The 137,102-nt window shown below is 37.2% G+C and overlaps 1 protein-coding gene across 1 annotated transcript; it reads left to right on the top strand.

Annotated features, from left to right (window-relative positions):
- The first annotated feature begins 22,301 nt into the window (after nucleotides 1–22,301).
- Nucleotides 22,302–119,427, top strand: TFEC (transcription factor EC). Its single transcript, XM_026867875.1, has 8 exons — nucleotides 22,302–22,502; nucleotides 79,588–79,839; nucleotides 82,023–82,118; nucleotides 102,193–102,307; nucleotides 103,170–103,226; nucleotides 107,618–107,693; nucleotides 117,983–118,130; nucleotides 119,047–119,427. Exons 1-8 carry the CDS (start codon nucleotides 22,302–22,304, stop codon nucleotides 119,425–119,427), a joined length of 1,326 nt encoding a protein of 441 aa, XP_026723676.1.
- Nucleotides 119,428–137,102: the final 17,675 nt, after the last annotated feature.

Genomic DNA, 137,102 nt, shown 5'->3' with positions numbered 1-137,102 from the left:
TTTTTTTTTTTTTTTTTACCTTTTCCTAGAGATGCTCAGCGCACGTCCAACCTCTTCTGGCAGTTGAGCAAGGATCTACATTTTTGATGTACAGCGTGGCATCTTCTTTTTCTTCAGAGCCTGTCCTTCATAAACAACATGTATTCCTTTATCCCGGCAGTTAGAGGAAATAGCACAGAAACGTGGCTAGTACACAACAGTCATAGACAGCTGCTGAGTTCAACTGGGACTGTTTCTGTCCTGTCTCATATTCAATAACTGCCTTAGTTCTAGGGAATCAGAAGACTTCAGAAACTTCTTCATCTTTGTCATACCCTTATTTATGATTTTTCATCTGAATACAAGGTTGTAACAAGTTTGAGGCTTAGTAAAGTTGGAAGACTAGTTTATTGATCAAAATATGTTTAACAATTTACATCATACACAATCATATTGAGAATTCCTACATTAAATCTAGAGCTAACTGGTATTAGCTGGCCAGAAGATTCTATAATAAACAAAGATTGTAATATAAACACCAGATCTTAGGGGAGGGAGACAGTAATTTTCCAGCAGAGCAGGGTTGATTTTTTTTTTTCCCCTTTCAAAATTCCAGCCTATTCCTGCTGCAGTAGGCTGTCTTTAGCTGTGAGTAAATTTATTTGAAAAGCTACAGAAATCTTTGTAAAATTGATGTACCTCTCTAACCTAGCAGTGGTTATTTGGATTGCCTGGGCTCTGAATAAGCCACACCAGTTCACTGACATCACCCTTCCCAACACTGAAAGAGTTTTTTATGTTTTCATGATGGAAAATACTGCATCTCCCTGTCTGGTAAATAGTGTTAATACAAACAGCAAGTGATGCCAACTACAGGGCTCCCTTGGGATTATTCTGTCATTGTGGAAACTAATTCAAAACATTTATCATTGTTCCAGAAGGTGTTCCTGGTGTCTTTGATTGACCTGCACTAAAAGCCAACAGAATCACTGAATAGTTGAACTTGAAGGACTCCTGGGGGTTACCTAGTCCACCTTCCCTGATCAGAACATGGCCAGCTACAGCATATTGTCCATAGCCATGTCAACTGGCTTTTGAATATCTCCAAGCATGGTGACTCCACAACCTCCCCAGTGTTTGAAGAGTAAAAAACGTTTTTCTTGTGTTTAATTGGAATTTCCTGTATTTCAGTTTGGGTCCACTGTCTCTTGGGAATGTCCCTGGAAACCACTGAGTAGAGTCTGGCTCTACCTTCTTTACTTCCCAACATCAAGCATTTAGTCTTCTCCAGGACAACCAGTCCTAGCCCTCTCAGCCTCTTCACATAGCTCATATGCTCCCATCACTTCATCATGTTCGTGGTCTTCTGCTGTACTCCCTCCAGTATGCTTGTGTGTCTCTTGCACTGAGGAGCCCAGGACTGGACCCAGCACTCCAGCTATGGCCTTCCCAGTGCTGAGGAGATCACACCCTCAATTTACAGGCAATGTCATGCTGTTCTTGATGCAACCCAGGAAAGACTGTTAGCCTTCCTTGCTGTAAGTGCTCACTGCTGCCTCATTGTCTACCAGGACCCCCAGGGCCTTCTTTGCAAAGTTCCTTTCCCACCAGTCATCCCCCAGTCTGTACAAGTGGATGTGGCTTTTCTCCCCATGGCTATTTACCCTTGAACTTCCTGAGATTCTTATCAGCCCATTTCTCCAAGTTGCTGTGTCCCTCCGAAAGGCAGCACAACCATCTAGTCTATCACTCCTCCCAGTTTTATATCTTTTTGAGTCTTGCTAAGGGTGCAGCCTGTCCCATTGTCTAGGGCACTAATGAAGATGTTAAACCATATTGGACCCACTATTGACCCCTGGGGGACACTGCAAATGACTGGCCTCCAGCTGATCTTTGTGCCACTTTGAGTCCAGCATTTCAGACTGTTTTTAGTGCCCCTCACTGTGTGCTTGTCTAGTTTGACCTTCATCCTTTTGTCTATGAGTATGCTATGGCAGACATTTTTGAAAGCCTTATTGAAGTTGAGATAGCATCCACTGTTCTCCCCTTGTTCACCAAGGTAGTCATATCACTGTAGAAGGCTATCAGGTTGGTCAGACATGATTCACTCTTTGTAAATCCATGATGACTATTCCCAGTCACCTTCCTGTGCTTAAATTCTCTGTAAATGGCTTCCAGAAGGATTTGTTCCACCAGCTTCACAGCAATTGAGGTGAGGCTGACTGGCCTGTTTTCCCCTAGATCCACCTTCTCACTCTTCTTGAAGGTAGCTGTGACATTTACATTCTTCCAGGAAAGATAATCAAGAGTGACCTCACAATGACATACTATTAAGTCATATGCACTTATTTATGTCTATTTTTTAAAATGTTCTCTAATCTGATCCTTTTCCAGTAAGGGTAAGTCTTGTTGCTCCAGAAAAATACCATGACAAGAGTTGCCAGGGTGTGATGAGGTGACCAGTCTAATGGTATACAGCCCATTTTCAGTTGGAGATGTATTCACAAAACAGCCTTTTTTTTTTTTTTTTTTTTTTTTTTTTTTTTTTCTGGAGTTCACTTTAATGAAGTCTATATTATTTATTTCAGCCTTAATTTTAAAAATCAAACAGAAGTACCCCTCCATAAAATCCAATCCAATGACCTTTTTCTTTCTTATGAAAAATATAAACTCAGTGAAAGTCAAATGCATAAATTATATCCTTTAACAAAGCTTATTTATTCATATAAATATAGGAGGAGTTGTATTATAATATGAACTTGTCTCCTGAGGAATGTGGTAGAAAAATATTAACTTCATTCTTAACAGGACTTAATAAAATATTTTTTTTGTGTGTAAAAATACAGAACAACACATATTAACATGAGAGAACTTGATGACTATTCACTGACCCATAATACATGTACACAGAATATTTTAAAATAAAGAGGGATGATGTGAATATAATTCTGACTGCTTATTTGGAATACTGAAAAATATAATTGGTATTTACATGTCTGTTCTTAGAAGGCAAGATAGAAAGTTTTGCTATAAATTTAAGATTATTTGGATTTGAAAAATTTATACTAACAGTAATGAAAGAGTTGGCTGACTTTTTTTTTTTTTTTTTTTTTTTTTTTTTTTTTTTTTTTTTTTTTCTGTGTGCTTTTGAGAAACTCTTTGCAGCCAAAGAAATCAGAATGAAATTTCAAAAAGAATCTTCAGGATTGGAATGTCATATCACAGATCCAGAAATTTCCTTGCTTTGTAGAATATACAGCAACAACCAGGAATGATTAACTGGCTATGGTTTCATTTTCTCCAGATAATGGAATGGTTCATAATTTTGGAAAATATCCAGTTCAATATTAAAGAAATGAGTGAGATACTTCCTCAGCTCTAGGTCTCCAACCTGCTCTGCAGGTGAATAGCCATTATTGGGAGCTATGGATACAGGGAACGCTGCTTCTGTGTCATTTCTGTCCTTTCCATCATTGTCAGAGCCCATGACTACCTTGAATAGTTTAGACCCTAGAGTTCTGGGAACAGAGATAGACAGGATGGGAGAGCAAGAATGGAGATTAAGAGCAGACTTCCCTCGAGAAGGGTGGCTTTCTTTTTGGATGCCCATACACAGTGCTGTGGTAGCAGCATGCTGGCAGTCCCTATGAGCAGTGGGTCTGCTCAGGTGTGGAGTGGTCCCTGCTGGACGTGTGCCCACAGAAGGCTCAGGAGCACAGGGGTGCATTCTGCTGGGGGAGGAATTTCCCATCTTGCAGCTATCCCTGGGTTCACGATTCAGAACACTGAGCTTTTCTCCCCTTAAAAGGCAAGATTTAGTACTTTCTCTCCAAGACGTCCCTGTCTGCCCTGTCTCCTTACTAGAAAAGCCTAGAGAGGGTAAAATAAGTACTGACTTCATTAGTTGGACCAAAATCAATGGGAGCAGAACCAGGCTCTCCTTGGGTTTAGATAGGTTTGGATTTACAAAATGTCTATGTTGTACAAAGTACACATGACTGATAAAAATGTATTAATTGAAAATGAAATAAAACTAATAACACCATAATTTCTATTCAGTAACTGTCTCAAAAAACCGCATTTGGTAGTAATGCAAAGATGCCAGAACATACAACCTTACTTTCCTGGTATATGCCTTATGTATTAAAAGCTAATACCCTTATAGTACCTTCTAACAATTTGCATATACTGAATCTACTATGTAGAGCAAAAATATGACTCACATAATGAATGGCATACACACAAAAGAGAAGGTATGCAAAATAAACACATCAACTAGTCGAATACTAATTATCTATAAGCAAAATCTAGAGACACTCAATATGCAGAACCAATTAGTTATTGCAGTGAACACCTATAACTAATTTCCTCGAGGAAGAAAATTTTCCATTAGCTTTAGTGAATTTATACCCATTATAGAAAGGCTGTAGTTAAATAAATATTATTTTAGTTTAATTGGATTAAAAATTAGAAATGCAAATTGTGGTGCACCATGTCTCTAAGTCCTTGTCTCCCTTTTTATGGTAATACCCTTCTAATGGTTTAAGCCTATGAAGAAAAAACACTGAAGATTTTAACTAGCAGCTTTGCAGGGGGGCAGAAAGGAGAAAAGAAGATTTAGTGGTGAAAAGAGCAAATAAATAGGTGCTCCAAGATTAAAAAGAGGGTAGAAGTGCATGCTGAGCTGTTGAAAGACCTCTCTGTGTTTAAAGAAAAATATTGTTTGGTTCTTTCACCAGTGCATGATCAAAATAAGAGGTACAAATTAGTTCATGGCTGCTGAAGCTACAAAACATCATGCAGAGAGCTGTCTTTGGGAACGTTTTAATGAGGAGAAGAGGTCATCAGACTGTGACATTGCTTTTCAGAATTCTTCAAGAACAACACAGACTTCCTGTTCCAAATGTGGTAAAGAATAAAACAACCTTAGTAGTAATCGTACAACTTTTGAACCGTGTTCCTTGGAAATACTGTACCGTGCTCATTTTGTAGCTTTAGTTAGCTATCTCAAAGGAACTCTTCCATATTTTCCATGTGCCCTTATTTCAAAAGTACAGTGAAATGGTAGAGCTTCAACAAGGATTATATTTATAAAATAAAGTTTTATTCAGTCTTCTAAAGAGATTTTAATGTTTTCATTGCTCTAGGTGAAATGGTACACTGTGGCTCTGTTCATTAACATTTAGCATCAGTGCAAAAATCAAGGATTACCACATACAGTTTGAAAGGACATCCAAAACGACTTTGAAATTAAATTCACTACAATCTTAGTTTTGCAGCATTTCAAACATGATTTTAAAATGTATAAGTTAAGTTAATGGCATTCCAGGTCAAATATCCCCAGTCCAATAACAAGTCCCACACAGAATGTCATTATTTAAATTTGTAGCATACTGTATATGCTGACTAGGATTGAAGAAGTCCACTGTAAATTTAATAAATAAGATATATACTACAGTGCAGTTACTGGAGAAGAGCTTCCTTGATGATATTTAGAGACTCTTAACAGAGAGAAGATAATGGTAAATCAAATAATTATTCTAAATTATGTGCATCATTAGCAGAAATCTCACAACTGAAATGACTTCAGGATTGCCATAATTATAAAAATGCCAGCAACTAACAATTTACAGTGTTTTTTACTCCTGATAAACAATTACTTCCATGAAAGAAATAGGTACCAAAATCATGATTTCTAAGCCTCTTTTTCAAAGGTTTCTGACAGTAAGAAAGAATACAAATGTATGTCAAATAATGTTCATGAATCAGGTACTATAGGTAATAATTTTGTTGAGATTTGACTTACTTATCTATTCATTAAAATAAAAAGAGCTATATTACAAACCAGCCTTCTTTCTTTTTAGAATAGATGCAATAAAATTTCATTTGGAAAAACATCAGCACAATGATACAAAGCTGGTGTAGATGGACCATTGCTCATGCCATATAAATTCTATTGTAATGCTTTCATTGTGTATTCTTTTAAATTATAATCACTATGTTAAGAGAAGAAAGGATAACATAAACCATACTGTATGCCACCTGTCTCTTCCTTTTCTGCCAAATAAAGGGAGAGAATAATTTTGGTAACTATCTTCTGTAATCAGAAAGGAAATGTCTGTCATAGTGCTTTCACCCAGCTTTTTTTCAGGTATACAGAGCACTGACAACAGTCTGCCGTCTGAAGTACGTAATTCTAACCAGAATATTGAAAATCTACAAATATGCATTTGTTAACAAAGGCATGCTCTCATTGACAAATACATTTTAGTAATAAATATTAATTTTTATGTCATGAATCTTGCAACTTTAAATATTAATGATTACCAGGTCATTGAACCCTGAAGCATTCTCCCATGAATCAGTTTACTTAAGTGTTTAGACTGATTTTATTTTCTGTAGTATAGTTTTCTTCTATTTCACGTGAGGTGCCAAATAGGCATTTGGAAAAATTTGAGTTGTCTGTTTCACCTCTAAAATAATCCTGATGCAAATTTTTCCCACAAAAGCTAACAAGTTTATTGGGTTTCAGTTTAAACCTTTAATCCTGTTTGAATGGATTGATGTCTTTTTCCTTGATTTAGCAGATTCTTCTGTCCGTGATTAGGGCCTGGGAGTTTGGGCTAATCTGAGATTTCTCCTCTTCTTGTATTGTCATTCTAGTGCCCATTATTCTTCTCTTTTTTTTTTTTTTTTTTTTTTTCCATTGCTTGCTGAAAGAAGATGTCTTAGATAGCCAATTAGCTGTTATGCATAGAGTTTTTAGCCAGCATGGTAGCAGTATTTGTTACAGGACTGTAAGCAAAGCATTGAAAAGTAAATGTTAAAAAAGAGAGAGGAAGGAAAAGAAGATTCTGAAATTCTGAATTTTGCTTTCAATTATCCCAAACCACATCTACAGACAGTAATGACAAGTGTAAGTTTTGTGAATCAACATGATAGGAGAAAAGAATCTTTGATTCAGTGGATAAGCTGTGATGTAGAAATCCTGGAGCAGTTTTACTAGTAAGTATGCTTTTATAATTAGAGTATCAGTGATTCTCTGACTAATGCAAAAATGTTGTAGGGTCCTTTGATAGCAAATGTGGGCAGCTCTTGGAAACTTTTATATAGCTGTCATAAAACAAGACACTACATAATGTTCCTGAATTAAATGACATTAAATCCAATTAATAACTTCACTGGCTGCAACAGATTTTTACTGGTGTAAACAAAATGAAAACCTGCTCCTTGATACATAAAGTTTTGAAAAAGGCACACAATTGTAGACAGTCATAAAATAAATGGGTATAATCTAGGAAAAAATGTATATATGTGTTTGCTGTAATCAGTTTGGACTGCAGGCTTCTGTCGAAATCTTTTTGGGTAAAGAAAACAAACAAAACCCACAACAACATCCAAACCATTATTTTAATTTATTCATCAACGTGAAATGGTGTTTTTCATTAAACGGCAAAATCCTCAAAATAGAATGCTACATAAACTAAAATATCTGTAAGACTGTATAAACATCATGGTGTATGCATATAACTAACATGTATTATTATTAGTTGAGTATTTATTTGAATTACTATTAGTGATTTTCTATCTATTATTAAGTTTATGGTTTTCATGTACATATATTTTATCTTTTCAATCAAAATATGAACTTTAGTTTGATATCAGAGTGTCTTCAAATATATTTGATATTCTTTCATTTGATAAGTTACCTAAGATGTGCTTACATAAGCATTTTGTTAAAAAGTTTTAGAAATATTTTGTAAAATTAATATATTTATATAACTCTTCTGGAATTTTATCAAACATCAATTGTACAGAAAAATCATGGATAGTTGTATCAAAATTATTTTTGCATCTTCATTTAATCCAGTTTTGGTTTTCAGTGTGAATTTTTTTTTTTTTTTTCTTTTTTTAACTAAACAGAAGTCTGCAATATTTTTGAAACAGACGTATGTGCCATTTTGGGCAAAGTATTACAACAGGTCTTGAAGGTCAATCCCTATACTACAGAAGGGGTTTATTGCAAACTTTCCATTCTAGAACATGATGTTTTAAACAGCATTTCATAAGAAGATACCATTCTAAATGTCTGTTGTACTAAAGCAAATGTCTGTTGGTACCAAACTAGCTGCACACATGTTTTAATATTGCTGGCTTAAATCCAGTATACCCCACATCTTGTTCTTAAAGTTTTAACTCTGTGGAAACAGATCATTCCAGTGAACTTGCTTAGCAAGCAGATGTATACATCTATGTATGTTATTGTGCACTGCATAAAATAGCGTACTGCATTATCATGCCCTGAATGCTTTATGATTTTGTCAGGATTTATGAAATGTCTTTTATGAATGTGAGACATACAGAAGGACAGTCTAGGTGCTGTATGCTGCTATGGAAGTGTTTTAGCAAATAGTTAGTTCATTATGTTGAAGTACCAGTGTTACCATAGGGAGCTGTGAGGCATTATGCATTGCTGAGTTATTGTTTGGACAAAACATAAGCCTAAAACTGGGTTTCTTTACAATTGCTACAGATTACATGGTAGTTTTAGCAGGAGTAGGAATGCGGAGCCCCAAACAAGCTCCAGATGAATTGGCTAGATTATACGATTGCAAGAAAACACATCCATAGTGTTTCTCACTTTGTAACCTATTGCACAGTGCTACTTTTCTCTGTAAAAAGCTGTTATGTGTCACAGGTTGCAACCCTCTTAGAAGGCAGTGCTGTGTACATAAAGGGGAGAGACCATTTCTAAAACGTTTTTCCATAAAGTCCCTGTTAGTGATGGGTACCTTGCAACAGGTGAACAGGGAGGTTCCTAAATCATAGCATTCTGTAAAAGGTAGCAATTGTAATTAATACAGAATAAATCTTAAGACCTCAGTAACAGGTTTTTCTTCTACTGGTGTTTATTTATATATATATATACACATTTAAAGCTTGATGTTTATTTAGTGTACAACAGTGTATGAGCAATCAATTACTCAATTAGGTCCAAGGTTTCTAGAGTGCCAAGACGGGAGCACTGAGCTCTGCTTCCATCAGCAGAGAGTGGTTGGGTGGCATTTAGTCTTCTCTTGAGAGTAATTCTGCCAGTCCTCAGGACCCTCTGTGCATTCCTTCCATGCAGCTCTGCGAGTTCATGCTCAAAGACTGAAAGGTGAAAAAGAAGAGGAGAAAATCTTTCAGAAATCTAACAGAAGCAACCTAATAGACAGTCAAAGTGCAGTGAGGCAAGGGCAGCACAGTGCTTGAAGGGGTCCTGATACGCAAAGGTAAACGGCCTTCTAGTCTGTTGTAAGATCCAGTAATTTAGGAGGCCAAACTTCCATTTTGTGTCAGTCATGGGAAAATAAACCATATTCCAGCAGAAGAACAAGATGAAAACTCTCTGAGTAAAAAGTATTGGCCTGTTATCCTCGTCAGTCCATCATGGAAGAATGTTACTCAAGAAGAGTAATAAGAGAGAAGAGATGGAATTAGAGGGAAGGCAAATAGCGAGACATATAAAGAATGTACAAAATCCTCATAACTGATGTTATTAGCCTAATGCTGCCAATTTCATACTCAAACTGGTAGTTTAAATCTAGTAACTATGTATCAGTGGTGGCATTTATTAAAGTCTCATCACTAAGATTTAAAATCCTGGACTCATTTAAATGGTTATAACTACGGGTAGGCAGAGCCTTTGATCCCCTTTATAGCACTCTGGGTCTCACTCCATGGCTGATTGCTGGTGAGTTGAGAGGGTTCTACCTGGTGCCATGTGCATACCATACCAACACCACCCAGTATGAGAAGTTAGGTGGCATTTGCTTATATTTCTTTCCAATCTACTGCAGGACACTTGTCTTACCAACATTAAATAAAAGTTTCACACCTTTTTCAGTTTTTCTGAGATTTGCAGACACATATCTAGTTTTAAAACTGGGTTGTGTGCCCTGCCTGTAAATCCTTGTTCACTCTCTAAGCTTTGAATATGAGTAATGAGAAACTGTGTATGGTATTCACAATCCCTAAGTCTTTTCTGGGGCCTGTATTCACAAAATGATATTTATAATCTTGTCCGGGTTAAAGTTGGACAGTTTTTGCAGATGTTATAACTTTCTAAAAAGGAAGCTTCAAAATTGCATCTATCATTTTTACAACATCGTAGATCCGAGTAGAATTATGAGAGATCAAGTGTCCTGAGAAGTGAGCTCTGAATGCAGTAAGTGTATATCAGCATTTACTCCATAGCATAACTCAGCACAGAGTCTATCCATCCACCTCCCTCATCATACCAGCACTTACCATGAGGGAAAAGAGGTCTCAAGCAAGCAAGCAAGACATCACAAAGAAATACATTTGTCAGGATAGGGCACCCTTAGAGAGTGGTATTATGTTCAGTGCCTGAAGTTGTTACAGTAGAATACAAATTATCCTGAAATTTACAGGAGGAAATAGTCAGGCTGCATCAAAAGCTTTTTAAAATATCTGTATATTCTGGTGAACGTGGCAGCAGCATCTATTGTTTAGATTGTCTAAAACTGTTAACCATGTGATTGTTTCTGAACTATTAACTGTGTTGAAATGTTCTCATTCCTGGACATGGCCCCAGGCAAATTTCTGTGTGTATGTTTCTGTAGAAAAGCACAACCCTTTCTTAGAGCAAGGTTATGGAGAAAATACATTAGGCCAATGTTAAAAACTTCTTATAGCTCTCAATTTGAAAAGCAGTTGTGCTACCATGAGGTGGAGATGGTACTTTACATTTGCCCAGCAGGCTATTGAAGATCAGAAATTTCTTATACATGTAAAAAAAGCCCATAATAAAAAAAATTAAATAAATCCCAGATTATTAAATTTAATAGTTGTAGGTTGCCTATAATCTCTTGGGGTTTGTTAAAATATAGCTCCAAAACTCTTGTATCCCTTTGAGAATTGCTCCAGCAGATAGTTGCAGATACTAAGGAACAATTTTTGTTCAGCTGATCTTTTGCCTGCTGGAGGTCACAAAAAGATCAAAGAGGTGCTTCAGCTTCATTTCCAGGGCTCTCCTTGATGCAGAGACAAGAAGATGGAGAAGAACGTAGAAGCAAGAAAGTCAGCTATTGAAAAGTGAGAATTGTCAGGAACTTTAAACTGTCCAGCAGATATTCACACAGTGTAGTTTAGGCTGTCTGCTGGAGGAATTTTTGTGCTCTTCATCTTATTTAATATGTAGCAACTGTGCTTCTAGTAGCAGGTCTGCTGCACACCTCGTTACAGATTTATCAGCAAAAATGTAGGAATGACAGGATGCTGCCTTGCTCTCAATTTCCGTAGTTGGAGCTTCCAGGGTAGCCCATGGTCTAGAGCAGGATGACCTGTTTATTTTTTTCCTATACGAAGGTCACTCAATGTAATTAAGCGCAAAGATTCTGTAGGACATCATGGCATAACTATTCATGTCACTGTAAGCTTTTATCAACTGTATGTGCCCGTTTACTGAATGTGTTACTTCCTCTTCCCCTCCTTCCTCTATATTTGGCTTAAAAAGTTTAATACTTGGTGCAAAAATACAACCAGACGTATTCTTCAGAGATGCAGCCCCTGACAAGTAGTGCAATTGTACATACACTTAATGTTTTTTTGTTAGTATTATGGTCTTTTCTGTTTTTTTTTTAATGTCTCACTCTCTCAGGTTATTGAATACATTTGAAAATAAACTATATCTCACACATTCTCTCTTCCAGAAAAGCTTGTGGCTCTTCCAAGACTGAAAAAAGTCTGAAAACTTGAATTTGTTCTTCATTCATTTGAAAGACCCTTATTCTAACACAAATCAGGGAGATAATTGCATTAGATTGCCTGGAAGATCCTAAGACCCATACTGAAGGGACACCCAAGGGACTGCAGGAGGCTCGGTTTGGGTCAGGAAGCAGCCTGTCCCTGTGGTGCTGAGGCATCTGCACCAACATAAGGGTGACTGCTTCTGCGTGGAAGTAGGAACTCCGGTACCACATGTTGTGTCTTTTGATTTCAGCGAGGTGCTTCTGTGCTAATGCATCACTGTGCTTGCAGTGCGGTGATGTCCATTGTCTGGCCATGGGAAGGCTGGGCATGGTCCACTTGGGCAGTGAAGTACCCCCTGCAGGGATCCAGAATCAGATTTTCTGTCAATACACCTAGGTTTGATCAGGATGCATGCAGACTGCCAACAAAGGTGGACTATCTTGTGTGGTAAGCTCTGGGAATGAAGATGGAGAGAGATGTGTGGAGCTTTCCTCACCATCTCTAGGTCCCAGGCATTTAATATAAACTAATCCTGCTGCTTTGCTGAATCAGGGTCTACGTGACATGATGTCACAAATCAGGAAAAAGAGGTTGCTTCTTCCATCTGTTTGGGTTGGACAAAACACTCTTGTCTTGATAGTATCAAGTGTATAGATCAAAGTACTGTGTATTTATTTCTTTATTGGGCCCTGAGGAGCCCCTTCCCAAGGGCTGCACTTCCCAGCATAGTGGGATCATCTGGTCCTCAGCCGCCCTCACATAGAAGAGTTGGCATTGTACTGATAATTACCACATCTTCTGGTTTTGGCTCTGTGGGCTGGTAACCTAAATCTCAGCATAGAAACAGATTCTTCCCAAGCTGAAAAGAAACTTTTAAAATCAAGCTATACATTCAGCCTCAATAGCCAGCCTGATCATTTACAACAGCTATAATATTTTTAGAGATGCCTATACATAATATTCAGAGTCCCTAACATTTTCATTAACAAAATTAACAGTACTAATCAGCATTTTAATGTACTAATTGGCAATGTACTGTCTTCGTTTCTGCTTTGAGTGCTGTAAGGCAATGTTTCTCAGTTATGAACTGCGGATTGTTGCTAGTCTATAAGATATCAAGGAGTGATTAATGAAATTATTGCAAAACCATCATATATGCAGATGTACAATTGAAGAAAATAGAGAAAATAAGTTTTAGAAAAAGAGAATGTTGACAATATAGCATGTTTTTTCAGGCTAAGAGATTAGATGGTCTTTGATTTAAAAAAACATAAAATACTCTTTTTTTTTTGTAGTCTAGAGAATGGGTTAATGTCAAAGACTCAGGGACAAATACTCTAAGGAACTAAACCTCCTGGGACATTCTGAACACCCTCCACATTGGCAAGTGCTGTAACAGCTGAGGGTATCCAGAGCTGGTGATTCGAGGTTCTCTATTAGACATATAATCTCTGATGTCTGTTATTGTGTTAAAATATTTCTTTGAATAAAATATTAGGATTTTATGTCCTGTAATTCTGAATCTGCTATTGATGCTGAAGGCAGGAAGAGGTGCTGATATGGAATCTTCAAATCCCCTTGCTGATTGAGGAGCCCATGCTCTACTGAAAGGCAGTGGGGCTTCTGTTATGGAAACACTCTCCTTAGAATTACACCACAAGATTATGTTAGCTAATAAATGTAGTTTAGATTGTAAGCCTCTGGTGGCTCTGATGCATTTTAGCTTGGGAAGAAAATATCCATGTATTTACATGAGTGTGCATGTATACATTCAGAAAACACAACAAAAGTCGAAGAGAGCAATGTCATAGAATAGAAGTGGGTATAGGCTATTCCTTATTAAGATAGTGCTAATAAGGCAACGATGTCTAGTTGTTATACATTGGAAGACAGAAAAAAATAGCTCTTACCTTGCAAAAGATTTTGTGACTTTATCCTAAGTTTTCCTTTCCATATTCAGCCCAAGCTGCCAAACCTTTGTTTTTGCAAGATTGAGGTTGGCCAGTAAAATCCCCCAGGGGCTACTCTGCAGGTTTGCAAATAGACAAGAACTTTGTAACGCTTGTAAGGATTAGTGTTTTTTTTGTTTGTTTGTTTGTTTGTTTTGTTTTTTTTTTTTAAAAAGGAAAACGTGCTGTGTATTGTAACTTGTTAGAAGTTGTTATGAGCTACCTTCATTGTTTCATGTTACCTTGCATGCTATTTCCTTTGGGTTATGTTGCTCCTACATGTCACTAATAGTGACATGCAGTAGCTATGAGAGAAGGACAAAGAAAGACTTCATTGAGGTTATAAGTTCTGGTGGGGATGGACCCCATTATTCTCAAAATAAAAGCTGCCCTTACTAAATATCCAAAATAAAATAGTTTTGGAAGCATGTAAAGATGTCCTCTTGAGCTGAAATGCCTATTAGTCTTCTCATGTGTTTGCTGTTTATCACTAACCATTAATGTCACAAGTCAAGAAGCACATTTATTTTTAACCTCTATGTGCTTCAGTGATTCCTGTGCAACAATTTTTCTGGCCTTTGAGAGCTATGTTAAAGCCAGTTCTCTCCTCTTTATGGCACAGAGAATGTGGGAGCTGCATGGCTTGCTAAGGATCTTCAGGTGTGAAAAAAATCATTCTGGAAAAGAAGTCAAATTATTTTCTTGTCCTACTGGTCACATTAAAGCCTAATGAATTTTATGGCAACTTGGTGCCTGAAGGATTTTTGGTAGCTTTTAGGCATCTTTCTGGCTCAGTACCCAGTCTTCATCAGTCAGTAGTAGTAGGAGCCTAGGTAGGAGTCAGGATATCTCCAGAACGCAATCATACTTCTCCAGGAAACAATCAATTACCTCAAGCAATCTGTGGCTCAGGTAGCTCCTGAGCCAGAGCTATGGTATCTTTGTAATTTATAGTCCTTGATTGTTTCTTCCATTAGTGATTTTTCAGACCCATGTAACTTTTTCCTCTCTATGTAAGCCTCTGACAAAAAATACAACAGTTTAGACATAAGTGAAAATGTTTTCCTTTTGTTTTTTTCTGAGCATGTCCTGTGGTCATTTCATCATGAACATTATGGTCCTACTTCTTAACTAACAAAAAGTATGAAATGTTTTCTCTTCATCTTCTTCACTCCATGCTCGTTTATACATACCCATATCTTATCTTGCCTGAGGTGTTTTTTCTCCAGGATGGAGAATTTTGTCCGTTTACTTGATCCTCATGAAGAAATCATGGTATATATTCAACCACTTTTCCTATTTTTTTAAACACCTTTCCGTTTCTGCAGTATTGTTTTTACACAGATAGTCAAAAAGGACACAATATTTGAGGTATGAATACACTGAATTGAATCCATGACATTTCTTTGTAGTGTGTTTCTAATATTGTGTCTGCTAGTTTGACTGCCACTGACCATTGGATTTGGTGTCTTAGAGAACTTTTAAGTTTCAAAGCCCTTTCCTAAGTTCCATAAGAGCTTCTACCTATAGTGTAAAAAGTTAGAAATGTGTTCCCCCAAGTACATAACATAATTTTTGTTGACAGTGAATTTCATCTGCCATTTTAAACTGTTCCATCAATGTCATGAGACCCTTCAGTTATACTGTCTTCAATAACAATCAAATTTTGTTGCTTTCCTCTCTACAGTTTTTAGAGACTATTTCTGAACATTTGGAGCATCCAGTGATACCTCTGGGATTTTGCTAATGGCAAAAAAGGATCTAGATAGATTGCAGCATTGAACGGTGATTAATGAGATGAAATGTAACAAATCCAGATACCTGCACCTAGGATGGAGTAATGCTGGGCACAAGTATAAAATAGGACAAGAGTGGCTGGAGAGCAGCCCTGCAGCAAGGGATCTGGGGGTGCTGGTCATCATCAGGCTCAACAGGAGACTGCAGTGTGCCCTGGCAGCCAAGAGGGCAAACTGTATCCTGGGGTGCATCAAACACATTTGGGCAAAAGAGGTGATCATCCCGCTGTATTCAGTGTTAGTGCAGCCTCACCTTGAGTACTGCATGCAGTTCTGGGCCCCACAATTTAAGAAGGATGTGAAGGTCCTTGAATGCATCCAGAGGAGGGCAACAAAACTCGTGAAAGGACTGGAAGGAACGTCCTATGAAGAGCAGCTGAGGAGTTTGGGCTTGTCTAGTTTGGAGGGAAAGAGGAGGAGGGGAGACCTGATTGCTCACTTGAGCTTTCTGAGGAGGGAGGTGGAGAGGGAGGGGCTGATCTCCCTGCTATCTAGTGGTAGGATGTGTGGGAATGGTTCAAAGCTTTGCCAGAGGAAGTTTAGTCTGGACATTAGGAAGCATTTCTTTACCAAGAGGGTGGTCAAACACTGGAACAAGGTTCCTAGAGAGGTGGTCGATGCCCCAGGCCTGTCAGTGTTTAAGAGGTGTTTGGACAATGCCCTTTAATAACATGCTTTAGCTTTTGGTCAGCCCCAAAGTGGTCAGGCAGTTTGACTAGTTGATTATAGTAGGTCCCTTTCTATTCTATTCTATTCTATTCTATTCTATTCTATTCTATTCTATTCTATTCTATTCTATTCTATTCTATTCTATTCTATTCTATTCTCTATTCTATTCTATTCTGTTCCGTTGAGAAAACTGACCATTTATCCCTGCTTTTTGTTCCCTATTTTTTCAGCTTTATATCAATCCTGGTGAGAAGCAATCTTATTCTGCGCTGTAGTCCTCTTTAGATACCTTTGGTGAGGAAACTTTCTAAAATCCTTTTGGAAATCCCAGTGAACTGTGCAATCTGCCTCCAGTTTTTCCACATGTTCAGTGACTGCCTTAATGAAATTCAACAGATTTGTAAGGCAGGGTTTTTTCCAGCAAAAACCTCATCAGCTCTATCTCCTTACACTGTTACAGGTATTGTATATGTCTAGCATTCTCTCCTTTTTATAACTCTGACAGTTTGTCTGACATGAATGTTCGGATCCATACATGCAGTTGGTTTAAAAGAACTAACAAATCTTTCCCTCAGATGAAGCGGACAGCAAATCATAGGGCTTTCTCTTCAGCTTCAGAAGGAGACAAGGCAGGGTGGCTACATGCAACTCTGCTCCTGTAGGTCATCAGCTGGAGGCTCACTGATGCTGCTCTTTCTCTATGTCTTTTTACATTTGTGCGTTAGGTTGGCCACTTCTACACAAGTTCAGCATGACACACAGCCGTAGTGGTTGTATAGGCAGCAATATTTAGTTGTCCCACCCATGTGATGTTAGGCTGACACCCAATGCATTTGATCACATTTATACAACATGGAGGTAGGAAGCCCTCAGTGAAATCTAGGGCTGGTGGTCAGACCCTATGGTCACAACACACCCAGTCATTACAGACCTTTATAACCAGTAGTTACTATCCTGTCTCACCACCTTCTGCCTTCTTAACAAGAAATCGTAATTGTCATAGGGGTATTGAATTTTCCTGAACACCTTAAAATAAAATAACTTTCTTTGATTCTAGGTTATTTCTCAAGCATTACTTCCTAATGCTGTCAAAAGAAAGACTAGAAACAGCATAGATGTGTAGCAATGAAGCTTTGGGCAAGAGCTTTGCTTCAAAAACTTGTTTCTATGTGAATGGTAATCAAGAAAAAAAAAATTTGTGCATGACATCCTGCTACTGCCTTACCTTTGAGACCTGCATTTTCAAAAAGTTGATGGCAGGGGACTGTACATTTTCTTTTGCTGCTACTCCAGTCTGATCCCTCTGCAGTAGTGACCTCTACACTTATTTTGCCTTTGAATGTCTTAAAATTTAGTTTTCTGTGCAGTTATTCACACTGAACCCTGAAAAGAATATACATATATATTTATAACGATAAATGAGAAAGAATTTCTTGACTGTTATGGGATTCTGATATTTTATTAGCCAAGTCTACATTCACCCTCACCCTTACAGGTCTCCCTGTGGTAGCTCTGAGCTCTGCTGATCTCGTAGACAAATGATGGAAACATCTGACTTAGAGCCTTTTAGAATCAAAGAAGATTGAGAGGGAAAAGACCTGCTAGGTCATTTTGTCCATCCCCTGCCAATACAGGATCATGACCTACTGTACAATAACTTCACTAATGTTTTGCCAAGTCTCAATTTAAACGAATCAAATGATGGGGATTATACCACTTTCTCTGGGACAATATAACACCGTTGCTTCATATTCTTTATGAAGAATTGTTATGATATTCTACTTAATATTCTTAATATCACCATAATTACAAGGATAACATTTTCTTCTTGTAATAAATGTTTCTTTCTTGGTGTTCATATTTTTCATATATATGATGTTAAAAGTTCTGGATTTGTCATCCAGCTTTCCTCATAATTCCGTTCCTAAGTCCCTTATCAATGTTTGCTGTTTACCTTAATTTAATTTCCTTCTACTTTATTCATCTTTCTGGTATAGGCTGCTCAAAGAGACATGTATTGCACTTTAGATTATTCTAGGTGTGATTTTCAGGTGTTAATGTTCTACAGCAAGGCTTTTACCTGAGTCATAATGTGATGCGTCTGCATATGCAATTTCAAATCTCCTGGGTGTCCCCCTTTATAGGTTAATACAGCTCTCTGACCAGTTCTCATTCTTTTATTTTATTGCACCAATATACCTTTTACACACTGCTGAAATTCTATTTTAGTGAATCATCCTTCCAATTCTCAAGTAAGACCACTTGTTCATTACCTTCATCATTTAATATTCTAAATCATCCTACTTATTTCCCTATGCCCTTTTGTAAAATGTAAAACTTATTTTTTTGCACAATTTCTGTATCTTATGTTTTACTCAAACTGGAAATAAAAAAAAATAATTATGCCAGATATTGAGTCACATAAACTGTATTGAATTTTTAAAAATCAATTTAATTTTTTCTAGAGCTGCAAAGACTAAACTACTATCAATATAGATATACATTTATTGCTTGGCATTGCTACAGATCAGAGTTAAGGTTCTTTGGATAAACTCACTGGATATTTCCAAACCTGTATATATTTACTTTTCATTTAGACAGAGCCTTCATGCAAAATTCTTATGAGATTTTTTTTTACTCTTAAATAACTCATACATAGTTTTAATTTTAATAAGCTTTCAATATTTTTTTTTGTTTCCTCTGGAATTATTTGAGATTTTGCTATGACTAGAAAATTATTAAAGCCTCAAACTATCAATAAAAATAAAATTATGAAAAAGACATTACAAGTTTTTTTTTTCTTTTTTGGTGCTACTTCTTGATCAGTTCTAATAAAAGCAGCGTGGTAAGCAGCAAATTGTATTTCAAATGGTTGTAGAAATTAAATAGGATTAACTTTATTTAGCTATTTGTAAGCTATTGTGTAAATTATAAAGCAAAGAGTTAACAAAAAAGTCAATGTAATGTGAAGAACTCTGGTCCTAGATGTGTACATAAATAATGTTTGTGGGTTTAGATGTCTTTTATGTTTCTATTACTCAAAAATAGATTTTTTTTTCTTTTTTTCTGATTGAATATTTTCAGCCTTCCATTGACTGAAATAGATGACTGCCTTAGGGCATTTCTGAAGAGGAAAACTAAAAGAAAAATTACTAAATTCTTTTGTTCAGAACTGCTGCTCTGCATTTCTAGTACATTTTTTAATACAAAGACATAAGAGTCAATGGGGAGTTTTGCTCACAAAAGGACTGCAACATTAGCTTGCATATCAAGGCATGCAAGTGACGACCAAATAGGCACAATAAGACCACAGTGACCAGGAAGGGGTAGTTAAAGCTATATTCTCAGTTTTCATATTTCATAACTTCACAGGTGTGCACAATGGAGTAGTTTGCCTTTCAGAATAGGAGAGAGGGCCAGTGAGGTAAGGAAGAGAAATCCTTCACACTGTAGAACAGATGGGAAGCAACACCACTCCCATGGTTGAGGCAGCCTGATGCTCAGACACAAGAACAAGGTGACAAGGTGACCTTCTGGGAACATGGGAAGACTTTGTTTTTAGCTGGGCTTTAGTATGGAGCTGACTATGCACATACCTGCAAAGCAGGTATTTAATCCAGGCACAATGGATCAAAGGCTGTGTACAAAAGGAGTAACCATTTAGTCTTTGTGGCTAAGGAGCAACATTAGCACTTAGGAGATACGGCACATTTCTGTTATTTTATTTTTGAATCAGCACAGATGAGTTAGCTAAACTGTTCCTCAGCTTTCCCTCTTTCTTGTGTCTATTATAAGAGGCTGCTGTGAGAAGGAGTGCTGTAGTTTTTTGTGATGTATTTACATCAGAGCCTCAGTTGAAGATACTCTGAAAGAACAAAGACAGATAATTATCCTGACTTTTATTCTTGCAGGGGTCAACATTAGTAGAATAAGTTTTAGAAATGATGTTTATTTTGTGCGAAAAAAAGAAGAGGGGATTTTGGAGTGTTAAAACTTACATTTTTATTCAGTTACAGTTATCCCCTCTTTAGTGCATATTAGCCAGTAAGAAATACATTGAAAAGCCTCGATCAAAAGGAAAAGCTACAAGGCTTTCTTCTTCTCCACTGCTGCTGCTGGCAGTACCAAAAAAGTGGAAGCAGCTTTTCAGAGAAAGCCCTGGGGGTCCTGTTGGACCATGAGCCAGCAACGCACCTTTTCAACAAGAAAGCCCAACAGCCTCTCCTTGGGTGCATCAGGAACAGCACTGCATCACCTGCAAGTTAAGGATGTGATCCTTCCCTACTCCTCAGCACTGGGGAGACTACAGCTGGAGTACTGGCTCCAGTCCTGGGCTGCCTGGTATGAGAGGAACATCAATGTACTGGAGTGAGTCCAGCAAAGGGCCACAACGATGCTGAAGGCCCTGGAGCATATGAGTTATGTGAAGAGCGTGAGAGAGCTGGAGTTGATCAGCCTGGAGAAGAAAATACTCAGGAGGATCTTGCGTATAAATCCTTGATGGGAGGGAGTAAAAAAGGTGGTATCACTCATCTGAGTGGTGCCCAATGACAGGCCAAGAAGCAACAGGCATAAACTGAAATGAGGAAATTTCAATTCCCTCATGAGAAAAAAGCCTTTATTACTATGAGGGTGGCCAAAGACCGGAATAGGTTGCCTGGAGAGTCTCTGTCCCTGGAGATATTTAAAACATGCCCTGGCCCTGGGCAACATGCTGTGGCTGACCCTGCTATGGACAGGGCAGTTCAACTAGTTGGCCACCAGTTCTTTCCAGTCTCACCCATAATGGGATTCTGTGGTTCAAACAGTTCATCATAATATACTCTGCTGACATTAGAGATTTTGGAAAACTTCTTAACTTTATTTATTTATTTATTTATTTATTTATTTATTTATTTATTTATTTATTTCCCAAAGATAATCACGTTACCTCTTCCCCCATTTTGCTTTCTGTCTGTGTGATAGTGCTTTCTGCCGGGGCGTGGGCCAAGGAACAGATCTAATGTATCATGCTGTTCATATTACAAAAAATACTTACAGTGCAGTAAATGTGTTCAAGTCTTACTATGTTTTCTGGGGGCAAAGGCAGTATACACCAGTATAAGTGTACTTTTATTTTAAAGGGTTGGAGGCTGATCCTACAAACCCTTTATAGTGTGAGTAATTCTGATATAAAGTTTTCTTCCCCAGAGCTATTCACTTTTGAAAGGGTTACTCTTCACAGGAACCAGTCCTTGTGTTGTGTGTGGCAGTTTAGAAACTGGAATGTGAAAATATTTCTTCTGAACATAGAATGATAATGTGGATGGTTGTTAGCAACGCAATTCCTCCAACAAATGGGAATGGTTACTGCATACAGAATCAGTTTTACCTTCATTACTTTTCAAGAGGTTACTTAAATATATATCGTAACTGCTATAGAGCAAGGAGGAAACAGAATGTGGAAAAATGAAGGCTTCTCATATCAATCGTGGTCCTTTTTTTTTTAACTGGCAGTTGTTCCTATTTTCAAGTGTTTGTTTCTACTTTAATGAGGATACCAACTTTCATCCAGTGAGATGTGTGGGTCACTTTGTTAGTGAACTTGCACACACCAAGGCAATACACCAGCTGGAAATTTTGACTTTTAGCTGAATTATTTTTCCTCAGCAAATGGCTTTCCTTTTGACATATTTTAATGTACTTGCACACTGAGAGGAAGAGTGGGTGAACAGAAAACAGGCTGTTTTATTAACCCAGCAGTCACCTTTGAGATTCATACATGTCCACTTTTTTCTTACCTTTGTACCTAATCCCAAGAGACTGGTACCTGGCTTCCCTTGGAATAACAAAGTCAGTCACAAACCTCCAAACATGATTGTTAACTGAATGCCAACTGTTTCTTCTTATCTTTTTGTTTTGGTTTGGGTTTTTTGGGTTTGGGTGGTTGGTTGTTTTTTTTTTTTTTTTTCCCCAGTAATATGCTAGGGATTGTGTCCTTATGGGTGCCCTATAACCATAGCATTAGTTTGGCTTTGTATTTAAGGATTTATTTTTTTTTCCAGTAGTAGAGGTACACTGAAAGAAATTAAATTGGTGCTTCTTTTTTGTCTGTGTGTTTTATAGTGATTTTTTCAGCTCTGCTAATAGTGGAAAGGGAAGAAATAAAGCAATGCTGCAAACACTGACTGGACTACAGTTTCAGCTCAGAGGAAAGCTAAAGGATCAAGACTGGACAGAAAAGCACCCTCGAGAAGAAGCCCGTGCACATTATTCACAGTGTCATATGCCAGTTTCACAGTATCCTGGGTTCAGTGGATTTTTTCCAGTGGGAACACATTTTTCATCAGACAAAGCCTCAGCAATCTCAGAGGTACCTATATTACCAACAGATATTTACAAAGCAGATTTCTGAATGCTGTGTTATCTGTGGAAAGCTATTCCTAATTGTAATGTAATTAGCTCACTTTGAAGTACACCTAGATGAAATCCAGGAGGAAGGTGAGTTGTGAAGCTCTTGAATTTACAAGTTCTAAAAAATACATAGGGCTCAAGCAATCAAATGCTAGTGTATTATCTAACTAGGTCTTGTCCCCGTGCTGCCTCAATATATGCTCATTGAATCATTAATCTTAGGTCAACTCTCTAATGATCTAGGGCTGACAACTAAATCTCCGTCTTCCCTTTGGACAGTGGAATGTCTGGAGTTTTCTTTCCACATCACACTGTACTTCCAGGCAGCAGACAGGCTGAGGTCCTGCCAGGGGCAAGTGGGAACAGGGCTACGCAGCTCCATGTTTCCTCCATCGCCCTGTGGCAGTACAGGCAGCTTCTCATGAGACATAGGGAGAGAAGATGCTGCTTCATGGTAAATCTGTGTCTGGCAGATGTGTTTTTGGCATCAGCCATTTGGGAATACATTTTTTTCATGCACTGATATTGACAGCATGGAGCGGTCCTGGACTATGGTCTGGTCTCTCATCTCCAAGGACAAGTGATTAAGTGGTTTAGTACAGTGGCCATGGTGTCAGGGGCAATATCACACAGGCTGCCCACTCCTTGGCCTGAGCAGGGCATGTGCAGGGGTGCAGAGCTGCCACACTGCAGCCATGTCATTTCTTGCAAGCTGTGCATTACAGAACTAATGCTTAAAAACCATCACTAATCAGATCACATGATGTCACCATATTTCTCTCTATTTGAATGGGAAGTAACTGATGGTATTTCAGATGCCACATGGTGGCAGCTGTTGACAAAGGCTGATACTAGTTTGTTTTTTCATTTTTAAAACTGAGGCAAGATTAATTGCAGTGAGTGGAGCAGCCAGGTAGCCATTTCAGAGATGCTACATCAGGAATGTTCTCATAGCTTGATATCTGATGCACTGACCCTTCTTATTTATCAGTGGGAAGGAAAATAAAGATAAGTAGAGTTTCAGCTACTATCCAAACTCTGAATCCAACAATGAATATTTTAAACCTTTCTTTGACTGCTAATAGAATTTCCCTCCAGTTCTTGCCACTCCCTTTCTCTTCTTGGCTCCCTCTGCTCTCCTGTTCCTCCAGTATTCCTCACTGTAGCCTGGGGAAAAGAACTTTAAGAAAAATAATAAAGTTTTTATTTATTCCTTACAGCTTTTCTGCCCCTGTGGGCATTTGTCTGCCTGTCTGGCTAATGCGCTGTAATGAATCTGCTCTCTGCCATACATACACATATCGTCCTATCAATCAGTGAGAGGAAATGCTGAGTATGGTGAGCACTAACAAGCACTCAGAGGGGTCAGTACACCAGTGCACTACAGTGGCATGCTACTTTCCCTATAGGCTGCTTTAATTGGGGGAACATAAATGAGTCGGTTTGTGTCTGGCACCGTGTCTTCTTGCCAATACCACTGCTTTGGCAAACTGACCCTCTCTGCTTCAACTTTCAGGGCAGTGCTAACCCTCTTCTGTCACCTGCTAGAGGCAAGTCCCTCTCAACCCCTTTGGGGACTCTGGGTTAACTGGGACAGGTGGAGCCGCTGGATTATTTTGCTTGCAGAGGCTAGCAGATGATCAAAGAGTGCTGAAGAGCCTGTGGGGATAATGCTTCTTTGCAGGTTGGAAATCAAAGGAAAAGAGAAGTGGAAAAGGTGGAGAAAAAGTAAGGAGGGAGATGAGGAAAAAGAAAGCAAGGGGAAGATAAGACAAGGAAATAGTGAAAGAAATAGGAGATGGGGAAACTGGAAGGACTGAGGAAAAATGGCAAGAAACCAAATAAGAGGAGGGAAAAAAAAAAAAAGTAATGACAAAAAAAGATGTGGAAAGTCATATATAACTGGAGAGAAATACTAGAAGTAGAAAAATAACCCTAGAAAAAACTTAAAATATTCCTGTGCAGAAGTCAGGGCAGACAGAAAGCGACATCTCAAAAAGGTCTCAAAGAGGATCGGGTCACAGAGGAATTTTTCAAAGGTAGGTTTCAGGTTTTAGACAAGAAATCATGTCCAATTCATAATTAAGTAGCAGTGTTTTAAATTATATGCCTATAGACAGGTTGACTTCTAGACAAGATTTCTTTTCACTCATTTGTGTGCAACCAATGCACCATTAAGGACTGACTGTCACTGCTCTGTAACAAGACTTATGATTGAGTAAATTTTCTGCCAGAGACTTTACAGCAAAGCCAATCTGTCCTTTGTTGACTGTATGGAAGGTGAAAAGGTGTTGTTTTTTTTTTTTGTTTTTTTTTTTTTTTTTGGTTTTTTTGGGTTTTTTTTTAAGAATAGAGGAATTATAAATCTCTGAGGGGTTCTAAAGTCTAAGGTGGGAACTTAGGGTTAACATCATGTAAGGACAGACAATTATACCTTTCTGAAAGACCCACACTTTCTTTGCATGCACAGTTCTGGTGTTGATATGTGTGGGCCATTTGCATGGCAGTCAAATGATAAAAAATCTTAGAGCAGTGTTTCATTGACCATAGCAAGAACTTAACGAGGAATCCATCTTGAGTGAAGATTTACCACAAAATACCGTTGAGAACACTGTCTTTGAGATCAAGGATTTGGAAAGCTGGCGAGAAAGGTTTAGTTTGGTATTTTAGAAAAACAATAGCAAAGGCCCAAGCAAGAGATTTCAAAGTCTGAAGCCTCTTGCTGAGGCCTCTTTTTTGATGTAAAACGTGGATCCAGCTTAATTTCTGTGCTGATCAAGGAGAGTCACCTATACTGTCCAGGAAGGCAGGTTAACCTATAGAAATACCAGAGGGAGTAAAAGAGCTACCAGATTTTCTCCTCCAGTATTTGTAAGCCCTATGAACTAAGAAACTTTGACTTCAGCAAACATCTGGATTGGAGATTCTGAAGGAAAATCCAGAGGACAGTAGAATGTCATTTATGACTCAGAAATTGTGACTTCTGCTCTTGAATGAATGCCTGATGGGGTGAAAGGCAACATGTAGTGACAAATGTTATCCTTCAGTCAGTGGGCAAAGGCCACGTTCCTACTCTCTGTGTTTACACTCTGCTGTCCTTTTCTCAGGAGTGTTTCAGTTTCCTAGTCAAAGTTCATCCTAGATAATGACTATGAACACCCTTTGAAGGAAAATTTATTTTCTTTAGGAACAGCTTTTATCAAATATTAGTTTTGGTGGAAATTTTAGTCTTTTTTCCTCAAACAATCAATCAAAGCAAACTATTATTTAGTATTTCAGGATTCCACTTATCTTTTTCACTTTTCTTTTTCTCTCTCTCATCCTTTAAAGATACGTCTGAGTGGAGGTTAAATGAATATATATATTCCTTCTCCAGCTTCTCCCTTCTCCATGTCATGACTCTTTGTTGTCAATGATAGACTGTGTGTTCTCAAATTCAGGATTGTGCATGTCCTTTGTAAAGACCATTGGCAACTTTTAGGTAAAAAGAGGAGGACAATATTATAGTAATTATCATTGCTAAACCAGAAATAATAATTAAAACCCAAACATTCAACAAGATATATTCTCTGATAAGAAGGTGTTATGACTGGAAGAACTCTTGTTGTGGCAGTATTTTAAAAGAATTAACATCATAAATAGTAAAAGAATGGCTGATACGGAACTTACTTAATAATGAATGAAAGAAAGATAAGGTGGCTTATGGAAAACTGATTTTGTCAAACTAACTTTGTATCTGTTTTGATCCAATTTCAGTTTTGGTTGATAGAGGTAAGTTTGTTAATATTAGTCAGACATCTTCAAGGTGTTTGATTGGCACCCACTGCAAAATAACTTTCCATGCAATAATTGGATTAATAAACTAAATATTGATGGATGTGAAAATGGATTTGGAAATGGGGTATGATTGGTGATTTTGATGTAGTCCTTTGGAGTAGCACAAGAATGAGTTCTTGGCCCAGTGCTACATAAATATATTAGCAACTACTGAAAACAGTGATTTATTTGCAGAAGGAGTGGAAAAGAGTGCAGAAAAATGCCATTGGTATAGAATAGCATGGGATTTTCAAACTGTCAGACTGTGTTCACAACTAAATAATGAGTATTTTAATGACAGCTACAAAACCTGCATCTCCTAAAAATGAAAAGTTTTATCAGGTCATAACAAGATGGGGGACTTCATCCTGAGAACCTGTAACTTTGTCAAAGACTGGGGAGCCAGAGACTTTGATCAACTGGAAATGAGCTTCCAGAGCAGCATTGCAGCAAAATAATTAATCAAATGTGTATATATAAAAATGCATATTAATAAGTAAATAAATAAATGATCCTTGAATTGGACCAGGGATACTGGTTTACCTGTGTATTTGGGGCTGGTGTAACCTTTACTGGATGCTGTGTCAATTCAGATCTTCCCAGATCTAGTAGGAAGCTAGTAAGAGGGTAAGGACAAGACAAAGAATCCAGTAATTTATAAAAATATAAAAAGATCTAAATTATCCTGAAAGATTTAGGGAACATCATCTGTTTAAAAAAAGAACAGGTCCAGTCTGGACATTGTTAGGATGGATATAATGGATTTCTTTGAAAGTATTCTGAAAGCCACAAATATCTGTTATACTTCAAAGACCTGTGCTGCCTGCCTTATATTTCCTATGTAGGGAGTCTCATTTACCTGGTGTCTGCTACATTGACATCCTTCCAGTTCCTTTTCTGATGTCTTCTGTTGCTTGTAGTGACTCCCACATTTCATACAACAGTGCAAACACTTCCTAAAGCTGATTTGTTTTTTTGGTGGATGGGCACATAATTTGATAGATTTTTGACAGAGTAGGAGACAGTATGAAAGAGAGAAAAGAAGGCAGTGTCTTATTATTCCTGAAAAAGTATATAATTTGTAAGTATGAACATGCACTATATATCCAAGAAGATCCTTTTCAGATCCTGGTATATATCTCGTCTGCCTCTGTAGGCTCTGTAATACCATTTTAGGACTTTGCTCCAGGCCACAATTCCTGTGTAAATGACTTATTAGCAGCACACAGGAACATAAGAATACTTAAACTGGAATAGATCAGCTGTCCATATAGCTCAATAATCTCTTTCTGAATGCCTTTCTTGGGATCTCCTCTATCTCTGAAACAAGTGTCTGAATCTGAACCAGATGCATTAGTGACTTTCTGTAGGCAGTGGGGCAAGCAGGCCCTTTTAAGATCCAATTTATGTGGCTTATTTTAGGCATTTATGATGGGTTGCACCCTCAGAATGCCTTTTTTCTCCCTGTTGACTGAAAAAGTCTGGATAATTGTCTTGGATGTAGGCATCTTCATTTTCTCATACACACAAGTGAAATCCATCTCTATGTCTTTTCCTTCAGAGAAAGGATAGAAGTCTCAAAACTTCTTGATTCCCCTTTAAAGTTAGTTTATGAGCTGATACTTGAGGGTTAAAATTTAATTTTATATCAAATTGCCAAAAGTAAAGTAATTGAGGTTATTATGCTTTTTAAGTCTTCCTGAACTGTTTTTCGAAGCAGTTTCTAGCAGCACAGCTGTCTGTGTGTTTGCTGAATTCACACAGATTTTTTCATGGCAGTCATTTGAAATAAGTTACTTTTTAGTTTTATGGACTATAATATTATTTTTACTGTAATACTTACATTTATTGATATTAATAAATCCCTTATATTTGGTATTTATATTTATATAGTGAGAAAGAGTATATAGAGAAGAGGAAAGGTGGAAATGAGGTGAAGGGTTTCAGAAATAAGAGGGAAAAGGGAAATGGGAAGGAGAGCAAAATACATTTTGGAAGATCTGGAAAGAGGAGGAGCAGAATAGAGACCAAAAGATACGGGTAAGTGGGAAATAAATAGAGAGATCTGTGTAGGATTCTCAGGCTCACTCATTATTTTGTAGACTTTTATAATATTTCTTCTTTTCTTCTCCTTTTCAAACTTCACAGACATCATTTTTTTAACCTTACAGTGTGTAAAGTCCACAGTCTTCATTCTTCCTCCCATATACCTCATCATTTCTTATCATTTTTTTTAGACCTTTTTATTTTTGCTATGTCTATTCTTGTACACACCTCTTCACATCTGAGCACAGCTGTTGACCTACTTCTGTACGATAATTTCTGTAGCATGGAAATCACTGATGTCGCTGCTACTGAGAGAGTAAGTTCAGCAGGTCCATCACCTTCATCAGTTGAAGAAAACATTAGTGCTGTCTCAAAATTAGAATCACAGGTAACAATTCTCTAAGGACTTGAAGCTGTCCACTGTTAGGATGGTTCAGTCTGAAGTGTATTGTGATTCTTTGTGTGAAGGAGGCCAAGAAGTATGGAAGACAGGTCCAAGAAGAAAAATAGTCATGCTTTAATCACAGGATCTCCTGATTTCTTCCCGTGTATTCTCAGCTCAGCACCCTGAGCAGCATTGTCTGTCTACCCTTGTACATTTAAGTATGCCCAGAACATGTCCAAGTAGTTAGAAGAGTTCCTGGCACAGTTTTGGCCTGTGTCAACTAGTGCTCTCCCTCGGTGAGGTTTGGAAGTTATAAGGTCCTGGTACAGTTCATAACAGGCCTTTTGCAAGTAGTTGTGTTCTTGTAGTTGGTAAAGAATTTACTGAAAAAATATGATCTCTTCCATGACTTCTAGGCTTAGTGCCCACCACCTTTCCAAGCATATCAATTTTATGAATGAAATTGCAGCCTGAGAGGGTCCTGTAAAACTTCTCTTTTGACATCCATGTGCTCTTCAGTGTATATTTCAAAATGGGTGGTGCAAAAAGGGGAAGAACTCATTTAAAAGAAGAGATAAGCAACTTTTAAAATTTTTTAATTTTTTTTTTTTATTTTCCATGGGGAACATTAACAGGTCCCAACTATAATTAATGAAGTTTTTGCAATTGTAAAGTAGAGAACTACAGGGCAAACACTGCTGGCCCTACCTTGAGGGTGTGCAGGCTTTTCCAGTGTTAATGAAAGGTGGCTCAGCTTCTTGTCACCTGCAACAGAGAAAATGAATCAGCTCCACAGACTTGCAAAGCAGATCAGCATTTTTTGAAATGCTGGCCCAGGATTAAAAGCATAACAGGACTCCCAGCTTCCTATTGACTTCAGTGGAAAGGTAGGAACCATGATGGGAGTTAGAAGTCCGATATTCAAGTCTATACTTGACTTGACAGTCATACTATTTCTGAACTGACAAATGGCAGCCAAGCAAGAAGTAGTCAAACTGAAGGGTCACTAGGGAAAAAAAGAGCTTTGAAACAGCAATGCTAGTCTCTATGACAAGGGTTATAGTAATTGAATTTTGAAGGGATCTGACTGTTGAGATATTAAGTATTATACACTGCATTAGTAATTACATAACAGATGATATTAATGATTCTTATGCAAGTGTTTGTTAAACCTGTAATTCAGATTTAATGAATAACAAATGGCCTTTGTTATAAGAAGGAAACCCACATTTCATTTGGAAGATTAATCTTATTTAAAGCAAAAATTCCCTCTCTGAATAGCTGGTGGTATTCAGCCTAAATTAGCATCTGCTGAAGTGAGCAGTTGAGCTTCATCTGACATTTATTAGGACATATGCATAAAGGCTGTACTGTGGCAATACCATTTAATTGTCAGGGCAATTAGTTGTCACTTTGGATATCAGAAATGTCACTGAGTTAAAAAAAAATTAAGGGAAGAAGCTGTTTGTTGTTATGAAGACCCAGTAGAAATGGTTTCCTTTTTAACTGGAATTGTGTCTGAATTTTATATTGCTTATAAAAGTGAGAATCTGATGGCATAGACCAGACCCAGGCATAACAGGGAAAAAGTAATCATTTTAACAGTGGTTGGTCTACTTGTGACTTCAAACCAACTTTGACTTTTATAAAAAATATGTAAATCACTGGAGGCTAGGGGCAAAGACTCTGTTGTGTTTATAGTTCCCTTCCATCCCTAGAAAAGTCAGGATTATTTGTTTTCAACAAATTACTATATTAAGAATAAAACCCTCTTGTGTCCTCGTGCATTATTATGTGAGTCTTACTTCATTTGCTCTGCAGTTTGTGTAGATGTCCTTAAGCAAATCGGATGTGCAAGCTGTCCAGCGGTTTGACTCTTTATCTCTTACTATATATGAGCTTTCTTATTCTGAAAAATATTAATACAGTTGTATTCTTCCAATATACAAGTAAACTGGACGTTGCGTGAGAGACTCCTATTCAACCTCCCTCATTTATTGCTCTTTTTGTTCTCAAATGTTTTCTAAATATTTTTGCAATCAGTGTTGCTTATCTGTCATGAAAATTTAACATAGCAGAGGCAGAAAAAAATCCGACATAGAAATGGGAGTCCTTTTACCTCAAGGCTCTGATCACAGTGCAGTGTCTGGAAGCCTATACTCTGGCAGCTTGTACAATGGCTGGCCTTTGGATTAATATAGGAATGCAGAGCTACAAGTCCCTTAATCTTCATAAAGAATGACAACCATCTCTAAATGGCTGGAGTCTCTGTGTTGTGTATTCATCCCATCTTTCTCCCCTCCTCAACAAATGGGATTTATCAGTTCCAAATCTGTCCAAATAAACTTCTACAGCCTGTCTTTTCCATATGTTGGTCACTTCTGTAGGTGGGCAGATTGGAGAAGGTGATTAGGTGATTCTCTGCTTTGTAAAGGGGGAATATTGAATCAAACTCTAGAAAGAAAAGAGTGAGATTTTTCTTTTGGATATGCTGGAGATCTCTGGACTATGTTGTGAACCAACCGTGTAGAGGGAGAATTTTGCTAATGCCTCAGCTACCATTTACTAATGCTGCAGTGGTGGAAATGCATCTTATACATTCATTCAAAACTGTTTCCAACCATCCCCAAAAGTTCAGTATGTTTTTACCATGAGGGAGATGATTCTGTCTAATTAAGTGATCTATTTATTTTCTGAGAAGTGCTAGACAGGGTTATCTTCATTTAAAGCTATATTATGATTAAATTACCTCTGCACAGTATTTTCTGAGAAAAGATCTAGGACCTGTGGAGGCCAGCACTTCAAAACTTGGGAAAGTAATACTTTTTCAGAGGCAGGACACAGGATATTAAAAATCTCTCTTACAAAAACCAGACTGAATTCTTGCAATTTGTAGATCAGTTGATTTCAGGTTAACTACTTTTGTTGGAGTGAGACGCCAAGAGGTTGAAATGGATGGAAACTCCAGATAGCTTCTACAGATAGTTGAAATCAAACTGAAATATGATTAAAATAGTGTCAAAATATCACGATTTATCTGTGCTGGTCTGCAGTCCAGCAAAACAACAGAGGCTGAAGCCAATGTGGTTCAAGAGATTCCATACTTTTTTCCTTATTTTGAAGGTCTGGAGCTGAACAGACCATTTTCTTGGTACTCGGAAGTGCTGCAACTGGTAGCCCATATGAGTTGAGGTAACCATTTCTATTTCCATCATGGTGTTTCTGCTCCTTTTATTGCCAACTCTTTTTCTTATAAACACTTGTGGATCTTGTTGTTGTGATCTCGACTACACCATCTTTCCTCATACTGATTGCAGTTATACCCACTCCCATGAAAATTTTTTGTTAGTGAATTTATATACAAAGCAGTCTTAAACATCCCTCCTGAGTAGTCAGCTTTACCTGTGAAAGTACTACTCTTTCTTTCAGTTTGTGGAGTTACCTGTCATAATAGCAGATTTTGGTCAGATTAGGAAATATACAAACTGGTGCTAATTTGAAAAATCTCTGCAGCATCTTCTTGTTACTATTTTGAAAAAGGGCATTTAGTCATTCTCTGGTATTTCCTGAAGTGTGCTTTTCCAGAAATGAAGCACACGGTTATTGTCAACAGAGAACTGTGGCCAATTTTGGGCTTAATTTCCCCACTAACTGGAAGGAAATAAAAATAGCCAAGTGTGTCACTTCCATCATTCCTGACTCACAGTTGGTTTTGGATCTTTTTAGCTATATTTCAAATATCTTGCTATATGAGTTTTTGATGAGTAAAACAATGTAAATCTTTCATATTTGCCTCTGAGAAAAGGATACAAACAGCTCTTTATAACTGAGGTCAAGCAACTTTTGATTTGACAGGAAAATTTAGGACATTCCAATTTTATCTCAGCAGTCAAATGTACACCCTAAAATGGAAAGCATCTTCAGTTTGAGGCATTGTATCATACACAGTAGAGATAGATACTCAAAATGCAGTGAAAATGAAGTGAGTCACTGCCCTTCAAATGCAAATACAAAATAAACCACAAACAACTCAGCATGGGTAAAGTAACACAAGAATTATTTTTCACAAATTCAGTTGCCTGCTGTTCAGATCTGTAGTATAAAAACATAGCTTTGGTCCCCATTACACTTTTCACCTATAAATAGGCATATTTATCCTTTCTCAGGAGATAACTGTTTGAACAGAATAATTTGCATCTGTAGCATTGCTTAAATATCACAAAGCTGAGAACCATACAAATTTGGTAATGTAGAAAAGTGTAACAGACAGAAATGGCTTTGGTACTCTTCAAAGGAGAATACCTGTTGTAAATGGCAGCAACTTTTTCTAGTGTCCATAAACCTAAAGGAAGAAAAAGTACTGATATTATACGGCCATGATAGTTTTCAAAACAATGTAACCTGCAGAGGTTGTCAAGAAAGCAAAAACCCCACAATAACCCCCACACCTCTAGCATTCCACATTCCACTTATTTCACCCAGGGCTGCATATTTATTTTGAGATTAATTTGGTACATGTAGTGTACATTTGCCAAGGTTTTTTTTTCCTATTTAAATCTTCAGTTCCAAAGCTATATTTTAATCCTATTACTGCTAATTGAGTGAAGTCTGCAGTCTTTTTGAGTTAGGTGAAGTTCAAGTTGTAATTGGTATCAAAGAAAGGCACAATGCAAGAACTGAATATTAATATTTAACTCTTGCCATTTTATTATTTCCACTTGAAAATCACAGCAGTGGTTAAAAGACCTTTTTATGAGTTCATGAGGGTAGTGAATTGGAGACTATGGGATGAGATTTTTCATTCATGCAGCAAGATTAGCAAAAATTGCTTTGTAAGGAGTGTAAATGAAATATTATACTGGTGCCCAGTAGTACTGGTTATAGCTACAGGTCTCTCATATTCCCATTATGAAATTTTGCCTGTAGGTTAAGTAGCTGCACTGTAAAATTTTGCTCAAGGCTAATACAGCATACAATATTCTAACCCAGGAGCTATTTTGTTTCAAATCTTCCATTTATCCTTTTGCAGATAAGTGGATATTGTGCCAGTTTTGGATGATGTTTTGGATTTGCGTACTTTTTAGATTACTGTGATTTTAAAGCAGAATATCTCATAAGATATGCACACAAAAGTCAATTAATTACTTATGATTGAAAATAAGGACAAAGACCACCCAGGACAAATATTTTGATTTTGGATCACTAAGCAAGTACATTTGTTTGCATAAAATAAGTTGTTCAAAGACACAAATGGTTAATTTGTTCAAAGGCCAAAGAAATTAAAAGAAAAATGACCATTGACTTGATGGCTTTGGAAAGAATTTTTAAGGAATATCTGGAAAACCAGTTAATAAGGAATTTCTGTAAGTTTTATTTTCTCTATTATTCTGAATTTTTTCATTGGGCATTACATGCTTTAATCATACCCATAGTACATATTCACCATTATACCCTTTGATTGCTGTGATCAACAATTGGAGATCAAACTGGACAGAGGCCACAACACATGAATTATTCCAGCAGCATAGTAGCAACTATATTTCTCAGAACCGTATCTTGCTGAAATACCACAAATACCAGAAAAAATCATAGTGCTTGAGAGAAAGAAAAATATAAGAAGTAATGCTGGTAGTCAGAGTAAACAAGCAAAGAGGTCAAAAAGAGATCATATAAAGGAAGAAAGAAGAGATTAAAAATTAGAGATAAAAACATGGGAAAGCAGAGCAAAAAGGACACAGATAGATATATTGTATCTCCATCATGCACTTTATATTAGACCTGATAAATGTGATAATCACTGATTATTTTTTCTATTTAAATTGTTGTCCATCAATGAACATTGCAGATATTCTAAACAAGTAATTTGGCCAAAATGCATAACTAGTTATGGTAGCAAAGCTGGTTCCAGAGTGAGGTATTTGATTCTAATCACTTGCTCTGCTCTGTCATTTCAGACCAATGTACAGATAATCAAAGCTTTGTCTATGTATATGCCTATTTATCCATTAATATTTCATGTTAATTTACTGCAGAGTTTGTTGTATTGAAAGACCTTGCAATGTTGGACAAAAACTGGGGTCCATGGAGGTCTAGTAACTTTGTGAGGTGCATTAATATGACTATAGTCATAGACAATTCCTTACTGAGAACAGATCTCAATTGCTTTCTAAATGATAAATAATTGAACTGTGTCCTGTCTTTTTAATATTGAAAGAGGCAAATTACAGTTACAGGCCAAAGGGTGTGAATAATTAAAACCAGATAACATTAGGTCTTGAGATAAGTTATGGTATCTAACACAGAGAGAATGAAAAAAACCCTGAATGTTGCTACAACAACCTCCAACTGACTTAGTGAGAATTTTGCTTTGAAAATTTTGCCTTTAAATATTCAGTGGGACAGAATAGAAATAAGCAATGTCACCCACTTTGTGCTATCGAAAATGTGGATTTTGTGACTTAAGTCATAATATCAATAGTTAAAAGACATTTCATACAGAGTGCTTGAAACATCATCCAGTTTATTCAAACTCCAAACTTAGTCCTGTCTCTAGATTTTTCCTTTAGTTAGTAAAAATGCCAAAATATTAGAATACAAACATTCAGTTCATACCTTTTGGGGGTTGAGGCTCATTGCCTCCAGCAGCCTTTTCTATCTATTTGTTAAGCAATTTTCTGTCCCTCACTGACATTTTGACAACATCAGATAAATTTTAAATTCCCCCCCCCTCCCAGTGTCACCGTAAAGAAGGTGTTGCATTTTACAAGTGAAAATTTAGGATGCTAAGGCACAAATTAAGCTCCTCATAGTATAAGTCTTAGCTTCCACAAATACCTAAATGGATCCAGCTTTTTAGTTATTTAAATAATAGGTGCCTAATTAAAGTTAGTTGCCCAAGTCTCCCTCTGTGGTGAATGGTGATAGGCACATCCATAATAATAAAATAATAATAAAAATTCCTGCCTTTATATAAAGTCTCTCAGAGGTATCTGAAAGTGATTCACTTTCTGGAGGTCCTTTCTCTTGCTATTGTCCAAAAGACAGACTTAACTTAGGCTAGAAAACTATCTCTTAGAGAGGAATGTCACTTATGATGAATGCTCAGAATTATCCAGGGACCCATGTTCAGGTAGGAAATTGCACCAGACTCTTTGAAGTCTTTGTGTAGCAGGTAACCACTAAGCCATTCTTCTTGCAACCCAGATGATCTTCCTCCAGAGACAGTCCACTTCTCTTACATCCAAGTGAAGCATGAAGTCTTTTCTTCCCTTCAAGTCAGTAATATGTAATTCATTCTTCCACAGCAGGATCAGCACCTATTGCAACATATATTGCTCCACAAATGACTGTGGGATGCTAAGGCTCATATTTTAGGATAGTGATACGACCTGCCTGACAATATGCTCATTTTACAGCCTTCTGACCCTCTGGTGCTGACCACTGGTAGAAGTAGGACAAGATGAACTGGTAAATGCTATGGTTTCCAATATCTAACACAAAGTATTTTGTGTTAGATGCTGTGTGTTAATTATCAGTATTCACAATGTAAAAATGTTTTCTACAGTAGCTCTGCAATAAAAAAAGGTAGTTTCCCTGAAGGCTAAGGATTGTCATCTGTAAACTGAATGACTTGGGACCAATTCCAAAGCCCATTGAAAACAATTTGACTTTACTGAGCTATACTTTCAGTGTACAAAAGTAGTAGTTTTAGGGTGACAAGAAGAATCTTTCTGTGTTCAAAAACAACTCTGAAAACATTATGAAAGCACTCCAGCTAGTAATACTTCCAAGAGACTTGGTCTGATCAGACAATGTGCTGATTTGTATTTAAATCGTTATTAAAAAAACATGCTGTGGAAGGTATTATTTTGGATCATAGGTAATAAAACTTAAGGGGAATCCAGCCTTTAAACCCGTGTGTCTGTGTGAATAAAATTGAACAAATATAAAATGAAAAATCCCAACCAAATCCACAAAACTTTTCTGTACTCTTATTTGAAATCTTTATACTAAGTCAGGCCTCCATGTGTACATGGCTATTTTAAGCTCACTTTCTTCCAAAGGAAGTTCTGATGACATTTCAGAAGTGATTCCCTCTCTGCTGTGCTACAGTTAATAGGCCACTCTTGTGATAACAGCAATATTGCTTCTAAAAATGTGCTGATCCTCTGCAGATAGAAACTGCCACATTATGCCCATTGATTCAAGAAACAACACTAAAACACTTCTCAGTGGAACACAGATTTGGAAGAAATGAGGCTTAACTGGACTTTATTCTCAAAGATGACAAAAGAATAAGAGAAACTAGTAGAAGGGATAGGATCCTGCCAGTCATTTTTTCTCCTTATTTGGTATTACCTAATATATAAAAATACATATCACTCCCTCCATGCATGCATATATATGCTTAAAATGTCTTCTATATGTATGTATGAATGTGTGGAAGTGTATATAATAGTCAAAAGCTGTAAGGAGTGACCCATTGTCACTGCATTGTATAAGACACTGTAAGTATTCATATGAGCAGTTAGTCAGGGCCCCCAAATGTCTTCTACTTGCGTCTAATCTCTGGCTATTCCTAATGGATCGACCACAGTTTTGTAACAGAAATAAGGATTCCATTACACATAGCACCTTGTAGTCAAACAAACAAGTAACATAGGATTGCTGTTAAGGTGTTTGTGATACAGTATTTACTACCTTCACACTTTTATTTTAAAAAAGAAATTTAGTGGCTAGAACTGACCCACTGGTTGTTGTTTCAGAAGACAGACATTCAGAATTAAACTCCTAGATCATATGTGCCTAGATCAGATGCTTAGATGACATTAAACTGAGATTCTCAAAAATGCCTACATGACTTAGAAATGCAGTCTCATGACTTCAATTAAGTAATGAGTTCCAGATTATGCAGGAAATAGGTGAATATATAATATTCATTCAGCAGTAATACCTAAATCTCTCTGATGTGTCAGCAACATACATGTAGTTAACCTGAACTACCCTACCAATTATTTTTTTCTACACCTACTTCTTTCACAGTTGGAAGATGAAAGTGGATTTTCTTTACAGACTTATGCTGTTCCTCTAAATACAAGCACACTATTAGTCTGTTATGCAGTTTTCTTGCTGCCATTGTTGGCCATGGGTTCACTGGCTTGCTTTGCAGCACTTAAGTTGATCATGCATGTTAGTTCTTTCAGAAAGTATTTCTGAAATACTCACTGAAGAAGGAATTTTTCTAGGTGAAGTATTAAAAGGTGTACTTCAAGACTTCAACAAATATCATGTACATCTTTGATGCAATGTGTTTCAGTAATCAAGTTGCTATAAATTCAGTTATTAAATATTAGTCATCAACTAGATCATACAAGATATTGATGGTATGTTTGAACAATTCCTAATACTTCAGAAACTTAATAGAAAGGTTTGAACTTCTGTTCACCAGCTTGAAAATCCAGTTTAGTGTAAATTGATAATTGATTAATATCTGATTTTCAAGGTTTTTTTCTGTTGTTGTTTGTTGTTTTTTTTTTTCCCCTCCAGTATTTTTAATATCAGTGTTTTACTGCATCACATTTTTTCTCCTATACATGCTCTTGCCTAAAATATTTTCTACCTCTTCTGTCTGCTATTTGCTACAAAATAAAAACATTGAGAGGATATTCTCAATGGTATCTATTATTAAATTTCAGTTAATGTTAATATTTGAGAGTCGTTCCAGAAGAATTCTTCACATTATGAGAAAATACAATGTTTTTTCAAAATAATAATATTTGCTTAAAGAGTATTATTACTTCTGTATTGTCTCATCTTCATATCATTGTAGATATGTGGTCTTGTAGCTTGTAGCTTTTCTAGGATTCAAAGGTTGCCATGGTGACTTTGTAACTTCTTTAAAATCAGTTGAGAGTTTTGTATTTTCGGTAAAAGCCCCAAAAATTTCTATAAACCCAGATTCAATAAATATATCTGATTTTCATTTTTGTAAGGAAGTATACTACGAACTCCAGTTTTTCTTCTGTTATCTCCCATGGGGATAAAGTCTGTGGTGCTTCTTCAGGTTGTGTTACATTATATAAATAAGAAACTTTTGAATATGCCTCATAGTAAAGAAGTGTTCCAGGAGGCTCAGTTTCAAAATGGCATTCATCACTTTCCCAAGACAGCACAATTTTATCATTTTAGCATAACTTCCTAAAGATGTATGACATTTTTTGGTGGCAGTTGCCATCTGTTTGCTCACCATCAACCTTTCTTACCTTCTATTTCAATAGTTTTTGAACCTGCAGGCCAATTTCAACAGAAGTGCCTTGAGATGTCATGGAAATCCACAGGTGGGTAGGGAAAAAAAAACATGAATTGTACCACAGGGACAGAAAGCTCTTTATGACTCCTCAGAGTCGTGAGCAAGGGCAGCTGGTGTGTGTGGGCCCTCGGGCTTACATGGGGCTCTGGTTCAGGAGTCCATGTGCTGCGAGCTCCCTTCCCAGGCAGCAGATGTGAGCAGCCCTTGGAAGGTGCAGTGGAGTGGTCATGAGAAACAATCCAAAATAAGGTAACTGGGAGTCCTCAGAAAGAAAGCTTTAAATGAAACGTAACAGAAATCCACAGGAAACAGCACTTTATCAGTTTCACTATTCATGCCCATCTTGTTAATATGCAACATTCAAATTATATTGTGTATATGTTACATGGTAGCAAGAAGAGGGACAAGTGCTACACTTTATTTATCATATTTCTTCAGCTCACACTCATTTTGAGGCTGATCTTCTGTGTCTATTTTTGTACTGCAGGTTGTTAAGGTAGTGTAACAAATCAACGCTTTTGCTGGTATGTTGAATTTTGAACCAGGTTTTGTATTTAGTATCTATGCTTACAATGTTCCACATGTGAAAATAGATATCCTTTTCCTGTGAAAACTTAAGATGCCTCATTTACTTCATCAGAGTCCTGTGAAGAAAGTACATGGAAAATTTATTATTATTATTATTATTATTATTATTATTATTATTATTATTATTATTTTATTATTATTATCATCATCATCATCATCATCATCATCATCATCATCATCATCATCATCATCATTATCATCATCATTTCCTATAATTATTATTCAGGCAAAGTTCCTAATCAATGGCAATTATTTTAAAGCAGAATGGCAGGCTTCTGCCACTGTTTAAATAAGATATACTGCTTATTAGCTAAGAGAGAGAATCTAAAAATAAGATGCAATTGCCAGGGAAAAAGCTCAATTTCTGAGTTGCATTACTGGAAGAAGAGAGATGGCTTAATATGGCTAGTTTTAGAATCATATTATATTCTTGCTCTATTTAGCAGACAGCTAACTTTGGACTGCAGAATTTTAAATGAATTTAAGAAGAAGGTTGATATAATACTTAATGTATCTTATTTATTAAGTTATGAGGAGATATTTAATTTGTTTCCATTTTGGAAAACCAGGCAGTTTTAGCCTAATGATGCTCCATTCATACAAGGTTCAGACACTCGGGTCTAAGACCACCAGGGCAATGTAATTTACATACAGTTAAGAATCTAGTTGAGAATAACTTGGACTTTTTCTCTGAGTAATTTTGTTGCTGTTTGTGCTTTTCTTCAAATCAATTGCTCTTGTATGGAAAAAAAACCCCTACTTCTGTTCTCTGATGTATTCCATATCTAGTGCATGTTCAGCTTACGTCATGGCTCTTGGAGGCCCTTTATTAAAGTGTGCTGATTTAGGAGTTAAATATTAATCTGTACACTGTAATAAACCTATCCACATATGAATTTCTGTTCTTCCTGATTACTCAGGGAGGAAATAATTTATGTTTCATACTGCTTTATTTATAGAGAAAGGAGACCAGAAGACTTCCAAACTTAGCTACTACACAGGAGATGGGACTTCTGAAAGGCTTCTGCACTGGGCTGCTCTGTGGCAGTTGTAAGGAATTGCTACTGACCTCCGCAACAGAGCACTTTCAGAAGCCTCAGCTGTGACTGAAAGAGCTTCTAGTCAGAAGTTATTGGACAATTCTGATTTCTTCAACCAGATCAGTACCCCAGTGTGCAAAGCATTATACAGACATAGCGAACCACTTCCTTAAGGGCCTTACAGCTAGAAAGGACTTTATTGACAGAAAGCACATCTTAGACTTCTAAAGTCTCAATGTCAAATCCAGCAATACAGAAAAAAAGTGGAGAGGACAGCAGTAATCATGAAATGCAGATATTTAAGTTGCATGTTTGTTTAAGTGCTGTTGTCAATGTCTTACTTTTCTACATTAAAAAAATAGTTGAGCTATACCCAAAATAAAGACTGTTCTCTGAAATAAAGAGCTGTTCTCAGCTCTGGGGCTCACTTCAAGGAGTGGGGCTGGGGGTTCTGGAAAGTCCTGAAACATTTCTGTAGGAATGAAATCTTCCTTAGAAACTAGGACTCTGTGCAAAGTATTTTTTATTGGATTCTTTTGTGTAGAAAAGCATTATTTAGAAATTTAGAAAATGGATGTATAGAAATTATCTGGTGCACAGAGTCTGCAAATTCTCCACTTTATATCCCCAAAGTGGGTTATTTCATTCCTGTTTTAAATGTTGTGATGTGGTTCAGGAGAGTGGGGCACCACCTTTGTGGCCACATGCCCCCTTAGCTGAGGGTTGTGTGATATTGCCTTAATTTAGCAGTGATGTAAGTAGTCATGCCAGCTGCATTTTTCAAGTGAGAGAGGAGAAACTAGTAGGAGAAAGCAGCCACATGTTGAGCTGAGGATAATCTTCTGTGAGCAGCTCTCTCAGGACCAGAGCTCCTCATAGCCTCTTCTATCCAGTGAAGGTGTTCCTCAGCACAGCTGCTCCTAACACAATATATGGTGGCTCCCCCTTTTATACGATATATTCGACATTATCAAGAGATTCAGAAATCAGAGGCTAGATTTTTCTAAACCGATTTTGGCAGTTTATGGATTTGGCATAAATCTCTATCTCTTTTAAGGAGTAATTCTTTAGGAATATTTTAGCCTTTTGAATTCTTAACTTTACAGTATCACATGCCCAACTCTGCGCCATTGACTCAAAGTACTCTTCTGCTTTAGAGTTAGAAAACATTCTCCTATTTCTATAATCTATCTTCATTTTCAGATATTAAAAAATTATTGTTCTTTGAAGAGAAATTACTTAACACTCGTTTTACCTGAATTACATATTTATGAGACAGAAACCTTATGTTTGGTCTATTTAATGAGGAAGAAGTCAAGACATGGAGTGTGAAAGATCCATATTTTCTGCATGGACACAGCTATGTAAAACGAAATTACTTCACAGAACTCTGTTTTTTAGTTTTAATGCTAACGTAGCTTATGAAACTGAGTTTGAAATCAAACACTTAATAAATATGAATTAATGGAAGATGAGATTTACATTAGTCCAGTCAACAGGTCAGTCTAAAAAGAGAGATCAGACAGTGTTTTGTTTAGACTAACAGAAATATTTTGCACACCATGCACCTGAAGATGGAGCTTGAGTGGTTCTGAAAATACATGTAAAGCATAACTCATTTCACAGAACTGTGATGAATAACTTTCTCTTTGCACTTTGTATAGGGAAAGAAGCATCAGCTTAAGCTTATTTAGATTCTGTGGCAAAAAAAAAAAAAAAAAGAAATCTATAAACAAACTTTCTTTCTTTAATCTTCCTCAAGTACCCTATGCTCCTGGGTGTTTTACAGATTCTTATATAAGACTCCTGTATTTATTGAACTGTTCTTTTGACCTGGTTGCTTGAAGGATATTGGATTTCTGTTATCTGCAAATGGAGATTAGCAATCAGATCACCTGAAGTGCTAAAACACTTATAATTTTTAAAAACAGATTTATTACAAAATCTGTGTGTGTTTTCCTTGTTTTTCAGGAATCACATTTAACTCATTGTAATATCTGTTCCGTGTAACTCTAGGATGACATTCTCTAGGTAAAATTTTACTAAGCACTCTAATGTCTACAGTACAATCTTATAAACCAACTAGTATCTGAAAAAGAATAAGTACACTGTTGGAAAATTACTTTGGTACCTAATATTATGATTTAAAGTAATTAAAGCATGTTCTCTCTGGCTGCTGTTTTCTATTTCAGTGACCACTTTCTGAAAGAACTTCTTGTCTATGCATACTGAATTGCAGAGTACTCTCAGAGGACCCAGTTTTACCTCTTTTCTTTAGCTTCCAGCTCTTCAGGTAGAGTCATTGATTTCACAGCTCTCAGACTCATGGCAGTGAATGCAAGGACCTAAGATTACTGATATTGCCTGCAGTGAAACTATTTAAAAAGTAAGATATACCTAACTGTGAATATGCTTGGTCCTAATTGTGCCTCTTCTGTTTTGTCCCCCCAAACTATTGACTCAAATTCCTAATTCTAGGGTTGTAGGAGCAGGAATATCAGTGTCTAGCAGTAGAATAACAAACATGGAATTAATGGCCAAACCCAGGAAACAGACATCTTCTTTCCTGTTTTGGATGAAAAAAAAGAGAGTTCTAACTGCACATTTTCTTGAATTGGAAGCCCACAAACAGTTACTGAGCTTGCAAACAGGAGCCTGATCTTTGACCTCACAGAAGAGAAAGTTTTTATTTCCCTTTTCTGTAGTCTCATGGTTACAATTTATTAATTTTTTGTTATGAAATTGTATGAAATATATGGAATACATGGAAGTATTCCTATCTCTAATATCAACAAAGAAATGTGTTATTTTCCTTTTTTTAACTATGAGATTATTCCTAGAAATTGTCTCTTAAGATACAAAGTGATACTTACCTCTCAATTCAATAAAGATCCTTTCTCACAAAAACGAAGAGTGGAAAGGGCCAAGGAGAGTAAAATTGAAATATTGTAAATTAATTCTCATTTTTACATATTCAATAAAAGTACTAGACACCATGCTTGTAAATAGAAAGACGAGCATGTGGGGAGGAAAACAGGGTCACTAAAGCCAGTGACCTCCTCAAAGAATGAAGATAACTGTAAAACATTATCTATCCAGTTCATAAATCTTCTTCAGCCTCTGTTGTACAAGCCTGAGTGAAAACATTTTAGGCAAAACTTTAAATGAACCTGGAGGACTGTACAAAAATGCCAAGAATTGGATTAATTGGCATAATACAAGGTGGCTGGGCACAGTTGGGGAAAGTGTCAGTGTAGGGAGAATCCCCACCAAGTAAGACTGTCTGTGCAATTAGCTATCTGAACTCTAACCCTTCCAGAATAATTAATGAATAACAGAGGGGATCAAGACAAAGACACAAAGTGATTTGGTGGGTGCTAGCAAGTAATACATCAAAGAATGCTGGTAATTGGCCCTGTGGCTTTCATTCTTTGCCCTATTTCTTTCAATTCATTGACTCAAAATAATGGGTTCAGGTTCATTATCAACAGGTTTTAGCTGCAAGAGCACAACACTTCAACAAAGCTATGATTGTAGCAGTGCTGGTGGCTAAGTAAAAAGTTGTAGACTGTAGCATGCTCCCTCGAAAGGGAAAGTAGCAGCATAGTCATAGGGTTTGTCTTACATGAAGCAGTCCGTATTCACAAATTTGCTCTGAGTTGTCTAAGACTTGGTGTTCACTGAGGTTACAATGCTGGAATACAGTTGGTATGGGCAGGTATGTATAACTCCACTTCAAACACTATTATAGCAGCAGCATCTATTTTCTGTTCCTTCAGCTGTAAGAAATGAAATAGAATTCTTGACATCATGTGTCACATGTACATGACATTATTTTCATATTAATGGAGACAGTTTAGAGGCTTTTTTTTTTCCTCCTGCTTTGGCAGTATTGCAGTAAAAGGAAAAATATTTTTTTCTAGTCCATAAAAATATCTCCCTGATCTGCCAAAACTTACTCAGGGGTTTGAGGGTTTTTTGGCCAAAATAAAAAATGGAATCTCCACTATTCTTTTTTGTTTCTAGTGTAAATGCTGTTGTAAGATATTGATTTAGCTGATGAGGAGGTATTTAATTAATTAGGATAGCTTTTCATAAAGAATAGAAGAAGCAGAATATTAGAGCAGTCATCTTCAATGAGTGAATGATGTGTATTTTTGCTCTGCTGTTTCATTTTGCCATGATTGTTTCTCCCTATTTACAGGCTACAGCATATGTTGTTATTTTATTGCCATCCCATTAAATATAACTGCATTTATGGTTAAAAACTGTATAGCACTATATTTAAAAACTGCCCTTTTGGTTTAGTATTTGAGAAGCTTGAGAAGTAGTTTAAATTTTAGAAGCATGCTTATGAGCACAAATGGATGTAAAATTATTTTTCCTTCAAGTTAAGAGGCGTAATTTTGTATTTGGATTCATAACAAATATGCAAATGCCGTAAATGTTTTAAACACCAAATTGTACTCCATATTACTATGGACAACAATGTAAAAGCTTCCTATTACCTCTGACAAATCTGTTAGGAGGCAGCTGCTGGTGCAACTATTAGCTGCCTGTGTTACAGGTCAGATTCTGATCTCTGTTATATTACTGTCTTTTTGAAATAGCTTGAACAAACTCTATGCAGAATTTCATTTCAAGAGGGCTGTGTGTCATAATTGTGAAATCATGAAGTAGAATCTGGAATAATAATAAAGTTAGATAAAAAGTTTCTGGTATTTCATTTTGATCTTAGTCGTGTATCTGAGAATAACAATTATGTATTAAATATTCAGATAAAGGTATGATTTACAAGTGTATAAATGCAGGTACAAATATGCATGACCAGCAGCCTCCCCACCTTTAAATGCACTCGTACTGTTTGAAACAATTTTGTCACTGATCTGTGTGTAGTAGTTCTTGTAACTTCTATCATGCAGATTCCTCCATTAGAATACATGCCTTATACATAACTTTGTCTGTGCCATGAACAAAAGTATTCCAGTTTTGAAAAATCTTTATTAGCACATATTCTAAATTGAATAGTTGTTTTTGATAAATTCTAAGTAACACTTCTTAGAACTTAAAAAAATTGTAAATATTTGTAGTAGGACACTGTTTAGTTGTGCTACAAGACTAGTGTGACAAAGCTGTTAGAATGTTTGCTTTCCCCTCTCCCTGATGTCAGCTGGTTTTGGTAGAGGTTTCTTGTGTAAATCTCATCATGACTTAGAATATATATGAAATACTTTGAGACATTTTAGGATTGTTGTTCTTTTAAGTTCAAATTCTAATTCTTATGGAGGCTTTTCATAGCACTGAGGAAGTCTTTCCCATCTGTTCACATCAGGATATGGATGCCATAAATATACCATCTTCACAATAATTAATATTAAAGATAGCAAACAAACAGTAAACTGTAATTTATTTTACTCTTGCAACTGATACGATGTTAAAATAAATTTTTAACAACTATTTGTATTGTGAAAAGCCATGCTTACAGGGCCTTCTGTCACACATATAATTCAAGATCCCAAGTTGACAAAATACTGGTTTATCTTGTCCCAGAGATTCTCAGACTTTTTCAGAAACTTGCTCCTCTTTTTCTATAATGTTACCTTCAAGTGAGTAGCAAGACTTTGGGTGAGAAGGAAAATCGTTATTAAAAATACACACAGACTTGATCAAAATAACTTTGATGGCTAGAATAATGAGAACAGTCATTCTCTTCCTTTGACAGGTACTTTTTGGTCTGAGATTTGAGGGCACCAATATTGATTTCGAAAGCTCTGTGGCTCAAGTTTAAATGAAATGTAAAACTTTTCCATTTTCTCACCTATCAACCTCCATAAAAAAGCATCTGCAGGGAAAAGAGCTATTTTCACTTTGGGTATCACAATGCATTTATGGTATGGGGCTTATTTAAACAGGTCCCCTTTATGTGACTAGGAAATGAAGCTTATCTTTATTTAGAGCAGGAGTTCTGACTGTAGCAGCTGGATACAAGTCTGGATCCTAGGCTGAGATCCGGGGTCTGGACCCCCTTGAGTGCATCCTTTCCAGCAGGTACTCCCTGCTTTTCATCTCTCTCCTGGAAGTGAAAATAGTAGAAGACTATTCCCTGCTTTCCCTCTCTTGCAATCAGCTGCACCCCTGGCCCTGACATCCACTCCTTCTCTCCAGAGAAATTGCAGCAAGCTAAATGTGCCTGGGTAGTTGCCTGGACCCTTGTTATCTCACAGAAATTTTCCCAGAAACACGCAGGGAGTTCATACTTTCTACCTCTGATCATCAAAACAACTCTTATACCCTGAAAATGGATTAGGTTTCATAGCAGAACTAACCATATATGGGAAAGGCACAGGAAGAGGGGCTGAAGGGCAGTCCTGTCTCTCAAACGTGCTCAGTTCCTGTCTTTTAGTGAGAACAGGAACAACTCCAGGCTTTTAAGGACGTTTAGCAGATGAGAATTAGAATATACCCCGTTGTGTTGCTTTTTAATAGAAAGTGCATGAAGGCTGCAAAGGAGAGGGGAGTCTTGGTTGCTGAAGGTCAGTTCCTGTTTCAAAGGCTGACCTCCTTTGAAAAGAGGTCTCTGCCTAGTGTTCCCATAGGAAGGGATTCAGGGGCTGGGTCCACTCTGGCCTGCGGTCAGGGAAGGGCTGAGCATCTGTTCAAATCGCTGTTCCCTGAAAAAAGGTGTTTCAGCATACCCTTAGGTGTCTGATTAAAAACCGTATGCTTTCAAAAATGGGGTCTTCATTTACTGGTTATGTGCTTGTATATCTCAAAGGCTGTAAACTTAACAAAATCCAGACTCTTCTTAGACATTATTTTTTTATCTTAATTTGGTCTGATTTCATTTAGCCTGTTGTCCACTGCACAGTGCCTTACCAGGACTATTAGTAAAAGAGGAGTTAAATGGGTCTGGGAGAGAAAATAATATTTGTAAAACATGTTTTGGTGCCAGAAAAGGAAAGGGATAGGATAGCAGTAATTAAATTCAGGGAGTGCAATCTGTGTTTCTGAGTTTTATTCCTAAACTGTGTTTTATTCCTAAACCTTTATTACCAAGTCTCTCAAAGATGACAATATTTACCAGGACAAAGCCTTTTGAGATTCTTAGATGAAAGGTTTATGTAGCAGGGAAATATTGTAATAATGACATTTCAACTTAATTATTTCTCTAACAGTGAAAAAAGGAAATGTTCATAACTCGGGGAGGAGAGGAAGCTGGCCTCTGTTATCAATGTTTGTACTTTCTCAAAAAGTACATTTCTTAAATAAAAGAATAAGGAATCACTTCTGGATCTTAGGGAAAAAGGTGGCAGGAAAAGGTGGGAGGGCGCAGAGATGCTGAACAAAGAGTCCTAATCAGACGTTTCTCCTGTAAATCAGTGAGGTGGAAGCCAGAAATGACAGGGAACAAGTGGGGAGAAAGTATTAGATACTGTATCTGCTAATAATGTGTCATTGACCAACCAAGAAGGCAGTGACTAGACCATCTCTCCTCTCTTCCCTAAGGCCAGGCCTTCCATTTCTGTCTCCTTTGCCACCCTGATCTCCTCCATGATGTTTGAAATATCACTTGCCAGAATTATCTCTGGCTGGAGGTCCAAAGAGGTTTTCTCATGAAAAAAGATGCAAACTTCTATGAACGTTGTCTTGTTTGTGGAGTTTTGAATCCATCTCAGATTTTCAAGGGCCCCATGGGGAGTTAGGCTGTCCCTGCCTAGAGCAGAGCTCAGGTGAAGGCAAGTGCAGGTCCCATGATTTTTTTTTTTTTAAGTTTTGCAATGTTGTGAGAATAGAAATGACATCTTCAGCAGCTATAAGAGACAGCAAGTGTGTTTCAGCTTCCAAGGTGGACAGTGTCTAAGGGTTTTATCACTATCTGCTGGTTTTGTCCCTGTACAACTTTTTGCCATATTGGACCTCTTTCTGCTCGGTGAGATCAGAGCACTATTCTTTCAGTATTGTTATCAAAAAATGTGAGCTGCTGTTTGAACCTCAGCCCTCTTGCTTTTGGTTTTGTGCAATGCACCAGGATCTTGACTGTGTGAGACCTTTCAAATTGTTTTAACATCTCTCAAATAAAGAAGAATTAAAACTGGAAAATACCATCTGTCATTGCTCATGTATGCCAAATATTGCCACTCATGAAGGATTAAATGAATTCTTTACTCTAATGTTACACAGAGAATAATAAAATGTGAGAGAATATGGGTGTTTCCTGAACAAGACATGGGGATGTAACTCCCACCTTTGAAAGTATTTGAATGTGAAGATTTAAATATGCCCCTAGCATTTACAGCAGTTATAAAACTGGGCTTAACAGAAACAGAATTGCTTTCCTCAGGGATTTAGCATATAGGTACTACTTTAAGAAAAAAAAAAAAAAAGGCTTAGGGGACTTAGCGTGATTTCAAGTTATTCACAATTTGGAGGAAATCTTTGCATTACAAGGCCCTATCCTGATTACAGAATTTTTTAATCTCAACCCAAGATAAACATGTCTTCAACATCACATACACCTCAGTTGCCCTTTTAAATACCCCAAACCTTGATCTATATTCAGGGATTTTTTTCTCAAGTTTCCCTGCTGTGATGAAAGAGTCATCTCATCTCGTATTAATTTTGTCTTGGTATACAGAATATTATTATGGTACAGCTTTTGGGGCAGCTTTTCTCATATATTTCTGAGAATTTTGAAGCTCTTAAAGTAATAGCTAAAATTTTCACTTCACTTCCAAAAAACATCTTGTGTTTGTGAGAGGAAGGTGGTGTTACACAAACTTTGCCCTGAGCAATTATTTTTAACAGCCATCGAAAGTCAAATGTAGAACCAAATTTCTAGTAGTTCCTTAAGAGGCAAACCTTTTCCCCACCCTTTGAAGGGAAGCAGGATGTGTGAAAGCCCTGGGTGCTTGCCTCCCTCGGCATTACTAACCTCCAGTCAGCCCATCACGTCTGCCACTCATGGTATGGGTAAGGAGCTAGGGTGAGTACAGGAACAGGCAAGTACCTGCCTCCAGGGATCATTCTGCTTTGCGGTAGTGGGGACAACCAGCTGGCAGGGTCTAACCTGGGTTCAGGGACCCCAGAAGAGGGTGCAGGGCCTTGCAGTGGTGGCGGCAGCCCTGGGAGAGCCTGAGTGCTCATCCAAGCCTGGCAGGCAGCACCTCGCTTCCTGTAAGGGTGTGCAAGAGCAGCAATCACACAACGGGGCTTAATTGTGTAGTCATTAATAATCGATTTTAATGCTCATATTTTAACTCCTATTGAACATGCAGTGTATTTTTTGTGGCAGGAACTGATTAGTTAAAGACATATTTTCAATGACATATGGATTTGGACCACATTACAATTAAGCTATTGTACTTCTATAACCATAGCACCGCACCATAGCTAACTGGGTTTAAGTTAGTCCATTTACTTAATAAACTTCTTTCTGAGGATAGAAGATTTCATTTCCCTGTTTCATAAAATTAAATTTCTTGTACTATATAGAACAGTACATGTTTGTTATTGCTTATTTACACAACGTTTCTGTCGAGTTTGGAGGAAGTTTTGCTGACAAATTCAGAGCAAGACTGTGTTTAAATAGGATTTACAACGCAACACATGGTTTTCCATTATATAGTTTACCCCTTCACCTTGTTCATTTTATATTTAATTATGAAATAATTTTAGAACTATGGTGACTTTAACAATCATGTATGTACAAATGTTAAGTACATCTATATGGATGTGTAGACAGTTATATTCATTCAACTCTCCACCATAAAAACTTGATTCTAAATATAGACAATTTGTCCCCAAGGGAAAGGAAAATAAAATCCACTAATCAAAGGAATGAAGCAATAACACCTCTCTGTCCCCTAAACATATTGCTATTGGTATCTAAAGAATTTAATCATACTTTGTCTGTTTGCCTCCACGGTCATGGAAAAATCTCAAATTTGGATGTCAAAATGTAGATGAATTTTCAAAGTCTGAAAGTGATTTAAGAGCATGATCTACAATAAGATCAGTGGGAACTGGCATTCCTGAGTCACTTTTGTGGTTCTCACAAGAATATCCTGAATATATAATTTCACATCAAAGTTGATATGCTCCCTGCAATGCTGAGGGGAGCAACTGACTTTTTGTAGAGCTATACACAAAGGTATTCTGGTAGTACTGTGGCAACTGACAGAACTGAGTACTAATTTAGATGCTTAATTTTAAATCAAAGTAAATATTAAAAATCCATATTTATTTATTCCAAGCCATATTATAAAGCTGCTCTTAGTTAGCTGATCTTATCTGGGTCATTCTAAAAGTTTGACATCTGGGCTAAGCCAGTTATCATTGTGGAGAAGGAAGATCTAACACAGAGCAATCAGCTTGCCTGTTTTAGACATAATCAGGACACAACCCCCTAATTTCATCCAAAACTTGTATTCTGAAATCAACGTACATTTGTATGGAAGAAACATAGCAAAAAAATAAAAGTAACTAGGTTAGATTAGAAGCCATTATTTTCTCTTCATACTGAACTACTGCATGGTCCCCAACATCAAGAATGCCCATCAACTTTGCTGAGTGGGAGAAAAATGTTACCGTCAGTCTTGGAGATTAACACTTGCTTACTAGAGATGCATTTATGTACTCTGCTCCAGGGTAACTGGTCATGTGGGATAAATGCAGGTGTGAAGGTGTACACAATTTTAAATGTAAATGTATTTAAGAAAATGAAGGTGCAAATTACAAGTTTTGAAATCAGGTCAGTAAAAGGCAAGGTTGCCCTTAAACTGCGATTTGCCCTGGTGTATTTTGTTTTAATCCATCACTCTAAGTGGCTACACTTTTATAGAGTTGTACTGCTAGTGCAGTGTAAATGTTCCCTAGCAGTTGTTCTCCCTGCACCAAAAGAGAAGGGAATATCTCTGTGAGGATTCTTTAACACAGAGGCACAAGACAGTTGTGTCACTGGAGTGCTGCAAAGCCACCTTGAAGAAGTGGTGAGCAAGTGGGCAGAGGCTCAAGGTTTGTTTCACAGTCATTCTGGTACTTTTGGAGGCTTCTTGGGAAAGTACCAGTACGCTGCCCATCTAGATGACAGGTAATCTGGGGTGGGCAATGTTGTGGTCACGTCTGCCTGCAACTGGCCTTGTTCCAGTGGGACAGATTCTGCTGAGTTATAAAAGTGGGGGAAGCAGCACAAGGCTGCTGGCTGTTCCCAGCACTGAACAAGCTCTTTCCTGCAACTGATAATTATACCACAGTTCAGTGAAGGAGTGCTTGCAAAACCAGGCACAGCCAAGTGCAAAATAACCTTGCTGATCAAGCAGCCATACCCATTGGGATCTATTAATTTTTCATCTTGGCAGAGACTATATAGGTGTGTTCAAAACCTGTTGGTTTGATGTTTCTTTCAGGAAAAAATTGAGTGTCAGCTAATGGGAAGCTACTTCTCAAGTCTCAGGCTAGACATATTGTAGGGAATACTTGTTGTTTTCCTCAGTTTTGCATGATGTTTAAAAGCCTCCCTTCAGAGGGTGTTCAATCCAGCTGTCCACCTTTGCATAAGTGGAATCTCCCTCCTCACCTCCCTTCATGTCTGGATGTGCTGAAGCAAGATATTGTAGCACAGAATCATTTTCCCCTTTTTGGCTGTTTAATGAATTGTGACTTTGAAATGAAGAGCAAATCTGCTCAACTAAAGCAAACCCAACCAAATTCAGATAAAACTTTACACAGAGGTTTTTTTTTTTTTAGTGTCTAAATGGCCACACAGGCTGTATTAGAGAGACTTCATCTGCTCTCATGTCCATGTCCAGAAGCTGGATGTCTTAGCTTGAGTTACAAATGCCAGGTTGCCTTCATAACAAACAGAGGAGAGAACTCAGGAGACTTCTGTGCAGTCCTCAGTTAATTGTCTCCGGCTGGTCAAACAAATCACCTCTTGGTAAGAGGATTCTCTCAGGTAGAGATGTCTAACTTTGAAGTGTCTAAACATGGGCAAGATGAAATCTGCCAGGTAAAAATGCATGGCAAGAATTAAGGCTTGCCTTGAAGAATTTATCATTTATCTAGGGAAGGTAGGCAAAAGAGCAGCAGAAGAACAGCACAAAGAGGTGGCAGGAATTGGCCAAAGTGACCAAGCCCCTCAGTCACTGTATGGGAATACATCCTTGCTGTCCTGAAATAAAGTTCTTCACCATATATCTTGGATCCATTTTAATCTAGTGTATATTATTAATTTTGCCATGCTCCTCTGAACTTCCTCGTTAAGCCAGTCTTAAGAAATAGCTGAAAGTCTGAGGGTGGGGAAAGGAAGAAGGAAGGATGAGAGGATACTTCTCACACTTCACAGACTAATCTGAAAAAGGAAGTACTGGAAGTTTTGCAAGCTAATCAGACCCTCAAAAGAAAAAAAAGATTCAGCGTCTTTTGTAGCCCGTTTCAGAGCCAGCTTAATGCATAGATTGAGCCAAATGCAGTTCCACTGCAAACCAGTTCAGCAATGAACTTTACTGCAGCTGCTCCCACTTGTACTTATTTAAAAGTTGCCAAAGAAGGCAAACCTTAATTTTTCTGATTATTGTATCAACTGATGATGACAGTACTGTAAGTATAAATTCACAATCTATAGCACATGGTTTATGGGTTGGAAATGTGGAAATACCTTTCAGATCACTTTGCACTTTTAATTTCCATTGGCTATATATAATCAATATGCCTGATGAGCATGAAATATTCTTTTTATTTTGGTTTGGGTTTTGTTTTTCAGAAATGTAAGTGCTTTAGCTGCATCATAGATACCATGTGAATGTAAATGCAAGGGATCAGGGGACTATATTGACAGTTTTCCATATTAGATGTGTTCCACACTGGGAAAAAAAAGGGAGAGAAATCAGAAACAAAATGAATAAATTTGAAACCAGGCAATTCACCACACAACAGAAACATGGATGAGATGGCAGAGTCAAAAGATGAGAATTAAGAATGATTTGTGGACTGAAGTAAAAAGAAAGATGTTGGTAAAATTTAAAACCATCAGCATTCCAGGTGTTTACTTAAGCAAAATTTAACCCGTGAATCAAGTAAATTTTGCCTCACTGTTCTAAAATGAGTCTTCTAATGAAAAACTTCAATGCTGTTTTTCATATTAACTTTCCTCAATCTTCAGTCTCTGGGCTTGACATCTATTTGAAAAAAAAACCCTCTAAAAATAGGACAATGAAATGTAATGACTTTGAGCAATAATGGCATGACTCAGACTACTTTTTTCTTAGAATCCACTGTCAACTCAAACTAAGGGTGGCCTCTGTTCAGTTTTAATTGCTAATGTTAGGCTATCTTTCTTGTAGGACTTTGGTAAAGACAGCTAAAATTTTTGTTGTATAAGCTATGATGACATATAAACTTTGATTAAAGGGATCCAGATACTCAGCTACTATATCTCAGGATTTAATGAAACAAGTTATAGCAAGTCATGATCTCAGCCAATGACCAGCATACAAAGATAACTCCAGAAGCATATAATTGACAGCATCTGTAGATCATTGACATTAATATATTTAATGATGATAAAACAAAGCCTTTCCCCTGTAGTATGGGAAATATTCAAGTTCTGTTTCCAGAAATGTTGCTGGACCTTTGGGGTAGCATAGTTCCTACTGTTGGGATCTGGGTGTTTGAGACCCCAGTCAAGGAGAGGTGTCTTGGGGTGGATGGTGATAGGTGTGAGGCTGGTGCCACAGTAAGAGAAGCACTTTCCCAGTCTATTTAGGGAACCACAGGGAGCTGGGATTGACCCTGCCACATGTGTGCCAAGTGTTTTCTGCTCCCTCTCAGAGTGTATGATGTTGGTGTTGCTGCTCAGAGCACCCACGAACTGTTCAGCAGCTGAAAGTTACTCTTTCTTAAAAGAATCCCTGAGAAAAACCAGAACATACATATTGTCTGTCTCCCCTGAGGAGTAAATGATTCTGGAAGTGCCTGTGGCTCCCATAGGTAAAGGGAGCATATGTGTTACCTTAGTGCTAACAGATGTTTGATCAGGTCTGCAGCTTCTCGTGTTTTATAATGAAGTCCTTGAAAAAAGATGTCCAACCAATTACAAACACTAACAGGAATTTTAGCCTATCTTTCCAGTTACTAATATTATGGCAAGTTGAAATACTCTTATTTTGTATCTAAACTGAATTAATCAAATTTATCTTTTTTTTTGATGTGCATGACTCCTGTTCATTCTGCAAAATGTTCAAAGGGTTAAATGAAAGGAAATAAAACTCAGTAACATTCAGGAGAGCCTCCCCCTCCTTCAAATCATATTTAAATGATAAAAAACCTTTCTACAGGGTTAGATCCAAACTATAGATTTCCTCTTATATTTAATAATGCAACCTCATACATAATGATGAAACTTAATTCTTCTAAATTCAGTTTTTGGAATTACCATAATTATTTATGTCAGAAAATAACTGAAAATTTATTTTCTGTTTGTTTAATATTGTTTAAAGTTGAGTATTTTTATGCACAAACATTTTTCTATTTTTTTTTAACAAGATTTAATTTTAAAGATCTTCTTTCATGTTAATTCTATTGACTTCATTATTTTTCTCCACATTACTATTTCTGAATTCATACTGTTGCAATTAGATTTTTTTTAAAATTTTAGCTGAGGAGAAATTATATTACATTTGTATGTAATATATAAATATATGTAATATATATAAAGGAAGCTGCGCCAAGAGCATGTGACAATGAGGACAATCATGATTTCATATTTTGAAAATGTCAGCAACTTTATTAAATGAAATTAAATGAAATTAAAGACATACATATTCAGTAGCTACTGAAAGTCTGGGAGTACCATTGTTTTGTCACTCCTTTTCACAAAGATATGCAAGGAAAACTGTCAAGCAAATTAAAAGTATCATATAAATGTTGTTATTTAAGATTTTTGAGCATCACTTTATATGCCTGTGGAATTCATCACTGTGCAAGTCAGGAATATTTATAACCGAATGTTATGAAACCTTCAGGGAAAACAACTTGAGAGAGCTCCTATTCAGAACTTACTATTTCACCATCACTAATTTTCAGCTGGAAATTGCCAGTCACTTTCAGTTCACTGTATCACATCATTATTTGGACTGTTTGTGTGGCTGTTCTGAAGATCATATACTTTCCCTTCCTTTTCCTGAATACCTGAAAATGGACACCATTTGAGACAAGTAGATAAGTTGGACTTCTTTTTCCCATTATTATTTCTCATATGTTTTCTCATATGTTAGCTTAAGCTGCCTAAACTGAGCTTGATTTATACAAAACCTGTAAGAACTCAAGGTTAAATGATCAAACCGAACTCTGATTAGAGATGTATATATATATTTAATTCATGATTAAAACACAGATCCACAATGGTGTTTAGGTTATATTTAGGAATCATTTTCTACCGGCTTCTGCAAAAATTAAGTATTTAAAAGGGGATGATCCAATAGGGTCATGGAATAGAGCTCTCTTGTTCTGATGATGAGACAGACATGACAAACACACTACTCTTCAAATTACACTAATGCCTTTAGAAAATATAATTACAATATGTGGAAGTGATATTTAAACTATTCTGACAAAGACCAGAATAATACAACATGATAAGAACTAATAAATTGCCTAACTGTTGCAATCCTCATAAAAACCAACAGTGGGTTTGAGAGTATGTACAAGGGCAAAACGAAGCTGGGTAGTCACTGTATGTTGTATCCAAAGGAATTCTCATCAGTCTGCATCAAACAGTCATGTTTCTCTTTGCATGGTAAAGATCAACACCTGACTCCTCTTTCTGCTGACTCCCTGGCGTGGATGAAAGTATTAACACTGTAATGATTTAACAGAAATTTTAGATTTACTAATAAATAACAGCAATTGATCATTTACAAAATAATTCAGAAAATGTTATAAAAATAGCGACTTATTTAATGATTCTAAGATGACAAGATTCACACTAACTTTATGGTATCTTAATTTATACATATGTACATGCACATATACAAACACAAAACATACAAATATACTCAGAGAAACAGAAATATTTGGATCCTGTAGAATGAACACAAAATGTAGAAACACACAGGAAGACAAAAGGATTTGGAAACAGTAGAATGAAGTATGTACTTGCACACCCATAAGCAGAGAAAGAGCGGATGAAAGAGAACCTAGCTCAATGTAAAATTTCCCTTTTTTCTAGTTTAGAGTAAATACAATGCCTTGGCATTCCTCAATGGGTGATAACTGCGACTCAAGTGGGTTTACTTCGCCCTGGCCTTCTGTCAGCTCTGACAGCAGATGATACCTTAAGGGTTTTGATACCTGAGAGTCGTCCTAGCTCAGGGCAGATGCTAGTCACAGGCCCGCTGCGATTCAGGAGAGCTTAAAGAGTCTCCCTTGTGGTCGCAATTTATAGGGTGCAAGATAATTGACTTTTGTCAGATACTTTTTGCTCTCGCCCAGCTCGAACAACAAAGTATTCTGGTGCATTCCAGCAGTTGCACAAGAAATTGATGAATGTGCAACTCTGTTATTGTTCCCCTTTGACCACATCCCAGGCACAGGTGTGCCAGGCCATTAGGAGATACAACTCCTTATGGTTATAACGGCTATTATAACCATTTCCAAGCAATCAGGAGGGGCAGAAACCAGGCTCATTAAGGGGTGCCTTAACGTTAGCAGTCCTTGTCTCCACATATTGGTGTATAGCTTGGGCGGAGGTGGGTGGAATCACACCTAGCACCAAGCAGCCCAACAAGGAAGGGCAGGGAGAGGTAAGAACTGTACAACCACACTCCCACTTTTCCCTAAAGTACTTTTGCCTGTACAGAACATGAAGCTGCCACTTGCATCCAGGACAAATGATATTTAAAGACTCCTCCTAAGTTTGTTATATTATAATGGCCTCTGTTCTCTGACTTAATGTCAATGTTATGTTTCATTGTTTAAAGTGTACATATTTTCAGGTTTAGCAGGATTAAAAGAAAACAAAATCTAACGAATACTATCATGTAATTCGTGTTACAGGTCACTTGAATCTATGAGAGTTAGCGTGATAATTAATTTAATCTTGACTAAGAAATTCAAACCACACTTACTCGCCAGGTGCATGAACAGATGTCTAGGATAGCAGAAGCATGTATTTAAGGTTAACTTCGTCTGTCATATCTGCACATAGTCTATAATGCCTGAGCTGAAGTTGTCTTATGTCCAGACTTCCCCCTCTAAGTTCATATTCAGAAACCTAGATAGAAGTGTTTCTGATAGTGGCCACTGTATATGGTATTTTGTAGCCCATATAGTTTTCCATGGTGGTGATTTTCTGTGCTTTTAAGAAGCAGTTCATTTGCACTAAATGTCCTTAAGAAAAAGTGAAACATATCTCTCAAAGAACACGAGTGACATATTTTGCTCCATCACATATGTGAAGTACAGTTATCTGCAACTTCAGAAGTGAATTAAGAAAATCTCATTCCTGTTGTGGTCTGTTCAGTCTGTTCATTAGGGTTGTTGAGGCAGCCCTGGAAATTTTTGCATCTTGTTTTCACCAGGTAGGAATTTAAATAGTGCTTGATCCACCTCAAAGTTTTGACTGCATGAGGAATTAGTGGCTCTGTGTACTTACTTAGGTATTTGGATGTGGTTTATTTAGATATGTTCATTAAAGCTGTGTTTTGCAGTTTTCTCAGTTGTGATCATGGATTGATTAGTAGGGCTGACTCTTCCTGCCCCACTTTGAGAGAGCTTTTGTTGTCTACAGAGTCCTACTGATGGAAAAGTGGTGAGAGTGAGCAGGGAACCAAGATCATAAATTCAAGCACAAAAAGAAGGCAGACTTCTGTCTCAGTTTGAGTGGAAAGATAATTTAGAAGTATCAGTAATTATAATAGACCTCACTTTTTCATTTTGGGGTATAAAAATACATGTTGAAGTTAATAAGATTAATTAATATAATGAGAAACTCAAGTGTATGGAGACTTTTGAGATTAACTGTGTCTTTTTCTGCTTTAAAAACTCTCCATGTGTTTGCCCATCTATAGGAAGGTATGTATGAGAAACAGAGAGAAATACACACATATGTATATTATATACACACTGTCTATAAATTACTATTTAAAATTATAATTTCAGTTACTCATTCTTTACTGTACAGCAAGATGTGAAGGAGATTTTCTATTCTATGGTCGAGTAAAGGCCAGCTGTTTTGGCTTGCCCTACAGCTTGGTCATCTCCCATTGGGGGATTTGTTACCAGAGCCATTGTAAAGCTGAATCTGAAAAGAGGGCCTGTACAGGAACAATATTTGTGGAAAAGGCCAGAATAAGAGACAAACCTACCAATAATAATAGACACATTGATTTATGGAGAATTGTTTATCAGATTTTTTTTGTATTAAAAGTATTTGATATAATTATGTCATTGCAATTCAATTCGGTTCGTTCAGTCACGACGAAGAATTCTGATAAATGTCTAAGATCCAATTAGAAAAAAAAATTAATCTTCTGAAGGGTCTAAATGTCTGTCTGCCTTTGCTCTGTGCTCAGGGTCAGAGCTCTCATTTGGAAGGGAGGGAGGAGGAAAGAAGGAATAGCAGATGTCTTCAGATTGGGCACTGCCTGCTCAGTTGTATATCTGCACCACTTTATGTATCTGAATTCAGAATTCCCTCATCTAAAAATGAAAACCACCCTTCACAAGGCAAGTGAGCCTGCCAGAGATAGCCTTTTTCATAAGCAGCAACTTATCCATTCTGCTTTCTCTAGAAGAATGGGAAACATGTTAAGTAGGAGTCACTGTGCCTTCGTACGTTTACCATACCTTTTAGGTACATTTAGAAACTGTACCCCTGTTGATATATTTGTGGAAATGTAAAACTGCATATAACATTTTGGATCTAAATTAGCCCATAAATAGACACTACTATTTTTTTTGAGTCTTGATCTTATTGAGCGCTATTGTTTCAGAATTCCTACATTGTAAGATGCAGGTCTACAAATGTGCTGTAGTTTTGAAAAATTGTATGCATATATTAACCAGTCCTTAGCCACATTGTCCTGTTGTGCAAATGCTTCATTAAGTTGTGTGGATTGTAGAGTTAAGCCCTGGTAATTGAATAACTGGTGTTCTGACTGGAACCTGAGGTGAGATGCAAGTGTTTGTGCTGTCTGCCTGACTTCTTCCATTTGTCTCACTTTCATGAACAATACAGTTCACACACAATTATTTTTTTCTGTTAGAAAAGTTGAACAGTTGGTGCCAGCCTACATAATGGCTGGCTATTACAATGCCTTTTTTTTTTTTTTTTTAATAAAAGCACTCTGAATATTCATAAAAAGTTGACATTATTTTATTAGCTGTTGCAAATGTATGAGTAAGCCTACTGGAAAGAGTGTCATGCTCTCTGCTGGATATCTCCATGAATGTGTCTAAAACATGACAAGCACAGAGGACCATATAGCAAGGCAATTAATAGACAGTGAATGTGTATTTCAAGTCTTTCATTCCTGCTATCTTTCTTGCTAGTTCAGAGCTGTATTTATTATTACTCCTTTCATAAATCTCTGAGATTCTAATCAATAGACAGAAATGGATGTTTGTCAAATTTCTCGGCCCTTTTGACTTCCTCAGTTTTAACGAAAAGCTTGTTATATATTGGATTTTTACCAGTATTACAGAAACATGGCTTTCAGAGTTCATTCCAAAATCAGAGTTTCACTTCAGGAGATCAAAAATTTCCAGTCCTGTTCATAAAGCAGGATATCTGCCACACTGTAAAGCTGGTGGTTATAACTACTTGTCGATTGTGCCTCCTGAGCAACCTGTGATGTGGGGCAGAGCCTGGAATTCTGTTCTGACTTCACAAAATATATGGTGTGAGGTGTTTCTGGTATATCACAGGTTCTTAGGAGCAACATGGCTACTGAGCGTAGCCATGGATCAAGTGGGTCGCAGGTGCTGGGTGTCCAAGGTGGTAGGAGTTAGATGTAAGTGGTGACTGTCTGAATGCCATTTCATTCCGTGATTGTGCTCTACCACTGCTTCTCTGTGCTGCTATAGTGCATTAATAAACAATAATAAGGTTTAATGGACAGCTTTGGCCTGCTGACATTTTGAAGTAGTATACATGGGTGGAAAGCTTGTGATGAGAGTTAGGATGTGTAAAAATCATCTTATATTAGGCTCACGGCAGAGCTATTAGAAAGAAAGATCCATAAATCTCTGCTGTTGTGAGCATTAATCAGTCTGGGAACCTGATGCATACAAACAACTGTCCTGATTTTCCTATGAGCTTTAGAGTTATGTTTTCAAGAATATGCTTTCTGAATTTTGGCCTCCTGCCCCAAGAGAGTGTTCTGCGCTCTGGCCATAGCGGTATTGCTGCCAGTCTCAAATACACCCTAACTCTGTCACATCTTATACTGAAAAAGAGAGTACCCATATTCAAAGGCAAATAAAAATGACACAGTAAGGATTAATCATGAGATTTTTTTCTAAATTCTGTGCCTTGCAATAAAACTCCAGCAGCTGAGGTTTGTGATTCTGTTATTTCCGAGCCCCTATGCTAATTTTTATCCATTCCTTTTCAACTCCACGTGGATTAACGGCTGCCTGTGAATTTACAGCCTGCAGATCCACAGAACATACTGTAAGAGCTGCAAATTGATAAAAAGCAGCTGCTTAGCATCCCTACATCACCCTACACAGAGCAACACATGCACAGCCCGTCATGGGTGGTGAAGCAGACATGCAGAAGGAGCATAATGATGCTGAACATTTGTTCTATCTTCCTTGTCTTTCTTGACCAGAGCTCAATGGTTCCAGAAAACATAACTGCTGTAATAATGATCCAGAAGGAATAATTTGCAAGAACTAGACCAGAACACTTTTTTACATGTACTCTTCACATGAACTAAACAACCATATCTCTCATTATGGAAACTAATTGTTTCCATTCCTCTTTGTATGTTGTATTACTGCTATAAGGTGCAGATCTACTAAATCCTCAGTATGTCACTGTGGCTGAGTCTAGGCTATTAAAATATATATATATGCACACACACACACGTATAACAGAACTAGGTTTTAAACTCAGCTCTGTTGAACTAGCTGTGTATGAACTCCCAGTTATTTTAACTGTAAAACTGGTAAATGGTTATCAACCCCCAATGTATGACGCCTTTTTGCATATTAATGGCAGTAGTGAAATATTAGGAGCAGTCAGTGGACTTGCTGGGACCACAAGTTGCAGTGTTTGGGTCTGAGACTAGCTGGGACTAGTAGCCAACTACTACTGCAGGGACTTGGAGAGGAGCCATGTCTTCCTGGGGTAGATTCATAATCTGTAATTTTTTCCTACAGCAGGCTGCAAAAGCCATAAATTTAAACAGAATGGGAAGCTGTGCTCCACACAGGGCATGAGTTTGAGGTGAGACTGTATAATTCATGCAGTTCTGGAGTTTTTTGTATGGTGGTGATTCAGCTACTTGCATAAACAAAGCTTTTGAAATGCAAGTTTTAGGGATAAATAGGAAAAAAATGAGTAATGTTTTCCTAATAAGTGAAGACAACTTAGAGATTCTTGAAATACTTTTGGGAAGCAGGGTTGACAGAAAGGTATTTTGTGGACACGCTCCACCAGTTCATAACAGACTTGTTCTGAGCTACTAGAACAATCTACACTTCTCAATTATTAGGCCAGATCCCAGTACTCTGTTCCTCAGCTCTCATATAGCTACAAAAGTGGAGAGGAATAAAAAGCCCAATATATGTGTATATTTTTTGTGTTGAAGACACTGACTTTAAGAAATATAAAAGTGTAACTTGTCATCAGTGGGCTTGGCTGTGTTTGACTGCACTGTAGCTGCATTGTTTGACATAACCTAAAGTTTACTTTTGTTTTGGATATTTCTCTCATAGTTGAAAGTAAAACCACTGTGCCACTCTCTTTTAATGTGGAATGTGTGTAAAACTTGTCCTCTATGTTCATGAAACATACTGTTGAATTTGATAGTCCTATCATTTGTAAGCTACATATATTGTTGCTTTAATGCGTTCCCTCACTACTTTGATATAAGCCTTAAGATGTTGCCACTAGTCCTTTGATGTTTCCTTCTGATGTTACAGTACCTCTCTTTTTTCTTGATTTCCAAAAATCTGTTTTGCATAAACATGAGCAAGCAACACATTTTAGTTAAGTACAGAAGCATCAAGTTCCATCAATAAAAGGAAAAAATGAGAAGGTATATCCAGACTTTTACATACTCTTATTGAGCCCTTATATATTAAAAATTAGCCTGTATGGGTGTTTACATTACAACTTATTACAGCAAACATATTTCACTAGTTTGGAAAAAAATAAGAAAACCAACTTAGGCTGCAGCGAATTTTCTTCTGATGCAATAATTTTTTTCTTAATAGGCCATTATAGGAAATCTGAATAAAGCTTATATCAGTAAGAAAATATAATAGTAGTAGTAGTAGTAGAAGAGGTGTTTCAACTAGAGACCCCAGTGGAGAGGATCCTAGTGCCATTCCAAATGGGACTGAAATAATCCTTGCCTCAAAGATGTTCTGATATGAAAAAAGATATAAAAATAGAGATAAAGAAACATTTTTATTTACATTTATCAAGGAAAACAAATGTTTTGCTCAAGGCCGCACAGGGAAAATGTAATAAGGGTGGGGACTGAGTACACAGAATTCCTGAGTGCTAATCCACTGTAATTTAAATTACTGGCAAGTGCTGTGGAAAGAGTGATTTTCCTAGGAATGGCATGACTGTTTCACTGCATTCAGGAGCAACCCAGTGTAGTGGAACCATGACATGGTCTGGTGATTAAAGAATGTTAAGACAAGAAATGCCAGTTTGTCATCTTGCTTCTTCCAAGACATACATTATAGCTATAAACTGAAAATTGCAAATCCTTTTAAGAGGTTTTTATAATCAATTCTCAGTAATGTAAGTGGGCATAAAATACGACTTCTTTGTCACACCGCCAAAGAGTGTACGCTCTTACTAATGCAGGATGTCCTTGACAATTATTGCTTAAAGCTTCAGTCCTACAAACAATTGTCCATGTGAGTATTCCCCTGAAGTCAGTGAAAGCCCTTGGTAGGATAACTTGGGAAAAGTGAGGGTAGTTGCAGGATCAGGGCCTAGAAAGGTATTAGCAAGGATAAAGACATTCTTGTAGCAATAATCAGTGATTAAACAAAAACAAACAATCCCCCAATCTCACACATCCACCCCACTCCTAATGAGATGGAAGCAGGCAGAGACAAAAATAAGCTCCTAATTAGCTAACAGGAAATTTGGGAATTGGAAATAAGTAGGTTAAATAAAAAACTATTTGATCATGGAATCAAAAACTATTCAACCACAAAAAGTTCCAGAGAAACAGAAAAATGGAAGGAACCAAGAGAGTCTTTATAGAATTAATATTTGTTAAACATACTTATTTCTTCATCCTACTTCAATCCATCTACTGCTTTTGTGTCCACCTGTTTTCATTGTGTTGTTAAAACTGTTGAATTTGGGCTTGGAAGGATGGAGACATGGCCTTCAACTTCCATTGCTCACTAGTAGAGATGGTCACGACCCTGAAATGCCCCTTTTTTTCTAATCTGCAATGCTGTATATACTCTATTTTACTACTAGTAGATTTTACTGTACAGCTGTAAAACAGAATCTGGAATTTACACCACTTATCAGTGTGAATGATACCTATATATGAAGGTGTATATGCAGACTTCTATTTCCTACTGCTGTGCAGGCAACTTCTTGCTGTAATCCTGTTTTCACCTTCTTACCAGCCTTTCCTCTTTTTCTTACTCACCACACATTTTCTTCAGAGACAGCGTCCAGATCTGAAATCTAAAATAAACAGAATTTTACTGTACAGCAGTCACTGGTATCATGAATAATTTTAACTTGCCTTACTTCTATGCAAGACTTTTTTTCTGTACCTGTCACATCAACAGAATCCCAGAGTGTCTTATATCAGACCTTCTGGATGGCGGGGTCTAATGGTAGGCTTAGGAAACTAATAGTCATGTTCATCTCTCTTGTAACACTGCTTATTATTGAAGTCTTAATGCTAGGACTAATGGACACTTGTTACACTGAAACAGATTATATACTGGGACTAGGAGAAGAAATGTTTACTATAGAGTTTTCTGTGGTTTTTACTGAATCATCAGCCCCCCCCAAAATCCCCTTGTCTCTCACTTCTCAGTATTTGAAGTATGGCTAGTAACAAATCTAGATGTCTCTCATGGTTGCTGTTCCATGAGACACCTTTCCCCTCCCATCCATGGCAGTTTTTGCATGGTGGACACACACCCTGCGTGCTTTGACATAAAATTTATTTTAAGTAAGTTTCTGTGTATGTCCTCTAAACAGTGAAACTGTACTGCTGGCATTGTCTTCTTGTCTGTGGGAGAGTATACACTGAGATTTTCTTTAATGAAGCAGTTAAAGCTTTATTTGCCTGCCAATTTCACTGTCTAGTCCAAATTTTGCCAACTTGAAGAAAACCCTAGCAACAAAACAACCAGGTTGACTTTGGATCCACAAGACGATTAAAAGCCCTGTGGGGATAAGCAGTGTTTCTTGTTTTGCTGGTAGTCTTTCACATGATCCCCAGCCCATGCTGGCAAGGGGCTTTCTGGTTGATGTATGCCTGTGGTTTCTTCAGCTGCAGGTGTAACATGAGGACCCTTTGTTCTGTGCAAATACAGAAAGTGAGCTAACCAAGATTTTCTGCATCCAAGCTTGTTTTTATGCTAAACACGTTTTATTTCTTTGCTTTGCTCAGTAGTTAAACATTTCTTATACATATCTACACAGGACACTTTCTTGTGCCAAACTGGGCGAACTCGAATCCTTTATGTTTATTATGGCAGCATTGTTTCATGCTGCTTACTGCCAGGGCCAGTTTCAGACTTGGCACCTAAGTAAACTATCCACTAGAAAACTGGAATAGGATCTACATTTCTTCTTATTATTATGTTCCAACATCCTCTGGTTGTTTTTGTTTTGTCTACTTCCCATTTTGGGTGATTGACTTATCTTGGCTTTCCTTTTCTTTTTTTTTAAGGTTATTTGGTTTCCATTATTAAACAGACAGACTCATCTTTCTTTTCTTTCACAGTTTTAGTCTCCCTGTTTGCTTGGTGAAGGGCTTTATTTTTGCTTTCAAGTATTCTGTCTAGGAATACAGGGATACTCAAAATATCTTCTAAGTAGAAACAAATCAATGTTCTTTCCGTTGCTCAGTCTTCTGACAGCTTTTATCAAGCCCTCATTTTTTCTACTTACATTATCAGTCTAATCTAGCCAGTTGGTCTAACTTCTCTAATTTTTCTTAGTCATAATGTTATTCTCTTTCATAATCATATTAAACCTAGTTCTTGTTTTGTGCTTATTCATCCTAAGTCAGCATTTCCTGTTCTTCCCACTACTCTGAACATTGCCTCAAAGCTTTGGAGCAAATAGGAGCATAGTGACACCTGCAAATCTCAGGTGACTTGAGTATTCTCTACTGATACTGCTATGCTTAGTTTCTTATTCAAGGTTTACAGAGACCTTTGTGCAGGAGAAAAGGGGGTTGGTGATATAATTCAAAAGGACCTTTTCATTTACCTTGTCAAATGTAAATTTCAACTCAACTGCACTATAAACGTTTTTGAAGAGTGAAAAGCTACAATAATGTAAAGTGTACCTTTGGAAGTGAAAATGAAACTTTAGTAGTTGGAAAATCTTGCTTCAGGAATTGAAAATATGGGTTAAATTTAGCTGGGCTGGAGATGCATGGATTAATGTGACAAGCTAAATTCTCTCGCTGGAGATCCAGCCATGGGCAGGGACAGCAGGAATTCTGCACTTCAAGCAGTGAGATTTCGTAATCTTTAAGGAAGGATACCCCTGCCCATTATAGAGACCATCCTGACTGTAACAGTGAGCTGTGCACTCATGCAGCTGTGGTCAAAGGAGGGACAAGGAAACAAATAGCTCAGAGACCAGAACAGCTGAAGTCTGAAGCTATGTTTACCTATGCTACCATTTCTGTCAGTTTTCTGTTAGAAAGCCTTTTCTACTCTGGCAAGCGTTTATGCATCCATTAATTCAGTGGGGTGGTTCTGGGTGGCGCCAATGTAAGAACAAAATCTGAACTTGACTGAGAAAAGTAAGGTGTTACCAAAATGTAACCATCGTACATATATGCTCTGCATACAGCTAAGGAAAAGGTAAGCCCAAGTACATCTCAGTAAATTGTGTTATTAAACTACTTTGAAACATTGCTGAATAAACTGGGACTGTGAACTAGGTTGAGAATAACTCTAGTGTTTGATGTTAAAGATATTTAGCTCATTATATATTATAATAATAGAGAGCATTCTGCCTCTGCGTTTAGGCTTTGTGGCCTTTTGAATGGCAACAGTGATGACAGGCTAACAAAATGGTTGAAGAAAACTGCTAACATAGTCATACTATTATGCTATTGATTTCTTTCAGCATCTATTATTTTTCAGTTAATAATGCATTTAAGACACAGATGGGAAGTTTCTTTCCTTAAAAGTGCTGTATCATTTCTTCTTTAACTGAATTCCAGACAGAGTTAAGGAAATACCCTTATGAACCACTTCTCCTTTCTCTCCCTCAAACTAACTGAATATATACAAACAGCGACATGCATTATCCATGGCCAGATTTGTACTAGTCTTCTCTTGTTCACCCTGATGTGTTTGGGTATCTGAGATCCCAGGCGATGCTGTTTTGTAGAGGTGATAAAACCGATAGAAATGCAGCCACTGCTGGTAGGTAATTATGCTGGCAAACCAATGTTTCTGCACTTTAACTGTCTGCTGAAAATCAGGCTAATCGATTTTTCCTTTATTTTGCATGGGTGATGGAATCACAGTTTTATCTGCCATCTTCTTAAGGCAGACCAAAGACATTGCCACTTGCCTTCTTTCCACAACATGGCCTACTGATTATGCTGATAAATACTAATTAACTCACTTGATAATGAAATAAATTTGTTAATACTAATAAAATCATTTACTAAATCTTACTGTTAACATTCACAGCACACCACTTTGTTGCAAAACAAACACTGTAACATGTTTTCCTGCTGAAAGCTCTGTGGCAACATTCTGAAGACTTTAAAATACTGTTATCATTATTAAATAGTCTTCCTTTCAATTAAAAACATTAATTTTGGGGACAGAAAGATTTCACATTGATACATAGCTATGACAATAATTTTTCTAGGCAATTCTAGTTCACTTTATTTTTAACTTGTACATTCCTTTCCACATTAGGACCATTGCATTTGAAAGACTTGTTCTGTACATACAGATTATAATTAATGCTCTTAATAATGACTTGCCAGTAGTAATCTTTAATTCCATATTCACACAGAACTCTCATTTAAAATAAGTGGGAGTTTCTCTTGATTAATCCCAGTAGAATTAATCATCTTTTGTTAATTAACATGTTTTTATTTGGGGGATATTGGCTGAAAACTGTTGAGTAGTTTGAGTTTATCCTAATATGACTCCTCCAGCTCCTATTCTGTAGTGTCTACTAAGTGTAAATTGTATCTGAATTGAAATTGAAATGGAAATGCGATAAAGTACAACTGTAACACTGAAGGACTTTATGTACTTGTTTCTGCTAGGCTGCCTTTTGATTCTATTCATGGTGTTTTTACAGCAGTTCTTGTTCTAAGGGTTTTTAAAGGCTGATATCAGAATTCAGTAATTATAAAAGGAACTGAATTTTGATCTGTTGTACATTACAAATTCTATCAGTATCTTTTTCTTTTTTTTTTTTTTTTTTCCCTAATTGAGTTATGGCTGAATGGAATATGTTGTGAACTAAGATTAGTTTAAATACACATCAGAAGGCAAGACTGCTTGCTTGGTTCAGTACTGAAAGTACCAATTATGCTATTTTTGTGATATTTCAGTCAACTGCAGAGCACAGCAAACATAAGTGCCTTGTACCCTGTAAGTGTCCCCTGAACAAATTCTTGGCTTCCCTTCTCCTCTTTAACAGATATTTGTAGGTGTTAAGCTGAAAAGTACTTTTTCAGACTCACAGGTGTAAAACTATAATTCAGAAAAGACTCCTCAATAAAAAATACATAATTATAAGTACAAATTTATATTCATTATCATTTCTGGTAATATTAGGTGTTTTTTCACTAACAGCTGGGCTCTTTATTTAACTCTTATTTCTAAGAACAGTGACAAAAAAATCCTGTGAAATTATTAAAATATTTCAAGGACCACATAATTACTGCACTGTAAATCCACTGTTACTACTCTCAGAACACAAGTGGAAGTGTATTGCTGAAAGAGTATACTGATTTGCAGTTGGTGTTCAAGTACTGAAGGCAACGTTTGCTAACCTCAGGAACAGCATGCCAACAGCATCCTGAAGCATGAACACGGTCAGCTGCATTTCCACTTATACACCAATAAAACATCTTTGAACACAAAATAGACCTGGTGGATTTAAAAAAATGCTCTTAAAAACTGATATGAAATATTTTTTGTTACTTTTTTCCTCATATAGCTATCCTTGATGTACCATTCCTGTTTTGACGGAAATGTCACCTACTGCTGTCAGCTAACCCTATCTGCTGTCCTTGTATGAAAGCACACTTTGTCGCCAGATCCTAAGCTGGCTCAAAATGATGTTGCTGCCTTGACTTCACAAAAATCGTGTTGTGAAGCTGAACCTAAGATACCTACTTTGAAAGCTTCCACCCTTGCCCTCTTTATCATTCTGAGACTGAGGAAAGCGATAGAAAGCACATTTCTTAGGCTGAAGCTGGTTTTGTCTGTATCTTTACAGAAGCTATAACCTTCATAGACTTAAAATAACTCATCCAACAGATTAGCCTCCCTGATGTGACTACCTCACCAAACCACCTTATGCCACCAGCTTTGTTTCCTCTGTTCCTGCAGTGCATGGGCTGGGGGGTGCATACCTTGGTACAGTTTGTTTTCAAAATGAGGAAGGACTGAAACACACACAAAAAAGGTTAGCAATAAGCAGTGCTGTCATCTGGTGGTGAAATTGTTACCACTTTTAACAAACTGATTGTGCTTTTCAACCAATGGTTTTCACTTTTTTGAGGAAGTTGATGCAGTCTCCTTGGCATATGGACATGAATCTTTCATATTGGAAATAGGCAAAGCCAGTGGTTTTATCCAAAGTCACTAAACCTTTGAATTTCATTTTTGAAGAATAGCACACCAGAGGTAGTCTTACTTTGTTCAGGTTTTGTCTTTTTCTTCTTTAGCTTGTGCTGCCAAAACATAATGAAGTTATTGGAAAGCACATTATAAATGTTATTATTTGTGTGCAAACACTACTTGTCCAATGGAAGTAAGAAGTAAGGACAAAAAAGACATACCACTACCTCAGAAATATCAGTATATTCAAATGCCAAAGTACTCTTTTCTCCTCTTACATTTTTACCATCAATAAACCATCACTTTTTTTCCACCGTATATTTGATGTCCATATCCTTACATACCAGAAAAATACACTTTTTAAATCTAAATTCTATGATTGTTTTGTTGTCTGTAACTTCCATCATTGCATCTCGAATGGTACAGTGTCTGCTCACCTGGGGAGCTGGAAGAAGTGTATAGGAAACAATAAGAAACTTGTTATTCCATGCTACCTCTTCATACTTTTTAACACTGTCTTCTCTCTGAGTTTTCTTAACATTTAAAGCAAGATTCTAGTGAGAAAATTATAGCTGTCACATGAAAAAAATTAGAAATCAAAGAACAAACCCGAGTCTTTTGAAACTATTCAGGAATTTACTAAAGTAACCATCACATGAGTTTAAAATGCTGACATTAAGATATAAACTTTCACGTCTGCAAGCATATTCATTATTCCTAATCCCTGTATCAGCCTGTTATATGAATCCTATATTTTGCAGTAGATTTGTTTTTGATGCATGAATATTGGCCAGAAAATCTTGAATCTCTGAATAAAATACACCATTCTAGTTATGGACTTCCCATGTTGCTATAATTAATTTTTATGGATCTGTGCTAGTTGCTGTTGACAAATACAGAAGAACTTTTAATGCTTCTATTTTGCTTCTTCTACAAGGACTTAAACTGCACTGGTGGAAGTTCATTAGCAGATGATTTTTTACTAAAGTCCAGGTGATTGTACATTCCATATTGAAAACTGATTTTCCTTGAATACATTTGTGATACCGTCTTGTCCATTTAATAACATCTTATTAGTTGACCTAATCTGAATAACTTCTGGAAACAGAGACAAGTAGTTAAGTAAAGGTATCAGGACCTAGCTCTTTAAACATAGCTAGCTGTACAAAAAGTTTCTTTCCGTTCTTCAAATGCAAGAGCCACATTCACTGGCCTTTAATAACACCAACAATAAAGAGGAACTGGAACAGTGAAGATTTATTATATTCACAGATCTCATGAATCAATGAGAGCATGGACAGGGTCACTGTGCAGAGTCAAAGTAAGGATATTAGCCGGGGTTTCATAATTTGATTGTGGCCCATTGTTATGCTTGTGTGGCCTATTAACTATAGTGGCTGGTTTTATTCACAGTTTAGATTTTCAGCTTAAATTCTCACTTAAATCAAAGGGATAGTTTTGTAAAAAATACTTCCTGTAGTTTGCTTTGCCTAACTTTATAGGCTGTTTTTACAGTGCAATGTTAAAAACTTGAGTCTTTTCTGCCAGTGAAGACCACAAAGTCATCGAGACTCATTGTTATTTTAAAACATGACAAGCTGGCCTTAAGACCTTAGGGATCCTTTCTTCAGAAGTCAAGCTGGTGATGGATAAGGAGCCATCAGAGCTGTGTGTATCTTAACTGCAGGAGTTCAATTAAGAAGCCAAGAGTGTCTCAGGTATACCAGCGTAAATGGAAGTGCTTGCTTTGATAATGTCTCTGTCGCTGCTCAGAGCAGGTAGTTGGTTTCCCCCAACTCATTTCTGATTGCACAAGGAGGTTAGCACAGAGGAATACCTGAAAGAACTGACCTCCATCAATGCCCAGCGAGTGCTAGAGAATACTACAATGGGGAAATGCTATCAAAATCCCTGTGTCTGCATGGGGATTTGGCAGGAAATGGATAGCCGTAAGATCTAAAAGCCACAGCCCTGAGAGCTCTGTTGCCTTTCCGTCCCTGACAGAAACTCTGTTCTGCTGCCTATGCACTACAGAGAAAATTTCCTTACCCAGCATTGGTTTCTGCAAAGTCTATTCTGCAGTTCTTTTGCTCCGACATTCCTCTTGCCTTTCATAATGGTTTGCTGTGTGATGGAAAATTTATGGTTGCTTCCATCCTACACACATTTATAATTATCAGCTGGTTTTAGACATTGAGATACCAAACTACAGAAGCAGTAGTCACTGTTAAAGACAAGGCCTTTGTCAAAGAACCTTAAAATGTTTCTTCTTCAGTCTCTTCACCCTTGAAAGAACATTCACAAGTTCCTGATGAATATGATGTCAAAGGTTAAATAAGATGAAAAATAGTGCATTAGAGTCACATGAGAATTTTTACTTAACTTGAAAGCTGCTGTAAGGTATCAACTAAACACAGTTGTGAGTTGCCAGACTGGATGTCTTTCGCTTTGTATTCTCTCTTCATGCATATTAATGGAGAAGGTCTCATCTAGTCAGATCAAAGTTCCAATAAGAAAAATAGTCACATTTAAAAAATAATTACTGTGTTTAGCTTAAGTAATTAATTGACATAATCACAGACACTTTTATAAACCAAACATTAAAGTGAACAGCTACATTATTTGGTGATAGTTTTTATGATAGAACAGAAGTTTATAATTGCTAAGTTAAATTGAAATTTCATTTTATTATGAAATAATTTCACAAATATGCTTTTCACAAAAAGTTTAATAGAAAGAGCAGGACAAACAAACAACAGATGTTCTTTTGTAATAGAAGTTAAAAAGGATTATTTCATCACTAAAAATGCTTTATTTCCTAACCCTTAAAAATCCATTTATAAGTCCTCAAAAATAGAGCTAAAGTAGTCTGTGTTTTGACTGTTTCTTATCTTAAAATGGAATTAGACATTTTGGGTACTTACAGAACATTTTAATAATTAAAAAGTTCATAATTAGATGCTTATTTTCTGGTACAGTGGCTGAAAAGAACATGAAGCCCCATAACTCAAACAGTTTCAGAGAGGTGTTGTGTTCAGGACTAATGATAAATTATGATATCCCATCTGGATGAGAAATTTTACTTCAAAAGCTATTAAAAATACTGGAACAAAGTAACATCCAGCATAAGTAGGTAAATGTAATGAAGTATACTGAGTTCTGTCCAGTATGCTATGGCCATATTTAAGGATATAATTTTGTAGCAGAGTTTTAAACATTTATTAAATGCAGAGTGAATTTCCATGAAAGAAAAAGTTGCTATTATAATAGCCAGTTCTCAGATCCAAATAGCTATAAACTTTAAACACAGAAAGGGCTCTTAGACAACTCTAACTCCTATAAAATCACAGGCTTTTGTATTCCAGTTGGTTATTATCCTAGTAGTCAGCTTTGAGTACAAGAATGTGTTTGATAAAAGTATATCTTGGATTTAGCTAATGCACGTCTTTCAGAAAGTCATCGACCCTTGTTTGAAGAAAACAGCAGTTAGAGCATTTCTTTTTGAGTATTTCACTGTTTATTCCCATAATTTCTGATATGATCTTCCCTAACATCAGCTTGTGGCCAGTGGCTCTTGCCATGCTTTCTCTGCTAGTGGAACCTGTCACATACAGCACCACCCACAGATTTCGCAAATTTCAATTTGACATCAAGAACATAGCTGAGTTTCTTTAAACTTTTATTGAAACACCCTCTTCTTGGCCTTCAAAACCTTCCATAGTTCTTTTCTTCAGCCTTTCAGGTTTTTCAGCAGTGTTTTAAAAATGTTTAGGGTAGAAATATTTTTAGAATTCCATTATTTATCTCTCCTGAGCCATAAATAAAATCAGAGTAAGCCAGGCTCCTATTCATTAATTACTTTATGTAATTTTTCTTTTCTTGCTATAGCATCATCTGGGCATTCTTGCTGACTTGCTAGTTTGTTATGATCCCAAACTCCTTACAGACTCATTGCTTCCAGTGTTTTTTCCATTCAGTTTTCTCCATTGTTGCATCCTGTATTTCTTCCTCCAGCATATGCAGATGTATTTTCGGCTGAGTGGGAATACATTATCTTTCAATGGGAAGACTAATCTAAAAAACATTTATTCTTTTTAGTAGGTTTTATTTTTCATTAGTCCCAAATCACTGATGGAAATGTTGAGCAGTACAAGGCTGAAGAGCCCCTCTTTCTGATGCCAGAATTCTGATGCTGATTACTTTCTTATGCATGTTCGTTAGCCAGCTCTTAATCCAGTTAAAACATGCTTTATTGATATTATGTAGTGCTATATTTTTAATTAGAATATTGAATCATACTAAGTCAAAAGGCACACAAAAGTTGAAGTGTATTATACCTACATAGTTACCTTTGGCAACCTATCTTGAAATCTCATCAAAGAGCGGAAGTAGATTTGTTTGACAAGGCTTATTTTTCACAGAACTATGTTGACTAGCATTAATTATATTCCTGTCTTTTAATAATTTATTAATTGAATCTCTTTTCAGTTTTCCTATTATTTCTCTGAGGACTGATGTTGGGCTAAGCTGACTAGGAGTACAGGTGTCACCTGTTTACCCTTGGTGGAATACCAATACAAGATGTAGCACTGCTGCTTACTAGAATATCATTGACTTTGCTCATGTCTCCTTTAGGTCCCCTAAATAAGCTCTCTTTCTTACTTTTGGCATGCTAGGTATTCTTTTACTAATGGAAAAAATAATCTTATCAGCAAATGTGGAAGTAAAATAGTTTATGTAAATAAAATACTGAAGGCCTAGTTATGCCGTTGTACAATACATTAGAAATGAAAGTAAAATTAGTGTGGATGTGGGAAAAGATGTTACAAAACTCTACCACAGTTTTACAACATGATGGTTGTGTGCTCAAATTAGAAAGAACAACTGAAGATGTTTGAATATGCATCTGTAATTCTGAAGAGCTATTATGTTCTTGTTCTCAGAACTGGCTTGTCGGCGATATATAAAAAAGAAATAAGTACAGTCAGTTACATGTCCATTGGGATCATTTCTGGATTACAAAATCCAGCTCAAAGTGTTCATTTCTGTTCTAGATTTGTTCTGGTGGAATTATAATATTTGAGTTTGGGTTGGATGTTTTTTGTTCCCTTCATGCTTGGTGTTTCTGGTTCTGAAGGCTTTAATTTTACCATGATTAGGAAAGCCAAATATAGACAAAACCAGTGCCTAGGAGGGAGTGGATAAGCTATTTACTAATGAACTTTAGGATGTCCTTCACTCCTCAAATAATCTGAATAATTAGCATTTAAAGTACATGGCCACAGCTGTTGCAAGAGAATGCCTGGGAGAAGAACCAGCACTTCAACTGCACAAATTCATCATCTTGTTATGCCTTGCACACACAATAGTCAAAGGAGCCTATATAAATTCCAGAGCATTTGTCAGGAAGGATCAGGTCACTAACTATACTGAGAACTAGACCAGATGTGCCAGTAAGACACACTAAATCCTGAGGCTTGTCTGAGGCAAGACCTGGATTGTCAGGTGGTCACTGGGTCCCTATTTCTGCTAGGGATTCCCAGAAATTAGTCATGTCAACAAGCAGGGTCGTCCATTTCACAAAAAAAAAAAAGGAAGGCAGAGAGATATTTAGTAGAAAATGTTGTGCTGAGAGCTAGAAGGTATGCTTTATCAAATTACACTGTTTCATTTGTGTCAGAGATGAGAACCCAGGTTCCAAGAAGCCATCAACTTCTTGCATTCTATACCCTGAAAACCATCTTAGGATCTTCCTTTGAAGCTGTTTTGCTTTAAACAAATAATTAAATATTCATTGACCCAGAGAGAAGGAAAAAAAGTAGGTATCCCTATATTCAGACTGTTGTGGTGGTAAAGGTTCTGTCAGCATCAACACTACAGGTCCCCCTGGTCCAAAGAATCTTTAATGATTTTATATATAGGAAGATTCCTAGAGAGGATTAATTCAGAGATCCTCACCTTAAAATTTCACATATTGTCTGACAAAATGTTCTCACGGATTATGGGAACTCCTCAAAAGAAGAGGAATTAGAAAATTAGTCTCCCAAAACTGCTGGAGGTTACAGTACTGGGATTATTGGGCAAAATAAGGATGCTTCTATCTGAAAATGTTTGGGCTTTTTTTTTTACCAATTTTTGTAGAAGGAACTTATCTAGTGATCTAATGCATGCACATGACCAAAGGTCTTTAAGAAGCTAAGTGCATGTCAGTCTGGACTGTTTTACCTGTGGGATTACCTATGTGTGGGAGTGATCCTTCAGTTCTTTTGCTTTTTGCATTTATTTCACTGAACCACTAACCTGATACCATTTTTTTTCCCCAGACTTAATAATGATTATCCAAAGTTCCAATATTTAGACTACCAATTCAATTTTTGCTTACTATTTCTAGATTTCGTTTGTTTCTTCAAGTGCTCAAGGCCTTGTCCAACCAAGTTTTGAAAATCTCCAAGACTGGGGATTCAAACTCTCTGGGTAACCTGTGCCAGTGCTCAGCCACTCTTTTTACACCATTAAAAAGACGCTCAAAATCAAGTCAATCATCCTTAACATTTGTAATTTTGTTAATAGTTATTTAAAAGAGCTTATTTAATCTAAAATTACTGGAAAACGTAAACTGAACATTATCTTAATACTACTGATATAAGATAATTAGAAGTCATCTGACATCCCAGTGGAGAATAAACCGGTCACACTTAGTGTTTGACACTGGACTATCTGGTTTCATAAAACTATTAAGTTTTGAGTTTCTGCTACTATTTCACAAATGTCGCATGGGCAGTTTTAACAGTCATTTCTAATTTTTGAGAGCTTGACTCGAAATCTTAGTATTACTTAAACACTGTATGACTTTTTCCCCCCATTGATTATACACTAGCAGTATGATTATAAAAATAGGATTCCAGCTCTTCTTTGTCTTTACATAGTGGCTTGACTTTCAAAAGTGCTTTACTTATTATTAGCATTGACTTCTAAGACTAATATAGGTATATAATCTAAATTAGGGATTACAACTTCAGGTACTTTTTGAAAATCACGGCACAGATCTGTTTTTAACCTCAGTGGTTCTGCTTTTTAATGACTGCAACTGGCTCAGTAAAGGGAATGGACAATTGCAAAACTGTAGCAACAGATCACATCAGCGAAGCTTGAATTTCTTTTCCTGGTTTTGGTAGTTCAGGAAAGTACTGACAGGATATAAGCAATGCAATAATATAAAACAAAGTAAGCACTCCTGATAAACTTGATTTTTTACTTAGTCAGGGGTTAGCTGATTGTTTTTCACAGATCTTCCCCTTGCCCAGTGGGATGGCCCTGTGGTGGTTCAGTAGGAAATCAGGCTGCACAGAGGTTTTGGTCTGTAGCTAGAAATCTGGTGTCCAGAGAAAGCAAAAAGCAAGCCATTGACTTTTCAGCAGTCTTATTGTGGCAGAACTTACTTCCTTATTAAAAATAAACTTTAAAAAAAGGTAGTATGGACTTTAGACATTGCAAATTTTTTATGTTTCCCATTTAGTTTGAAGTTATGAGATATTCTGGATCTCATGCTTTAGGTAGGCCTGTAGGATTTCTAAGACAATTTGTTGCTCATTATGGAGTGATCATCAACTTCATTTAAGAGAAAAAAGAAGTTGGGGTGAAATGCAGTAGACGCATTTGTAACCTGTGCACTGGTCCACTCCCATTTATGCCGTGTGAAGAAGCTGTGCTTTCAAAGCTGTTGATTGCAGTGCTCTGCACTTCTGGAAAGAGCCCTTCATCAGTTTAGGCAGCGCAAGGGTCTGGGTGGTGGTGACTTTGTGTGGGTTCATTCAATGACCCTAGAGTCCAGCACAAGCACAAAGTGCCTCTGAAACAGCAGCAGAAAACAAGGGTGCACAGCAAATCCCTGCTCTAGCCACACAACGGGACATAGTTTCTTTCCCTCATCACATTGCATTTTGCTCAAGATTGATGTTCTGGTTAAACTGGCATGCAGTAGATTTCACGTTTGGATTCTAATTTAAGAAACGGATTGAGTGTCTCACTTTTAATATGAGCTTAAGTGAAGAAATAAATAGATGTGTAAGTATCTAAATAATTTGCGATGATTTTACATGTGTCTTTACACACAATAAATTAGAGCTTAAATTAACAGTGCATTATACACTTTCAAAAACTAACACAAGGATCTCATGATTTAGTAATGTGGTAATATCATGACTTAAGTAAATCCCAAATGCACATGTAGTTTTTAAAACCTTACATGGAATGCATACCTTCCTAACATAAAACTGGAAAAATTAAGCAGTGTATTTAAGATTTTATATCAATATTTTAATGGAATATTATTTAATAACTTCAAGGCTTACATCAAAATAATTAATATTATATTCATTACTGCATGGCTTAGTCTATTTTATGACTAGAAAATTAGTTTAAAGAAACATAATTAAAATAATTCTAGTCATGCCACCATAACATGATTAAAAATAAAGTAGGTACTGCAATATTGTACAACAATATAGCTAATTTAAATGCAAACCCCTTTTATGGGCTATTTATCTCCTCTTATGTATGTTAGGGGAATTAAAAAGGAAGTTTGTTTAAATGACTGATTTTTTTTTTTTTTTTTGTAGAAAAAAGGTCTGCAAAGCAAGTCTTGCTATTATTTAACAAATATTAATCATGCTTACATAGAGACCACTGAGAAAAATTTATTACAAGAAATTTGTGAACAGTCATGACATAAGAAGAGGAGAAAGCCACAGGGCTGAAATGACAGTAAGGTTTGTGTATGTAGTGCTCCTCTGGTAGTTAAATTGCAGGAATGTGACATTGATCTGAAGTGGGAGCTGTTTGAAGTAGTGACTGTCAATCTCTGTAATCAAAGGATGGCCCAGAGTCTTACTCAATTAGCCATTTTGGCATGACCGCTCAGTTTATAAAGTCTTACCAACTCAAAAAGTGATCTGTCCTCAAGAGACACTTCAAGAAGACTAAGTGGTTTGACGATAATGATCAGTCATCCAGGACTATAGCTTGGATTCTATTTTGTTTTGTTTTGGTTTGGTTTTTTTTTCAAAAGTACAGCAATGCCTCATTTAACTGACTGTACTTATTACAAGGTGAGCCAAATGTGGATTTAGGTATGAGTGCATGTCTGCTGCTGTTGAAATTACTGGAAGTTGATTGGATTATGGTTTTCTTTATACATTTATCTATGCTTTCAAGTAGAAAAGAATAAATACATCATGATATTAGTTTTAGAGGACATATATGCTTGTGGATTTGATTGTAACGTTCAGTGGTTTCCATAGAGATAATTTTTAAATGAGAAGAGAAAAATGTGTAGCATACTCCTGGTCTTTTCTCAGGATTATGTTTATCTTTTCTGATTCTATTTTTCTTTGATAATTATTCAGAAGATTTATTCTGAAGGTTTGTTCAGCTGTGTTAGGGGAAAATAGTAAACAAATATATAAAGGTGCAAAACTGAAAAAAGAGATTTAAGATTAATAATATTTTTATCCAAGTGTTCTTAAAGATGAATCTACTGTTTTGAAGGTTTTTAAGTGAACAATTAGGCAAATATTACCACCAGTAACCTAAAACTTTGGCAATTATATCCATTCTTTCCCAGGTACAAACACACTTGGAAAATCAGTCTAGATACCACATACAACAAAGCCAGAGGCACCAGGTGAAGCAATACCTGACCCTCGATACGAAGCTGTCCAGCCAGACGTTCTCCCTGTCCCACTCCCACACAATCCAGCCTGCAGGAGTGACCTCCATTTTAAGAAACGGACACATGCCTCCCGTCAGCGATATTGGCACACCAGAAAGTCCTGTTACCAAGCTGCTGGCTCTTGGAGGCGAACACGAAAATGCGGTAGGGGAGGGAGGGTGAAAGGAATGGGGAAATGGGCTTTGCATGCTTTAAAAAATTTTACATGATCCGCCTTGAATTTGTAGTGGGCAAGAGATGACTTTCTTTACTTTTCATGGGACCTTCAGTTGCAGTACCTGTTCCTTGAATCCTTTTGGATTACATGGTGGTTCCCTTGAATGCCTGTGAATAGCTTATTGCATGATCAGAGGCTTCTAAATTACTGTCACTTAAAATATGCTTTTGCTTTGTCATATATTGTTATACGTTTTTTGAATATGTACTTTGCAATGCAAAACTTTTTTTTCAGATGTTATTTCTGCCTAAAATTATTATCCTAGCTGCATAACAAAGTTAAATACTGATTACCTTAAAGATGTAACTGAAAGAATCTCTCATGCATTTTTCAGTTAGCTGATATATATGGGTTATCAAGGGTAAATTGGCATAGATATGCTAACTTTAGTGGCACCATCAATTTTAATAGAGGTACAGCTATTATATAATGTCAGATTCTCAGCCAGTGTGAGATGTAGATCATTATGGCCTTTAATACTTCAATAGATTTCAAAAGAGACTGCATATTAGGTAAAAGGGGAATTCCTACAGAAATGAGAAATGGAGATGCTGTATCATGTCTTGGGCTTTGACAGAGCATGAGAATCTTATAAATACACTGTGACCCATTTGAGCATTTGAATGTTATGCAGCTAAGTATGAAAGAACTTAAAAAAATAAACTTGACACTTCATGGAGAGCTCATCTGGGGCCCCTCCATTCTGCATTGACAACTGACATTGCGTGTCACATTTATGGGTTACCTTTTGTGGACATCTCTGTGGTGACCTCTGTGCTGGCAAGTGCAGCATGCTGGAACCATTCTCAGGCATTTTGGGTATCTGACCAGGAATAACCAGTGCCTGTCTCTGTACCACTCTGTCCTGGAGAGCAAGCCAGCTGCTTGTAACCACTGTCCTGAACTGTGATGGCTGGGAGAGTGATAGCTGACACTGAAGTCCTTAAAGGCATCTTTCCACTGATTTGAATAATCCCATTCCAGAGCCTCAGGGAGATGACTGGCAAAGTGTAATTTCCTAGTGTGGATGTGCCCTGTGGTTCAATGTAGGCTATGGTTATGTTAGTAAATAATGTAAAGCCCAAACACAGGCTGGTGCAGTGAACTGTAGTCATTCATATTGTCTAATTGCTGTAATTTCTTGGCATCCCTTTGGCCCTGACATCACTTTCCTAGATAAGCACAACTCCTGGGACAGCACATGCCCAGTTTTTAGAGAGGGAGAGGAGTACAAGTACTAGCTTTGCTGGGCCATGTGGTCTAAAAGTCTGTGTTGAAATGTCCCTGGCCTGTGTGACACTTTCTTTCATTGCATAGGACCCTCTACATTTCCTTCAGCTACAGCTCCTCAGACAGCTCCCAAGAGCTGCTTCAAAAGCCTCAGAGCACGTCAGCTGCTCCTGCAGATGATAGAGTTAACAGAATCTTTCCCACAGTTATTCTGTGAACAGAACCAGATCAAATTATCATTGAAAACTCATGCTATATCTTGTCCAAATCTATACATGTCTATATGTCTGCAAAATATTCACTCTTTTATCCCAAGGAATTAGTGATTCCATCTGCTTCAGTAGTTTTTGATTCAGATTAGAACAAAAGTGGGACCAGAAGGCTGTCTGGAGAAGTATCCAGTGTACTGCCAAACACAACGCAAACATCTCCTTGGTGAATCTTGAGAGCAGTGTGTAACACCAAATCCCGAGTGAATCATGCTCTTACAGAACCACAGGTTCCTTTCAGCCTTCCTGCACCAATGCAACAATACACTGTGGATATGACACATTTGATGAAGGTGACGGATCACAGTTACAACTTAGCAATGCACCCCAGTCATCTGATCTTGGTGTTGCAATAAGGGGTTAAAAAAGGGGAATGGGCTGGTGTTTGGGAGGAAAGAAATAACTTGTTAAACCACAAAAACTGTTTTCGCAAGAAGTAAAAAATGTGAATATTGTGTAGAGGTGCTTGAATTATTTGAATTTTAAGATATAAACTTCTGAAATTGTTTTACTGATGTAATAAATACTCAAGATTAATTCCACTGTGTTTTCAGAATAACATTATTTTCATAATTATTTGTAACGATTGTCTTAAAATATTATCTTATCAGATGGAAGAGGTGATTGAAGACATAATCAGTATGGAATCAAGTTTTAATGATGAAGGGATAGGTTGTTCTGAAACACCTCTACTAATGCAAAGAACTGTAAGTATTTTGTGGAATTTCATCTTGCTGTTTATAATAGAGAATTTAATTGAATGATTCAAACATGATACACTTCAGAGACTAAAGCAGTACTATGAGTGGACTATTTCCCTTTCTCTTCAGTTACTTATCATTTTGTCAAGAAATATTACAGGAAAGGGTTCCAATGTGGTGGGACACGTGTGGTTTAAGTTATTTGAATTTGGGGTTCTAGCCCAGCACCATGTCTGGTGCATAACCCATTGGAGGTACTAATTTCCATGCAGGACTACATATAAGAGGAGTCTCTAGACCCTAGAAGGTCCTTTGAAGTCTTGATTAATTACCCCTCTACCTCATCCAAAAAAATCAAAGCTTCCCCATGTAGTAGTTTCAACAGTACAGTAGGTTCTCCAGTGTCTTATGCTGAAGAAAGGATAGGCTCTGTTTCTTGACTTTTATAAAGACAAGTTGCACTTGAATTACTTCAAGGACAAAGACAAGAAACACAACTTTTCAGATTAAATGCTTTATAGAAATAAATGTAACAAACTGTTCTAATTTTGTAATGTCTTTTTGTAAAGAAAAGACAGCAGATTAACAAAGGCTACATACATTTTCATATATGTTACACATTTGAAGACCTTTTCTGGACACAACAATGCTTAGAGCATTATTATTTGTGAAGACAACACCTATCAATAACTGTAATGCAACACACTTTATAGAAGGGATGTTCTTTGTCCTCTCAACCCTAATGTATTTTTGGAATAATTTTCCACAGATTCTGTCCTTAGCACCTTAAAATGGGTACTGATAAAGGAAAACTTCACTCTGGTGAAGGCAGAAGGATTTTTACAGTACTTGACAGTCTACAAAGTTCATTTCAGAATACAGAGTCAGGTTCTTGCTCTTAATCACTCACTGTAGGAACATCTTTTTCTGACCACAGAACGTCACTGAGTACAAAAATAATTTAGGAGATAAGATCTTTACACCATTGTGTTGCCCACTACACAGTACAGTATTAATGGCAATTAACAGTTCCATGAATATCTGGAGTTTGCATGCAAGCTACAGAACTAATATGGTCAGACTGATTTATACATATCTCAGCACAGAACATAGCAACGAAATGCTCCCTGGGGAGTGAATTAATATTTTGGCTCAAGTTAACATGAGGCAGGGGAGGATCCTTTCAGGTGTGGTACTGTGATATGGTGATAAGAACCATGAATTCTGGGTTTTGGACTGGACTCATATTTGCTCAACACCTTTTAAAACGGGATGATGTTAATCTATGCTAATTCCAGCCTCATTAGCCTTTATATTCAGCCATGAAGGACATGAAGGAAATACAAAATGACTTTTAGGCCTAGCTGGTACGTTACTTGCAAAGATTTGAGACTCCTGCAACGCCCATGGGCTTGGTAATGGTATTCAGACTTTTGTTTGTGCTGAGGCAATCACCAGACTGCTACATAAACCAGGGAACAGCATGTATTTCCAAATCTCTGTGTGCAATACTACGGCAAAATAAAGCCTGCCTTCAACAAGGCACGTGAACTGTGTCAGTGTTGAGGTAATCAAGCAGTGTTTCTGTCTCTTCTGTCTTCTGTCAATGCATACTCCAAAAATTTGTGAAAGAAATGGGCATATGAAGGTGATTTAAGGCATTTAGCTTATGACTCATGGTTTTATGGCATCTTTCAGGCAACATCCTAAATCTACATGCAAACTTCTGGTCATAAGCTGTATGATAAATGAAGATAGAGAAGTAGGTAGAAAATAAGTGCGTTTGATCCAGGGTTTGATTATCACATTAAACATTAATGACATTCTTTAAAATCTGAGTCACAAATGTAAATATTATAGCAGTGTTGGACTAGGAGACATGTTCAGGAATGAGAGGACATCTAATTCCCCTGAGAAGAGGAACAGGGTTTGTGTTGTATTTAAAAAAATACCCATATTACCTCTCAAGTACTTCTGCACAAGGTGCCTGGCTATGGTGGCCGTCTGACATAGAGTAAGTGAGATCACAGGTGAGACTGGGTTGCCTGTGTACCTGGCTGATTTGGTATTTGCTTCTGTTTTGGGCTTCTGTGTAATGCTTAAGTATTTTTAGAATTTCATCCTAGATTTTTCCCTCCTTGGCAATGTCTTCAATTTGCTGAAACTGTGCAGGGTAGTCCTCTAAAATTCTGAAAACTCTCTTGTTTCTCAGAATATGGTATAAGGCTTGGGTGTTTTTTTCAGCAAAATCTTTTCTTGAACAAGCCAAATTCATGAAGCCATTTTCTTTCCTCATTTTTCTCAATAGATGGTGGCTGAGATTAGTGCTATCTGTTGTGTGTTGCAGTGAATTAATGTTTGCTTTAGTTAGATGCATGCATGTACCATTTTAATGGCACATTAAATGAGGACATTGAATTCTGTGAGACCACTCATGTGAGTAATTGCTCAGAGGCTCATTGTCTGACCCTGAATTAATGAATTACGGTCATGTATTAGTAGAATCAGAGAAGTGAAAACAAGAACATTCTTCCATCTCTCATTAAAATGATTACAGCTTCTGAAGAGTGGTTTGTCTGGCTTTTACTGTGTTTGGATCCAAATTTATAATTTCATAAAACTCTCTGGTTCTGGAAGACAAATTAAGAATTGCTCAAAGTAGAAAAATCTCTGGCTGTGTTTCTATTGCTCTTAACAGTACCCTAATAGTAGAAACATACTTTTTACAGTATTTTTTTAGAAGTTCAGTTAAATATAAGACTAGGTCCTTCCTATATAAAAGAGGTCTTGATTCTTCTGAAAACCTTCTGTAAACTCCGTTAAGTAAATATCTTTCATTTTTTTCATCAGACTTTCATTCTTATTCAAAATCCTCACAATCTATTCTACATTCTGTAGTGAATTTAAAGTGTATCAACTTCCAGATGCTCAGAACATAGGAAATGTAGATGTGCAGGTCTGTTAATGTAAAGCATATATGACACCATCATTAAAAGTTTAGGGCAAGTTCGAAAAAAACTCTAGTCTACATTCCTTTTAATATCTGAAAAATTAAAGTTTAAAAGCCATGCCGTGTTAAGGCAGATGTGGAGAGTATTAGTCACAGTGAAGAGAGCCAGAAAACTGAAGAGTTAAAAATTAGGATGTTTGTACTTTTCAGGGTGTGATTTGACAGCGTGTGACCTAGTGAACTTCTACTTCTGACTAAATGTTGGGGGTTTTTGCTAATATAGGTACACAGCCTCAGGACTCACCAGAAAACCCAATAATTTAGCAAGCACAACAGTGATCTCTATGAAAACATTTGGCATTTTACCAGCACTTTCATTCAGAAATAACTGCTGTAGCCCAGATAATCACTGTACAGCAACAGGGATAATGTCCTCTACTTGACATGCAGTCCACTACAACTTACATCAAAAGCATTAGGAGATTGACTGGCTTTGAATGAGAATAAAATGAGAGGATATTCATGTTCTGCAAGGGCACAGGTTTCTCTTGCATTGTTCTGGGTGGGACCAACCAGAAAAAAATATTTTGTGAACTTTTCCAAGGATTCTATGTTGTCTTTTGTTCTGGTGCACATGAAAAAAAGAGCTTTCAGAAGTATTCTTGAAGAACACTGGGGAGAGAGGCTCTGTAGCAATTAGATGACTGGTGGTGAGAGCTAAGGAATAGTGCAGAGTAGTGCTTGGGACAGAGCACTACCACAAAACTGGACTTAAAAAAAAATCACCAGCAGTGGCCCAGCTGGTGATATGTTGAATCAGTTGTGCTCACTGTTGCTAGTGTAGTAGGTACTGAATGACTAAATAAAATGGAGCAGTTCTTTTCAGGTTTCTTTGGAGAAAATGGAAAGTTTCTCTCCATGGCAAACCTGTTCATTGAGTTTTTACCATGTGCAATATTAAATAAAGCCAAGAGAAAATGTTTCTATGTTGATTTATTCATAATACTTAGAAATGTTTTCTTTAATTATCCCCTTGAATGAACTTGCCAGCAGGAACATTTCCTGAAAGCAATGGCTTCTAACCAGTAGAAAGCACAGATTTTTTTATTATATATGGATAAATGCACCATAAGCATGATTTGAAGGATTATGCTCACTCAAGGAATAGAATAGCCTTGGTAGTTCTAGGTAAAAGCTGGAGTAAATATTTGTTAAAATGGGTTATTTTAAAAAAAAATTCCAAAACAGTTTCCAAAATGGTTCTTTGCTTTAAAGGAAAAAAATACTTAAAGATTTGAAACAGCATTAATACCTCTAACAGCTCCAGCTCTAACTGCATACTGAAATCATTACGGTGTCATTGGTGCTTTGAAGTTCACATCACCTCAGAGATTTAGAGCTGTCACTAGCAATGAATCTGTTGTTGGGAACTTTGTTTAACTGTGAAGCGAACCAAATTTCTTTGGTTCTCCTTTGAATCCAGTCTGATGCTTGTGGTATTTATATGCTGGGAAAGGAAGAACTCACTCACTAAGAGAGAGGGGAAGCAAAAGCACCTGAGCATGCTGAAAGGCAGAAGTTTTGCTAGCTGTTAGGCTGCAGGGCTGAGCCAGGGGGGCAGCTGGCTGGCAGAAATGGTGGCAGTGCTGTGTGAAGGCATTGCCTTGTGACAGGTCACCTCTTGAGGGATCCTGCAAGGCTTTGCTGCTTCACTTGCATGAATTCATTTCATACATTCACAGTGAATTATTTCACAAAGACTGGGAGCTATGGTCTGCTTTCAGCCCTCTTTGGAGTCAAGTCAGTTGGGATTGCTCCGCTTCTGTCACTCTTGCAGGAAAACATCTTAGGGAGAAAATCCTCAGTTGCCCTGTGGCTCATCTGTATTTGTTGATCTCCTTTGGCATTTGAAAAAAAATCTTGTGTTGTACAGGCATTGAGTAGAGGTTATATCAGGACAGGGCAGGATAGATGTTTTCCTTCTTTAATTTTTATGATTCTGTTAACTATGTCTGGTATAAAGTTCTGATTAAACCTGTTAACTCTGCATTTTATTTTATGAAGACGCTATTTATTGATTAAAGCACAGTGCACTGTGTGAAATCTCAATGCTATTACAAGGTCTTTGAGGTCACAGTTTTTCATCATAATATTAATAATTTGTATTTGTATTAATTATTTGTCAAATACTGATGGTTACCATCTAGATGGATTACAGAAACTACTGTCTGTCCCATTCCCAGAAATTATACAGAAAACCGAAATTCAAGTAGGTATCCTCAAATTTTTTATATTCAGTAATCATTGTGATTATTCAATCATGAAGCAAAACCAGGTTTCCATTAGAGGTGCATATAGTATCGCTGATCTAGGCAGCCCCCTGCTGCATAATCACGAGTGTTTTTTATTTAGTGAATAGTTATGTCATTTGGCAACCTTTATAAGTTTATAAATTCTGCTAAAGTTCAAAACCATTTTAGAGAAAGGGCCGGAGTAAACATTAACAACCTCATTTGCTTAGGTTGGGTAACTTGAAAAGGCTGAACAACATCAATGAAAATGCTTTGTCAATCACATTCTACATGAGATCAGTCTTAAAGTCCAAGGAAGAATCAAAGTTCACCTAAGTATATAAACTTCTGTCTAGCACTCCCTGGTATAGTTTCCACGTTTAATGAAAAAGAAAAATGAAGGAGAAGGAACAGTCGGTAGCTATTGATGAAATAATAGACTCCTCAAAAATAAAACTGGTGAGCAATTATTTTCTTTGTCTTTCTTCAGTAATATAAAGGTGCTAGATAGGAAATTGTGTCTTTCAGTTGCAGAGAACGAACAGTGAAATGCACAGAGAACTCCCGAGGCCTGTTTTCTGCAGCTGGAGGTGTCTTTTATTGTCACTGCCACTGCTGTTTTCAATGTCATACAGATGCCAGATGAAGGTTTGTTTCAGTATTTCACACAATACTGTAGTTTGAGTCTGAAATGGGCAATGTACAGATCTCTTGCCTGCTCTAAGTACCCCAAACAGATTGGGTATGAGTGTTTGCAATTTACCTCATGCTGTAAAAAAGGTCTTCATGGCACAGAGCATACAATACTTTGGATCAGGAGAAGAACTGTGGTCCACTTTCACGTAGCTGCAGCAGTCAAAAGCTTTGCAAAATACCCAGATAGATCTGCTCTGTCTCTAACAGCACAATATCTAATGACCCTTCTCTATTTTGGGGATAGACCTCTATGGCTGAAGGGAGCCAGAAGATTCAAGCTTCAAGAAACTGGAGTAAATACTTTCATAGATATGAAATGAAAAAAAAAAGTTCCTTTTTTCCTCTTTGGTTTTTCTCTTTCAGAAATGTAAATAGACATAAATGGAAGTATTATTCTAAAATATGCAGTTGTTTGTATGTAAGTACCTTTTACAAACATAACCTTCATCTCAGAGCTTAACACATGTTGAAAAAAAGTGAAAGATAAAACAAGTTTCTAATTTTCCCATTATGCACTCCTCAGTAATTCTAAGCTCCTGTGCAAATTCATGCTCTTTGGAGCCACCAGGAAGATTCTGTCTTATGCCAAAGCCCCAATGCACAGCCTCTGCTGCCTGTCTCTTGTCTGCATACAGCAATGCAAGACCTGAAGTCCTTAGTAAATGCCAGATAATAGTGAAGGCTACATTAAGCTCCTTGGGATCTGTAATGTATAGGTTATGATCACTTCTGGAACTAAACTTTATGAATTTCTGTCAATGGAATTTACACAGGTTGAATAAAAGACTTGTGAACTCAGAGGCAACACCAGTGGCCACTTACTTTGCTCTCCAGGCACAGTCAAGCTACTTATTGCAAGACAAAGCTAACTTGTGGAAAACACAAATATTTCTTGAAGGCCATTTTGAGAAATAAACTCTTGAAAGATAAAACTACTTTTCTTAGCACCTCCTTCTCCGTCAGCCAAGGCCTTCTATGACCTTTACTATATGTGTGCAGTAGTTTATGAAGTAGTTAACTATGCATTTTTATTTACACTAGAAATAAACATTTGTGAATATATCTGAAATCAAGTGCTACAGAAAGGAATTCCAACCAAAATGAAACTCTGCATGGTACATGGTAACCCATCTGAACACACTAGTTCACAGAAATCAGTAAATACCTTACTGTAATGTATTCAGATACTTAGGTGATATGTGAAATGTATAATATATAAAGCATATAACATATATAAAAGGTATACAATATAAATGCTGGTAATAGAGATGTTAGCATCTATATTTAAGAGAAAATGCCCCATATTCTAATCCTGCAAGAAAATCTGGTTTTCACTTGTTTCTCTGACTTAATTTTAACTTTTTTTTTTTGTGGTTTTGTGTTGACATTGTATCTAGAGGGTGAATTTGAATGATTTGGCATATGCATTTACATGTGGTAGCCAGAGAAATAGAAGTTGGATGGAACCGCAAATTAGTGCATTAGCTGATGTTGATAGTGAAATAATCTTAATAAAACAGCTAACAGAGCTGTCAGTTAATTGTCATCTCTGGGTTTCAGACCCTGGAGGTTAGTGGGGCAGTACTCCTGTGACGTTTGATTTCCAGCTGCAAGTTGGATGATGCCAGTGTCACATCACTTCACTTTTGGTCCATGTCTGTTATATTAGTTTTGTAACCAGAAATGCCAAGAACCACTAAAAACATATAATTAAGAGATGATAACTGTATAAAACAGAACTCTCCCGCTAAAGGCTGATTCTCCAGAAAATTCCTTTGCTTGGTCATATTTGATCAGACATTTATCTAGACAATAGGCTTCTATGTAGGTGATCAGGGCAGGAATGTACTGTAACTGAGAATATGAACAGAGTTCATTTTTCTCTGATGAATAATGAACCAGCTTGATGATCATTATTTGAAGATAAAAAATGAACCAGTGTTCATGCATAATATATAATATGTAATATAATATATCTGAACATTAAGTCCCTGGTTGAGAAGTGTGTAATTATGAACCATGTTAAAGATAAATATAGAAGGAGATACAATTTGTTCAAAGAAAAACAAGTCTGAAAAGGGAAGCGTTTGCTTTTCGGCTGTTCTCTTTAGATAATAGAAAGAGAAACTGGAACATTTGGGTATTAGTTACTACTAAAGACCATCTATTTTCAAATATAAGTATTCTGTCTTGCAATTACAAAAGGATCTAAAACATTTAGCCGTGTATAAATTCTTCTTGTTCTAGACTTTAAAACCGGTATACTACATCTTTTTTGACAGCTGACAGTGTATACACATCCTTAAAAAGAAACAGGTTATCACAGCTTATGTTCAACATTCTTCAAGCAACATAGCAATTACAGAAGAAAGTCAGAGGCTGAACCCCAGTCTTCTAAGTACAGGACTTGTATTGACCCACAAGGTTATGCATCCTGTCTGCAATACCTTTTGATTAATGAAAAGTCACAATTTACTAAAGCACACATAAATGATACAAGAATTACCCCAGTTTTCCCCTTGTGAAAAAATTGGAAACACCCAGTATGGCATATATTACAATTTAGAAAATGGATTTGCAATGACTGCGTTTATCATACACTTACTGATCAATTCACTATTTGGCCAAATGCAGTGAAAATTTTGAAGTTAATCTGTGAACTTCAAAGACTGAAAAAAAGTTTTGTTTACCTGCCATGAATAAACAGGAAATGAATGACAAAACAAATTTATGTTTTGTACTCCAGTAACACAAATACTGAACAAACTTTTACTTGATATGAACTGTGGACACACTTTCAAATTTAGATTTCTACATTTGGGATGCATATATGTGATAACAGTATTATATAAAAACTTTGCTCTGCTTTGATTTTGTAATTAAAATGAAGAAGCAAGAACCACATTGAAATGAATGGGTGCTAACATATTTTTTGTGGCTAAGAAGAAGTAACCTCATTTTACAAAACTGGTCTTTGAAGTGATACTATCAATTAGGTTTATGAGAACATGATTTAAGTAAGTGTGATATATTTAGAGATGGGAAAGGATAAAGTATTGTCCTAATATTTCTTTCACATGTGAACACTTCATTCTAGATGCAGTCTGAGCAAGTAGTAATTTTTACCAAGCACCAGAAGAAATTTTCTCTTGCAGATACAGTACTCAACCTTTCAGTTTTGTCAGCAACAAGTAAAGCAGCATGTGTTATTTGAGTTTGCCAAGTCTGTAGGTGCAGTACATGCATTCTGACCACATGTAATAGGGCCAATGATCCTCAGAACTGTCCGTACTGCACGACAACTGTTCTGCATGTGTGCCATACTTCTGTTACTGTGGGAAATATAGGCATGTAGACATACTGGGTGAATTGCATGTCTGCAGTTATTAACCCTGGAAAAGAGGGTAGCAAAAGACGTTTCTGCTAGCAGGACTATTCCTGCAGCTTATTTTTAATTTGCCTTCTTTTTCATAGGCTCTTCTGACCTGGGCAGAAGGAAGACCTCTGGTAGAGGCAGTATGGTCCTCACCTCTGTATTTTATGGGGTGCATACTGACCCTTCTAATCATACACCTGAGCTTGTAAATGTGACCATGAGGAAATAAGACCCTAGGAGACATGGTAGCTGGAAACAAGCCTCCACTAACAGGACAGTCCATCCTGCTGCCTTTTCCCAGGTCCCTCAAAGGAAAGGAGGCTAGCTGATGAATCGTTTTGACCTGTCAGGACTGTCCAGATGCCTTTGGTAAAATGCTCTTGCTATCCTATGGTTTAGCAATTTTAGGCAACTAGAACATGTAAGGTGTCTGCTCTTTAAAAATGTACATACCCTCTATCACTTCCATGATTACTGACATTCTTTTGGATGTATGGACAGCTGTTTGGTACTGGAATTGGTCTTTCTAACCAGTCCTACATATCCAGGGTTTGTTGACTATAGCCTTTTTTTATGAGTGCATATTAGTAGAATGCAATACATATTGCATAGAAAGTAGCTGAACAGAATTCTTTTCAAGTTAAGGAGCAAGCTAAAGAGATTATAAAGATTTTGTTAAAAGATATTAATGAAGTGCTCCAAGAATCAATCCTCAGCCTGTTTATTTAATATTTTCATTAGTGACATTGCTACAAAAAAATACATTTATGCGGATAAAATTTACCGAGGTAACAAAAGTAGAAAGTATTGCCAATACAAAGGAAGATGAGGATATCACAGAGGAAGAATTATATGGCTGTGATGACAGAATAGCATAAATGGAAAGAATGTAATAGTACTGAGTGCAAGGTCATTCATTTAAATACTAATAACAAGAATGTCTGCAGAAAGCTGAGAGCTCATTAAGTGGAGATGACAGAGAAAGATCTGGTTACATTAGTTGCTCAGAGGATGACTATAAGCCATCAAAATGATGGGACTGCAAGAGGAGATAAATATGATCTTAGGATCCATCATGAGAGAGATTTCCAAGAGACACAAAGAAATATCCACTGTGGAATTCACTGGGTACAAAACTTTTAGAATGCTGTAGACAAGTAAAGTTGTCCACCCTTCAGAAAAACTAATTCAAATCAGGAAAAGTAGAGAGAGGCCTGTTAGGTCATATCATGGGAAGTCTGGCTAAAGGAGCATGGCTAGTTCAACTTAGCAAAGCAAAGCCTTAAGGGAGCTAAGGTCACTAACGATAATCACATGGGGATGTTAAACAATGAACTACATAAGTTAAAGGAACACAAAACCAAAACAAAATTTGTCTACGAATGGAAGTACAAAGAAAGTTTTTAACAATAATTTGTGATCATTCAAGTTTTGGAACGTACTCCAATAAAAATATCAGAGTTGTGTAACTTAGCTGATTTAGACAGAGCATTATTGGTTTATGAAATGGATTGTGTGATGATATGTTAAATGAACCCAATATACAGGAAGCGCTTTCTAGTCCAGACTGGTCATTACATTAAGAAAATTACTGGTCATTACTAAATTAGGAAAAATATAGCTGACTTTGGAAGCAGGTTGTGTTGTTATTTTCTAGCTGTGCAACCTTGACTGTAACAGAGCCATGATGTTTCCAGACTTGAATATTACTATAAGACAAACACATCATGCAAATATTAGACAAAATGGAAAAATACTTAAATAGTATGTGATCATGTAAGTGAACACAATTGTAACATAGAGTTGTCTAGGGACTACAGGTGAACAGGCACAGACCACCTGTATCCATATATTTTATTAACATATTAAGAATCCTTCCATTTCATTCCTGGAAGACATGGAAATTCTATTTGTTTTAAGTCTTCCTTGAAATTACATGCTATTTTCTTATAGCTGCCATGATATGGGATTTGGAGTACCACACTATTTCCCTTAATGAGGCAATGTTTTTCCTGGTTAATAATGTTTTCCTTTAAAAAACCCCATAACTAGGTATTAGAGACTGCAAATTGTGATCACAGCTGTCAGTTGCCAGACATCCATGCAGGTAACAAACCCTTAATATTTGCCACACAATCCTGCCTGCATAGCAGTTCAAACTCAAGTATTGAATATAACAAGCTCCTCTGGATGAGGCCTTTACAGTACTTGTCTTGGACACTGCCAGCAAGAACAAGGTCACAGGCTCTTCTGAGATCCTGCTGATCTCAAGCCAGGCGCTTGCTCAGGTACTTCAGCTGAAATTTACTTTTCTAATTGGTCTAAACTTCAAAGTTGAGCATCTTTCAGGACTGAGCCCTGTGAATGGAAATTCTCATGTTCCAGTCTTTGCACACAGGCATTGAAGATCCCATGACACTTTATACAAAAGGAAGAACGTTAACCCCAGTGTCCTTGCCAAACGCTAACTTCGTTAATTACAGTCTTCTTTCTTTAATTCTCCTTGCCGTTTTAATTAGATATGGTATTATTCTCTTCCTGTACCGCATTGTCACTGGTTATTCCCACTTAACCATTTGCTGTGTTAAAGGTTGTTAATCTTTTGTCCAAAGCTGACTGTATTTTTGAAGCAGGAAAAATGGCTAATTATATACTACTATTTTTAATATGTGTGTACTCACTCCTTACAAGACACTTGCATCTAAATTCTTAGACACCCATACATAAATACGTGTATCATGAATGGAAAGGTTGGAAATTATGTGACTTATCAGGACTTCTCAGAACAACACAGGTGTGAACCAATATGGCTCACAACACCTGAAGGATAAATACTTTATTTCCTGGGACTTATGAATTTTCATATACAAAGGTCTGTGTTTCCATATCTCTAGACTGAAAGCAAGAATATGCTTTTGATGCCGTGTAATCAGCTGGAGTTTTAAAGTGCTTTGAAATTCATCAAGTTTGACAGTGTTATATAATTGTAAGATCATCATTGTACACATATCATATAATTATGCCATTGCAAATGATTTGTACTTTTAGTATATATTTATCTTGTAATGGAAGCTATTTGAAGTGTCAGTAGTGCAAAAACTTTCCCTGCATATATGACATTGTAAAAACCAAATTGCATTATGGTGTATGGAGTTTTAGTTCATATCCAAACAACTAGATGTATCTTGACACACAATTTCTATAATATGTTGTGCTATATATTCTAATTTTATAATTTAAAAGCCAGTTATTTCCCAGATGTCTACATTTCTAAAAAGTATCCTGCTTTGACAGAAAAAAAAAAAAAAAGTAACTTTCCTTATGTTGTATCAAAATTGGCCAATTTCTATTTTGAGATTTTTCTGTGTAGCATCAGCAATGAAATTCCTTGGGATTTTCCATGTTTGATATCAATGCAGGGCAAATTCAGGTAGAGAGTTTCAGATAAATTCTTTAATATATTTTTGAATTTGTATTTTTAAAACTCCCCCATAATCAGAAATGTGAATCTTTGTCAGGAAAGATCCAGTCTGGTTTGCCTTGTTGTTCTTATATGATTTTTAAAATAAGAGTTTATTTGGAAATTTTCACATTAGGATCACAGTGACGTTTCATGAGAAGGTACATGTGGAAAGCCTGCAAGAATCACCCTAGACTTTATTTACAGTCAAGAAGAAGAAACAGAGGTGATTCAGTTCACACTGAGTGTCCAAGACAGGTCAGATTAATAACCCCCTATTTCTCCTCCTGATTCTGAATCCTGACATTGAGAGCTATTACTTGCACACTAATTCATAGCGTATTTTTCCATGTGTTACTATTTCTGTAGGAATGAATCGACTGTCAAAGGTAGTCTAATGTACTGATGCTTTATACTTATATTGCCCTATTTTAAGTGTGAAAATGCTGTGCTGGCTGAGAATGAGGACAGTGTGTCAAAGGGAGATCACCAGTGGCTCTGTCCACAAAGAAACCACTTATCCACCATAGTGGCCACTACAGCATACTTGAGGTTTCTACTAAATGCATGGGAGGAAAGACAGTTGATAGTGTGATTGGCACAACTGCTCTTGTACTGAGAGGAATCACCCAGACAAATGTTGAACTGAGAAAGCAAACCTAAGTCTGGAAGGGATGTAGGTATGAAGAAAAGAACCTTTTGTTGTGAGTCCTTTTTATGGCCAGATGAGTAACCTGCTTATTCTGTTATCTAACCCTTGAATGCACTGAGACGATGACAGACTTAAGGAGGGTCAAACCTACTATTCTCTATTCCCCAACAGTACCCTACCTATTGATTTTTAAAAATGGTCATATTTGTCAAGCTGGTGAATGTTTCAATTGGAAAGACAGATTCTGCAGCTCAGAAATGAATGCTTTCAAGACAGGTGAATGAGTGAGAATTTTGTAGACTCTCTATGACAATGCTGTTGAATAGGGTTATTCTCTGATGTCCAAATTCTGGAGAATAATTTAGGACAGTTAACATTAGATCAAAATTTGTCTTTAACAGAATGGCAAAATACTGGTTTTGACACTCTTAGTGATCAGAATCATAGAATCGTTTGGGTTGGAAAGACCTTTAAGATCATAAAGTCCAACTGTTAACCTAGCACTTCCAAGTCCACCACTAAACCAGTCCCTAAGCACCACATCTACTTGTCTTTTAAAGATGTCCAGGGATGGGGACTCAACTACTTCCCTGGGCAGTCTGCTCCAATGCTTGACAAACCTTTTACTGAAGACATTTTTCCTAATATCCAGTATACCAACCCCTCCTGCTGACCGCACTTTCTGATACCAGCCAGGATGCTATTGGCCTTCTTGGCCACCTGGGCACACTCCTGGCTCATATTCAGCCAGCTGTCAACCAACAGCCCCAGGTCCTTGTCCTCCAGACAGCTTTCCAACCACTCTTCCTGAAACCTGTAGTGTTTCATGGGGTTGTTGTGACCCAAGTGCAGGACTCAGCACTGAGCCTTGTTAAACCTCACACAATTGGCCTCAGCCTATTGATTCAGCCTGTCCAGATCCCTCTGTGGAGCCTTCCTACCCTCAAGCAGATCAGCACTCCCACCCAGCTTGGTGTTGTCTGCAAACTTATTAAGGATGCACTCAATCCCCTCATCCAGACCATTAGTAAAGATATTAAACAGGACTGGCCCAAATATTGAGCCCTGGAGAGCACAATTCACTATGATTCTTTGTCCCCAGCCATCCAGACAGTTTTACCCAGCAAACAGTATGCTTATCCAAGCCATGAGCAACCATCTTCTCCAGGAGAATGCTGTGGGAAATGGTGTCAAAGGCTTTAGTAGGCTGGACGACAGTCAAGGTCGACGACATCCACAGCCTTTCCCTCATCCACTAAGTGGGTGACCTTGTCATAGAAGGAGATCAAGTTAGTCAAGTGGGACCTGCCTTTCATAGTGCTGCCTGGGCTTGATCACCTGGTTGTCCTGTATGTGCCATGTGATGACACACAAGATGATCTGCTCCATAGCCTTCCCCAGCATTGAGGTCAGACTAACAGGCCTGTAGTTTCCTCGATCCTCCTTCTGTCCCTTTTTGCAGATGAGTGTCACATTTGCTAACTTCCAGCCAACTGGGACCTCTCCAGTCAGCCAGGACTGCTGATAAATGATGGAACGTGGCTTGGTGAGCACTTTTACCAGTGTATAAGTGGTGTAGCAGGTCGCTACCCTTGGGTTATGGTGGCTTCATTCTGTTCCCTGTCCCTCACTTACAGCTCAAGGGGCTGGGTGCTTGGAGAGCTACTAGTCTTACTATTAAAGACTGAGGCAAAGAAGGCATTAAGTACTTCAGCCTTTTCCTCATCTTTTGTCACTATGTTTTCTCTGCATTTAATAAAGGATGGAGATTCTCCTTAGCCCTCCTTCTGTTGCTAATATAATTATAGAACCATTTTTATTGTCTTTTATAACAGTAGCCAAATAAAATTCTATTTAGGTCCTCCTAATTTTCTCCCTACATAACTTCACTACACCCTTGTAGTCCTCCTGAGTTGTCTGCCCCTTCTTCCAAAGCTCATAAACTCTTTTGTTCCTGAGTTCCAGCCAAAGCTCTCTGTTCAGCCAGGCTGGTCTTCTTCCCCATCATCTTGTCTTTTAGCATGTGGGGACAGCCTTCTCCTGTGCCTTTAAGATTTCCTTCCTGAATTCTTTCTTGATAATGATTTTCTTCCTTTCTGCCTCCCAAGGGACTCTGTCTTCAAGCTAAAGTCTGCCCTCTGGAGGTCCAAGGTAGCAGTTCTGCTGATCCCCCTCCTTACTTTTCCAAGAATCAAAAATGCTATCATGTTATGATTGTTATGACCAAGATGGCTTCCAACCACCACATAACCCACAAGTTCACTGTTCACAAACAACAGGTCTGATGGGACGCCTTCCCTACTTGGCTCACTCACCAGCTTTGTCAGGAAGCTGTCTTCCACACACTCCAGGAACCTCCTAGAGTGTGTCTTCTCTGTTGCATTATATTTCCAGCAGACAGCTGGTAAGTTGAAAACCCCTATGAGAACAAGAGCTAGGTATTGTGAGACTTGTCCCAGATGCTTATCTACCTCTTCATCCCGCCTGGGTGGTCTATAACAGACTCCAAACATGATATCTGCCTTGTTGGCCTTCCTCCTGATTCTTATTCATAAACACTCAACCTTATAATCACCATCATTAAGTTCTAGACAGTGAAAACATTCCCCAGCATATAGGGCCACCCCACCACCTCTATTTCCTTGCCTATCCATTCTGGATTAACACATATATGAATCATTTTAATTAGTGAGGTTATAAGATTGTAGACATCAGTAGATGAATAACTTGGGTTTGGGTTTAATTCTCATAATTTCTACATGGAGTTATAACTCTGCTTTCCTAATGACTGATAAAAATTGCCAAATGATGAAGGGTAAATGCTGGAGACTATCTGTGTGAACTAAAGATGATATGGAACATTTGGTAAAATATTTCATGACTTTCGCTGTTTGATGGAGGCACTAGTGCAACCAGACATAGACCATGGATAGATATTTACCTACAGCCCTGGACATGTGGAATGACACTACCCCAACAGTTCTGCAGATAGAAAGAGACATACGAACTCTTATCACTTCAGAGAATAGCATCTAAATTAGATATAAGTACCTTCATCAACTGTGTAATCAAATTCAGATAAAACCTCTAGCTGGGTTGTTGAGTTTACTCACTCTCCTCTGAACCCTCACACACTGCTGAACTTTCAGTTGTGTTGCTATTATTTTTTCATTATCAGCCAAGTTGGTCATTCACAACCTTTTCTGTTGGATTTGGACCTTGTTATTTGAATTTACTCCTTTGTGAATAGATTATTTAAACTTAACTATATTTTGGGGATAAAGATGAATTACTGCCTGAAAATTAGAAGAAATCATTGACATATCATATCAGGTGTTTCTGTCAAACTATGGTTTAGATTTTTGATTTTTTCGTTCTTATCAATTAAAAAGTTTACCACCAGTTTAATGTGTTATTGAACTCATGTACACACTCCTGTGTGAAATATGTAAAATAAGATAGATATGCCTTTCTCATTTGTTTGATTATATGTCTAATTTATTTATTAGATTGTATTATTTTCAATGGTTACTATTTCCCAGCATTTCACAATGTCACAAGCGGTGTTCCTCAGGGCTCGGTGTTGGGACCATTTCTGTTTAACATCTTTCCTGATGATCTTGATAAGGACGTAGAGTGTATCATCAGTAAGTTTGCAGATGACACCAAGACAAGCGGGAATGTCAATCTGCATGAGGATAGGGAGGCTCTGCAGAGAGACTTGGATAGATTGGATCGTTGGGCCAACGTTAACGGGATGAGCTTCAACAAGGCCAAGTGCCAGGTCCTGCCCTTGGGCCACAACAACCCCCTGCATGGCTACAGGCCCTGGGGAGGTGTGGCTGGAGAGCTGTCTGGAAGAGAAGGATATGGGAGTTCTCATTGACAAGCAGCTGAACATGAGCCAGCAGTGTGCCCAGGTGGCCACGAAAGCCAACGGCATCCTGGCTTGGATTAGAAATAGTGTGACCAGCAGGAGTAGGGAGGTGACAGTCCCCTGTACTCTGCACTGGTGAGGCCACACCTGGAGTATTGTGTCCAGTTTTGGGCACCTCAATGCGAGAGAGATCTCGAGGTGTTGGAGCGAGTGCAGAGGAGGGCAGCGAAGCTGGTGAAGGGCCTGGAGAACAAATCCTGTGAGGAGCGATTGAAGGAGCTGGGACTGTTTAGTCTGAGGAGGAGAAGGCTGAGGGGAGACCTCATCACTCTCTACAGCTACCTGAAAGGACATTGTAGAGAGGTTGGTGCTGGTCTCTTCTCACAGGGAATTAGTGACAGAACAAGAGGGAATGGTTTTAAACTGCAGCAGGGGAGGTTTAGACTGGACATTAGGAAAACATTTTTCACAGAAAGAGTGGTCAGACAGTGGAATAGGCTGCCCAGGGAGGTGGTGGAGTCACCATCCCTGGATGTGTTTAAGGGTCATTTAGATGAGATGTTGGAGGATATGGTGTAGGGTAGAACTTTGTAGAGTAGGGCTGATGGTTGGACTTGAAGATCCCAAGGGTCATTTCCAACCTGAATGATTCTGTGTGATTTCGCAAAAAGAGTAGCCTAAGCCATATAACAACCTTATCCAAAGTCCACTGGAATAAGTGTAGGAGTCACACTGACTGTATTTTTTATATCATTCTGTTTTCATATAATTTAAATAAATTCATTTACATGAATGCCAGATGTAATTAAACATGAATATAGAGCTAATAAAAGTTCAGTCTTGTAATGTAATTATACCATCTCTGGCACATAGCAAATGGAAAGGTAAAGCTGCAGTGAACTCTGTAATACTTCTCAGTTTACCCCTCTGGAATGAAACAAAGGTGCTTAATGCGCGAATGCACTTAGCATTCAGTCCTGTATATTAAACATAGCTTGTTCTTGAGTAATTCTCAACTGAATTCCAAACATTCTTTTAAAAAGTATTTTTATTGAGAGATCAAATATGTTAGCAGATTTTCAAAACTGCTTGGTGTTGTAATTTCTAATGGTATTTAAGAATTGTCAGTTCTCCTAAGTAATAAAACTCTACTTTAAAAATGAGCATGTTGTGTATTCAGAAAGAATCCTGGGTGCTTAATTTCACTGTAGGTTATACAACTGGGAGAATTTAACACTAACTAGGATCTCAGATAATTTAGTAAAGTTATTAGTTAATTTAGTAAAATAATTATTTAAAAATAAGACTTATTTAAAATTTCAGATTTAATATAAAAATATAGCAAGCACTGCCATAGAACAATTTCACACTGAGCAGGTCATTGGGAAAGTGTCTCCATTCAAAATAACTTGTGGTGAAATTCACAGTCTCTACAAGAAAAGAAATAATCAGAATCTAAAAAAAGCTGTTTCCTAGCAGACCTATGGTTGGTGTCTCAGTGACCTGCCTGAAAAATTACAGGGTGTTTCTGGATCCATGGGTGCAGGGCAGATATGTAAATAACATTTCCTTGCCTATGAAAAAAAATTTCTTAAAAAACTCCCAATGTCCTTTCATGGTTTCTGTCTCAAGTCAGTATTTTTACACACAATTTTCCTCACTTCTTTCACATTCCTCCTTTTTTTTATTTTTTTTTCTTTTTCCTTGGCCAGGTGGACCCACACTCAATTTCTGAGTCCTTGTGTGTTGGCTACAAAAGAAAACAAAATAACATCAGCGCAAAATTTATATGCATGAAAAAATAAAAAAGTACATTACTCTTATTGCCTTAGAAGGCAGTAAGAATGCAAATATTCTTTGTGAATTTGGACTTGGACTCTTTATACAGTTGTTTTCACATGAGCTTACAGAAATATTTAAGGTGCTGATGAGTTGGTTATATGGTCATAGAAACTGAGTAAAACCTGAAATGTTTTTTACTAAACTTTTACATATTTTACAGTTATTTCAGATTTGTAAAATTATTCAAATAGAAGTAGTATTTAGTTAATTATCTGGGATCCACAGAAATATACTTTAGCCTTACTTGTCTTTAAGTGCATTCTATGGGTTCATTTGAATAATATTATAATACATTTTGAAAGGTAATAAGGATAATGGTATACATAATCATGTTACGCATGTTAAAATCTTTAGGTTATCTGGTCTATCCTGACAAGAGCAGTTTCTTTCCTTAAAACACATTGTTTGATGTTCTGTCCACTCTAGTTTTAACCATTGCATCTAACTGGGTCACTGAATCTTTATGCAGCTAAACCAGACACAGTATGAAGCACCAATTTGGAGTTTAGTGATGTGGTTAAAAAAATCACTGGGGAGTAGGTCAAAACCAGCAAGGTTATTTTCACTTTCAACCTAATTCATGTTTGAAGTGCAGTTGTGGTAATCCTGTTAGTGAAAAATACAGTATGGAAGTAATTGAAAAACAGACACTGGAAACAATATCATGCCATCACTCTGCATCTGAAACCCACACAAGCAGCGCTTAGAAAGCTGCTTGTGGAACAGTGGCAGACTGTGACCCTTCAACCCTTCATTTCAGTTTTACTTAATACTATATAATGGTAATCTTTCCTGTTAGACACATATACATAGCTCTTTCTAAAGAACATCAGACTTATATTAAAAGATGTTTGTTCTTTGTATTTTTTTAATATATTTTAAGTCTTTAACTTAAATACTTTTTTTTTTTTTTCTTTCCTCCCGCTACCCCTCAAGCTATCTAGCAGCATTTTGGATATATATAACAGTGACCAGGGAATGGCATCAGCTAATATGGGTCTCACAAATGCTTCTTGCCCAGCTAATCTACCAGTAAAAAGGGAACTCACAGGTAAAAGAACTCTCAGATTTTAGTATTTTCTAACTGCAGTAATGATGGTGTTCCTTTTCAAAGCTGAATAAATCTTACCCATGAAATAGATGTCCATAATTAAATTCCTGAGAATTCTGCAGTTTGTAGTTTCATTTAAGGAAAAGAATAAACACCAAGGAAATATTTTCTTTCTGTTTTCTTCTTTAGCAATTCCAAAACCATATTTGCCCTGTTTCTTATGAAGGTCATATTTCTAATAATCTTAATTATTTTAGGAAACATAGTGGATTCTTCCACATGTTGGCTTCTGATCAATGGTATAAATAAATTATCATCCATTAAATTTGTTCCAGTGTAGAACAAATGGTTCTTTTAAAACATTACAATAAGGCTATTCAAGGTAAATTTCTACTAGTGGATTAACAACTTTAAAAGTTACATTCAATTAATCCAAAGAATGTTACCAACCATGTACAGTTTATTAGTGTCACTCAGAGGAAACAGTGAGTTTGTTCAATATTTTACAAATCTGATTAACTCTTGCATTATGGGATATACAAATCCATATTCACATTAGTGTACTGTAAGTTTTATTCTTATGTAAAATACAACAAATTGGAGAAAAATGCCCTTCTATGGCATTTCTATGTTCTCAAATAAAAAATGTGCAATAAAACAATCTTAAGCAACCTGCCAGACTTGCTCAAAATTAATACTGGTAGAATATAGATTTTCTTATGATCTTGTTTAATAATAAAAAGAGTAATGAAGTAAAAACACTAGAAGGCTGCTCTTTGTGACAAGAGGCCATTTTGAAAAAATGAAAAAGTAGTAGAATTGCAGCTTAAGGACTGTTTTAATAAATGTTACTTTCTGTCAGAAGCAGATACACGAGCAATGGCAAAGGAAAGACAAAAAAAGGATAACCACAATCTCAGTAAGTATATGTTAATCTTCCATCTCATTAAATGGAATGTATGACAAATGCAAAAATAATATACATTAGCTATCACATCTCTGCTCTTCTGCTAGATCAGCATCTTACCAGCGTAATCAAATTGAACCCAGACTGCAAACACAACTAACCACAGAGCTTTCTTCCCTGAAATTATTTTCTGTCTTTGACTTTTGTCTTTCAAAATACTTTGCATACCATAATGAATTTCTTTCTATAGCATCTCATGTTACTACTTTTTTATTCTACAATTGTACATGTATCCTGCATGCTTTACTTGATGTTGCCTCCAAGAATTACAGTCCAAACAGACAAGAAAGGAGGCAGATGATAAAAAAAAAAACAACAGTGAAAATCCAGTCTTCACACGTTACTGAAGTACCCAGCTGAGAAGCTGTATCCCTCTATGGGTGATGGGAAGGAAAAAATGTACAGAGGATATCAGACAACTTCTAAATGCTAGTTATGCACCTAAAGTTGTGAAAGTTGTATATCACAATAGAAGATGAGGGCAGGACTGGGTGAGACTCATGGTGCTCTCTCTTTGCTCTGATATATAAGCCCTCTAACCTCTGTAGACTGGTATACACTTCTGTTTCCTTTATTGAGAACAGTGCAGCCATGTATAGATGTTAGATACTTCAGTTCTAGAGGAATATTCTTTTGTAGTTTAGACTTAGAACACATTGTGTAAAAAATAAATTTATAAAATAAACTATAAATTATTATAAATTATATTTATAAAAACAAACAACATTTTGGTTTATCCAGAGAGAAAAAGAAAAATTATTGCTGAAAGATTGCCTATAAAATTAGGCAATTTTTCCCTCTAAAGACTAATTTGAAACAAAAAACCTGAAGGATTCTTTTTTGAAAGTATTGAATAAAGCATCTGCAATTTCCAGTTCTCCTTTCCACTTTTTCCAGCAGAAATAGTCTGCGAGAAGGGCTCAATGATTCTTCTGAGTACCTTCCAACTTCAGATAGTCAAGATTCTATGAATTTAAACCTAAATTGGTAATTAGTCAATAGGCACTGTTTATATCTTTGTTCTCTTATTTATCACTTGTTTCTTTGGCTATTCTGGTAATTTTAGAAGGATTTATGGCTTTACTTGAATGAAATTACATACCTGGAAGTATACATCCACTGGTACAATATGCCAGCAACCTCTGTGGACAACTTTCTGTTACTTAGACTTTACAGAAGGCAGGATTATTTCTGTTTGTACTTTTTTGTGGATTACAGACAGACCATGTAGATTTTTAGGCCTGCTGCTAGCACATCTCCTATCTCCTCTGAAGTGTCTGTGCTGGAGCTGGCTGTGTGGTTTGGGCAGGAATGGGGAGTTTTGCTGTACTAGGAAAGGTGATGGGTAAGAGCTGTCTGGAACTGCAAGGGAAAAGACTGGCACATGCATACAGTGCCAGGTCTTACCATTGCATCTACTGTTTGTTTTGGCTCTGAGATCACACTTCCTGAACACAGAAGATATGTCTGAGAACTGTCCCTCACCACTGGCAACTGAGCTGAAGGCTGTATGCCAGGATAACACACAGATAAGCCGCATCTCTGCTGGTTTGGCTCCAGGTGTATACTTCAGAGTTCAAAGTCTCTCTGGAGATAGCTCTACTATCTGATGGCTTGGATATATTAATGAATTACATATAAAGGCTTTATCAGTATGATTTACTCTTTTATGAGTACCAGCTTTTTTAGAAATGGTCTGAAAAATCAGTTTCTATAACTTGATAAGATTTATACAAACATTCATGTTTCAGGTTGAATTAAGGTCCACATTTTACAGAAATGTTCTTGTACCTTTTAGTACTGAAGAGGAGCTAGAAAAAAGTTCTCTTTGAAAGTTTAGATCCTCAATTAAACCCTGAAAGGCATTTAGATTTAAGATTCATGTAACAGCAAGAGTTTAAACCATTACTAAATGTATTTTGTTTGGGGTTTTTGTTGGTTTTTGTTTGTTTGTTTGTTTTTTCCAAACAAAAAATTAAGGGTGTAATGTTTGTTTGTTATATGGTCATCTTGTCCCTGTAGTTTGAAAAATAATTTTCTGGTTTGGCTTTGGTATAACTTGGTATTTGAAATATTATTGATAACTCAGGATACCACATAAATCAGAACATAAGACATAAGTCAATAAAAACTCTATTGAAACGTGTTTCCAAGCATCAGAATTTCCCCCCTAATTCACTAGTATAACCACTGGAAGTTTCTTCTCAGGAAAAACCAGTGAAATAGAGAGAAAAAGAATTCTGTAAGTGTCCACTTGTAAAGAAATTTTTTTCTTTGACTTGTTTTGGAGCTAATGGTTAGTTAACTACTTTTTAATGAATATCTTGCAGAGTCTTTCCATGCTGAAATTATTAATTAAACATCTATTATGCCATATGATTGTACAGATAATGCACATTCTTTAACTCTGTTTGCTCTGCCATTATTTTGCCAACACACTTGAACTATATCTCTTAAATGGTTCAGTTGCTACGTGCTTTTGTACACTGTGTTCTACGAGATCCAGCACATTCATGCCAATGGGATGCAACAGGTCACTTAACAGTACACTGAGGAGGATTATAACTCTGTCTCCTGAATATGTGAATTTTGGCTGAAAAACCTGAGATGCTTGATCTGTTGAGTGAAATTCCTGATTTTAGAGAGAGTAAAACAAGATAATATGTCTTACCAGGGCAGATCACTTTATCAGGGTAAATAATAGCACATTGGGAGTTCCCTGAGCTGGAATCAGCTAGGGAAGAAATAGCTGATGTTCACAAACCTGAGCCTCACACAGACAGGAAGGAAAAACACCTTTATGTATCGGAAGAAGTAAAGAACTAGAAGTGATCTATGTGGTGGAGCTGAGATTGAAAGCAATATGCTTGCATGACTGTGAGAAGGTTGAAGTCAGCCTAACAAGACCCACCAGGCTGCCGTTGGCTGCTCACTTCTAATTTAACTCTATCAGGCTTTCTGTACTTATATTCAAAATTAAGATACCAAACTTTAAGTGCACATTGATACATAGATGAGGGGAGCATGTATCCATTCTGCCCATGTTCTAGGCTGACCAGGTCTGGTCTGACAGAGTACAGTGACAATAGCACATTGAGCCCGAGGTAAGGTCTTCCAAAAAACAAGGGATAAGAGAAATAGCTTAATGCACTTCTAGTGATGCACCAAAGCTGTATCCTGTTCATTCAGTGAGGTTTGAATTGATTTAAAGTACAACATGGAGGAAGTGACCAAAAGTGTGGATTCATGCCAGTAGAACATCATTTCTGGTCTCTGACAGCTAACAGCAACACAACAGGACTAGGTTCTCACTGAATAGACTTTCTGTGTCACATTTATATATAAGAAATCCCCCAAAGCCATGAGATGTCCTCTGGGCCTATCCATTAGAAAATGTGAAGTTTCTGCATGTAAAGTAGCTGGAGAAATACTGGTGAGGAAGTAAAGGAGAATTCTCTCTAAATTAGTGAAATGAGAAGCAGAAAAGTGACAGACCCTTTGTGCAGAGAGGAGTCACATACTCCAGCCTGGATACCGGTACAATGCGGATGAAGTGGACTGAAAGCACAGAAAGGGGAAACTAATTTTAGGAGACTTCTCCTTTCTCCTTTCTAACTAAATTACAAGTAAATGAAAATACCATACATAGTCTTACAAGAAGCATAAATGTAAATACAGAGAACTTTTAAAAAATTGTTTAAATTAAGTTTTTCTTCATTTTCTGTGTGTTTAAAAAGTTACAGTACCACACTTGTGTTGTCCATCACCAAAGGAAACAGATGTGCTGGGGTTGAATTGTTTCTGGGACACAATCTTTCTCTGTTTTAGTGAAGGAATATGGTTGCAGTTATGCACTCGCTGTGGTTTGCAGTGCTGATAAGCATACATAAGGCATACTGAAGCTGTTAAATGTGATCTGTAGCAGGAGTTCTGCCAAAATATGGAATGCTGGATGAGTTGTCTTGTGTCCCTGTTGAAGTCATCAGCAAAACTCCACTAAGCTGAAAACTCTGTTGTGTGGGATCAGGGTGAAGAAAAGGTACATAAATATAATAAAAAAGAAGTGTTAGCTCACATTTAGACCTTATATGACTGTTTCATTCTCTAGGGGTCTAGTTGTAAGGGGGGGAAGAAGCATATAGCTAGGGTGAGATACAGAGATGGTACTAATCATGAGGTTTGTCCTGAGAGTCAGACAGGTAAGAGATCATGTTGGGATTTCTATTTGAGGAATAACTTTTCTGTACATTGACAGATTTTTTTTTTATCTGATTAAAATTTTTTATGTTGAATTTCTCCAAGAATATTTCACCATAAAAATAGTAACTGTTTCTTTTTAACAGTTGAGAGAAGAAGAAGGTATAATATTAATTACCGAATCAAGGAGCTTGGCACACTCATCCCCAAGTCTAATGATCCGTGAGTTCAACAGTCTTTCTTGTAATAACGTTTATAGTTTAAATACAGGGGGAAAAAAAAAAAAAAAAAGACAGTTGCATATACTGGCTATAGGATTGAGTAATGGGATACAAAATTTTCTATGCTGGGTCACTGGCTCAGATCAAGCTGTTAAAGTAACAAACCTTTGACAGATTTTTGGTGCCTGTTGGGAAAACTTATGTGAAAGGTTAATAAAATGAAAGCAATTCCAGGGTGTTTAAGAGAGACTGACACATCAGGGGGAAAAAACAGAAACCAAACAAACCCAAAAAGAATCAAAAAAGGAGACAAACAACAGAAAGTCCAGCTTTCTGTCCCTGGGAGCAATTGTCTGGTGTCTCTGGAGAAGGGAGTGATACTTTCAGCCCTAGCCATGGGCCCTCTAGTGGGATAAAACAAAATGCGTGTTGTCACTGCCCTTTGCTTAAGAAAAAAAGAAAATCAGCTTAAGAGTCTGTACACAGCATTTTTCAATTGTCCTCCACTCAGTGGAGGGAAACAACGGTCCTAAAGTGACAAGATAAAAATAGTAATTTCTATAATAATATAATTTTATACTAATGCATATTCTTACAGTAACACAAAATGCATATTGCTTAAACTATACCTGCATTCCCCAAAAGTTAATATTTGCCATCAGTATGAAAAAAGCCACCTCAGTAGGAAAGCCTGTTGCAGGATTAACAATGACAATTCAGAGTGAGAGTTAATGATGAACTTCAGCCTTAGATTTTTCATGTCACTCAGGGAATCCTTAAGACCATGCACTAGCATGTTTATGACTCACATAAAATTGATTATAAAGGTTTTGTCTTTATAATTTGCATGTCAATACAGACCTTCATGATACTTGAAATGAAAACATCTATTGATATTTCAGCCTTTTTTTTTTTCCTTAGGACTAAGAAACTTTTTATTATATTAAAGATTTCTATAACCATATAAAGCTGTGTGAAACTTACAAGTACAAGGTTGGCATGACAAGCCACTTGGAGTGAAATCACCAGAGAGAAAGCATCCATTTTAGAGAATTCATGAACTTGGCTCCTTCTACAGCATCCACCCAAGATTAGATAAATGGGCATGTTCTTGTTATTAATATAGAATTAGGAATTACAGCTGAGTTAAAATGAGAATTGCTTTAAGTACCTAAATAAAGTTTTGGCCACACATGATCTGTTGCAAACACAGACTGATAGAAGAGTTTTAATTTTGCTGGTACATCGTTCAGTATTCAAGACCATTTGGGAAAATATTTGAAAGCTTTCTCAGAAAAACAGTGGATGGCGCTGTTGGTTTGCAGCTATAAAGCAATAATGGAAGTAAGTTATACTGCAATTAGAAATTGGCATGAGGTAAAAATTCCAGTTGTGATTTCTGATTGCCCACAGAGGTGTTTCAGTTACATGTTTTAGTCTGGATTCAGGTTTAGTTTATGATCTTACTCAAAACATTAATAGCTAGAGCAACCAATTGCTTTGAGCACAAGTGTAGTGAAGACAGGGTAGAGTGTCTTTGCATTAGAATCAGGGGGAAGGCCAACAGGGCAGATGTTGTAGTGGGAGTCTACTATAGGCCACCCACCTAGGACAGAGGCGGATGAATATCCTGTAGGCACTTAGGAGAAATCTCATGATCGCTTGCCCTTGTTCTTGTGGGTGACATTAACTTCCCAGACATCTGCTGGAAATACAACACAGCAGAATGGAACCAGTCCCAGAGATTCCTGGAATGTGTGGGAGACAACTTCCTGACGCAGCTGGTAAAAGAACCAACCAGAGAAGGTGCCCTGCTGGATCTCCTCTTTGTGAACAGAGAACTGGGAGATGATGGGGTGGTTGGAGGGTGACTAGGGCACAATGATCACAAAATAATAGTGTTCTTTATTCTTAGAGAGGCCAGGAGAGGGTCAAGCAGGACTGACATCCTGGACTGCAAAAGGACTGACTTTGTCTTGTTTAGGCACCTGCTTGAAAGGATCCCTTGGGAGATGGTCCTGAAGGGTATAAGGGTCCAGGAAGGCTGGGAACTCTTTAAGAAGAAAGTCTTAATGGCTCAAGAGCAGGTGGTCCCCAGGTGCTCTAAGAGAAGCTGGTGACAGAGAAGACCACTCTGGCTGAACAAGTTGCTTAGGCTGCAACTCAGGGAGAAAAGGAGAGTTTACAGCCTTTGCAAGAAGGGACTAGCCACTCACAGTGATTACAAAGAGGCTGTGAGGCAATGCAGGGTGGAAATCAGGAGGTCTAAAGCCCAGCTGTAAAATAATCTGGCTTCATCAATCAAGGACAACAAGAAATGTTTTTATAAGTATGTAAGTAGCAAAAGAAAGACCAGAGAGAGCCTCCATGCCCTGCTAGACACAGGACGAAACATGGTAACAAGTAATGAGGAAAAGGCTGAGGTGCTTAATGCCTTCTTTGCCTCAGTCTTTAATAACAAGAGTAGTTGTACTGAGGGAATCCAGCCTCCTCAGCCAGAAGACAGAGACTGGGAGAACGAGCCCCTGCAATCCAGGAGACAGTGACCTACTGCATCACATAGACACACACAAGTCTATGGGACCAGATGGGATACACCCGAGGGTGCTGAAGGAGCTGGCTGGGGTGCTCGCCAAGCCACTTTCTATCATTTACCAGCAGTCCTGGCTGACCAGGGAGTTCCCAACAGATTGGAAATTGGCCAATGTGATGCCCATATATAAGAAGGGTCGGAAGGATGATCTGGGAAATTACAGGCCTGTCAGCTTGACTTCAGTGCCCGGGAAGCTGATGGAGCAGCTCATCCTGAGTGCCATCACACAACACCTGCGGGACAACCAGATGCTCAGGCCCAGTCAGCATGGGTTTATGAAAGGCAGGTCCTGCCTGACAATCCTGATCTTCTATGACAAGGCAACCTGCTTATTGGATGAGGGAAAGTCTGTGGATGTTGTCTACCTTGACGTTAGTAAGGCCTTTGACACCATTTCCCACAGCATTCTCCTGGCAACACTGGCTGCTCGTGGCTTGGATGGGCACACGCTTTGCTGGGTGAAAAACTGTCTGGATGGCCGGGCCCAAAGAGTTGTGGTGAATGGAGTTAAATCCAGTTGGTGGCCGGTCACGAGTGGTATCTCCCAGGGCTCGGTTTTGGGGCCACTCCTGTTTAACATCTTTATTGATGATCTAGACGAGGGGATCGAGTGCACCCTCAGTCAGTTTGCAGCTGACACCCAGTTGGGTGGGAGTGTTGATCTGCTCGAGGGTAGGGAGGCTCTGCAGAGAGACCTGGACAGGCTGGAGCCATGGGCTGAGCCCAACTGGGGGAGTTTCCATAAGGCCAAATGCCGGGGGCTGCCTTTGGGCCACAACAACCCCCAGCAGCGCTACAGGCTTGGGGAGGAGTGGCTGTAGAGCTGCCAGTCAGAGAGGGACCTGGGGGGGTTGATTGACAGCCAGCAGAACAGGAGCCAGCAGTGTGCCCAGGGGGACAAGAAGGCCAATGGCATCCTGGCTTGTGTCAGCAATAGCGTGGCCAGCAGGGACAGGGAAGGGATCTGACCCCTGGACTCGGCACTTGTGAGGCTGTACCTCGATTCCTGTGTTCAGTTTTGGGCCCCTCACTACAAAAAGGACATTGAATGACTCGAGCGTGTCCAGAGAAGGGCAACGGAGCTGGTGCAGGGTCTGGAGCACAGGTTGTACGGGGAGCGGCTGAGGGAACTGGGGGTGTTTAGTCTGGAGAAGAGGAGGCTGAGGGGAGACCTCATCGCCCTCTACAGCTGCCTGAAAGGAGGGTGCAGAGAGCTGGGGATGAGCCTCTTTAACCAAGTAACAAGTGATAGGACAAGAGGTAACGGCCTCAAGTTGTGCCAGGGAAGGTTCAGACTGGGTATTAGGAAGCATTTCTTTCCAGAAGGGGTTGTTAGGAGTTGGAATGAGCTGCCCAGGGTGGTGGTGGAGTCCCCATCCCTGGAGGTGTGTAAGAGTTGGGTTGACATAGCGCTGGAGGGATATGGTGTAGTTGGGAACTGTCAGTGTTAGGTTAATGGTTGAATTAGATGATCTTCAAGATCCTTTCCAACCTAGCTGATTCTGTGATTCTGTAATCACTTAAACTCTTCTTAAAATGAATGATCTGGACCTGAAATTTTGCTTCAGATAGTGGATGTTGAATTTTACCCACAGATTTTTATTTTGTTGCCTGCTGAAAAAGTTTCAGGTGTAGATCCTGAAGACATCGCCTTTTCTTGTTTAAGTCTGAAAACCCATGGCTGATTTCAAGAGTGTGACAGCCCCAAAGTGGTTTATGTTTACAAAAGCACAAGATGAACTTAAGTCCTTCTGAGGACTGCTCTCTTCAAATGGGTGGTAATCAGTACTCCTTTTGAAAATAGAACTGTTTAAAAGCATTCAACCTGGTGTTAAGAAAAAAAGAGGTATTAAAAGGTGCAGGATGCTTCTGAAAACCTAGGTTATAACATTGCTGTATCTTGGTACCAGGTTAAATTATTATAAAGAAATGTAAACCTATCTTTTTTATAATTGTAGATGAAAATACATTAATTTGACCATGTCGTTTCTTTGGCTGAGCAGGTCAAATTATTATTTCTTTCTGGTATGTTTTTGTGTGGCCAAATCATAATTCAGTGTTCTTACCCTGTCTTTCAGTTCTTGCTTTTTCCTTCATAACACCTTACTGTGCCCCCAATCTGCCCCCTTCTTCTTTGAAAGAAAGAGATGTATCATCTCTTACAATACTTTATCTGTAACATTTTATCACACATAGCATTTTCACCTCATATATTGATTTTAGAAGATTCTTCTTATAGTGGGAACTTAGCTGTAAAAGAGAAACCTTACTGATGCTTGGACTAATGACAGTGAAGAAAATCAGCCTTTGCATTGAAGAGCAAATACTACTATAACTAAGCATGCCTGTCCCAGATGGCTTGCTTCAAGAAGATTACATTCAGACTCGGGAACAGAGAAGGACATTTTTGATGCTATTTGGAAACCTTTTATGGTTTATATTTCTTAGAAGTGGTGTGTGGGGTTTTTATTTCACTTTTGTTTTGTTAGTTATATAGTGAACTTGTTTGGCTCCTGCAGAGCTTCCACAGAGAATTTCTTTTGACTGGCTTAAACCCCTATTCTTTTCACTTTTTTTTTTTTTCTTTTAATTTAATGATGAAAAGTGTGGATTACATTCCTTAAATGAATGGGTGTTTTAAGTTCACTTCATCAGCATTAGAAAATGTAGATAAGTGTAAGTTGCAAAGAACTTTGACTCTTTTGTTTAATTTTCAATGCTTAGATATCCAAGTAGGAGATGATTCAGAAATGCAAAACAGTTATAGAGAATAATTCAAAAATAGAATGAAAAAAAGGCCTAAAATACCCAGTCATATTTTGCTGAAAACTCATAACCTCCTTCTTTAAATACACCTACCATTCCATTCAAGGTTCCTTTGTGTTCAGCCTGTCAGAATCTAGTTTTTAGGTGTGAGAGTCTGGAAATGCTTATGCAAGAACTGTTTTATGGTAGCTAGAATAGAATTGTCAGAAATACTAAGAAGAAAAAACCCTTCCTTTAAGAAAACTAGTAATTTTACATAACTGGGATGTTAAGAAAACCACTGAGGATTTGGGCAGAAGTAGTGGGCTGCTCTCACTCTGTCCTGTCTGCTCACTGCGTCTTCCTGTGCCTGACCTTCTCTCTGTTGACAGACCTGCTAGTGGTCAGAACAGCCACATAAAGGAAGAGTTTGCATACACTCATGCTATTATAAACTGGAAACTTGTCTCTTTCAGAAGACTACACTTTGTAATTGTGCAGGTCATGAAAACAAGCACAAAGTCTTTCAAAGTATTTATTTGAGCAAGCATGGTTTACAGCTAATTTTTCAGAACTAGAGAAAGAAATTGTCTGCAAACATAATTTCAACTTCACTAATGTATTTATTATTAGTAACTGCTCTGTGGCTGGCAAACTCTGTGACTATCATCCTCTCTCAAACTCTGTTTTCAATAACTAGTTTTAATCTTAGATGAATTGATGCACTCATCCTTCCTACAGCAGTTCAACTTGTGTAGACTAGTGAAGCTCCCTTGACTTCAACAAAGTTACTCTAATGGAAATGAGCTGAAGATCAATCTTCTGGTTATGTTTCTTTTCTCCTAAATGGGAAACTCTCCCAAGTGAGAGTTACATGTTTTGATCTGGACATTGGAGAATTGCGGAGAGATTCAGCTGGTAAAGTTAGAAGGAGCTAGGGTTCAGAGACCAATAAAACACATGGGTTTTTACTTATTTGCTATTTTTCCATGCAAATCATGTTAAGTATGGTGGACCTCTGTTGGTTAAACTAGATAACACATGCATAGCTTGCTAAAAACTTTACTGTACCACATGCACACACAAAGACACAGTCCTTCTTTGCAGAGGTCCTTGATGATGACCAGACCAGCAAAACTTCTCTCCACTGCTCTCCACTGACTTGTGCACATGTAGAGTTTCTCATGTTTCAGCATTTGAAAGATGAAGCCTTACATACATAAATAAAAATTAAGAATAAGTGAAAAAAAAAAAAGGAATTAATAAGCAGTGAAAGAATAAAATGAAAAGAAGAATTCTGGTAGCCTCCAGAGACTTCTTGACCTACATGCAATTGTGCTTAGATTTAATCTACCTTCAAATGCTGAGGCTTTTTTTTATTGTCATCATAGATGAAACTGCTTGCCTGCCTGCTGAGCAGAGCTAGACACATTGCATACTATGGCTATGGAGGCACCTCCCCCATATTATTCCCCCCATTTGCCTTCATCCTCACTAGATATATTGCTACTCTTCCAACCCTAGACATCAGCATAGACGCTTTGTTTCCCTATAGCACTGTCCTGTGAATTCTGCGTAGTGCTCTGGCCTAGAATTGATGGAGAGTGTTTGCAGTGCAGAACCAGCACAGACATCTTCAGTACTTTCTTTTGGTCCTGGTATGGAGAGACACGGAGTGAAAGACACGTTGACTTCTAAGGTCACCAGCTGATCCTTTGCTGTGTTGCTTTCAGACACTGGAAGATTTAATTTCAAAATTCCTTATTTAATAAGACATCAACCAGTATATGTATATATCAGTAGAGATATAGAAAATATATGGGATACATGGCTACACAGACACAGACACACACATAGAATAATAGTGTCTTAAATGATAATAGTAACCACAGAATTTTCATTCTAGAACTCCATGATAGTTTTGCCTTCAAATTTGTAAATATTACCAGAAGAGATATCTATCCATATGTATCTCATGCAGAAGCTGACCAGCTTCATCTCTGGCAGTTTAAAACTAGAAATTAGCCTTCCAGTGGAGATTTATTTCAACCTATGGGAAAAATTATTATTACCATATATGTAAAAATTCAGATTATCAAGGCAACTTGAACTAAAAGTAAGCAATATCACAAAGGCTGTCAATTATGTGTGACATAAATGAATATAATCACAAAAAGATTCCAAATTAAGCCATGAATATATGGTTTATTCATATGTCAGTCAGAAAAACTAACAAAAAAAAATATTTTCATCTGAATTTGATTTTGAATTCATAACATCTTATAACTGACTGAAAATTGTTTGTGAAATCACTGTGAAATATTTGCCAAACATGTGATATACGCATATTTTTCTCCTGTTGTTACACATCTGAATTATTAATCCAGCTATGGATTAATTTCTATTTTCATGTTGCTACATTTTTATGTTCAGACCACCAGTCCAAAACTTCCTTAGTTTTGTCTTAATTATATGCTAGGAGGTGCTGACCTCCCTTACTTAGGCAGATTGTGTTTCTCCAGAGATTATACTATAGGCATTCTTATTACTGTAGCGCTTTTCAAACTTGCCATGAAAATTTCCTAAATCAGTCTTTTTCACTTGAAATTAAACACAAGCCTACTGTTATTCTGAGCTATATATAGTTCATATCTGAGATGAATGACAGTGACGATTCCCAGTTTGAAATGTTGTCCTCCTAACATTAACTGCTCCTATTTAGTATAGGAGTGCTCTGGTGTAGATAGACAGGCACCTCATTGCCTTTCAAACTCCACTGCAGTTCAGGGGTAAATTAGGGACCTCTCAGTATTTTACCTAACTTTCCAAAAGTGTCTGAAGAAAACAAGATTATAATGTATTGATGTCAGCCAAGGATTTGTCCAGAAAATAAGCATCATGTGTACTAAAAACTTCCTTAAGATTTACAGTTTGAACATAAGTATACCACATGCAGGGAGAAAGTTCTCTCCTGGGAGGGAGTCCATGGGATGCTGGCAGGAAAATGCTCTGTCCTCCCACCTGGGCAAGAAGTACAGGGAGAGGAAGGAGGAGGCAGAGGGACTGCCAAGAAGTGATTCAGCTATCATGAGGGAGACAGGTTCTGCTCTTGGCTCCCATTCCCACCTCTGCTTTATTTTTTTGATTAGGGAATGTCTAAATGAGAATACATACCCACTTCAATGAGCAGCCTCTGATGTTTTGGCTTTGCAGACAGCATAGTCTGAGACAACAATTATTTTCTCTCCAACCTCTTCACCTTCTAATCCTAAAAGCTGTTCATTCCTGGCCTGCACCACTGGGATGAGGGGAGGTCCCAGTATGCTGGAGCCCCACGGTTTTGTGCTGCCCAGAGAGGACAGAGATGTGAATTTGAGCCCTCTCTGATCAAAAAGATGGTTCTCCCAAATCTCTAGCAAATGACTTAAACTCTAGGATATGGTTAAACACTGTGATGCTTTGTCACAAGTAATTTTGCATATTCTTCTGAGCATCTTTAAAGCTCTCAGCTCCATAAGTTTTTTTTTCTGAGTACAGTGCATTAGGAAAGGCCAGGTAGTTTGGGTCCCTAAATCCTGTACCTCCCTGACTTTTGTCCTATACATTCAGTAGAAAGACTACTACCTTGGTGGAAGTTTCTAAGGGTGCTTAGCCTTGGGGTAAGGGTGCAAGTTTCCTTAGGTACTGTGTAAAGCATAGACACTTCTGCAATAAATCTGCTTCAGATCACAGTTTTATTCACCATAGGTGAGCATGGGAGTAAGAACAAGTCTCATTATCTAAAGCAACCAAGGAAAAATGGAAAGTGATGATTAACAGGAATATAATTTATATTTCTTTTTGGCTCTATAAATGCCAGCTTATATGTATTTAGTATAGGTACTAAAGAAAATGCACTAAGATGGTTATTCAGGCCACTCTGAACCTCAAATTCTTACTGGTTTAAATAGCTTTTTCCTTCTCAGCATTGTTTTATAGGACCAGAACCTCTGCTAATCTTCTTTTTGGCATAAGTCATCTTGCAGTGAAGTGGATAGTCTGGATAAATACTTTTGTATGTATATTTAATGCAGCAGGTAATCCTGTATCATAAAATACTGAACTTTATTAGAAATTAAACGTTTTCACCAAATTTCATTCTTGTTCCAAGACCTCTGAGGCCCTACATAAAGTAATACATGGAAAGCTGGTAAATGGATACATGACAGTTCTTGAACAGACGCATTTGAAGTGTATTATTGTTAGTAAGACTGATTGTAAACTCAAACCATTATTTCCTGAATGATGGACAGGTTTAATCTTATTTTTTTTTGCAAAGTGCTTATTTTGAGTTGGGGTCTGCATGTATCTGTGGATTTTAACTTGGTTTATATTGTTTCAAGATTTTTGAACGGGATTTTTATCATTCCATAGCCATTATGGTTATGAAAGTGCGATTTGTCTGGTCTATCATCAATGAGGAGTGGCATTCAGCACAGACCATTTTTTTCTCAACAAGCATAAAAGCAACCTCATTAGTAAGTCAGGTAAAAGGAGTAGTATATTCAAAATGATCTTTAAAAATTTAAGCTTAAGTCCTCAGTAATGTATATTTCCTAGTTCATTAATGCAGAAATACTGCACATAGATTTTAATCTTAGAGTTAATAATAAAAGCAATTTTCACTAAAAATATAAAAACTGTAATGGTAGAATCATGATATTGCATTTAGCTCTCCCACAAAAAGTCACTTTATTACTTTCTTTTGACACTTATTTTCATTCTGGGATTAATTTTACTATATAAGGGCTTCTTAACTATTCTATTAAAATTTCCATTCAGAAGCAATAATATCTAAGAGTGAATAATAGTCATGTAAATCATTATTTCATATTAATGTAAAAGATTTTGTAAGTTCTTATGAATTCTGCTGACATGCACAATTGTGAAAAGGTTATCTCTACATTCTGCAGTGATATGCGCTGGAACAAAGGAACTATTTTAAAAGCATCAGTGGAGTACATCAAGTGGCTACAAAAAGAACAACAGAGAGCCAGAGAATTAGAACACAGGCAGAAGAAATTAGAGCATGCTAACAGAAGACTTCTACTCCGAATTCAGGTTTGTATAAGAGCGTCACCATGAACTACAAAGCTTCCTCAGTATTTATCCCTCATCAAATTTTATTAATCTATATAATTTTTGCCAAATGGCATTTATTAGAAATTAATTGACTTTCCCTATTTATTGTTGTATATTGAGGATGAGGTGGTTTTTAGATTTCTAGGAAATTTCTTTGATAATTAGAATTTATATAAAGGAATACATGGAAAGTTAATAAAGTATTTGTACAAACAGTTTCCTTATGTATGTGTTAGAGCCAGAGAAAGACAAAAAAGGAAGCAAAAAAGTATATCCCTACATCCAAAAATCAATACTAGAACAAAATTTCTTTCAGTATTTTAATTTTCCCTTTATAACCATTCCACATGTTACACTTCCTTGGGCACAGTGTGCCATGTTATACCTTTTTGTGACATGAAGCAACAGAATATAGCTCTGCATGGCTTGAAATGCAAGATTTGAATACAGCCACATATAAAGATGAGATAGATAGACAGACAGATATAAAATCAATCATCTTCTATATGGTGGTTCACACATATATTTGTATAACATAAGCATCATCAACTAAAGTATCTTCTGTTTCTCTGGATAACAGTGGGTAACAAACTAGAAAGTTGCAATGTCTTTCTGTCACCTTTACTGGGTTCAGTGTGCAATGGTTTTAGAGACGCTGTCCTACCTCTTATGTTCCTGCAGGACAGTTGCTTAACAGGAGGGTAAATAAAAAGAAAACCACTTGAGTGGCATATTTTCATAGATTAACAATTGAATATTTTAAAATGTAGTCTCACAACTGGACAAAAGGTATAATTAATTTGCATGTACAATCTGTATACTTATTGCAATAGTTCTGAAGACACTGTTTTGTCTTTTAAAGTCATTATCTAATTGTTTTTGTTTGAAATGTCAGGAACTAGAGATCCAGGCACGCGCACATGGCCTTCCAGTCATGTCTTCAGTCAATGTTGTGGATTTAGCTGCACAGGTCATCAAGCAACAGTCTTATCCAGAGGAGAACTCTGTCGACTACTCTCAACAAATGCCTCTGGCACATGGACCAAGTTCTGATGTTTGCAATGGATCTACAGCCTTCTCAGATCCACTTTCACACTTCACAGATTTGTCCTTCAGTGCAGCTTTAAAAGAAGAGCAACGGCTAGAGGAAATTCTACTGAATGACACAGTGTCACCATTTGGAACAGACCCACTGTTGTCCTCCACGTCTCCGGTCGCATCGAAAGAGAGCAGCAGGAGAAGCAGCTTTAGCACAGATGATGGAGATGATTTATAAAAATGGAAAGGGTTTAATACTTCTCTAAATCAACTGCTAAAAGACTGAGATGAACATAAGCATGGTGTTTGTGCTTATTTTAAATACGAATAAGGAGAGCCACTGTGAAGATAAGTTATTACATGGCAAGGGTTTAAATAAGTCCTTACTTCACAGGAAAATGAGATGGACATAAACTCATATCACTTTGCCCCAAATTCACACCCTCCATTCACAGCTGACATTTGCACGTATCTTTCTTCACTGGGAACATTTTTACTATCATTCCATGACTTTTTACAACACTATGAAAATGATTACCGCAAAAGGAATACCCGTGTTACAAAAGTGTATTCAAACTCTTCAATCTGCACTGACTTTTCTCTGCTATAAACATGAGTTTTAGTCATTTGTTAATTTTTTATTTTTTTTTTTGGTTATAACTAAAAAGTCTACAAAATGTGAAAGAAGGAACTATTTAAGCTGGGAACTGTAGAAATGTGACAGGATTTAAAATCTGTAAAAAGCAGATGGTAATGCTTTCGCACAAGTGAAGTGAACATGGAATTTAAACTGTGTAGGCTTCTCTTTAAAAGGGGAAAATCCATTAAGCTTTTCATGAAATCCCATTTTTTAACAATTTCATTTGTAGAAAAAGAACAGACTTTTAATATATATTTTAATGATACAGAAGAAAAATGGAAACTAACATAATGACAGAGACTCAGACAAACTCAGAAAAAGATAAGACATTTCAGCAGAAAGACTGTATGGATGTATAAGACCCAACAAAGATACTCTGTGTTACAATTAGCACAATTTAAAACAAGCAGTACTGGTAACAGTGCTATGTCAGCTGCTTATTCCAAGAATATTCAAACTGTGTCCTTTTTTGTGTAGAAGAAATCAGAATTCAGAGGCACAACAGTGTGCTTCTGGACAACACTCTCAGTGTCCTTTGACAGCACTGTAAGCTTTTTTGAAAGGGATTCTATCCATACATGCTTTTGATCCATTTGGAAATGGAGTGAAATGACAAGATTCCTATTGCATACACCTGAAACAAAGATAAATTAATTTCAAATTTGGCTTCGGATTCACTACAGAAAGTTGAAAAGGAAGACTTTTCAAACTGAAGGGGACATTCAGAAGTGTTGATGTGATGCACTGCTTCGCCTAATACAGCTAACTTGCTAGGAGGAGGCATTCAGAAAATGTGTTTTGATGACTCAGTAAAGGTTTGGCAGTTAGAGGGCAGGTAGAAGACATTTCTATACATAGTGAGATTCTGGAGAATGATGTGTATTCTGGGAGGACATTAAGTGCAATCATTCTAATTGTAATATTAATACATGGGAAAATAAGCTGGCACAGGTTCTTCATAGCTCCTCCTCAGACAAAGCCAAAAGATTACATTAGGGAGTTCTCTAACAATTCAAAATATGTTTCAAAAGTGTGTATTAATTTTTCTGTCACTGAGCCTGCCTCACTCCTCACAAGTGTCATAGGATTGGAAACAGTAAAAAGATTAAAGTGGATTTTTGTTTGCATGAAAATTTTAAATGTATTTAAATATATTATCCAAGAGCAGAGGAATTGTTTCTTCCTATTGCCTCTTCTGTCATTGGTATCTGGGTCCTTCTCACAGTCCTTGTGGGGTTTGTTGATCCCATTCCTGACCAACTCAGATATAGTGTCATGATATTTTCTTAATTGGAGAGTTGGTAGTGGGATAATAAATTACATCTGGATGGCTATAAAAGATGATGGAGTACCCAATTTCACAAGAATAGTCATGTTTTTAGGAAATTCAAGGATTTCTATCAGCCTGTGCAAAATACTTGGAAGTAAGCTGAACAGAGCAGAATTGCATATGCGTGGGTTCCCAGACAGGCCAGAACACACCTGACCCTAAGAAGAGGATATGATATGCTTACACTGCATGGTTAAAAATAATAACAACAACAGTGTTCTGGTCTTTTTTTTTTTTTTTATAGCATGGAGGAAAGGAATGGAAAGACAAATGAGTACTAACCAAAGGTAATTGAACATAGGACTGATCGTCATTTTAATTGGAGTGCTTCTATAAATTAGACTCATTAAAAGAGAAACACTTTTTCACAGTTTTGCTAAAGACTAGATAATATTGGCATTTGAATACAAAATATGATAAATTTAAAGTAACATTTATGCCCATGTTATGTCTGGAGTAGGATGTGTATTGTCCATTTCATGTGATGAAAGGAAGAGATACTTGGTTGGTATCAAATGCCATTTGTCCTTGTACTGCAGTTTCTACTACATTAGTTTTAAATACACCAATGTGGATTGCTCATAATGGAGAAAAAGAAATTAAATATGAATGTATTACATGATTTTCCCATTGAACTTTTACATAGGAGTTAGACCATATTTCTGAACTATATTGACTTTAAATAACATCCTGAATTTCATCACTTTTATAAGCACTGTTCTAAAAAAACATTATAGTGCATCCATTAAATTTCTTAAAGTTGATTTTCATTCTTCTGACAATTGCTTCGATCTGAAGTACCAGATTTTTTTTTTTCTTCTTCCTGCATGAGAAACTTAACAGAAGATAGCGAATGCTCCTTTTGCAATACACCATATTGCATCTATCATTAAACACATTCAAGCTGTCTTCACTCACTCAGAATCCCCAACTCCCTTGCCCAAAACTCTAAATGTATCCATACATGTAGATGTATATTATGTCAGTGTTGTTTCACTACTATCACATTTTTTCTACTAGAAAGTCTTCATAATTATTTTTTTAGCTAATAACTATAACCTGTATTACAGCATCACCCTTGAAATTAAACAGTAGTACAGGGTGCCAAGAGACAGGAATTGAGGATATTCTGGGGATTAATAGGTGCTACTGAAGGTATTTAGGAGAGGACATAACCGCATCCCAGGTTTTCTGGAGTAAACACTCCCTCTTCCACCCCAGTTTTGGTGAGGCTGCTGTGAAGCTGAGGGAACGGTTAGAGCAGAGCAGAGCAAAGCATGGTCCTATTAACTTCTACAGAGGAAAGGGATCTTGTGACCACAAGGACAAATCCTGACATTCTTCCTCAGGCAGAATTTCTCTGCTGACCATGCGAGTATTGGACTAAGACATGGTGCAACCAAAATACATTTTCTGTCTATTTCCTACAGAGATATGTTTAATGAAATCCCATGAAAGAGATGCATAATATGTCTGTGGCTCTGGGCCTAGAAAAGAATGTAAAGATTTATAGAGTTTCACATCAAGCAGGGCAGGGAGTGAGGGGAACTGGCTATTTTTGTTAAGATGTATTAAATTAGGAGTTCTTGCTTGTTTTCAGTAGCAGCTGTTCAAAGCTGGTGGACATATTCCTACAGAACACACAAAATCAGCGAACTGATAGTTACACAAAAGGAAAGGGAGTTGAAATATTAACATCCTGTTTAATTCATGAAATGGATATAGATACTCTACTAAGAACAGAAACCTAAATTATTTTGTTGCACATAGCATGAATAGTGTGAAAAGCTATAGTAAGTGCAAACAATTTTAACAAACAGGAACACAGTTGCTTTATGTAGTAAAATAACTAAATATAATTCAGTCATTTAATCTTAATAAGAACACTGTTATTATAATACCTTTTGACTTTAATAGGGCTGTATATATGAATGGAGGATGTAAAATTATTGTAATTTAAAATTATGTTAAGTCTCTTAGATAAGTAAAGGCATTTACATTACTATTATGAGACTGTAGAATATTTTTATAATTGCTATTTGTCATTGTTAACCATACAGTATCTTGTTTTCTAAGTCAATGTATGCAGACAGAATGTACTTTATTACTCACTGTACATGCAATCTTTTTAAAACTACATTTTATACATGCTGGTATTTTATGCTTATTATATGAATACAATTAAAGGACTGAAATTAAAATATCTTTATATGTCCCTTGTGAAACTTCACTATCCAGTCCCTCAAAGAGTGCCATCACAAGACAATATAATAACATCCGCTAAGAACATCTGAGATGCCTAACAGACAAAACACTTCACAACTGCTAAACATTTAGTCCATTATGATACATCATGATCCAGTAGCCTCCCATTAATAAAAATAATTGATACATTCTTTAATATGGTCTCCTGCCATCTGCTTATTCCTGCTGCTAAGGCTTTGATTTATGGAAAGTGTTTTCAGAATGTTGCAGAATTGCTAGCAGGCATGATGATATCAGTTAAATCACTAAGAAGCTCTACAAAAACCTTTTAATGTACTAGATGTTCCCCAGATAATCTAGCATAAACAGAATATTGTATTTTAAGATGTAAACCATCTTTTAAAGCTGATAATTAGGTAGCATGTGGCACTAAAAGATACTCTTAATGAATTAAGTAAGGATTCAGATTGCATTTTGAATTCTTAATATCAAAAGTGCTGCTTTCTTTAGAAGATATTTGGTGCTTTCTGTGCATGAAATGATGCAGAAGTTGAGTAGTAATATATATTTTCGTTATAGTTTTGTAATAGTTTATTATTTCATGTAAAATAGTGCTCATTGTTTGTGTACATCAGATAAACATTCTATTTATAGCAAAGATGTTCTCCAGGCTATTTATTCCTTCAAATCATTAAGACACCCCTATCAGTATTAAAAGAGAAAATTATTATAAATATTATTTAAAGTTCATTGATTAACCATGGAAGAAGCTTTGCTTTTTTGCATATTTATTATGTACTTAGGATTTGATCATAAAAGCTACACGGATCCTTTGTGAGGGACTGAGAGCCCTCAGTTCACTTTGAAGAAAGGCAATGTTCAGCTTGTAACAGACTTAGACACTTAATGTTTAAATAAACAGCATCAGAAAATAAAATCAAAAGTTATTTCTGAGATTAGAAAAGTACTATGTGATACCATGCTTGATTAAAAGTAGTATTTACAAATGACACACAAACAGATTTAATGTCAGCATCATTTGTACTGACAACCAATGGGATATTAGAGGAAAATGTATGAAGTTGTGATAATAATCAGACTAAAAGTCTAATTATAAAGAAGGCTGCAGCAGTGAAGTATGCTAAGGCTTATTGGTTAAATCACTGGTACCCATCAAGTTAAATATATATCAGTTTCATTAATTGGCAACCACAAGACAAGTGTTCTATATTCAGGGTGGTGATGATTTTGATATAATCCACCACATTGTGGTTAAGTATATGATTCATGTAATAAGAAAAAGGTGCCTCCAGGCTATTGTTCCTAGCATGGATTAAAATTTACATATTGCTTCTCCTTATGTCAAAACATCTGGTGCCTGCAAATGCTAACATTTCGTTAAAAAGTTTCACAAGATAGGAAAAGTGGATTGGAAACATTGCATGTGAATCATTCAAGCATTATAATGGAATAAGAGACTGAGTTATGAACAGGCAGATTGAACAATAGCATAGTCAAAGAGATTCATATGCTTATGAGTTCGACAGACAACACTTTGTATAAGAAGGGGAAATGCCCCAAATCATAAGAAAGAACCAGTATTTTTTCAAATGTCACTGAGATATATCATCTCAGATAGCTTCCATACCACATTTTTCCCCCAGATAAGATCCCTGTACCTATGTATGTGTACTAAAGTGCTAAAATCATGGCTAATACATTCATTTCATTCACTCACTTTAGCATGTTGGCATCCCTACCTGCCATGTAGTTTCCTCAGAAAATTTCATGACTTAATTTTACTTCCCTATTTTACAGCAGTATAGCAGAGTAGATCTCAAAGGATTTGGATGGCCAGTTATCCTAATCATCTTACTTTCTAGGAAAACTTAGCAGTCCTTACATCAGCACCTAGACCCGAGGCTTAAGATCCTTTTTCCTTTGATTTCTAGGTGGGACCTCAGATGTTAATTTTCACTTTTTTTTTTTTTTTTTTTGGTGCTAGGTTATCCAGAAATCTACATCACAGATTGCTGCAGTTAGCAAATACATTAAAGTTGGAAACTTCCCTCTGTGTGAAAGCAAGCAATAAACAGTGTTTTTCTGTGAAATGCCCTGATTCAAGTGATACTATATGTATAATTTCCTAGAATCAAAACATAAACATTTCTAGATGAGCATTGTGTTTGCAAGAGAGAAACCATTCCCAAAGTGCTTTTGCATTTTAAAAAATTGTTTATTGGATTAGAAATTTACTTTATCTTTTAGGCCTCTGGAATTCAAAGTCCATAACATTTATGTGTCCTGAGTCACCCCCAGTGATACCCCAGGGATGTCCCAGGACTCTGTGTCTGTGCAACACAGATGGCAGTGAAGGCAATTGCTCTTTTCTGCAACCAGTCCCACTGCTGGCAGAGTGAAATGAATGAAGCCTCTGGTGGTGAGCCCTATCCTCCCATCTCTCCAGGGAGGGACACATTTCCCCAGTCTCACATTCCACCTGGATTTTTTTCTCAGAGCTGGCACAGGTCTCCTCAAATCCAGAGCAGGGTCACCTTGCAACCCTGCTCACATCTTAACAGGTTGAAAACACGTAAGTGCAAAAGAATGTAACCACAACACAATCTGGTTGCCTATGATAGCAAGCGAGGATCTGGCAATGTGCTTGATCTCCTCTGCTGGCCTCCCAGGCTTCCTTCCAGAGAGCCTGAGGGGGTTTGAGCAAGAGGGTAGTCAAGGCCAAGAGCTCTCCCTACTACAAACCCTGTGAGAACATTAATTTTGTGAATGGTTGGTTAACAGGAGTTTGGGGATTTTTTTAAAAAAGCATTTTACATAAGCATGCATTTGTACATTGTATTTACCTGTAACAGACTTGCCTTCAGTCACCATATGTTTCCAAACTATTTAAGTTTAATATAGAGAATTTGGAAAAAATCCGTTAGCTAAGTATTTTACCTACTCTCCCAAGAGTAGGCAGAGTTAAAGGAAATGTGTCTTTTTAAAACATAAAATGGTAACATTAAAAATTCTTATTATAATGGCTTTTTATCAATTAGTTGATCTGTGGCATAGGCACTTTTCCTCCTTATTAGGAAAAGGAACCTCACCAAGAGAAAATCCTGCATTGCTACAGAGCCATTTGGAAAGCAAAGTGAATACCCAAGGTCATTGCAGAAATACTGCTACATCATTTCCACTAGGAAACAGTTTCTACTGCAGGACAGCTAATATACACAGCCAGCTTGCTATAAAAACAAACTGACACAAAGCAATTTAGTCTTACTACAAAGCAAAGTAAGCATGGTCAACTGTAAGCATGGACCAGAGGACTGACTTCTGCAATAAACACTCAAGAGCCATTGTCTCTCTTTGGGAATGTACACTCTAAATGACACTAGATTTGCTCTTTTGTAGTGGATAGAGCATCCACTGGGCAAGTGAAAGCAAAGCCTGAGCCAACTGAGGTTGAGCCTGCTTCGTAAGGAGCATGGAAAACAAAAGAAGGTACATTCTTGATCCCAAAATGTCACAAATGGGATCTGGTGCACCAGAAAGAAGATCTCTGCTCAAGGGCAAATGTCAGCCTGAAAAGCAGGCAGGGGAATACTGGGCTGTGGTCTGGAAGAACCTGTCTCTTCCTGCAGAGAAAGAAAGGAGCTTATTTCAGGGTAGCTGCATCTTCCAGTGGAGTACATCATGAGTACCTCTCCTCACTCACCTCTCTCACATCATTCTTTCCCCTTTCAACTGTGCCAGTTTTTGGAAGATAAACCACAAATATCCTTCCCTTCCTTCCTTACTGCTCCTCCTCCTCCAGAATCTGGTGCAGGAGTGAGGAGCGTCAGCTCCTCCTGCTTGTCAGAGACCAGCTGAACCTGGCATATCAGTCAGTGGATTAACATGTTGGTAGCTGTGAAACAGTACTACTTATGACAAGTAATTATGTGGTTATTTAACAGGACAGAAATGGTTTTCCATATATCTTGATCCTCAGAGTTACCAAGTGTTGGAATAAAATTAACTTATGTGCCCTTTAAGACTTACTATTTTAGAGGAACCACCTTAGTTTTGATGCTCAGTATACTGAAATCCAGTAAGAAATAGATGTTTGATTCCCTTAGGCCCCTGAAATCCCAAACTGGGTGGCTGTTGGCTCCAGGCACTTTCAGTAACACCAGGAGGTGCACATGGCTTGCTCTTGATAATCTTGGTGGTGGGAGAAGACTTTATGTCAAGGGCCTGTTGGCTTTACTCAGGACTTTTTTCTAAATACGAGTTCTTATGTTTGAACTTACAAAATTATCCTTTTGATAGGCCCATAAAAATATGGGTATTACTGTAGCTGTCTTTCTCATGTCTTATTTTGCCAGTGTAGCAAGGCATGAAAACATTTACAAAAATGTGCTTATTTGGTCTTTCCCGTTCAAAGTCCTTTTCCTGAAACAGATGTCTGGAGTCTGAATACAGGCTGTGCATTACTTTGTTTTGGGGAACTCGGTTCTTAAGTGAACTGAGAGCACGTGATTTGGGACCGTTCATGGACTGCTTCTGTGAGACTATAGCTTTCTTATTATTCTTTCTGTCTTTGCTTAACTGTATTGTTAAAGTGCTTGTGCTAGATTCTGGTACCATCCAGAGAATTTAAAAGCACAGAGACAGTGATCTGATTGACAGCTATTGCCCAAATTGTATTTATATATGTACTCTGAAATACGGACACAGATTCTGTGTACCAAAATAATTAAGATCGTCAGTCTCCTCCTCATATTCAGCCTGTTTGTATGTGGAGCTGTTACTCAGAGTGGCACAAGGAACTGATGTAGAAAACATTGCAGTGATATTCCATTTTGCCATGCTTGGAGACCTGGGTTTCTTTCCTCCTTTGTGAAATAACTTCACAAGCATCACTTCTCTATTCCATTATTGGAGCACATCTACTATCAAGAGGCTGTGGAATTCCTATTCTTATTTAGCACAAGATCCTACAGTATCTTCCTTGTCTATAAAATACAGGGACACTTAGGTCTGTATTATAAATAATAATACATGTATGTGGTGCATGATTCTAATGATGTAATTCAGTTTCAGGTTTTTACTGCTATTCATAAACTGCTTCAGCAGACTTCTTGTAATTTATGATATCAATAGAGCCCCTTAAATTACATCCTAGATTCTGCCATGTATCACCCTATGAAAGAAAATGGCTTTCTATCCAATATCAATGTAAGAGGAGTGCTAAAGGGAGAATGAACCAAAAGTCAAGTGCCCTTTATTGGGAGCAAATGTTGCCTTCACAGTGTGCAATATGTGAGAACTGAACACTTGAAAACAACTACTGTAATCCTCAATTTAATTGTTTTCTTGAAACTATGTGGAGTTTCCTAGCACTGGTTTGAAAAAATCTTGTCAGGATCACAAGAAAGGTGAGGTCATCTTTCACTATGCTGTACTTCTTTGACCCACAGCTTCTAACTCTGAGAACACCAGGCCCAAAACAGTTGCTGCAAAATTTTGGCATTCTCCAGTCTTACTCAGGAGCTTCTTTCTCTTGCCAGAAGCTGGCTGCCATGCCAGGACTGCTAGGGGACAACAGAACTCCCTAGCTGAAAACATTGGTCCTGAAGCCAATGTTGCCCAGGGTAGTGATGGCATTTGTACAAGAGCCAAGTAGTCTTGGCTGTAGTGTGAATTTGCACTGGCAGTTTTGAATATTTCCAGTCTTGACCCAGGCAGTTTTCTCTTCTGCCTTCATTAGATGAGGGGATAAATCCCAGTGCACCCATTAGGAGATGGATCACAGCATGGTAAACTATTGCCTCCACAGCTTTTTTCCCCTTTATTTGTCTTCTTCCTATAAAACCCCCTAAGGAGGTCAAGAACTGCAGGTGGTGAGGGGGTGGAAAGGGGACTCTTCAAAACTAAGCAGAGAGAACTGGCCAATTTAACACTGAGTTATTTTAATTCAGGTGCTTTCTTCCTCTGCAATGTGTAAACCTTCCTTGAGCAGAGGAGTCCTGGGGGCAGTGGCTGGAGGGGATCCATCTCTGCCTTGGTTCCATCAAAGCCCTTCTGGGACAGGGAGGCGGTGTGGAGGCACTGAACCTCACTGGGGGACAGCTCCTGTAGTCTCCCATCACACAAATGCTTTTATTCCTGCCTAAGGAATGATCTACTATTGCTAAAAATCAACCGAAAATAAAGCTGTATAGAAGCTGTACTTGCAGAACCAGATAAACTTCTGATTTCACAAGAGCAAGCACAGTCAATTATTTGCTGTGTTTCAGCAACAAAAGCTATTTATACTGGACATTAAAGCTGGATTCAGAAGAAACACCATATCCAGTATATACCAGCCAAAATACTGAAATGTTAATAGGATTTTTAGTAGGTTATTTGTAATACTTGTGGATACCTCTGATTTTTCAAAGTAATTTAAATGGAATTTGACCTTGATTGCTACCTCTGACGAAAGGTGGCTTTAGAGCTGTTCTCTTGCAGGTGGTGTAAAACCCAACCTTAGCTGGTTTTACATATGTAGGGAAACTTGTAGCTTTCAAAGAAGTTCAGCTGATATTAGGGAAGCATAATCAGATTTATTTTGTCTAACCAACAGAGACCTGAAGTTGAAGAACATCCCACAAGTTTAAAAATGGTCTTGGACTTACCTTTGAATATTAAATATACTGATACCTGAAGAGCAGGAAATGCAGTGGAGACAAATGAGACAGCGTGTGAAAATTTCTTGGCTTTTAGATAGTCCCCTAATCTTATTGTAGCTGTAACTAACTACTTATGTAAGACAACATACCAACTTATAGGAATGTTATCTAGACTACTTTTTATTGCGTTTACTGTTTTATTTTATTTATTTCTCTTTTTTTTGGATGCAATTTAATTTTAGTGGCACTGTGTAATTTCCATCAACAAATGAAATGAAATGTATACAGTAGAAAAAGGATTCTGTTTTAAAATGCTCAGACCTGTCAGGTGTCCGTTAATCTATATATATTCTGTGTAGGAAGTAGAAAGTAATATGAGTTTTCACATCCTTTGTATTTAATATTTACCTGTGGGCATGTATAAAAAATTCTAATAAATCCACAGCTACTTACAATTTACAGAATGGGACTAATGCTGGTAGTTGATCCTAAACTGACACAAACCAGATATTCTCTTAATGTTACTCCAAGGAATTTTAAACTGACTCTGTTAAAGCCAAGGTTATTTGCCTTGGGGATGCCTAATGGAAGGGTTATTATAACACTGTCCACAAATAGGTGTCTTGAGAGAGACAGGGCCATAATACTTCATTGACAGCTAATAGATTGTGCTATTGCTCTATCATCGTGATCTTTGAGGCCAAAGGTCACACCTCTTTCTTAATATTTAAATAAAGATACTTGACTAGAGCAGAAAACAGCTTATTGCCAGTGATGGCTGCTGCTCAATTTACAAGAACCTTTACAAAGTCATGCTAATTCCCGGCCTCCTTAGAATGCACGATAACCTTTCATAAATCCATCTTTTCCAGATGTCCTTGGAAATGACAGTTATAAAACTACAAATGATTTGTAATGCAAAATGAGACTGACAGACTTGGAGATTAGTTCTCAATGTACTAAAATGACTAAAGACTATAGCTAACAAAAGACTTAAAATGCATCAATAAGTATCTGCCAAAACAGTTCATGAGATTCTTAAACATGTTCAGTAATGGCTGAAAAATAAGAAATACTCATGATTGTAATATGACAAGTGGCCATTTTCTCTCTATGGATCTCAGAGTTGTTTCTGTGGGTCAATATTGAAGGCAGATTTTGGATTGCTCATGCTTCGAATACAGCATTTTATTTGTCTGTATCATCCTCTTCATAAGCATGACTGTTTATGAACCGATCAAAATTTGTTATGACATCAAATTCTACTCAGACTTATGCTCATCACACTTCAAATGGATTATAAAGTGTATTTAAATTTAGAAAGTGTTACAGAAAATACATTTGGTTAAAATCAGAAATGCTCCTTTGATATTTAGGGAAAATATCTTCAAGATTTTGAAAGTCTGTATGATCAAGGCTTCTAAGGTTCAATGAAAATATACACTATAATTTGTATTTACAAATAATTGTGGGTTTTGTTACTCGAGGTGATGCTTTAAAATTCAGAAAAATATATGAATTTTTAAATATACCTGTATAAGCAATCTATGAATTCTTCAATATTTCCAAAAGTCTGTAGAAATCAAGAAAAAGCCCAGATGTTGACAGGGTTGCCTAAGAAGGAGAGTCTTCTAGCTAAGGCAAAAAATACTTCCTAATACTAAAAAAAAAATTAAGGGTAGCCCAACCCAAGGCACATCTGCACCCTTGCACTGAGAAACCCTTGCAGGGACTGCCTGGCAGGTAAAGCATTAGGGTGAAGGCAACAGCTCATAGATCCGGCAGGACCTGTTGTGGGAGACCATCCTGCATTACCGCATGTATTCACCACCCCTCTCTGATTTTCTCTCCTGCTTTCAATGTACCTGCTCTCACTTTTGTTCTCAGAACCTTTGTCTAAAAGACTTCAACCCTGAGAAATGTTATTTTTGGAACATGGAATCATTCACTGAGTTAATGAAGTATTTTATGAAATAAATAATAAATGTTATCCATCATGCTAAGGAAATATGATATTATGAAACGGTCATTTTGTTCATCTTTTCATACTTTTAAAGCTACCTGGGAAAATGATAATATATATTAGAACCAATCACATAACTTAATTGTCACAAAAGTGTTCCTAGCTTTTGTTCATTTGGGAATTATTTCACAGTCCTGTTTTCTGCAGAGGTATTTGTAATTCCCAATTTTTATATGGATTGTCATAACATATTTCAGCCAACTGTCTGTTCACACACATTGTACTTCACCCTTAAAGAATTTCTTTGATGGCAGTGGTTGTTTGCCAAGATATAATGATGTTGATCCTGCTCCCATATTGAGTTAGGGAAAGTTATTAATCAGACACTCCTTAGTTTATGAACAAAAAGCTATTCATATAGGTATTAAGGAATGGCACTAATAAAGAAATCCTTTAAAAAAAATTAGCTCTTCAGTCTTTATTCTAATGTTTGTGATCAATGTTCTTATTTTCTTCCTAGTTCTATTTTGTTTATTTTTGTATTCTGGAGCTCAGACATCATGTCATTTGTCATGATAAATCAAGAAAGTAAGGGAATAAAGTCATGGTGCTCACTGCACCACTGTGCAGCAATAAGTTTGTCATATCTTTTCATTTTATGGGATATGTTGACCTGAACTAGAAAGTCTTTATCAGCTGTCACTATTTGGTCATTCTCATTGGATGGCCTTTCTTCTCTTTCTCTGACACCTTTCAATTTGCCTCCCCACATCATTTATTGCAAACCATAGCTAGAAACTGAACAAATTTCTCTCTTCAACCCCAGATTCACTCATTGCAGGTTGTCCTGTATCTCCCAGTCTCTCCTTCCCCAGCATCCTGGGGCACCTCTGGGTTTGACACCCAGCACCAGGCTTTGCAACAAGGTGTACAGAACCTCTAGCTCAAACCCACTGTAACAAGACGAGGGGGAATTAAGTATCTCAGGGTAGAGAACCAGAAACCAACTGACCAACACCAGAGGAAAATGCCAGAAAAAGGGCAGAACAACTACTCTTCTGTGTGTGCCTGAGTGATGCGCTTTATTTTATCCTTCTTACAGCCATTAATTTTTCCTTGGCATGAGGCACTAGTGACATTTAGATGAAAATTCAGAACAAGACTTAACCACCAAGCATTCCTCAGCAAGAGTGGCTGAGGCAATCACCCAGAGGTAGGAGACCTGTTTTTGAAATACTTGTTTTGTCTTCTATAATGTCAGGCTTAGAACTTTTTCCACCCATGTCACTGATGAGCACTTTTTTTAATAAGACATCAATGTTTTCCCAATTTTCTTTGGGGTTTGTTTTTTTTTTGTTGTTGTTGTTGTTTATTTGGTTTTGGTTTTAACAGGATATGAAACAGTTTAAACTGGGAGATACTATTAAAAAACCTTAACACTAGAAAAAAGCCTAGTGGTAAGAGCAGTCTAGCTTTGTTGGCAACAGATGACCCCAGATCAGGGTCCTCTTTCAGATCAACTGCCATTAGGGTTTCATACATCCTACAAGAACCCCCAGAGCACTGCTCTTTGAACTACTTTGTACGGTCTTCTTATCCAAGCACATCTTGTACAGTTTAGATGTGCAATAAAAATATATGCTAAATTGGCACTGGTGGGTTAAGTGGAAGGGGACATGGGTTTTGACAGGATGTGATGCTGAGTGACAGAGGACCATCAGGACTCTGATAATACGTGTATGTTCATGAAAAGAAACTGTGTGTGTAAAGCATAACATTGTTTGCAAAGCAGCTACAGCAATGTGAGATGCAAGCACAACTCAGTCGTTGGTTGTCACCCTTCAGGTTTCATAGCAGGACCCTCCAATAGTGGACTCCAGTGCAAAGAAAAACAGGTTCACTTGAGTCAAGCACTGAAGAGGATGTAGTGAAGTTGAAGAACAATAGCCTCAGAAACAGAGCAGCTACAGATATCTTGCAAGGAAACGTCTCACTACTATGGTGCAAGCATATGAAGCGCATACAGAACTGGGCAGACAAGCAGAGGTTTGTGAATGCCACAAAATGTTGCCCAGATGTTTAAAGAGAAATTTAGGTGCACGGTAAATAAATTCAGTGATTACTGAGATATTCTTTCACATTTACACTGGAATATTTGTGTCTGGTGGTTTGTAGTAGGGATAAAAGGTTTGATAAAAGGGATAAAAATGTTTCTTAGATGTTTTCCCTGACAACCATGATATACACAGTTAACCTAATTGTCAACAAAAGCTATACTCCTAATAATATTCCTCTCTTTCAACTGATATAGGACCAGTGTTTCTTTGCCTCTACAGACATTTAAGAAAAGCATACTCAAAAAGTAGGGAAAAGACTTCTCTGACATTTTAAATTTACAAAGTTCTATCTGTTTATATTATCAGAAAATTTAAAAATTAGGAAAAAATGTCACAATGAGAGGATCCTCATTGTGACATTTTTTCCTAATCTTTGAAATTGCTAGGTATATTTGAGGATTAAAAAGAAAGGGAGGGAGTATTGGATGACTACATACAAAACGGTTTTACTGTGCCAACTTGTCCTAAATCAATAATTCAATTTCGATAATAAAAATGAAACCATGTGTCTCTCTTTATAGGAATGATTGGTAAATTACATTTGGTCAGCCATTTTCTTCCTACTTATTCCTAATATGGTACACTTTACATTTTTTACCTTTTTGCAGAAACAGCAATGAATCTTTTAATGTTTAAAAGATCAGCACATATTTTATGCACAAAGATCGCAGTGCCAAATACATTCCTGCAGCAGATCACCTCCAGCAATAGTCTAAATAATATTTAGAGAGGAGTCCACCTACAGGGGAAAAGTAGCCCAGACACCTATCTGAGCGGAGATGATGAAGCAAAGATGATGGAGTTATTCCTCAAGTATATTAAGTACACCCCATAGTTCTACTGCCATCAGCAATATATTCAAAGAACTGATTGATAAGGCTTGTTTTCATGCAATAAACATCTGAAGGATGAAGAAGGATAACCGAAGATGCAGTATGTAAGACTAAATGTGTACGGAGCACAAAAGCAGGAGGCTGAGAGGAGATAATACAGCACATAAACGGTACCATTAACTTATCTTTTGTCTTCCAAAAAGAAAACAGAAACAAAAAAGTAAAAGAAAGTAAAAAGAAAACCAAAGGTAAATTCAGAAAGAATCAAGCTTTTTCTCCCTTTTTTAATGTCATTGCTTACTTAAGCTATTATGTACTTATTCCTTTGCCAGGTGATGTCCTATTGTCACCTAGAAAACAAAGCTATATGAACAAATTTTATGCAATTAGAGTCTATTGAAAAAAGGTAAATTCTCCCACTGCAAATTCTGAAGTGTTGGTTGTCCAGTTCATGGGTTTGCTCAAATACGAACATGTGAGTAACAAACAGGTTTCCTCGGCAAATTGCTGAGAACTGTTGTTAAAATTCCTGAAAGAACTGTGAATAACCTGTGTGATGAATGGGGTCGAGAAATCTCATCATCTTCATATATCTGAGGAGGCCTTAATTAATTCAAATGAAGAAATTAAAGGTATATGAAGGGGATTAAGGCAAAAGCTGAAAATAAAAATAGATCTGCAAAATATTAGATCTCTCGTAACCTCAAAAGAGATCAATTAAATCTTTACAAGAGAAAAGGCACTGAAAAGGTCTCCTGTGGGGCCAGCAAAAGTCTGAAGTGTAATATTTTGGAAATGCCATAATTTAAGGAGAATACAATGTGTTATTTTTATATTCTGCAGAACCCCCGCAAGTCCACCTCCCTCTCCTGATAAAAATGCTACCCAACTAGCTTAATACTTCAACTATTTGACACAGTGTCCTGGATTTTAACACTTTCTACCTATTTTATTTTTCATGTCTGCAGCAGTTCCAGAACTCAGTCACCTCAGTGCTATTATTCTCCATAAATCAGAGAGGATTGATTGATTGATTGCTTTATAAATTTTGTGTACCACACAGGAGACTGGCTGGTAAACATTGTGATAGTAAACAGGTCTTCTCTTCATACATATATTTTTGAGAACCCTGCACAAAGAGTTTAAATTTCTGATGAACTGCTTGTTCCATCTCTAATTAGCATTAACACTAAAAACACTTTTCGCTATTCATATTTGCTCATCTCCTTATCTAGATTAACCACTGTTTAATATGTGGTTAAAATTATTCTGCACATCGTCAACCGATCTATGTGAAACAGCACAGAGAACAAAAGAAGCTTAATCTTCCATGAAGCTTCAGTCAAGTGAAACTGTACATAATCCAGAGACAGTTTCTTTTTGATAACCTGCACTTAATACACACTGCATGTCTCCCCTCTCTCTGCCCCTGCGTATTTTGAATCTGCTTATTAAAATAAAAAATAGCCCTGATTATTGGGTTTTTTTGTGTTTGTTTTGTTTTGTTTTGTTTTTTTCCTAGATTTCACACACTTTGGGCCTAACTGTGCAGACTCTTTGCATTGGGTATGACGGTTGAGCTGTCCCATGGACACAACTCTGTTAACAGCTGTGATACCAACGGGATCACTTGCAGTTACATTACATGCAGGAAGAAAAAAGACTTTGTGAGATTAGGCTTTGAATAGGGATAGTAGCTGCAAATGACTTGAGAAAGTTGCCCTTTGCGCTGCTAAAATGAAATAGAAATTTAAAAAAATAAACAAGATGCTTCCCATAAACAAGTAAAGTAAGAGGACATTAATACACCGAATTATCAAGGTGTGACAGCAGAGGGTAGACTCTTGTTAGTAAAAACATAAATTGTGTCACTGAACCATGTGTTTTTCCAAATTACTCACCTAAGCAATTCTAAGAGGGCTCAACAAACAGGAGCAGTAAAACAAAACCAATTTTCTGAACCTTGAAATATTTTATATTTAAAAAAAAAAGGTCACCTGGGATTTATAGCAAGATTTTCATTTTTAATACCGCGTCTCCCAGTGCACTGCTGTGTCAGACGGCAAATTAAAGCCTGCAACTGAGAGAAAGGCGTTTGTGCCCGTTTAGCCGAACCGTGCCCCGGCAGGAGCAAGGCGCCGGCGGGCAGCTCCGCAGGGATCC

This window comes from Athene cunicularia, assembly GCF_003259725.1.
Source record: "Athene cunicularia isolate RWA chromosome 1 unlocalized genomic scaffold, athCun1 chr1_part2, whole genome shotgun sequence".
Lineage (NCBI taxonomy): Eukaryota > Metazoa > Chordata > Aves > Strigiformes > Strigidae > Athene > Athene cunicularia.
The sequence above is the reverse complement of the archived record's forward strand: the minus strand, read 5'-3'. Positions and strand labels throughout refer to the sequence as shown.

What these genes read in the sequence shown, in the direction of transcription:
- TFEC (XM_026867875.1), top strand. Translation starts at nt 22,302, where the DNA reads ATGCTGCAAACACTGACTGGACTACAGTTTCAGCTCAGAGGAAAGCTA. An exon ending in GAGGCGAACACGAAAATGCG is followed by an intron (nt 79,840 to 82,022) that starts GTAGGGGAGGGA and finishes TTATCTTATCAG; the next exon opens with ATGGAAGAGGTGATTGAAGA. An exon ending in CTCTACTAATGCAAAGAACT is followed by an intron (nt 82,119 to 102,192) that starts GTAAGTATTTTG and finishes CTACCCCTCAAG; the next exon opens with CTATCTAGCAGCATTTTGGA.